This window comes from Pituophis catenifer, unplaced genomic scaffold (assembly GCF_029215685.1).
Source record: "Pituophis catenifer annectens isolate HBS135680 unplaced genomic scaffold, rPitCat1.0.hap2 SCAF_1, whole genome shotgun sequence".
Taxonomy (NCBI): domain Eukaryota; kingdom Metazoa; phylum Chordata; class Lepidosauria; order Squamata; family Colubridae; genus Pituophis; species Pituophis catenifer.
This window is the reverse complement of record NW_027256881.1, coordinates 282119812-282263990: the sequence shown is the minus strand read 5'-3', so window position 1 is coordinate 282263990 and position 144179 is coordinate 282119812. Positions and strand designations below refer to the sequence as shown.

Here is a 144179-nt window from a genome sequence, read left to right as displayed (position 1 = left end):
TGTTGGTTTCAAAGCCTATTTCAAGATAGAAGATACCTAGGGTAGATAATCATGCCAGAAATGAAGAGGTAACACATACTTTGAGGCAGTAGCCAGAAGTGCGCTCTCCTAAAGTGGTTTGCACTAGTGTGATTCAATGTAGCCACTAAAAATGGATTAGTATGATATGCCCAGCTCTTTATCCTTGGATATTGTCTCCTACAACACAATTAAACTGTCTTTATAAAATCAAAACATTGTGTAGTTTGCTCAACTATGTTGATAAAAAATTTAGTAGGTATATATAAAACTATGAATCACAGTCAGGAAATCCAAACATCATGGGAACTTAGAGCAGTAATATTGTGAGTAAAGAGGATGGCCTTGAATGATGGAGAGAATATCTGTTACCAAGGCAACAATCAATGAATGAGGCTGGAGCCCAGGACAAGAAAGTGGTTTGCAAAAATGCCTGAGACAGACCTCCCCCTAATTCACCCAAAGACAAAGGAAGCATATTCTGCCTTATAAGGTTAATATCACACGTATTAAGTAGAACTGAAACACTGAAAAACAGGTGCTATGTAGATTTAAATCTCCTTTATTAGAATAATAATAGTAAGAGTCTTGCAAATCTGAACGTGCCTTCTTTCTCCTCCTTTTATCTTTATGATAATGTGGGCCAGGGGGCTAAATAAATGTTTAGTTTCTAAGTAAATTTTATTTTTCTCACTCAAGGTATTATTGGAGTTAAACTTGACATTAGTAGTAAATATTCATCTCCATATTCATTCCTAGGCAAAATTGATTGAGTTGTCTTTCTTTTTCTGGGCTTCAGTATACCAAGAAGAGTTTAAATATGAAATTATTTTAATGTTTATACTATGTGGCTTTTTACTGTATAAATTTTTTCATGCCACAGTTGCAGGTTGCTTTGAGGAAGACTTTCTAAAACAGCTGAGGAATAACCATGTAGTACAAAAAATATACTCTTATTTTTATCTTATGTACAGAAAGGAAATATATATTATATTTTAGAAGCTGTAACAAGTAGAACATATAAATTATCTTTGATATAAAGCTGTATGATAAATTATTTTACATGTTCACCTCCATAGAACCTGTTCTTAGTACATAATTTACTCAATTTGACTACATTAATACATATTTTTAAAACGCTAACATTATAATTGCAATTATAGTAAAGCATCATAGAATGCAGTTTCTGTGCTATACCATGGCTGAAACCTGTTTGCCAGGAGTCCAAATAATTTGCTATTTCCAGGATTTTTTGTACTTTTAAGACCACCTGTTTCTATGTAACCTTTCCTAAAAGGTAAATTGGAGAAGCCTAAATTTATTTAAAACCGTTGACTTGAGCAAAGACTTATTAAAGATGAAGTACACCATAACATCTTTCACAGTGAGAAAACTACCCCTTTATTCAAAGAACTGTTAACAGCTTGAATCCCATGCCCTGCCATTTCAAGGGCAAAATTAACTAATCATAAGGGGCAGAGATCTAACCAGAAAGTATGGAACTGACAGTACAGAGGGCTTTACACATTCCCTTAGGACTTACAGACACAAAATTATCTCAATTAGGTCTCAATATATTGAACCAAGACCATGGTAGTCATTGATGGCCATGTAGTCCTAGGCTACTCCAGACTTCTCACCAAGTGAAAATAAGTTTCCCCAACAGTACTAACCTAGGGAACTCTTGCCATCTCAACAATAAGGATAATACTCCTGGCAGAGATGCCACTGTTCAGTATGGGAAGCACTATAAAAGTGGCAATGCCAAGGAGCCCTTTGGGCCCAACTGCATAAAGGAGGTCTCACATCTGGTTATCTGTAAAGTAGTGCCTCTTAATGCCAATAGAATCTCACAGAGGATAACACCTTCTCCCTTTCTCCTGCCCTAGGAACATGGATAATACCAGACCTAAAACTCAGATCAGCCTATTCTTGAGAGAAGAACCACTTTCTACCTCCCTACCCAGGTTTCAGTTAATCTCAGTCTGAATTCAGATATCATAAAGAGCTGTTATTTATCAAAAGGAAAATAAAGACTTTTGAAAATTAACCTTGTCTGCAGAGGAGGATATTTAAACAGTATATTTTTGCAGCACTAAATTAGGATTTTAGTAGTAATAACAGGTAGCTTTCAATTTAGTAATAATACGTATTAAGAACGTTACAGAAAAAGTGTATGTGCAAGAGGATAAGAAGCAAATGTGATTTCTATCCTTACTGTTTGGTCACAGATCAAACTATGTTTATAACAACTCTTATGCTCAGTAATACCACTTTCAGTCATTGCTATTCTTTTTTTGAATGAAAAAAGTATACCATGTACTCCCAAAGGTGCTTTTCCAAAAGGCACCTGGACTTTCTTGGTTTTTTCTTTGAAAGATTTATCATAAATCCTTCCATTCCCCACCAATCAGTCAGAACTGAAGAAACTTCTTGAATGACAAAAGAAACATTTTCAAAGAAAAAAAATCCATAACCTGGATGATTGAGAATCTCTATAGATATATACTATGTACTGTAATTATATATTGTATTTGAAGATGTGCTGTATTGAACAAAAATAGTAAAGAAGAAAAACGGCAAACAAAATCTAGGAACAGGAATGGCCATGATGTTGGCCAAAAAAGGAGACAGAACCATTCTCTTGGAAAATCTGAAATCTGAAACAAAACATTAAGATGTTCAAATAACATGGCCCAGAAGATGGAAGATATTTTTAGTGACTGATTCTTGGCGTGTACATTTTCAGACAAATAAAATAGTTTCAGATATCAGGCAGCAAAGCCAATTTATACTTTTACATGTAAGAGTTAACTTTTCTAGAATATATTCAAGTAAAAACATATATTTAATAGCAGTTACTAGCATCCGAAAATAAAGACTTAAAATGGAGTAAGCCCATATGAACACTCCATCACTTTCTTTATTTCTGAAATAATCATTACCTCCTTTTGGGCTATAATTCATATTTTAAATAATACTCTATGAAAATACTCTATGAAAATACTCTATGAAAATAATTAATTGTTCAAGTATCATAGTTATTGTGCTTTTCTATTAAATATTTAATGGTGTATACAATAATAAAATCAGGTGCAAGAGCTCTGGGCATTGCAAAAACGTGTTTTTGCAAAAAAGTATTTGGAAAATGTAAAAATGTTACGAACATTTTCACCCTCTTCTCAAAGACTTAAAGCAGATTATCATCTCTAATCAGTGCTTTGATTGTAATACAAAGGCCATGTTTTCAGTCAGCAATTTCTTAATTTGCCTGAACTACAACAGACTCTGGCTGTTAGTTTACTTACTGGAGTAAGAGCCCCTTCTGCTTGTGCCTCCATTAGGCTTGTAGGTGTGACGGCAAGAGCATGGCCAGCAATTCCAACTGGGAGTTCTAGTTGATCTGTAAACTGTTCAGAAGCTGCAATTCCACAACATTCAGCGCCTAAATTAAGTGCTGCTCCATCAGGTGTATGCTTGGTTTGAAGTCCAGGTTTATCCTCTTGGGGGGACTCTTCAAAATCCTGGAGTACCTCAGGTTCTTCGTCAGAAGGACTTCCAGTTGTTTTATGCCCTGTAGCACAATTAGTTCTGAAATCCTGAAGGTCCTGCTCTTTATCAACAATCACCCATTCCTTAGAGTCTACCTCCTGCTGGCAAGAATTCAAATTGACAGCGACATATCCGTTGCTAACACCACCATCACCCTGTTCTGGAGAAGGACCTGACACCAGCTTGGAAGCTTCAGGCAGATACTCTTCATCATAATGCCAGACATGTTCCTGACAGGAAGAAGCTGCGGGAGCACGTGTTTTCTGAGAAGCTAGAATTACAGGTTCTTTGCCACTATTAAGATCTCTTTTCTTTTTTTCCATGCTAGGGAATGATAAAAGAAAAAAAATGATATATCAATGTATTTGAGCAATATAAAGCAGAATCCACAGGACATTATATAAATAAACATATTTTCAAAAAACTTGAAGTTTTAGAAAAAGTTAGGTGGTCCAGTTATCCATGGAAATAAAATACATACTATGCTATTTGCCATGAAAAATAGTTTCTTGCATTCATGTTTTGGAGGACATTTCTGTGTATTTTTAAGTATTTATTTATTTATTTAGCATGTGGCATATCATAATATATATATATATTAACATTTCACAGATTAGTAAAACACAATAAAATACAAATGTAAAAATAACAATGTCTAAGCTATCTAACCATTGAAGGGCAGCATCATTTATATTAAAAAATCAGATATCAGACCGGTATATGTCCTCAGTTTACAGCCAGTCACTATGTGATCTACAGTTTGACGTGGGAACCTGCAGTCACACTTAGGGGAGGGTACCAGTGGTGGGTTGCCCCTGGTTCTCAAGAACCAGTAGTAAAACAGGCAGGAGGCTCTGCCCACTGACCCCGACATCATCAGGAAGTTTCTGCGCACACTCGTGCACGAAGCAAAGCGTGCGTGCGCGGTCCCGTTGTGAACCAGTAGTAAAGGTAAGTAGAACCCACCTCTGGAGGGTACTATGCCCCATTTATACAGAGCGTCCCGGCAGACACTGTGTGAGGTGTGAATTCTATTCAGGATTGTCCATTGCTGACATGATAGTTCAAAGCCTGGCACTTTTTTTGGAGGTCATTTATATGTCTTCTATTTCTGGACGTTCGGTGACCCATTGCAAAATAGCAGGCTGGCTTTTTATATCAACAAAATACTTTTTTCATTTCTTATCATCTATATTTTCATTATCCACCACTTGACTAGAATAAAACTGCCATGAAGGTGTATATGTAAATCTATGTATCAGTGGTGAAATCTAAAATTTGTTACTACCGGTTCTGTGGGCGTGGCTTGGTGGTGGGGGTAATGTGACTGGGTAGGCGTGGCCAATTTTTTTTTTTTTACTTTTAAAACCATTTTTTCTACAACCTCTTCGGCGAAGAGGTTGTAAAAAAATGCTTTCAAAAGGCTCTGACGATCCCAGCTGAGTTGCCTGATCAGCAGAGGCTTTTTTTCTTTTAAACGCCTCTGCCGATCAGGCAACTCAGCTTGGATCATCAGAGGCATTTAAAAGAAAAAAAGCCTCTGCTGATCTGGCTACTCAGCTTGGATCGTCAGAGGCATTTAAAAGAAAAACAGGCTTTTTTTCTTTTAAATGCCTCTGACGATCCAAGCAGAGTTGCCTGATCAGCAGAGACTTTTTTTCTTTTAAAAGCCTCTGACAATCCAAGCTGAGTTGCCTGATCGTCAGAGGTATTTAAAAGAAAAAAAGCCTCTGCCGATCAGGCAACTCAGCTGGGATCGTCAAACTCTTTTAAAAGCATTTTTTCGGCCAAAGAGGTTGTAGAAAAAATGCTTTTAAAAGTAAAAAAAAAAGCCCCTGATGATTGTACGGCTCATCTGAGCAAGGGGGGGGGGGCAGGGATTTTTGCTACTGGTTCTCCGAACCACCCGCCTCCATCACTATCGGATCGGGCGATCCGGTCCAAACCAGGAGCATTTCACCCCTGCTATGTATGCATATTACTAATTAGAATTACTAATTCTAATTAGTTACTGCAGATATTCTAATTAAACAACAGTGGAGAATTATATACATACACACCCATAGACAAAACCAAACCAAATAGCTGCAAAGGAAAATCTGCCTAAAACAAACCATTACCTACCATATTTCCAAAAATTTATCTGCATCTGGCTTTGACTCCAAAGTCAGGCGCTTCTCCAGTTCAAAACTGTGGATTGATCGTAACTTTCGTACCAGAGGAACATCCCGATCTGGCTGTGTGGTCTCTGAACGGACTCTAATTGGAGAACCAAGGCTTGGTGCAGTAAACATTCCATTCATTGGCCCATGACTGTTTTCTTCTTCTGTAGTAGCCTATAAAGGAGTGTCACAATATAAAAAATAAATTAACATAAGGATAACATCCCAATCTTATCAAAATACTTGAATGTAAGATAATTTTTATACAAAGTATTTTCCAAATGTGATTTTAAAAACAGTTCTGGCACGCTCCCTCTATTTAAAAATCAGTTATTACAAAATTGTCTGAAGGTTTTAGAAACACGATTTAACATAAACAGCTATTTTATATCAAGTTTGACCACTAGCTCATCTAACTACAGTAGATCTGTTCACCCAATTTTCATGAGCTCATGTAGCCTCCTTAGCTTCCTACTCCTAAATTTCCTTCCTGTACCTATTTTCTTCAAAATTCTACTTTTTGTTGCTCTAACCTGCTACATTTCATTATCATTGTAATTCCCATTTTCTCTCATTCTTAAATGAGCTGGGTGATCCTGGGTCAGTCACTCTCTCTCAGCCCTGGGAAACAGGCAAGGCTAACCACTCCTGAAAAACCTTGCCAGGAAAAGTGCAAGAACATTTCCAAGCAGTCTCTGCAGTCTTTGAGAATCAGACATGACTGAACAGCAGTCGTGTGTGTGTGTGTGTGTGTGTGTGTGTGTGTGTGTGTGTGTGTGTTTCAACTCTCCCCTCATGTTGTATCTGATCTGTTTGGGTGTTATTTACCAGGCATTAGTCGAGCACTACTGTACTTCTAGTGAGATATGCACTGATATTAAAATTCTTAACTGATTAGCACCATAAGCAGTAGGGAGAAGGGACCAAGACTATTAGCACTACATGAAGACAAAGCCATTTCATTGTCTTAAGAAATTCATTGAAACATTCAAATTTTTTAGAAACAGATCAATATTATTCTATTTAGTTTCAGCACCACTGTTAACAACTAGAAATGAAACCTTCCTTTCTTCCTTCCTTCCTTCCTTCCTTCCTTCCTTCCTTCCTTCCTTCCTTCCTTCCTTCCTATCTAGCTATCTATCTCACATCAGGGACAAATTAAATGGTTTTGTTCATCATACTCAGTTTATTCATTTTCCATGGATACCTGATTAGTCATTGCTGGAAAAATAAGATGTACTGTATATTTACATGTTAATGTGAGAAAAAGTAAATGCTATCATTTATTCAACTGCAATACTTACTTTATGTATGCCCAATTTAATCTTATTCCTATTAGCATCCATTTCTTCCCACACATCCTTTTCCTGAAGACGATGTCCAGGGGACTCTGGTAACTTTTCTGGTGAGATTCCAATAGGGATACCATTCTCACCATCACTGAGTTGTTCATCGGGAAATACTTCATCTGTATTCTCTCGTAATAAATCTCCTGGTATTGGCGTAGCATTGGCAATTCTATGTATAAAAAAGTGAAAATTAATACTAAAGATGTCCCAGGTTTTTTTCTAAACTGACATTTTCCTCTCTGCCTTAGATGACAGGATGCAGAGTTATGGCTCTTATTCATCCTCTTCTAAAAGAGGAAGAATTGGCTTCATAAGGAAAGCAGTCGTTAATTGGGTCTACCAGGAATTCAAGACATGGTATTAAACATCTCCAAGAAGTCTATTTTTCATGCACACCTACAGTCAGACACACAGAAATCTCAAGAACAATTTTGTTATGCATATGCAGAATTGTCTAGAACCGTGATGGCAAATCTATGGCATGCGTGCCACAGGTGGCACGTAGAGCCGTCTCTGCGGGCATGCGAGCCGTTGCCCAGCTCAGTTCCACTGCACATGTGTGGGCACCTCCCACCGGCCAGCTGATTTTCAGGTCTCTGGCACAGGGGCGGGGTGCATGTGGGAGGCGCACACACATGCTTGGGGGTTCACACGTGCATGGGTGGGGGGCGGGGGGGTTGCACGCGCATGTGCGGAGGAGCACACGGGGGCATTGCATTATGGGTGTGGGCACGTGCAACCCCCCCATGCTCCCCCCACTTTTGGCACACGACGGCAGAAAGGTTAGCCATCTCTGGTGTAGAAGATCAACTGATCAACAAACTATAATGTCTTTAATTAGATGTCATCCTATATGCCAGCAGATATAATCTCAATAACAGGAACATGCAAACACAAATACTTCTAATCCACTACTGTGGACAATATATCAAGATCTACCTAAGATCTGTAGGTCTTGCAAACATGCATTATATGATGCTTTTCCCAATTTTTGAATTATATTTTTATGTAAACCGCAAGCTTCTAAAGACCTCAGAGATCTAGTTCTGATACTATCTGGCCTATCACTTCACCTGTGTTGTCTCTTTGTTTGTTAGAAGGTCAATACTATGTGACCTTCTTAAGTACTAATTTGGAAAACAATAAATAGACATTCATTTTAATCAAACCAAAAAGATTAGAAGGATTGTAGAAAGTAAAATTTTAAATGCATCTTGAAATTTAGAAATTCCATAGTAGCTTCAGTAATGCTAAAACAATCTTCCCTAACTTCCAGGTTTCCATTTGCTTATGAAGGTATTATAATTTACAGCTAGCATGCTACCCCGTTAAGATAAGGAACAGGAGAGGTGATACTATTCCATCACTTTTGCCTCTAGTTTCCGCCACCATGTAATAACCATTAGAATGAATTGTGTAATAAAGATTGCTTGTTTTGAATTTCTTCCCAATTACATCATGCCATCTGAACTGTTTTCAACCTGGCTATATTATAAATGAATATTTCCTGACACCGCTGGAAGACAGCAATTTGGAGACAACTCTTTTCTTCCAAAAGACATAGATAATCTTCTATCATCTTAGTCAAAGTGATCAAATGCAAGTTATTACAAGACACCATTCTAAATATCTGACACAGAATATTGAATCTGGATCCATCAATTAATCTTGAGATGCATGAACTTAATCTTAAATGTTTGATCTTAACATGAGGTTGATAACCTTATTTAAGTGGTTAAGATTTGTCAGCATTTTATTATGAAGGAGTATCTGTTTCCATAATAATTGCAATCCTATCATCCATGAAGAAGCACTGATAACTTGAAATGCTAATTCATTTAACATCCAAAGAAATAATTCAAAATACCCTATAGCAGCTGGGGTCAGTCGAGTATGCAGTTGAGGAGTAGTGGAAGTGGTGGTAGTAGTGAGAGAACCATCAGCCCCACTTTTTTCCCAGTCAAACAGATCACTCTCTGTCACCCCAAAATTTTTCATACTGTTATCAAAAACGGACATGAGAAGCTATAAAAACAAAGAAAGGAATTACATTTAGTGTCAATTATTTTTTCAAACAACTTTTTGAAAATTCTGTTCTGACATTGTCTGAAAGTAGACCTTTATACCAGGGGTGGGTTCTAAAATTTTTTTACTACCGGTTCTGTGGGCATGGCTTATTTTGTGGGCGTGGCTTGATGGTCATGTGACAATTATTTAGGATTTAGCAGAGGTATTGGTCTACCAGGCTTTTAACTGCTTGCAGAGCTGTACCGATCTACCCATTTATTTTTTGCAGGCAGTGATCTACCCATTTATTTTTGCAGGCACTGATCTACTCATGTATTTTTGCAGGCACTGGTCTACTCATTTGTTTTCTTTTAACACTGATCAGCTGTAGGGCAGCCCTTTGAAGCCCCGCGGCAAGAGTTTAAACAGTTTTTTCCACTCTAGCCATCAGCTGGGACTCGGGAGGCAGCAACAGATTGGGGGTGGGGCCAAATAAAAGGTAAGAATAACGTGAGGGGGGTGGGGGGGCAGAACCGGTTCGGTGACATCATATTGTCACCGCTACTGGCTCGGGAGAACCAGGCCGAACCGGGAGGAACCCACCACTGCTTTATACCCGATCTTCATAGTATATTTATTATTAGATAACATTAAACATTACTATTATTCTTCTATCCAACACATAGCCTCACCTATAAATTTCTTGACACTGCTTGTAAGAATTCTAGCTACTGCATGTCCAGGTTAATAGGAGGAGGATAGGAGATTTAAATATCCTGTGAGTATCACGAATATAACAGGATCTTAAAATAATTTTCCTCCAAGAGAAAAAATAACCTAAACTGAATTTATAAGAAAATAGTTATGTGCTACTATTTTTACCCCTTTTCACCCTCCGTCTACCTGCTTCAACAGGTAGCCAAGTCCATGCTATTATAATGACATGTAAGACAGCAACTCAATACTAGGAAAGTAACTCAGTTTTTTACATTTGAGATTTACTTATGATAATATACATTTTGCCTGGATTATTGATTATAGATTTATTCTATGATTTTGAGGTGGTAAGCCTCTCAAAGCAAAAAAAATTAAAATATTAAATAGAAATATAAAAATTGAAACTAATTAAATAGAAATATAAAAATAGAAAGCCAATATTCAAATTAAAATATAGCCAACAAGGAATGGCAGACACTTTTAATATAACATGAATTTAACATGGTTTTAACAAAATGTAGATTGGAACATATAAAATCCTCAAAGCAAGCAATGAAAGCTTACTAAATAGTTATATTTAATCAATATAACTAAAATATTAAGAAAGAAAGAAGATTTGCAAGTCATAGCACAGAAGTCATACCTGGTAGTCAGGTTTAGTAAAATAGTCTAAAGAAGAAATGTGGTCTAGAAAGATGTTAAATTCTTGAGGAAGATGTTTCAGCATCAGACGGTGATCATACCTCTCTTTTATAGAGCCTACTTGCTCCTAGAAGCAGACAAGGATTAAGTCATTCACCATATGAAATTCTAATGAAAATAACTTATCATGTATGCTACTAAATAACAAATTATCAGATATCTTAAATTAAGTCTCACTGTTAATCCTCAAGATATCTCAATTGCTATATTTCTGAACAAACCTTGTCTTTAATTTTCCTCCAGGGCAGTTGTCCAACAACGAACTCCACCAACATGTAAAACAAAGACCAAAGATCATCATGACGTCCCATCTCCTATAGAAAAAAAGAAAACTGTTGATCTTCTGTATTTTGCACTCCTATCTAATATAATCCAATGTCAGAATACCAAACTGTATCAACAGAAATATTGCTTATTTCAATATGTGACTAATGATACACATAAATAAAATTTTAATGCCACTCCAATAATAGTAACAAGCTATGCAAAGAGGGAATTCATCAGGCCTGACTGAGAAGAAAAACAAGATAGTTATCTCTGTGATTCTTTGAATAAACCTGTTTATTTCTTTCAGTACAGGATAATGGATCAGAAATGAAAGAAAAGAAAAACCTGATCTAATTGAAATGAGACTGGATCAGTATCTCACAACTGATAGACTGAATTGTTAATTCCATCTGCTCAGACCCAGATAGTATTGAGACACTGGTACAATGGAGGTACTAGAAGAAATTTTGTAGATTTCAAGAGAATTCACTAAAACAGGTTCCCCTTTAAATACCTTTTTGGCCATGGACCATGACCACAGACCCCCAAGACTTAAGATTTAAATCATAACATTTCTTCAAGCCTTCATGGCCCCCCTATGATGACATCATGGCCCCCCAGAGGTCCGCGCACCACATGTTGAGAATCACTGCTCTACTGGATCTCCAGTATATTTCCCACACTGATGCTGAGTTCAGAGTATCCTGACAAATCTCTTTTTTAATTTTTTAAATTTATTTTTATTTTTAATTTATATATTTATTTATAAACACATAAATACACATTGCAAAATATATTCAATTTATGCACCTTTAACTAGCAAAGATCCATCTAAACTTGTTAATGAACTATGAATTTCAGCATAAAATATGGCAATAGTCGGACAAGTTCAGGACATGTCAGGTTTTTATATAGCATCCTTAAAAATACAGAAAAGGGAGGAATTATGACATAATTCATGCATAATTTTCAGTTTTAAATATTCAGGTTAATGTAAATGGTCATACTCACTCTATTTCTGTGAGCATTGACTGATGCATACCGCACTGTACCTCTAAAACCAGCAACAGCTCGGGGCTATTAATGTAAGAAGGGAAAGAAAAAAAAAGAGTCCGTTTTCCAGAGTAAGTCAGTAAATATTGACTATTTATAAAAAAACTGATACAAACAATTTTGATCATCTACTTTGGAGTTTTCCCTCTGCTGATAATGCACTTCTTTAACATACTTTAATGATTCTGCTACAAGGTAGTCCTTAACATATGACCATACTGGAGCCTGTCCATTACAGTTATATGTTGTAATGATTGTAAAATGTTACAACCTTTTTTGCAGCATTTGTTAAGTGAACAGGCATTCATAAATCACCCATGGTGGTCATTAAATGAATGCTGTGGTCATTAAGCAAACACCACAATCATTAAGGGAACTAATGGTTCACTGTAGGCATGGTTTTGTCAAAACTCGGAAGTGCCATTTTTAGCAGGACCACCATAAAACACAGGTGACCATGGGACACTGCAAATGGCAATAAATGCATTCATGTTGCCGAGTGCCCAAAATCCAGTCACATGACTGGGGGCGGGGAACTGACTGTCAGAACTTTAATTTTGGGTTGTAAGTTCCCTTTTTCAAATTGGTATAACTTTGAAGAGTTGCTAAGCCATCAGTGAACGACCACCTCTAATATAAGTTGGATTTAAGAAGACAAAGATACATATCTTAATCACATTTTAAGTAACTTACAAAAAAAATTACTTAATCAGATGTTATTTTACTGTTTTGCCACTTTTCTTTTTTTACACAGCGAAGTCAAGCATTATGGCATCTTATGTATCAAAAATATTACCAGGAGATCAGCAGGGTGAGGTCTGATACAGAGGTGACAAAAACCCTCAACAGAATAGCTCCCAGGTGGCCTTTCCCTGTCTGCCAGTACCAGGGGTTTCTATGTTTACAGAGGAGCTCTGGAGATGGAGATGGAGATGGAGCTCCAAAAGGAGGACCCAGTTGTGGGGGCAATAAGCTGACTTTGTATAAATATATAAAAGGATGAAGGCTATTGCTGAGCACATTGTAAGCCGCCCTGAGTCTTCGGAGAAGGGCGGCATATAAATCAAATTAAAAAAAAAAAAAAAACCAGACATCTAAAATGACCCTGGCAAAGTGAATCCGAATGGGCATGCATAAGAGATCAAATTTAGGCCTACACAATGTAGTAGTGTTTTTCAACCTAGGCATTTTTTAGAACATGGACTTTATCTCCCAGGGTTGGGAATTCTGGGAGTTGAAACCCATACATCTCAGAGTTGCCAAGGTTGATAAACACTGGAATACAATATTTATCCATTCTGAAGATAAACATTTTGCACTGGCAGTTTTGCCTGCCACAGCCAATCACACTTTTAATCAGGGTTACATTGAGCAGAGTAGTTTGTTTATTTTTGAAAAGTATACACAATACACATCAAAATTTCCACAGTTACAAAGGTAAATAAAATAAAAGCACAATATTGCAAAATTATGTCTATATTGCTTCATTCTAATCAAAAGCTTGCTATAATTGCTTGAAGATTTGGCAGACAAAAGCCGATATTCAAAAACATTTAACAGCAACAGCATTTAAGACTCACAGTGGTTTACAGCCCTCGCTAAGCAGTTTACAGTGTCAGCATATTGCCCCCAACAATCTGGGTCCTCATTTTACTGATCTCGGAAGGTTGGAAGGCTGAGTCAACCTTGAGCTAATGACGCTCGAATTGCTGAACTGCTGGCAGCTGACAATCAGCAGAAGTAGCCTGCAATACTGCATTCTAACCACTGCGCAACCACAGCTCAACTTAACATCTTAAAATGCAAACTGGGCTTCCAGTTAAGCATCCATTGCATCACAAACTCCACAACTGGCAATTTTTTTCCAAACTGTTTGACACTTCCACCCACAAAACCTTGATGGTTGGGAGCCAGAATTGATGGGAGGCTCACTGTGCGCAATTGTAATAATTTTTTAAAACAATATTTAAGAATATTATACTATAGGACATTATTATTAACACTTCTTTAAAAAACTTTAATTATTAGTTGATAACACTATATATTAATAAAACAGTAATACTGTATAATCTAATATAGCAAATCTTGAGTGGCATCAACTTTTCAATTCATAACTGGGATTAATACTTGTATTAAATCTTAAAAAGCAACAGTTACAAATATTTTTATGGAACAGGAGTCATGAATAAAAACATTAGTAGTAATAAATAAATCTCATGACCAAGAGGCAATTAAAAAACAGTGTAGGTTGCTTATCTTTAAAAAACAAACACTTTTTAGCAGCTTTCTAAGCACCAGTAGGGAAAGGTCTGCTCAGACATTGCGGGGTGGCAACTGACAGATCCATTCTTATATGGTTTCTAAGATGCCAGTCTCTAATCAATGGCACTTGTTGCAAGCCCATCCTAACAGATCTTTTTGGGAGAAGGAAGTGCTCCAGTTATTCAGGTCCAAATGATAGTAAACCACATAAACTAAAGCTCTTTGGGGTACTCAATCATTTTGAAGAATGCTATTGCTGAGCACATTGTAAGCCGCCCTGAGTCTTCGGAGAAGGGCGGCATATAAATCAAATTAAAAAAAAAAAAAAAGATGTCTTGAGACTAAAATGTTTTGAGAATTGTTTATCTACATCAATTTTGAAACATAGTCAATTAAAGAACCCTTTATTTATCCAAATGAACAAACTTAATGAAACATGTGGTCAGTTTTATTCTGAAATCCTCGGAAAAGGCTGAAAAACAAAGGATTCTTGAAGCAGAAATTTTGGGAGCTCTAGCCCTAACCCTGCCAAAAATGAAACCTGGTCCAGCGTATATAAAAGCCCTTTTTAATGTCCATTATATTTATTTTAGAGCACAGTATCAGTAATCGTTAATCTCAATTAAATTGATGACCATTTCCAATCATCTGAATCAATCAGTTCAATAACTGTTTCTACTGTTTTATTTTTTCCCTTTCATCTTCTACCTAACAGTTTGCCCGTCAAATGAAAAGAAACTTTAATGTTTCTTCTCAGAGAAATTCAGGGATATTTTGCAACTTTTGAGTTAACATTTGTCAAAGATTCTGGTAAAGATGGCATGGAATTAACTGAAGCATATTCACAACTGAAGCATATTCACTGCATTCACAATAGAATTTGTAGCTGGTGAAAGACAGAATCCAAATTCTTGTCTGGAAGACTGTCAAGATATTGGAAGATGTTGCTCCCTAATAAAAGTCACTAGAGAATATCTCAAAGTCACTTCAAATCTATAACCATGGAAGGAAAGGAAGAATCTGAATTAATTTTTACATATTCCCTTCATTCTTAGAAATAACTACCGTTTCCCTGAAAATAAGACATCCCCTGATAATAAGCCCAATCAGGCTTTTGAGTGCATGCACTAAAATAAGCCTCCCCCCCAAAAAAATATTTAAACGCAGAGCTGGAAATCAGGTAAACAGCAAGAGCCACCCCATCTTGTTCCATGCATCCCAAAATAATAAGGCCTCCCCGAAAATAAGGTCAAGCGCTTATTTCGGGGTTAAAAATATATAAGACAGGGTCTTATTTTCGGGGTAACTTGGTAAATAAGTTCTTATTAGAACTATTTATTTATTCATTTATTTATTCATTCATTCATTCAATTTCCAAGCCACCAAGCTCAATCAAATGACTCTCCAGTGAAGTATGCAGAGATACTTGATTCAGTTCTGAGAGCTGGATTTAGAACTATATGATTCACTCTGGAAGTATGGTAGTCCTATTTGACATGGCCCCCAGAATGGGCAATATTTTCCAACATGGTTGGACCAAGACAAAACTTATTTCTTTCAAGGCAGTCAGCATGTTCCTCCTCCCTGACCCCCAAAAGAATAACCTAATCTAAATATCTGTGCACACATACTCCAACCATCCAAAAGGACTAGGCAGAGCAGATAGTCAGGTCACAGGTGGCTAATCCAGGGGTGAAATGCTCCCAGTTCGGACTGGATCACACGATCCGGTAGTGCTGGAGGCGGGTGGTTCAGAGAACTGGTAGCAAAAATCCCTGCCCCCCCCCCCAATGCCCAGCTGAGCCGCAAAATCATCAGAGGCTTTTTTTTTTACTTTTAAAAGCATTTTTTCTACAACCTCTTCAGTCGAAAAAATGCTTTTAAAAGTAAAAAAAAAAAAGCCTCTGATGATCGCGCGGCTCAGCTGGGATCATCAAAGGCTTTTAAAAGAAAAAAACCCTTTTTTTCTTTTAAATGCCTCTGACGATCTAAGTTTAGTTGCCTGATCGGCAGAGACTTTTTTTCTTTTAAATGCCTCTAAGGATCAGGCAACTCAGCTTGGATCATCAGAGGCATTTAAAAGAAAAAAAGGGTTTTTTTTCTTTTAAATGCCTCTGACGATCCAAGCTGAGTTGCCTGATCGTCAGAGGCATTTAAAAGAAAAAAAGTCTCTGCCGATCAGGCAACTAAACTTGGATCGTCAGAGCCTTTTGAAAGCACTTTTTTTACAACTCTTCGCTGAAGAGGTTGTAGAAAAATGGTTTTAAAAGTAAAAAAAAAAAAATTGGCCACGTCCACCTTACCCCACCACCACCACCAAGCCACGCCCACAGAACCAGTAGTAACAAATTTTAGATTTCACCACTTGGCTAACCTCATGCTGCAAAGAACCCTATCCATTTCCTTGGTATTCACAAACTGAAATGAATGCTAGAACCTTGTAAGACCAGTACCAATTTTGCTTTAAAACCCCATGTAATAAAAATACATGTATTTGTATTTATCATGTGAAATCTGTTTCTCCTCCTAAACAAAGTATTCAGAAGCTAAAGTTTGATAATACCTCAGGATAAAATTAGAATATGATTACATTTTTTTTCTTTACAGTACTGGCAAAATTATATACTATAAACTTGATTTTTTCCAAAATCATCCTGAAAAATGTATTCATTAAATAATTCACATTATTAGTCACATTATCACACTTAATTAGGTATTATTTATTTTGAAACTTTGATTAAAATTTCTTACTGGTCTGACATCTCCACATGAGTTTGTAAACTGACGTGCCAAGCCAAAATCCAGCATATAACACTTCCTCCAAGTACTAGGAAAGCGTCCCATAGCAAAATTAGACTAAAAAGGAAAAAAAAAAGTTTAAAATGTACAGATGAAACAATATAACATCAGCTTTCATTTCATATATTTTAATTATACCTATTTAGAAAAATAGTAGGTGAATTGATTTGATATTGAAATCACAAATTATTATTGTTGCTTCTGTATTATAACTGCTATTGTTGTTTAGAAGGAAAGCTCACTGATTAGAAAGAATAGTTAGTCCTCTATTATACAGAGAAAATTGTGTAATATTGAATCTAGAATTTCCTCCCAGCTTGAGGAAAAGTGAGAGTGATCTATTGAAAGGGTTACAACATTTATCTATCCTCATGGGATCCAAAGACAAAGGCTAGAAAGAATTTTCAGTTGCTTCCGTGGAAGGAGATATTTCCTTTTCCAGTATCAGAATGACAAGCCAGAAATCATTCAGTAGAAGATTTTTTTTTTAGAAAGGTTGAAAATAAAGGAGAGTTACGATATCCTACCATTTATCTTGGGGGAGATCATAGAGAAGTTTTTCTCTCTTCTCTCAGAATCTTTGTTCCCAATAGCGCAATCAGCACAGAAGGAAGTGATACACATAGTACAATAATTTCATAGATTTATTAGACAACCCATGACCAGTTGGGTCATCCTTCGAGAGATATTTCCTTAGCAGATTCCTTAATGCCTTCAAAAATTACAGAACGTCTAATGTTCTGCTTTCATTGGAAAACATTTAGAGATGTATGTACCCATGCTGAACAGCACAGTCAACAATCAGCACCGAAATTTTTTACCACATTTCTATTATGCCATAAACCGTTTTATGATCATTTTTGTCATAAAATGGTTTATAAAATTTGCCAAATTTCAATTCCACAGGAATCTTGAGTCCTGGATTTTGGACATATTCTCTAAATTAGCTCATTTGAGGTACCTTGGTTTAAAAATAGTTGCCCTATGATGCATCATTTCACCCAGTTAAAGGGTGCAGGAGCAAGAGTTTTAATATAGACTGAATCAAAGCTTGAATACAATTGTCCCCCTCATAAATTTCTCAGTTCCACCACAGCTAATTAGAGATACACATCAACATGATTTCTCCAACTGCTCCAATGTAAGCAGATAAGTTATCTAAATTAGTAATTAGATTTATGAAAAATTGTCTTGGAGCTTTTTCAGAAAGGTTTTCAATGAAGAAAAGAGAAGCAGCAGGCAAAACAGCAGTAAACAAACTGGCAATCTATACCATGGAAAGGCTCTACATACACATCCCCAACACAGTTGTTCCTGCTTACACACAGAGATCCTTTTTTGATTTCCTATTTTATAACTTAAAAGTGTTAGACTTTGACCAGCATCAGTCTTGTCAAGGATATAGCTATAATTTAGAAGTCAATTTGGGAAAGTGTCCAGCTGTCCTTGGACAATTCTTGATGATGAAAGTTCATGTCCTGACTCTTGGCCTTCTTATCCATCAGCACATTGCAATAGTCCAATTGTGAGATGACCAGAACTTGAGTGATTGAGCATAGGAACTCCTGATCCATGAAAGGCCACAGCTGGCACACAACACGAAGTTGCACAAAGACTCTTCTAGCCACAACTGCCATCTGCTCATCAAACAGTTTAGGAGAACCTCCAAGTTGCATAATGGGTCTGTCTGGGGCAGAGCGACACCATCCAAAACTAAAGATGTTGAGGTCCCAGAAGCTGCAGCTCTACACCCAAAGCTACTCAGTCTCAGAGACCAGGGGTTGGGGACCCCTGCCCTAATGGCTCACTTGTCATGCGCATGTCTCAAACTTTCTATAATAGGGTCTTAGAATTGGGACAAAAGAGCGGATAAACCCCTGCCTACCGTGTTTCCCCGAAAATAAGACAGGGTCTTATTTTCTTTTGACCCCCAAAATATGGCCTTGGCCTTATTATCGGGGGTCTTATCCTTAAATCTCGGCAGGCCAGATTCGGTGAGCTGGACTCGGGAGAAGAAGAGAGAGAGGAGGCCTGCGAGAGAGCTCACATTACTGTCTTCCCGGGTGGCGGCAGCGTGTTCAGCTCCCCAAATCTGGCTTGCCGATCTCGGCCAGTGAGGGGGAGTGGCAGGTGGGGAGGGGTGGGGCAGCAGAGAAGCGAGATGCATTGAGTGGGACGCCTCCTCTTCTTCCTCCTTCCCTTCTCCGGCTTCTGCTCATTGGTTGGCTAAGTCGGACGCTGGAGCAGCCGCCCTGGAGACTCTGGCATCCCGGCATCGGCATCGTCTTGGTGGTGGCTGCCTTCTCCCACCCCCCCTTTCCACCGCCCGAGCATTTAACCCGGATAGTGGGTTCATCGGAGCAGCCCCTTCGCCGCCCCCTTCCCCCTAACTCTGTTTCCCACTTGCCAATAGCAGATTATAGAGAAAAAAGAGAGAGAGAGAGAGAGAGAGAGAGAGACAGAACGGGGAGGGACTTGGCTGTCAGCACCCATGCCAATTAACTTTTCAATTAGCTCCTCTTATCAAGTCCCGTTTCAGAGCTCCAGTCCTGGCAGGTTGAGGCCGTTTTTAGCATCCGACCCACACACACAAAAAAAGGTTTGCCGAGGGCGAGGTTGGGTTGGGGATGCGGGCAGTGGGCAGAAGGGGAAGGCAACCCCCCCCTCTCCCCTGACAACCCCAGGGCTGGCTGAGAGACCCCCTCCCTGCTCTTCCTCCTCCGCCACAGGGTTTTTGGCATCCATGAGGACCGATCACCACCCACCCATGGGGGGCTCCTTTCCATGCGGAAAAGTGGCGGAACTCTCCGTGCCCTCCCATTGTGTGGAGCCGGGCAGGCTGGCAGGGAAGCAAAGCGGGAGCCCCCAGTGCTGCCTTCCCATCGGGGCAGGGAGGGAGGTTGCTTGCAAAATCTGCTTGTTGGGATTGTAGGCTCACCTGATCCCCCCCCGGCCGGCCAGGCTCCTCTCTGGCCTCACCTCCTCATGCCGTGTTGTTTGCACGGCAGCTGCACATGCGTCTAAATACTGGGGGGCTTATATTTGGGGGGGCTTATTTTAGTGCATGCTGTCGTAAGCCCAATTGGGCTTATTATCAGGACAGGTCCTAGTTTCGGGGAAACACAGTAGTAAAATAACAAATTTACGATCTTAGTCATGAAAATTGTGTCTAGGCACAAAATGATAATGTTTAGCCAGATCATAAAGAAATACTGGTATTTCAGGAAGGCTTGGACCTTGCTCACAGATCTCATATTGCATACAGCCTGAAAATGTTTGTGCTGTCTTGGGCTTTTCTCTGTATAGGGTTTATAGAGTGTGCACCCTGTTCCCTAACACTGATGTCTATGATCAGCTGGACCTGTAGGGAGAAATATACGTTCCTTCTCCTGAATAGAGACAGCCACAACTTGAGTCTTCACCTTCAGATCTAGGCATTTCAGACATCTTAGGGATATTCAATTCAGGAAAGGGTTAGGGTTAGGGCATCAATAGAGAGGAATGGAATCTGGCCATGGTACTGATCATCTGGCCTGAAGGCTGCCAAGAGTCATGAAGCTTGTTGAATTATTTGCTAGATAAGGTCTTTTTCTGTGTCCAGAATGGCACAGAGATGGTACTAGTAGAAATATGTTCTTATTTTCATTGATTAAAACGATCAGGTCCTTAAGGATCGGCACTATGATCTTAATGTCCTTTCTCCCCTGTTCAATCTATAGGGATTGGATGAACACATCATTTAAATAAGAGAATATGTGTTTACCCCAGGATCTGAGATAGGCTACAAAAATCATTTTGTACATGAATACCATAGAAGATGACAACAGGACAAATGGGAGGGTCTTGAACTGGTACCAAGTGCATTGCTCTTATACAGCACCAGGTTACCTTTGCTCAGCCCTTCATAACTGTTGGCATGTTCTCAGATTCTGCCATCTGGTCTCTCGTTATCTGTATCAGAATCTTCTCAGGGTGTTTCTTGAATGGCTACCTTTGCCTTCTGCCTCTTCAGATTGTCAATCCATTAGATTGTTGTTCTTCTAACTCAGAAGATTCAGACAAGATCATAATAATGTGCTGCAAAGATAATTCATGGGCTTCAAGACCAGAACTTTCTTTTGGTCTTATGTCTCTCCATACAACTTTTCTCCCTTGAACTGGCCCAATATTAGACTCTAAATCCAAAATTATCCTATGTTCTGGTGACCAAGTTAGCTGCCATGCCTGTGATTATAAATTGGGCATTGTTCTGATGAGCACCCACCATAACAATAGATTTGTTCATCCCTATATATGCTCTTTAGGGTCTAGACAGTTTAGTTGTCTGTCCAAATATTAAGGGAGTGCATTGTGGCTAGGGCTGTTTTCTGTGCTGCAGAATCTCTATTTTCCTGTCCCCTGGTATTTGCAGGTACCATCTCCATCTTTAATTTCTATGTTCCCATGAAGGTAGGCACTGAGGAGGTTGAACAGGTCTAGGACAGAGTTCAGCAGACAGAAAGGAGCCATTCTTCACATCATGCCCTCTTCCCTTCTGCCTTAAATACTTTGTTGAGATAGATTTACTAGCTACAGGGAACATTTCTGTTGCTCATAGACTCACTGGATTCTGTGATGCCAGAGTATTCTGGTTTGTTGAAATCTGGAACTTGCAGACTGTTTTGAGAAGCTGTGGAAGTCTGTTTTTTTAAAGGCCTGATGGATTTGGAGACTGACTGGGCATCTTCCTATTCCAGGGATAGCTCTCTTCTTCTGTATCTGACTTGTCCTGCAGGGAATTCTCTGATTCACGTGCAAAAGCAAGTGAGGCTGGTTGCCCATCTTTCCTTTGATGCTCTTCTCCTTGTGATAGATGTCTAGGCACTGACTTCTGGGTAAGGGTCCGCAGATGTTGTTTCAAAGAAGAAAGGGGGAGGAGGGAAATAGAACAGTACTGTTTCCCCTCCCCCCTTCCCTCTCTGCACAGCTCAATCCAGTTGAGAATCACAAAATGGGCTTTCCAGAGGGGTGAGTGGTCATTAGCATGGGCCTAATCCAGAGAGGTTAATTTGGCCTCTGACAATCTTCAGGGATCAGAAGGCCATGGGAGCTTCAGAGATGTTACCTGGCAGAATCAGCAGAGACAGCAGCGGTTGAGAGCTGCTCCCTCAGTAAATGGGACAAATCACTCTGTAAGCTTCAATCATCTTTTGTACAAGGGTGATCTGGCTCCCTGGAGGAGTGGTAACAGACCCTCCTGTTGTTGTAGGTCTTATGGCCAGTGATTCCACAGCTGCAGTGTTAGCTGGCATCTCTGGGAAAGAGAACAAGTTGATACCTATATGGAGACCAGCCAATCAAGAGACGCTGTTCATGAGTTTGTTTATCATGTTATCAGGTGTTTAGTAAGAGAAAAGAATGAAAAGAATGACGCTAAAAAAATAATGGAAGATCTCTAGAATGAGAAAGTACTTGGAAGAATTGATGAGCTTGCATGCTCTTTAGGATAAGACAAGGTCAAATATGGGAGAGGTGATATCTCTTTATACAGGAAGATATGTCAGAAATAATTTCTAACCCTGTCCCTGAGTCAAATGGGAAATGGTTAATTTCTAACCCTGACCCTGAGTCATCCTCTGCAGAATTTGCTGACTTCACTGAAGAAAAATGTTAATATAGTCGTAGTAGTTGAGGTAATCAACTTTAGCTTTTTTATATTAAGAACATGTTTTTAGGCTCATAGCAATTGTTAGACAAAATAATTACATATGTTGAGGTAATGTTAACTGAAAAGTGATAACATTGATAAACTGATAAACAATTAATTATTAGTTTTTAAAATAGGCGCAGATATCTTTATAATTTCAGATCAGATTTATTTAGATCTAATAAGATGCTGTGCTATGTCAACAATTGCAACTTTAAGTAAATTCTTGGTTTTGATATATGGAGAAACTTACTGGTTTAATATCTCTGTGTAAAAATCCCACCAAATGAATGCTCTCAATAGACTCCAGAATTTGCTTCCCAAGACGCAATGTCGTACTAATTGTGAAAGTCCCTCTAGTTTGGCTTCGACGCAAATCTGCCAAATTCCGCCCCTGAAAAAAACAAAAACACTAACATCCAGAATTTTTTTTCTCATCTTCTTTTGGTAATCAACATTTAGCAGGTAACCTGACTGCATATTAGAATTATTTTTTTCCTGGCAAATTTAAGGAGGACAGGATTTCAATGGCTAAAATATCAAATGATTTTAGGAAAAAAGTATATACTTTGCTTGTTCTTCCTTGCTATACTATTTTAAAATCTTTTTAAAACATGAGAAGTCCTCTTCCTGTTCTGCCTTCAATACCTTTCCGTTAAACAATTTAGGACTAAAACATGAGATTTGCAGATTCAAAATAAGGAAACAAAAACATGGAAGATGTGAACACCCATTCAGTCAGCACTTTGTAACACGATCTTTGGAAGAAATAGCAGCTTCCAAATGTTTCCTCTATATTCTTGGTTTTGGATTTCTTTTTCACCTTATAAAAATCTTCTACCTCCAAAATGTACCGTATTTTCCGGCGTATAAGACGACTGGGCGTATAAGACGACCCCCGACTTTTCCTGTTAAAATATAGGGTTTGGGCTATACTTGCCGTATAAGACTACCCCTCTTCCAACGCACACCAAATAAAAATTAAAAAACATCAGCTGGCTCACCCACAATGTAAAAGCAGATGTGCTAGACCCAAAATGGCCCCTGCAACAAGCAGGAACCTCACACAGCCACAAAAAGCCCAAAAAAAACAACTTTCACACTTTACACACACACAACACAACACAACACAACACAACACAACACAACACAATACAACTGGCTCACCCACAATGTAAAAGCAGCTGTGCTAGACCCAAAATGGCCCCTGCAACAAGCAGGAAACTCACACAGCCACAAAAAGCGGAAAAAAACAACTTTCACACTTTACACACACAAAATTCCACATACAGCTTTGTGAGATTTTGTGTGTTTGTGTAGTTAGAGTGAAACACTACAGAAACACACTAATTCTCAGAAAGCTGCACAAATATTATTTTATTTTATTTTATTTTTATATGAAAACTAAATTTAAAACTTCCTAAACTTTAAATGGCTAGGTCTAAAAAAGAACAACTAAAAAAAACCCCAATTAACTTTTTTTTTAAAGCTCCCAAAGGGGAAAAAAACTTACCCAATAGAACAGGGGTCTCCAATCTTGGCAACTTTAAGACTTGTAGACTTCAACTCCCAGAATTCCTCAGCCAGCTTTGTTTTGCTGGCTGAGGAATTCTGGGAGTTGAAGTCCACAACTCCCTGCCTGCTTGATTGCAGGCAGGGAGTGGCTTGCTGATGGAATGGATTCAGGCAAGCGAAGCAAGGCAAGCGTTGCGACTAGCAGCTAAGGTAAGCAAGCTGGAGGGGGAAAACTTTTTTCCTTTTACATGGCTCTGGCGATCCCAGCTGCGTTGCCTGATTAGCAGGCAACGCAGCTGGGATCATCAGAGTTTGGATCACCAGAGCCATGTAAAAGAAAAAAAGTTTTTTCCTGGCTCTGGCGATCCCAGCTGCGTTGCCTGATTAGCAGGCAACTCAGCTGGGATCGTCAGAGCTTGGATCGCCAGAGCAAAGGAAAAAAGTTTTTTCCTTTTACATGGCTCTGGTGATCCCAGCTGCCTTGCCTGATTAGCAGGCAACGCAGCTGGGATCGTCAGAGTTTGGATCGCCAGAGCCATGTAAAAGGAAAAAACTTTTTTCCTGGCTCTGGCGATCCCAGCTGCGTTGCCTGATTAGCAGGCAAAGCTGGGATCGTCAGAGCTTGGATCGCCAGAGCCATTTAAGGCTCGTCAGAGCCTTTCGGGCTGGTCTGCCTGGTTACAGGAGAATGACACCCGGCGTATAAAATGACTCCCGACTTTTGAGAAGATTTTCATGTGTTAAAAAGTCGTCTTATACGCCGGAAAATACGGTACTTAGAACATCTTGTATTCATTACATGTTTGAGATTTCTCTACAAATTTTTAATAATATTTCAGTCTGAGAATTGTGTAAGTCATTCCATCATTTACTTTCTTCCCTGTTAATGCTTCATTATTGATTTCATGGTGTATTTCAGATGTTTGACTTGATGAAATCTTCAACTTCTTTTCAGCTTTAGTTTCTTCACTGTCTGTGTATAAGTATGCATTCTTATAGAGAAAGGTGTTGTGTTCAACTGCCCCCTGAATAACTTAAAATAACTTAAGTCAACTGCTGTTCACTTACACTTGACTAGGAGTGCCCAAACTTTTGCATTCAAGCATAGATGCCTTTTCCAGGGAAATTTACTTAGTACCAAAATGGTTCCTTATTTTGGTATCAATGAATGACCTTATCTTTTCTCTATCCATGAACAAATAAAATAAGTTACAGAAGCTCATTTTAATTGAACATTTCATAGGTTCTGTTTTATTTAATTTAATTACTCAGCTGCTACAGGCTAATTTTGTTTAGGATATAGTGTCAATGAGCATTCCCAGTGAATTTTACTACTGATTTTAAAAAACATACGTTAGAGTAAAAGCATTGGCAAAAGCAATCTGTATGTTCCCCTCCTCAACTACAAGCAGTGGTGGGTTGCTCCCGGTTCTGTCTGGTTCTATAGAACCGGTAGTAAAACCGGCAGGAGGCTCTGCCCACCCGCCCTGACATCATCAAGGGTGATCTGCGCATGCGCAGAAGCGCACACACTCTCGTGAACCAGTAGTAAAGGTAAGTAGAACTCATCCCTGACTACAAGTAATAGTAAAAGAACAACATCGCTATAAAGCAAATTCTCTTTAGACATATAGTCTAATAAAAGTAGATGTAACTTGATATTTTGGTTTGGCTTAGTCCTTGCAAGAGGAAAATTATTTTAAAAAGGCAAGAACAAGCAGAGGTTGTAAACACAATTTAAAGGGATTTAGGTATTATGGCAGGAAATACCTCACTAGTTTAATTATAAATGTGTATTTGTGATTGCCTACATCTACCATGACAGTCATTGCTTTCATGACAGCCTTCTAATGAAAGCACCCATGGCATATTCCCAAAATTTCAAAGTCCAAACAGGATCTCTATCCCTGTGTTAGATCAATGGAGAAATTAAATGAAGAACTTAGGATGTGATTTGATTATGTGCCATCAAATGTTAAGGACCATATGGATAGATTTTTTTTCCCATGGCACGCCCCTAATTTGGTCTTTTAAGTCTTCCAATAGTGCCTCCATCAACCATGCCCCTCAAGTGAGGACTCTAGGTTGATTTGTTTGATGACAACTACATTCTTCTTAATATTTTCAATTTTGGTATTCAAGTCAACAATTACAAAGAGCTCATTATCTAATACTATATCATCAATCATTTGATATTTTCTATCTATATGGTTTTCTTAATAAAAATACAGATAGACCTCGACTTACAACCACAATTGAGCCCAAAATTTGTTAAGTGAGACATTTGTTAAGTGGGTTACGACCTTTCTTGCCACAGTTGTTAAATAAATCACTGCAGTTGATAATGTTAGTAACATGGTTGTTAAGTGAATCTATTCAAATCTTAGATGAATGGATTAAAGCTTCTCAACTTCTGAAGAGTATTTATAATTCCACAGTTAGCCAAATTACTGGTTTATTTTTTTTATAAATTAATAAAATTTATGAAGCTAAAATGTAATGAAAATGCATAACAATATACAATCAGTTCACAAATACATATTTTCAGCGATAAAGCTGAACATCAGTGAAGAATCCAAACGTATTAAAACTGAATAATCTTACAGTAAATCAGACATATCTGGGATTTCATTTGCAATCTTTCTCACTTAAATAGAAAAACATTTTTTTATATGCAGAAAGACAAACCATAGTGAATGATTAACAATTTACACAGCAATAAAAGTAAAAAACTCACCTGCAATTGCATGACTACGTAATTAAATCTGTCATTCCTTCCACAGCCTACAAATCGACAAATATGATCTTTCCCTGAGAAGGAAACATTTTATATTTGTTCATTTTTCTTCACCAGCTTAAATCAAGAGAAACATAATAGTATATTTGTTCTTCACCAATCTTCCAGAAATATTTTTATTATTATTTTAAAGAGAGAGAAAGAACGAAAGAAAGACTTGATGCCCTGAATAAACTGGGCTATAGATAAGGATAACTTCCCCAAAATCAGGTTAATTTCTTGCTTACAGAAAATGCCCCTCCTTACGTTTTCATTTCTACCTTTAACCTCAATCCTTAATGTAATGTCTTACCAGTTCAAGAAACTTCAAATCTTCAAGATAAACTATCAAACCTAGGATTAATCTCTTCTGATAAAGCTGTCTAAATCTATATTTTTATTTCTATGTGGGGCTACAAAGTGACACTTAGGTCATTGATGAGGAAGCTGCAGGAAATTGTTTTTTAATACATAGGTTTAAAAAATGCCCAGCTTCCAAATTGTCTGGGCACTTTACTTTATAAAAAGGCAGAATTATAATAGAACAAATGCCATGTGTTCAGAAAGCCATAAAAAACAGCATATATCCTCACCAACTGCCCTACCTCCTAGGAAAATAATCAGGTTTTCAATGTCTTTTGGAACGCCATCAAGGGAGGAGCCATATAGATCTCTGAGAGGATCCTGTTCCAAATGATGGCATAGAAGATATGCCCCTGGGTTCCTACTAGATGGCATTATTCAATTGAAGGGACTTGAAAAGTATTCATTCTGCTGGATCAGAAATAACAGCACTCAAATAATCAGGCCATATGCCAGAAAGGGCTTTATAGGTAGTAGCCGGAACTTGAACTGTACTAGAAGTCAACTGGCAACCACTGCAGCTTGCAGAGGAAGTGGTGTCACACAGGCATACCATGTCATATCCATTACTGCCTGTGCTGATGCAATCTAGACCAGCTGTAGCTTCCAAGTGGTTTTTCAAGGGCAGCCCCAAGTTGTTTGCGTTGCACTATCCCATTCTTGAGGTGACTACAGTGTAAGTCACCATGATTACAATCTGTTCAAAAATGCCCATGATCAAATTACTTTCTGTTATGAAAATGGCAATGTATTATATGCAGAAGAGCTTTTACAAATTGTTAAAAAACTGTAATTGTTTCTGAATAGGTTTGAAAGATTAAAAAAGTAATATTTTAATTGTATATACTATATGCTATCCATTTGATTGGCTACTGGTCAAACACCTTAACCTTTAACATTTTAAATGCCTTGGGTCTGGGCTACCTGCAAGATACCTTTCCCTGTATATTCCTACCCAAATCTACTACCCTTTACAGGGCCTCCTCAGTGCCCAAACAAACAAAGTGATGCAAAAATTGCTAAGGAAAAAGACCTCCTCAGCAGTGGCAAACAGACTAAGATATGGAAGACAATTTATTCATTGTTGCTCTTAAAATTATTTCTGTCCTATTGTTTGGGCTTCTCCGTTAAGCAGCTTGTTCTTATTTAAAATATTTTCATTTTATTTATCCTCTGTAGATTTCTAGGTAGTTTAATAACTATTAAAAGATCAACAAATAACCATTGTTAAAAAAATATTTAAGTCTTGAGATAATATTTTTTAAAAAAAAACATCAGATGAGATTACACTCTAAAGGCCTCCCTAAAAGGAAAGTCTTTACCAAGAGAAGAGGTTTCAGAGTTTTGATGTAGGCTCTCAAAAGACCCTCTTTCTAATCATGGGCAAATAGATTTCAGGGGTTATTGAGTCATACAGAAAGGATTCCAAAGATGATGTCAACAGGCTAGCAGAGATAGAATGGAAGAAAGCAGAAGACTCTAATCCCGATCCTAAAATATTAAGAAGTTTAAAGATTACTAGGATTTTAAACAGGAAACCAATATACCTACTCTAATTACAATATCAAATTTCGTATGTCCCACCCATTAATAATTAGGATGCTGCTTTTGGACCAATTAGATTTGTAATATTCTTAAAAGAGTACCAAAGGTGTTTTGGTAGTTGTATCTTGAAAAAGCACCTTTGGGACAACCATGTCCTGGATGACTGAGAATCTCCATAGACATTCTTCAAGAGTACAGTACGCAGCATAAACCACATCTATAATCTAATTATGTTATAATTAATGAACATGTCATCCTGGCTAGATTTTGAATGTGCACGGAGGGGAGGGAAAAACCTGCGGCAGGAGGCAAGAACTTGTAACATTCCCTGCCAGCTCCCCCATTGACTTTCTCACATGATCACAGGACAGTTGGCAACCGATCGTAAGTTCAAACAGGTTGCCAATTACTGAGATCGTAATCACATGACTGTAGTGAATGGGACATTTTATGATGGCCTCTGGAAATTGTGGGTGCTCCGACATTGGAGATTTTTAAGAAGAGACTGGACAACTATTTATCTGAAATGGTATAAGATTCCATGCCTGAACAGGGGGTTTGACTGGAAGACCTCCAAGGTCCCTTCCAACTCTGTTTTTCTGAAGTGCTTTATAGAATCTTTCCAAGTGTCATAACATTGAACAGTCAAGGACCACTTGCATTTTTGTATCGGTGTTGCTGAGAACAGATTTTTTTCCCCTATGTCATTTTCTCAACTAATACTATTTCCAAAATCATTGCTTACAGCAAAATGAAAAGATTTATTGCAAACATAAATGTAAGCTGTTAGAGTGATGATATCAATTAGAAAAAATAGATGTAGGAAGGAAACTATATTCCAATGCAATTTGAATTAGACAAATATTGAAAAAAATTCAAGGATGCAATGGTTCCTCATTATGAATATTTACTATTGTGAATTCATTAACTCAAGAACACTAAATCTCTTTCTTAACTGTCCTCCACCCCACCAAATCACTATATCTAACAAAGATGCTACAAAAACTGAAAAAGAAGCAATTTACCCAATGAGGAGGACCTGCTTTTGATACTTTAGGTATAACATAACTATAAAGCACAAGGTAAATATTTTCCATTCTTTTCTCATTACATACTTTACATTATGAAGCCTGTGGGCTAGTGGTTACATGGAGCTTCTGAATAGCATGAGAATATACTGCCAAAACTGGGCTGCTGAAAACCTTATTTTGAGGATATTCACTTATTCATGTAACCAAAATAAGAACATGGGAGCTGGTATTTTTTCTATGTTGAACCTGATGTCCCAATTCTCCCAAAATTTAGTATGTGAAAAATCACATTAAAATGCAGTAGTTTTGCAAAAAATGAAATGTAACACTGAATTTTGCATGATTACTCTAAAGCAGTGGTCCTCAAGCTTTGCAGCTTGGTGGCCCACTGGCGGGGGGTGGGGAATGGGATATAGGGGAACCAGGCCATGTGAGCAGCAGGCATGCACTACTTGACTGCAAGTTCAGCTGGCCATGCACGTGTGCCAGCCTGCCGGTCGCACAAGTCAAGCTGCACGCACATGTGCACCAGCCTGCCACATACACTAGTCTAGCTGCGCGCACGTCTGTGTGCACCTGCCTGCCACTTGCGCAGCTTGGTTGCAAATAGGCCACGGCCCAGTAGTGGGCTGCAGTCCAGGTTTTGGGGACCCCTAACCTACAGGAAAAGAGTGAAATTCAGTTGTAGGTTGCTCCCGGTTCGGTCCGGTTCTATAGAACTGATAGTAAAACCAGCAGGAGGCTCCGCCCACCCGCCCCAACGTCATCAAGGGTGATCTATGCATGTGCAGATTTACTACAGTTGCGAACCGTAGTAAAGGTAAGTAGAACCCACCCCTGGTGAAATTAGCTTGATATAATATAATTAAGTGAAATTATATCAGTTTGTGGACACTAATGGGGAAGACACAGCCAGAAGACACTGTTCAACCAGGCTACTTCTCCTTCATGCCCTCAGTATCAGATATACTAATTATTCCTCTGTTGTTGGTCAGCTACAGATATAATAGCTTTTACTTACATAACAGGGCAGCAAAGGTAAAAATGAAACACAGTTAGAATAATGGATAGAAGTCAAAAAGAAAGGAAGACTGTTTCTGATATCACCTTTCAATTTGTTCCTCCTACATCTTTTTTGCTATATGTCCACCTACCTTCCCTTGCAATAGCAGGAAAGGAAACTGAATTATGGTCAGTTTGAAAGAACTTGCAGGGGAAGAACCTGATGAGCCAGGAAAGGCCTGTATTTTTGGTAGTGGCTATGATTTAGGGCAGGGGTGGGCAATTGTGGCTCTTTTACAACCTGTGGACTTCAACTCCCAGAATTCCTGAGATAGCCAAGCTGTCTCAGGAATTCTGGGAGTTGAAGTCCACAGGTTGTAAAAGAGCCACAATTGCCCACCCCTGATTTAGAGGAATAACATACCTACTAGTATATTATGGACCCCTTCAGTTAAAGAATTTCAACTGGTGGGTCAAAGAAGAAATCTTCTCTGCTGTTGCTCCTCTCCTCTGTAATATGCTCCCTCCAGAGATGAATGTCTAAATTCTGGAGAAATTCACTGCAAAAGATTTAACTCTCATCCAAAGAACTATTTTTCCAGCACTTGTTTGTGACCAATTTATATGATCCCTTAGCTTTATTCCTATTTGCTCTTAATTCTATAGTTAGAAACCTCATGACCCTATTTGACACTTTTCTGTAGTCAGAAAAATGCAGAATCTATTTTAAGAACTCACTGTCTGATTTTATACACCCAGATAATAGAAGCACTACATCTTTAGGTTGAGAAAGCACAGGGTTTTGAAAGATTCCTCATCCTAGGAACAGGATATTCATTGTTTGTTTGTTTGTTTGTTTGTTTGTTTGTTTGTTTGTTTATTATTTATTTATTTATTTATTTATTTATTTATTTATTTATTTATTTATTATATTTATATACCGCCCTTCTCCCGAAGGACTCAGGGCGGTGAACAGCCAAGATCAAATACATAAATATAAAAGTTAAAAAACAATTTAAAACTAAATTAAATACTTTGGCCCACAATTAAAAACATCCCAATTAAAATCCAATTTAAAATTTAAAACCGTTAAAATTAGGCTAGCCCGGCTTGCTGGAATAACAAAGTCTTCAGGGCACGGTGGAAGGTGCGCAAGTCCAGGATCCTCCGTACCTCCGGGGGCAGCTCATTCCAGAGGGCAGGAGCCCCCACTGAGAAGGCTCTCCCCCGGGGGGTCGCCAGTCGACATTGTCTGACCAACGACACCCCGAGGAGCCCCGCCCTGTGGGAGCGTACTGGCCGGTGGGAGGCTGTCGGTAGCAGAACTCGGTCCCGTAAGTATCCAGGTCCTAAGTCATGGAGCGCTTTAAAGATGTTAATCAATACCTTGAATCGCACCCGGAAGACCACTGGGAGCCAATGCAGCTCGCACAGGAGAGGTGTTACATGGGAGCGCCCCGCCACTCCCATAATCACCCGCGTGGCTGCATTTTGGACCAGCTGGAGCCTCCGGGTGCTCTTTAAGGGGAGCCCCATGTAGAGAGCATTGCAGTAGTCCAGTCGGGAAGTGACGAGAGCATGAGTGACCATGCGCAGGGAGTCCCAATCCAGAAAGGGACGCAACTGGCGGATCAGGCGAACCTGATAAAAAGCCCCCCTAGCCACGGCCGTCATATGCTCTTCTAAAAACAGCCGCACATCCAGGAGGACACCCAAGTTGCAAGCCCTCTCCGTGGGGGCCAATGACTCGCCCCCAATAGCCAGCGATGGCACCAGCTGGCTATATCGGGACCCCGGGAGCCACAGCCACTATAAGGCAGAGTATAGAGATATTAATGTCTCAGTCTCTTGAATCAAGAAACCGTTTAGCCATCGTCTTATATTGTCCAACAACTTTTCTAGGAATATTTATTTTCCTATACTTATCCAAGCCGTCCTCGCCTCAACAGTTCTATTCAAAACATAAGATTTAAGAGGAAAATAGGAAAAATATTATCAGACTGATTTAAAACTAGCCTAAAGAGAAATATACAATTATCATGTTCATATGACATACTTAACCAGGCTATGGATAGGTCATGTTATATTCATTATGACATGAGAATATCTAAATCCGATAGGTGTGGAGTGAAGATGTATTTGAAACAGAACAAGCTTTGATTTAGATTAATGTATACTCCTGCAGTCTGTCATGTCATTGTCAGTTTTGGAAAACAGTTTTCCTTTTTGCTTCCTAACTGCCACATATTTTAGTCTGGGAAATTGGGAGGGGGGTTTTATTGGAGCGATAGAAAGTTAGTCGTAACAACATTCCGTATTCAAGGACACATTTGCCTGCATCTGCTGGAGACTGCCTGGAGATGTATCCAGTTGAATGTGAAGAGTTGATTGGACTATGTGATGAACTTGTGGGTGTGGGGCAGGGCTGTGAACTGTTAGCTAGGTGGAGAAAACCTGGAAGCTTTCAGATTCGGGTTTTCCCAGATGTGCCAACAAGATATCTCTAATAATTGGAACTTTGAAGAACCTCAGGCCTTGGAGTTTTATTTCGTTGGGGGTGTTCCTTGGAACCCTGACAGTCATAGGAGAACTATAAATTAGAGAAGTCAAAAGTGGGGCAACTGCCCATCCTCTGTACTTAGAAAAAGACTTACAAAGTGGTTAGAAAAGATAGAATTGTGCCAGCCACTAAATATACTCCCCCTAATAACAACTGGTTGCAGGGATTTACTTCTCCTGTCAAGGTGTCTCTGCAGACACTTCTTTTAAGTACTTACAAATATTAATGATTCCAAACAAGAAGAGATCCTGAGCAAAACCTTTCATTCTTAAATTCTGGAAATATTCTCAAAAAACTGATATAAGAATGATAAAAATTATCTTTTACATTGAATGATTCTGAAATATGCACAAACACAACAATGAAGAATATGAACTTTGCTTATTCCACTGAATGAACCAGAACTGGTTTGGAAGAAGCACTGTTTTTTATCCATAACACTGCGAAATGTTGTACTTTCTATATGGAAAATAGGCAAATAATGAGAGTTTATTAATTTCCTGAAACAGTAAGGGAATTACCATTATATCAAAATCTAATCCTGTGACTTTAAATGCCTGTAGATGAAAACCAGCAAGATATCCTAAAAAGAGTTTAAATGAATCCAAATGACGATTAGAGCTAAATATTCTGGGTAAGGGAACACAAATAACTTAAGTTTTGAAGCAATTAAATCTAGAAGACTAATTGAAAACTAAAGGGAGAATTTGAAGCTCATATTGCTTGATATTTAGGTATAACTTGCAACTTGGGTCTCATGAGGACCCAGATTGTGGGGGCAATAAGCTGACCTTGTATAAAAATATACAAAAGTATGAAGGCTATTGCTTAACACATTGTAAGCCGCCCTGAGTCTTCGGAGAAGGGTGGCATATAAATCAAATTAAAAAAAAAAAAATCTATATCTAGCAGATGCAAACAAGTGTCATGAATGGATAGAAAAATATTACATAAGAAAAATGTGCAAATGTTGAGTGAAATGCACTACAAAGTAAACAATATACCACCAACATTTTAATTTAATTTACATTTATTTGATTTAGGTGCCACCCAACTCCAAATGACTCTGGGCAACTCATAATATAACTGAAAGATAAAATATAATAATTCAAAAGCAAATAAATAAAACAAATAAGTAAGAAGCAGCTAAAGAACAAGATGGTGAATCCAGCCAATAACAAAATTCAAACAATTCTATCCTTTCATGGCCATTAATCTGATGGACAGCATCAAAATTTGTTACTACACCATAAAGAATAATTCTGGCTCCAATTTCTTTTTTCAAATTCTTTGAATAGTCGTTTTATTGGAATATTTTCTTCAACGCAGTAATAGATAGGTAAACTCACACTTGCCAGACTTATCTTTGTGACCATACCCTACTGGCCAGGCTCCCCAGTTGCTAAGCACATTGCAAGTTCTCTTTCACAGATACAGTATTTGTATAATAAAAGATGGACAGCTGGAGAGTTATGAGTTCTTCCTTATCCAGTTTCAAGAATTTGTAATGGAATATCCAACATGCCTAAAGTCATCAGTTCTATGATAGAAGCAATCTGGCACAATTTAAAGCCTTAAAAGCTTTCAGCCCTCTCTCATACAAAAAGTTCCTAAAATAAACAACCACAAACAGAAAACAGATCAATTTATGGAAGATTTAAAAAATGAATTTTTTTCCATAAGAAGAAAGCAAATGCTGGGATGTACTCAAGATTTGTACTAGCATTTTATTTCTTTACATAAAGCCTTAAAGTATGCACAAGACATCAGGTTATCAGATGTTCAAACCCAGCATTAAAGCCAATCTGTCTGTCTCACTCACATAAAAAATAGATAACAGGCTATAAATACAGTAAAAGAAGATATTTACAATATAAAGGTAAAACGTCCATCAAACTTAACTATTCATGGACAGGTCTATGTTGTTTGGTTTACATTTGGCTTCTTTTACCTCTCATCAAACCTACAGCTATACTATTCCATGCAGGTCTTCTATCCAAGAATTAACAAGGTTTGAGCCAGTTTCTGAGTACTGACAAATGCTAAAACTATTTGCATATTAAAAGTAGATAGAAAAGCAAAGGCTAAGGGGTTCCCTGTGTTCCCAATAACTGATTTTTTTTAATGAAAATATGACAAAGTGGAGCCTATAATGATTAAAGCACCGGGGGGGGGGCAGCTAAAAGGAAGTCTGTGGACAACAAGAGTAAGCAAGAACGTATTTGTTTTTCCAAGATTTTAAACACCTAGTTTCCTATAGTTATCTTCAAAACTCAAAATAAGCACATTCTGCATTCACAATCCCTATCTATAAAGACTTAAAAACATGAATGCTGCCATATTTCATTCATGCATATAAACCTACCCATTTAAGTCATTATTAGGTCAATGTAAATTTAACTTTCCTATTTTTAATCTCAACATATGATTAAAGTTACAATCCTTAACATACTGATGTGTAATGAAGCCTTTCTGAACTCAGTAAGCTTTCTGATAAACACAACTGCATTCAGAAATATTGTTTATTTGTTAAATTTTGCTGCCACCTGATCAATGAATATCTTATTCATACTCAGACCTTTTCCTGATTTTTCAAGCTTGTCTCACCGTTTTGACTTTCAGAACAATAGGACAATTGCTATACATTAGCAACGTGTGTCAGAGGCTTAGCAACCACAGTATAAGGATCTTTGTTCATCTTACCTTGCAGTTTTTTCAACACAGCTACTTCCATTTTCAGAACTTGCTTTGGCTGCTGCGCTGACTCCACCTTCAGTGCAACGTTCTCTCGAGTAAGTATGTCCATTGCATCGTAAATTTCTCCAAATCCTCCACCTCCAATTTTCTTTATCTGTAATAAATAAGACTATCAATCTAGTGCATTATTTAAAATTACAGTTTTTGTGTTACCTGATATAAACTTTGAATATTGTCTAATTACTAAACATATTTAAACTGTACTGTTATATTATGTGCACAGATTTTTTTATTATTGCTGAGAAATAAATTAGGCAAAATAATAGAAATTCTAAAATAACATTGTTGGCTGTATATGAGCAATTGTTTCAGAAAATTAAAAAAAACTCCATGATAGTATTGTTACAATCAAGATATTAACATCCAGAATTTTCATGTTACCCATCAGTTACAAAGCTAGAATCATGCAAAGTATAAGACTGCTAGAAAAATGTACTAAAATAGGATTATCATCCATTTAAAATAAATCTGAGCCAATTATATATAGGAATTTTAATTGGAATATAGTTTCATATGTAGATTTAATCAAACGCAAAACATTGATTTTTTTAAATAACAGGCATCCATTGCAAAAGCTATAATTCTAGAAACAGCTTTCATACCACAGAAACAAGAATATCTTTTCTAAAATGCTGTGTAAATGTAAATGTATTACTTTCAAGAACATGTAATACCTCTGGACTTTTTTTAGAAGAATTATTAATTTATTAAAATAAAATAATTAATATAAAATTATATGTAAAATTTTAATTAAAAGACTTTAGTTCATTAACAATTAAAATTATTCCATCTGATCGACTAAATATAAAAATCATTAAGAAAAATATGTAAATGTTTTATTTATTTATTTATTTATTAAATTTATTTTATTTGAGGTATAAAGATATCTCAAATATCTGTTGTAAATGTAAAGAAGATATTTTGTATCATCTTTAGTGGACTTGTAACAAAACAAAGAAATATTGGGGTCAGATTTTTTGTCTTAATTCAGAAGATTCTTAAAACAATTAAAAAATTGAAACATGAACTTTTCCTTTTAGGGCTATTGGATAAAGAACATGAAAAAAATTGGAACTTTGTTATTATATATGTAGACAGTAACAATTATTTTCTACATGAAAAAAATGACATGACAATCCCCAAATGGAAGAATGGATGGAAAAAGTGATGAAATTGATGGAGATGGGCAAAGCTATCTGTTTAATTAAAGAGAAGAACTCATCCAGTTTTGTTTCCACATGGAAACTGCTTCTGGATTTTATGCTCAAAACAGAAAAAAAATGAAATTCAGATTTTAGATTTTGATGACTAAATTACTTTTGTAGTTATAGAAATGGCTTGTATCTACTAGAAATATAAAGCAAAAAGCTGAGCTTGCAACTGTACTTTGTATTATATTACACCAAAGAGTCAGAAGTCAGTGCTTTTCTTTTTCTTTCTACCTTGCATTCCTTTCTCCTTTTTTTAATCTTTATTTCCATTTGTATTTTATACCACAGTAAACTTTAATAAAAACTTTAAAAAATAAAAATATGTAAGTATGTTTGATTTAAATTAACTACTGTATATTGGCTGTAGAATTCTCTGTTCTGGGACCTTTAAATTAGGGGGGAAAGCAAATCACTTGTCTATTACCATCTGTTGCTATTTATTTTATTTTATTTTATTTATTATTGAATTTCTATACCGCCCTACTCCCGAAGGACTCAGGGCGGTGCACAGCCATGAAATAAAACACATAGATATACAAAATTTAAAATCGAATAAAATGAATTAAATAAATTTGGCTGAATTAATACCCATAATTTAAAATACCCATATTTTAAAATCCATTAAAATTTAGAATTTACACTTAAAAGGGAGAAGATTTAGGCGAGGCCAGCTTGATGAAATAAAAGCGTCTTCAACTCGCGGCGGAAGGTGCGCAGATCCGGAATCCTCCGTATCTCTGGGGGGAGCTCATTCCAGATCGTCGGTGCCCCCACAGAGAAGGCTCTCCCCCTAGGGGCCGACAGCCGACATTGTTTGGCCGACGGCACCTGGAGGAGCCCCTCTCTGTGGGAGCGTACTGGTCGGTGGGAGGCTGTTGATGGTAGTAGGCGGTCCCGTAAGTAACCAGGTCCCAAGCCATGGAGCGCTTTAAAGGTGGTAACCAGAACCTTGAAGCGCACCCGGAAGACCACCGGGAGCCAGTGCAGCTCGCTCAGGAGAGGTGTTACATGGGAGCTCCATGTTGCTCCCATAACCACCCGTGCGGCCGCACTCTGCGCCAGTTGGAGCCTCCGGATGCACCTCAAGGGGAGCCCCATGTAGAGAGCATTACAATAGTCCAGACGAGAGGTGACGAGGGCATGAGTGACTGTGTGTAACGAGTCCCGATCTAGAAAGGGACGCAACTGGCGAATCAGGCGAACCTGATGAAAAATCCTCCCGGTCACGGCCGTCAAGTGCTCTTCTAAAGACAGCCGTGAGTCCAGGAGGACGCTCAAGTTACGAGCCCTTTCCGTGGGGGCCAATGATTCGCCCCAAATAGCCAGCGATGGCGCCAGCTGACTATATCGGGACGTCGGAAACCACAGCCACTCGGTCTTGGATGGGTTGAGCCTGAGTCCGTTTCTCCCCATCCAGATCCGTACGGCCTCCAGGCACTGGGACATCACTTCAAGGGCATCGTTGGGGTGGTCCGGGGTGGAGATGTACAGCTGGGTGTCATCAGCGTACAGATGGTACTTCACCCCGAAACCACGGATGATCTCGCCCAGCGGCTTTACATAAATGTTGAACAGAAGGGGCGAGAGAACCGATCCCTGCGGCACCCCACATATAAGGGGCCTCGGGGTCGATCTCTGCCCCCCTGTCAACACAGACTGAGACCGGTCAGAGAGAAAGGAGGAGAACCACCGTAAAACGGTGCCTCCCACCCCCAACCCTTCCAGCCGGTGCAGCATGATACCATGGTCGATGGTATCAAAAGCCGCTGAGAGGTCTAACAGGACCAGGACAGAGGAACAACCCCTGTCCCGAGCCCTCCAGAGATCATCAACCAACGCGACCAATGCCGTTTCCATGCTGTACCCAGGCCTGAAGCCCGACTGGAACGGATCTAGATACGACGCTTCATCCAGGTACTGGGGTAGCTGTCGCGCAACCACACTCTCAACAACCTTCGCAACGAAGCAAAGGTTGGAGACTGGACGATAATTAGCCAATACTGCCGGGTCCAGGGAAGGCTTCTTGAGGAGAGGCCTTACCACCGCCTCTTTCAAGGCGGCGGGAAAGACACCCTCACCCAACGAAGCATTTATAATCCCCTGGAGCCAGCCTCGCGTCACCTCCCGGGAAGCCAGCACTAACTAGGAGGGACACGGGTCCAACAAACATGTGGTCGCGTTCAATCTACCCAGAATCCTGTCCACGTCATCTGGGGTCACAGGATCAAACTCATCCCAGATAACAGTCTCAAGACCTGTCTCCGTCACCCTCGCTGGATCTATCCCGTCAGAGTCCAGACCTGCCCGAATCTGAGTGATTTTGTCATACAGATACTGAACAAAATCCTCGGCTCTTCCCTCCAAGGGGTCCTCCCGCGCTTCCTGGTGGAGCAGGGAGCGGGTCACCCTAAACAGGGTGGCCGGGCGATTATCTGATGACGCAATAAGAGCAGTAAAATGAGTACATTTTGCTGCTTTTATCGCCACTGGGAACTCCTAATACGAGATCTTACCAGTGTTCGGTCAGATTCAGAAAGACTAGCCCTCCAACAGCTCTCTAGGCGTCTTTTCCGGCACTTCATCTCCCTCAGCTCCTCGGTGAACCAAGGAGCCAGGCGAGATCGGCGCCGGGTCAGAGGCCGCAAAGGCACGACTCGATCCAGGGCTCCAGCCACCGCCCTATCCCAGGCGGCCACTAGGTCCCCAGATGAGGCGTGAGCCAGAACCTCCGGGATTGGCCCAAGCTCCATCTGGAACCTATCAGGTTCCATCAGGCGCCTGGGGCGGTACCATCTTACCGGTTCCGCCTCCCTGCGGCGGGGTGCTGCGGTTCGAAGGTCAAGGCGAAGGAGCGAGTGATCTGACCATGACAAGGGCTCGATGACTATATCACCTATCTCGAGATCACTCAACCACTGTCCAGAGACAAAAACCAAGTCCAGTGTGTTTCCCCCAGTGTGCGTAGGGCCATGAATTAGTTGGGTCAGGTCCATGGCCGTCATGGAAGCCATGAACTCCCGAGCCACTATCAGGTTGCTGCTGCTGAGGGAGAACCCCATCTTGCTGCAATTTTGTAAAAACTCTCTAGATGCAGATGCAGCATTCATTCCCCTGTGAGACAAGTACTGAAAATTTGTCCATTTGGCTGAAGTGCTCAGCAATCCTCTTATATAGTCTATTGATACAAGAAACAGATATTTCTCCACCAAGAAATATATTTCTTCAGAGCTGAAGAAGCTTCTTGGATGAGAAGTGAAACGTCTTCAAAGAAAAAACAAGAAAGTCCAGTTGCCTCCTGAAAAAGCACCTTTGGGACAACCATGACGGGGATGACTGAGAATCTCTACAGTCTTTTAGCTATACAATTTGGGATGGACACCCTTTGAATGGTGTGGGAGTAGGAATGGATTTCCAGAGAAAAAAATTGCAGACTACAGGAACCAGGAACACTATTCAGGTGACCCTGAGGAAACAGATAAACCTCCAAGCACTTCAACAACCCACTAAAAGGATGCAAATGACTAGCTCTCTGCAAGGAATATAAATCCTTCCATTCCCTACTATCCAGTCACAGCTGAAGAAGCTTCTTGGATGAGAAGCGGAACGTCTTCAAAGAAAAAACAAGAAAGTCCAGTTGCCTCCTGAAAAAGCACCTTTGGAATATCTTTGGAAGAGTTCCCTTTTCACAATGGATTCTTCACTTGTATTCTAACAACCTTCTCAATGCACATCAAGAAAGACTTCAAGCAGGCCATTCAACTGAGATAGCACATTCTTGAATTCTAAATGATATTTTGGTGCCCAAAATATCCTTTATCTTGGTGTCAGACTTTCTTTTTTTTAACTGACAGCAGTATTTAATACACTTGACCATTTAGAAACAGCTAGCGACATTATGATCCCTGGATATCACTGACTGGATACCTTATTAGTTCTTTTTTTTTTCTTCCTTCTCGTTGTTTTGCAATGTTGCATGTTAGATTTTTAGTCTTGGGAATTTCTCCTTATTACATTTATCCCTCAGAGATCAATCCTAGAACTTATTTTGTTTATCTTTCATACTCTTCCCTTGAGTATTCAGATTCATATTCAAGTCTTTTATTATCATTATTATGATGTTTATACTCACGTCTATCAATTTTTGGACCCTTGATAACAATGCATAGTCAGCCATGACAGACTGTCTTGTAATTGTAATTGTTTTATGTTGGATGTCTTCCCATTACCTCAGACTGAATATAACTAAGATGCAGATCATTATCTTTTGGTTCTTTTGTCCTTTCCAACAGCTATTGTATCTTCAACCATTCATCCACAGGGCTTCCAAACTCTTTACTGATGATGACTTGACATTCTGATACTTATTAATTTTACACTAATACTTATTTTACAGTGTAATTTTACACTGATACTTATTCTTTACACTAAGAATAAGTAATTATCATTTGATGAATATGTGTAGGATCCAGGACTTCTGACAAAAGATACTGCATTTTATTGAATATGCTTTAGCTGTGTCATTGTTAATTACTAAAATATTCTTCTGGCAGGTATTTCTCATTCCTCTCTCTGCCTCCTGATTGTAATGCAGAAAAATCCTGTTTGGGTGGTCCTGGATATGCCACCCTATTCTCATGCCTTATTATACCACAAAACATTAAAATAAAGGAGACAAATAGCACATGAAATCTTGTATGGAAATGGTAGAGTTAAAAATAGAAAGATAAAAACTTGGTATAAACTATATTTACCTATATACTATATCTTTTTTTACCTAATGCCTTTATTCTGTTTATAATTTCTTACTTCTTTTCTAAGCTTTATATAACACTACTTACTCTATAAGAGAATATTCTATTTTGTAGATACATTTGAAATCATTTTCCATCATACATAAAAAAAAACAAGCAGGACCTCAAGCACCCATCATTTTCTCTCAAAAATACATATTGCATCTTTCCCTTTAAATATTCCCCTCTCACTCAAGACACACACAGATCCATTCAGTCAAATACATGCTCCTCCTACTGCCCTTCTCTCCACTCATTTATCCCCTGCTGGATTTTTCAGCTTCCTCCTCTGAATGAGTGTGTATGCGTGTGAAAGAAACAAAGAAAGGGGGGGAGTTATGTGTGTACGTTAACCAAAAAAACCGAAGAAACCTCTGCAGACATCAAGGAGATTGTGTTTAGAGGGAAAAGAGGTTAACCTGGACTAGCAAATAATGCTTAGAAAATTGCATTATACTAGCCTAATAAAGGCAGAACTATTATTATACAGAACATTTTTAAAATATCATGTAAGAATGATGGAAAAGGAGGAACAGTGAAGTTTTCAACTACACAGGAACCCAGGAAAAGAGCAGGAGCAGAACACTGACTGATAAAGCAGCTAACCAACTGTAACATATAGGAATCCATTCCTGAAAAGCATTGATAATATTATTATATTTTCATTATTTCTTTGCAGCCATCATATTAGGTAAGCCATAACCTGATTATTTATTTATCATGCTGATCAAGACCGTATTTAAGAAGGATGCAATGCACAATCTTCTCCCATCTTGCAGTTTACAGCTATGTCTGCTCTCTTAAATTATATACATAACATTTTGATTTCTTTTTATTTGATTGAATGTTATATAGCCAAACATCTGAAAAAAATCAATAAAACTATTACATACTTACCACTTTCCATCTTTCTTTTACCAATATCCCCACAGTAAGAATATCCGGCTGTTCTCCTCCTCCACTCATTGCAATCTCTGGGGTGGTACAGTGGCTATGCAAAGCCTATGTCAGTAGAGACCATCAAGTTCCCAGAAGTGGCTTCCATTTAAGCAGAGTCTATAGAAACAAAACAGCCATATATGAAACCAGGCTAATAAAATCATGGCCAAAAAAGAAATGTTCTTAATCTTATTTTAACTAGGTTATTTTCCAATTTCACAATGTTGAACAAAGATAATCAGCAAATTTCAATAGTAATTAAGTTGCAGAAACAAAATACCTTAATAGATTTGATTATGAATGTGAGGGCATTTAACAGCTTTTTGTCCTTTGTATATTCTAAAGGATATCTAAAATAAAAAGATTCTGCAAAATAATAAAATAATAAAATAATAATAAATAATAAAATTTTGCACAATATTTTGTAGAAAGATTTAAGAAACGTCATAAAAAAGAAACACCAGGATGTTTCTGAATGTACTGTTTTATATGCATCAATTCAACAATTCTTGAACTACTTCTAGTATTTCAGTATTAGCTCCATATTCAAGCAGAAACCTTAACTGAGAACAATGATATGAACACATGATATAGTAGCTTGTTTCATTTTTCCAAAAAACTACACAACAAACATAGAGTAGGGCAACAAAGCAAATACAAAGGAAAGTATTGCTATCAATTTTACAAGATGGTAAGCCAAATGAGGTATGAGACAAGGGTGCACTCTAGTTCCCCTTTTTATTCCATTCAGAAGCTAATTGAACAATCAATCTCTCCATCTATCAAAACAGGCACATTGGCCCAAAGTGAACACTTTTTACACTTGCCGAGTACTATCAAGAAGAGCTGCTAGAAATTAACTGCTCAAAAAGCAAGGTCATGGTATTTTCCAAGAGACCTAAGCTATACATATCTGGTGGCTAAACCGAACTTTCAAGACCTTCAAATACCAAGAGTCGTTTTTCCATGACAGCAGCATGGAAATCCCAAACCAACTATGTCATCTTAAACACAGAGAAAACTGCTTCAGCTCTACAATCCTTCTACTTCCTTGAAGGAGTTCAGCACACATCCATAGCACTCAAAGCCTTCTTGACAAAAGATCTGAGCTCAGTTCCTCTTGGAAGACCAGTTGGGCCATTACGTTACCCTCCTCAAAAAGAGTTCACTCTAGGTTGCTGAGTTCTTCTAAGTACCCCACTGCATTTCAAATGTAGTGCTTCATTGCAGCCTACTCAAAATAGAAACCTCCACCTGGATTCACATTCTTTCATATTGTCTTAAGCTTCTTTTTTTCCAGCCCACTTGGTCCTTTTAATTATACCACCAGTTTCCCTGGTGTCAGGCAAATACATGAAAAATTAAAATCCTATGGCTTCTCATGTGCATCCATTATCCTGAAAGGCTACAAACATGCATTAGCCAATCTTGAACAAAGTGCCATTGACTTAGAGCTATAATCAGATTGGTCACTTCTGAGTAAGCATATAAATTTAATAAATAAATACCAGAACATCCTTTTTGAGCTGAAAAAAATCCAGACAACTGCTAGATAATAGCAAAGAGCTGCCTGTATATTTTTCTTGCCACCTAATAACAAGCTCTTGTAACTCAGATAGGCTAACCCTACTGAATTGTACAAAACTTGTTAATGATACTATAGCTAGAAATGTTTCTGTTGCAGTTGTTCAAAGAGTTACGGTACACAAATACTCAGTGTTCCCCAAAAATAAAAATAAAAAACCTACTAAGGAACTGCCAAAAATTGAAAGAGCACAACATACATATCGTAATGCGCAGTTACAGAGAGAACAAAGCAGTAATGAAGCATAATGACTAAGATTCCAAGGTATGAACTAGTGAGTCTCTTATTAAAGCCTAACTTAATAATTCATTTGATGAAATCAGGCAAGACACTGATTCAGTCCAGACATCATGCCGGTTATTTGTTACCACGAAAATAAGGATGCTAACTTTACCTGTCTTTCTGATCTTTTCCCGCAGAAGTAAATTTCTCTGGGAAAAAGAAACCTATTACCAATGCATGCAAAACCTGAAAATATGTTAAATACAAAACTAATCAAGAATTAGTTAATCCCTGTCAAACAGAGTTTGAAAATAGTTCGGGTCATAACTTTGCTTCTGTATACCAACATAGCTACTGCAGCTAAGTAGAGTTTATATACTAAAACTTCCATGTTATTTATATTTTTATTAAAATGTATCTCATAGTAGTTTACTGTGAAATATACAAAATATTAAATCAACAATTAAAAATTTAATTAGAACCATCAATAATTAGGTAGAAAGTATATTTTCAGATCTCATTAAATGCAAATAGATTCTGTATTTAGCAATTAGTACATTTCATAGAATTGTTGCAACTATACATAATTCACATTATGGGGGAAATGCAAATCTAGCCATGATTAGACATATTTAATTACATAAGGATTATTGTAACAATGTTTGCATAACATGCTGAGATAAACCCTTAGGTAAAAAGAGTATGTGAATGCTATTTTTAATTCCTGAGGAGCCAAATTTTATGCAAGGAATCAGACTCACTGTGCAACACAAATTCAAAACATATTCCCTTAATGCAGACACTGTACCTTGGTTTTGCTGCTGGTTACAATGTCTGCATTAAAGGGAACCAAGATGGCATCTATTCACTTGATATAAATCTTGGGTAAAACAGTGTGTTAAAACAACACTCTCATGTTTTTGTTACCTTAAATTTCTCTCAAGTATCTATGTTTAGAAACTGGTTCAAAATATTGAAATATTTTGATTGGAAGTGATTTTAGATAATGTTATTCCTCTTTTATTGATTCTATTTCTTTCTGAGCCCAAATCAATTATGAGTTTATCACATTTATACCTTTGAAATCTTTATCCCTTCCAAATGAGCATATTCTTTCATGCATAACAATGGGAAAGACATTATACATTCTATAGACATTTCAAATACAGTTAATAAGAACATAGGAAAGGGTTCTTCCATCGTATATTCACAGAAAAACTTTGTAAAGTTTTTTTCCCTCCACCTTAACAGTTTTCTATGAAAAGATGAAAGAAGCAAATTACAATAGCAGATGACAACATCTGCCCCCCCCCCCCAAAATTCCATGAATGAAACAGAGTTGTGGCAGAAATAATTCTCTTTTGAGAACCACCCATAGTTTTGAATAGAGTTCAAAGGAAGCTTGGCCCATTGAAAGCCCATGCCCCTACTCTAGTGAGATTTTACCATCTGAAAATCTTTTTGTTGTTACAAACTTTTCATCTTAGACTGTCCGAGTTATCTGTTTCTGGCTCAATAGCTAGAAGTCCTTACTTCCATCTATGCATGATTTATCATTCTACTGCATAGACATTTCAGCAGTTTCAAAATCTGGCAGATGCCTATCAGCAGTATTCACTGCATGCATATAAGCATTTATTTTGATAAATTGGACCTGATTATTTTTCATGCAAAACTCAAGATGCTGTAAAAATCTTTGTATGGCTTGAGACCCTCTGACCTAAGGAATGTCTCATTCCAAATTTTGTGGGAAATAGATTCCATAGAAAAGATTGTTTTATCTTTTCTTTTAAAATTAACTAGACGGGGCCTTCTTGGTGCCAGTCCATCTTGAATCCCCTCCCCAGTCAATTGTGTTATCTTTTTTATAGTATTTTCAGAAGAATCTTAAGCATATCTTTGTTAATTTTCTCCTTGCTAGGAATCCTGCCAGTTTTGCTACCTAATTTTAACTACTATCTTCTTATATTTATCCATTTTTAAAATTTAGTTACATTGTAGTGCATAGATGGTATAGACATTATATAATTTCAATCATGCCTGGTTTACTGAGGAGCTTTGGGAGATGCAATAGTAAAAGATAACCTTAAATTTGATAGAGGAAGATCAGAAACAAATTTACCAAACATGTGTCTGAGATAATTTTAAGCCTAAACTACAGAAATAAAGATGGCAAAGCATTTGTGCTTCTCCCTTTTGAAGAGTGAGAAAAAACCATGAGGTTCTGTTAATTATTTGGGCAACATTTTGACAAAAACAAAATATTCTGGACAAGAAGTGAAAAACAGGGCAGTATATCAGCCATATGTGAATTGGTCCTATGATTCACCTCGTTCCCATGTAAAACCATGGGTAAATATGTGACTCGGTAGATCAGCAATATTGTCAACACTTCATTGGGAAAAGAAATGGTGGCTGTCACCTTGAAAAAATTGGCTCCTCCTGAAGAGACATTCTGTAGATCCAGCCATAGTGGAAAACTATTGTCCAATTTATAACCTTTCCTTTATGGAGAAGGTTATTGGTGAGGTTCCAACAACAGAATATTATAGGAGAAATGGGATTATCTGGACTCTTTTCAGTCAAGTTTTAGACTAGGGCATGAAACCCTGCATTGGGTTGCTGAGGCAGTAGAAGTCTTGACCTAATTTTTGTTGGTTGTCAGGGCCTAGATGGAAAGAAACAAGTTGCTACTGCTAGTATGCCAGTTTCAGCCTTTCTGGAGAAATAGACCTGACAACAGTGACTCACATTCTTGTCACCTCCTGTATGTATCACTTTAATTGACTCTAAGACTGTCAGGAACCACAGTTGGTTCAACATGTAGCAGCCTGCCTGTCATTAGGTAATAGTCATTACTTTTACTTGAACATAACACTGATGCGGAGGGTTCTGCAGTGGCTACCCATAGACTCTGGGGTACAATTCAAAGTTATGATTTTAACATTAAAAGCTTGGCATCTCAGGTAATCATCTGCTTCAAATCAAACCTATTAGACTTGGCTACCTTTCCTGCATGGGGATCCTGAAAGCTCTCTCTCCTAACTTTGAGAAGTTCAGAAAAGGGGGCAACTGTTAATGGTCTGCTGGGAGTCTGTATTCTTTTGAAAAGTCTCCCTCTAGAGATCCATATGGTAGTATCCCTCCTGTAATTTAAAAAAGCAATGAAAATGGAGCTCTTCCACAGAGTTTTAATATTTATTGCTGGAAGCCAAGTTATTATAATCCTGATGATTTTAAATTGCATTGTAATATTTGCTTTGGATACCATTTTATTTTGATTGTCATTATGTTCTACTGCAAACTACTTCAGGCTGGCCTCATGGTTCAGAGCATATGGTATATAAATGAAATACATAAATGTTTCCTTGCAAGATATGTGTTTACATTTTTCAGCACGGAAACAGCCTATATAATTCATCTATCAAAATTCTGTTCTTTCTCTCTTTATTCTATCTGTTTCAGGAATTCTCATATTTTCCCTTATAAAAATTACATTCTCTTCCCTCAGCTTCATCGCCAAATTCTTTATTGGGATCAGTTATGACAGTGATGGCTAACCTTTTCAGCACCGAATGCCCAAAGTATGCGTGTGAACGTGCGTGAGTGCGCACGCACACCCATAATGTAATGTGTGTGCAACTCCCTGTGCAGACTCCTATGCATGCGTGCACGCCCCTGCACATGCCCCGTCCCCACGCATGCATGCGTGGCCTCGGCCATGAGCGCACGGCCCTACGCATGCATGTGCGACCCCGTGCATGCGTGCATGACTCTTGTGCATACCCCATCTCCCATGCATGTATGCGCATCTCCCACATGCGCCTTGCCCCCCATGAATGCACAGCAGAGACCTGAAAACCAGCTGGCCAGCGGGAGGCGTATGCGCATTCACAGTAGAGCTGAGCTGGGGTGACGGCTCGTGTGCCCATAGAGAGGGCTCTGCATGCCACCTGTGGCACATGTGCCATATGTTCGCCATCACGGAATTATGAAATCCTACAAACCAGATTTATTTTCATTGCCTTATAACAGTCCACAATACCTGTAATTTTTCATATCATTCTTAGTATAAATTTTTTTATTAGAGTAGCTGATAAGGCTTTGCAAATCTTTTGAAAGAGGTGTTTCAGAAAAATGTGGATGCATGTGCAAAGCACTCTTTTCACATTCTTTTATGCAGCTACATCTTTTCTCTGATTTGATGGCTATTATGGTAACTACTCCTGGCTGTCTCCACAACCAATGAAGGGTTGGACTGAAGAAAAGTGGGGTATATAAACACCCATACTCAGACAGACAGAAGTACTTCCAAAGCAGTCTCCAAATACAGAAAAAATAAGAATTTGAAAAGAAGTGCTTTGTAATTCCATAGATCTGTGAAAGATTGATACAGTCCTAACGCAGTAAGCATCCTTCCTTTCTGATCTACCGGAGAAGAATAAGTAGAACCAAATGAGGCACCTGTTTTTCTCTCTCTCTCTCTCTCACACACACACACATACATACATACACACACACAAAGATAGGACAAATTTGCTTAAGAGCTTCTTCCATTCTTTGCATAAGCCCACAACCCAAAAAGGTCAAAACAACTACTGTATCCAAGGCACATGATTTGAATCATAGCTCAAACACTTAAAAGTCAGGATTACTGATAATACTACAGAAAATCTGTAAAAGAGCTATTTATAAATGTTATTTCCAGAAGCCTAAATTTATTGGAACAATTCCTGATTTCAGAACATAGATTATGGACCATTTCAAGTTCTGGTATATTTTATTAATACATTAAGTGGTGAAGTCCAGAGTAGCTATGAAAATACAGTCTAATTTAAGGGACAAATAAGGGGAAATAAAGAGTTCTTACAAAATTTATTTCCTTGTGAAGGTTGGAGAACATACATTGATATATTTACTGGGGAGGGGAAATCAAAACGGAAATCAGTGAGACTTACTTTTGAATAAGAATCTTTAAACATAAGAAGATCAAGATCAATATTGAAAATGTGTGAAAAATAAAACATGTATCTAACATTCCATCTTTCCATTCTAATGGAATAGTATTTATCAGTAAAACACACTTTCACCATCCACTCCATCATTTTATAATTTCTTGGGAGAGAAGGGGGGCTCTCAAGATCAGATATCATAGAATGGAGGAAGCCAAAAGGGATAGGAAATAAAGTACTGATATAGTATTGGCTTTTACTATTTTGATATATCATGATTATTCAATAGAAAATGAGAGATTGAGTTCTAGTCCCATTTTAGGCACAAAGCTAGGTGGGTGATCTTGGGCTAGTCACTTTCTTTTAGCCCGAGGAAGGGGGCAATGGCAAACCACTTCTGAACAATGTTGCCAAGAAACTGCAAGGCAGTCCAGGCAGTCTCCTAGAATCCCTACATAGCCACAAGCAGACTAACTACAACCCCCCCACACCCCTCGAATTCCATGAACCCTTATCTAACTCCAAGTAGATATTAACAGTTGAGAAGATTCTTGTGCACAGGCTGATGGCAATAAATCAGTTTAATTGGACCTTCCCATGTGGCGCTGGTTTCTATCACCTGACAAAGAGAGGATTTTTAAAAAAAAAAGTATAATTCATGCAGTGCAGCAAGAAAATAACTGAGTCTTCTTTATTGAAACTGTTTGACAAGCTAAAGTCCAGGTCAGTTCATTGTTTCTTACAAACCACACACCTATGAACACTTGACTGATTATCTTCGACTTTTGAAAAAGTTTCCTAATCAACTTTCAAATATATTAGAATCAACTTATGTGCATATTATAAAAATTAATTCATTTAAGAAGGCATTTCTCAGATAACTTTGAATATTATATACAGAAAATGCTACAGCAAAGATGTCTAACAAGGAAGTACTGGAGTATAGAACACCAGGCATATCACTAAAAGGAAAAATCACACTGCATCTCACTTACTTTGGCCATGTCATGCAGGAGAATTAAGTGAAGAAAGCTATTACGTTTGGAAGAGTTAGAGATAAAAGAAAACCCAGGACATCGGGAAAACACAATGGCTGGACACTATCAAAGCTGACACCAGACAGAACATAAAGAAACTCAAAGAAATAGTGCAAGATTGGAAGATGTGGAGAGACCTGGCCAACAGACTGCCAAGAGTTGGATTCAAATGTCATCATTATCATGATGGTGATGATAATATCATCATCATTTAATAACCTATTCCTTTTAATTGATTGGATACAAAGACCTAATATTAAGAACCACAATTGTATTGTTATTACAGAACAGAAAGAGAAAAGCCTGTAATTTCTGAAACAGATGTTTTCCTGCTCCAACTACAGGTAGTTTTAAGGTCTTTAGCAGAAGATCATACCTGTCACTTTGAGAAGAAAGTATATACTATATAACACTATTCATATCATCATGCAACTGCTTGTTGCAACAGCAATGTTTAGTCTCAGTCTCCATCTGCCTCCAATACTACAGACTATTTCTATGAATAGAGACAACTGCATCGACATTACCTGATTTTAAAGTCAAGCTGACTACCATCCGTCCGTCCCGTCCTCCCACCCTGCCCCGCCCCATTAGTTCCCATCAATGAAAAGAGAGGTCGAAACAACCAAGCCTTAAGATAGAACTGATCTTTCACATTAAACGCCGCATAGAGCCCACAATGTGTGTGGGGTTTTTTTCCCCCCCTTCTTCACAACGCTGCTCGCTTAACTGTTGTAGCCTCGCCGACAATTTCATTGGTTCGAGGCGAACAAAACTTCGGCGATCCATCTTTGCTATTTATCCAGTTGCGGCGCGCGCACTGTATGGGGAAAACACAGGAGTCGGGACGAACTAACTAGATTAAAAGATGGGCCAGAATCCTCTGCCACGCCAGGGTCAAGTTTCGGAGGGTTGTTTTGTGGGTTTTTTGTTGTTGTTGTTTGTTTCATTGCAGTATTTCCGCCCCCCTTTCTGTCCCGGCGTGTAAAAAACAAGAAAAACAAAAAAAAAACCCAGAACAATATCTCGAAGGCTATTGGATATCGCTGCCCTAAAGGTTGCCCTTCTCTCTCTCTCTCTCTCTCTCTCTCTCTCTCTTGTCTCCGAACAACCTTCGACTGCCGGGAGCCGCCGCCGCCGCGCCCCCCCCACTCCCTCCATCTTCAAAGGCGCATCCCTACGATGCTTCAACCCCGCCACCACAACGGCAAGGCGAAGAAGGGCCGACGGAAGCCAGTTTCCCCCTCCCCCCCCCCACCGCTGCCCTCCCCCTCCCAAAGCATCCTCAGCACGGGCCAGCTGCCCTTTTGCGCACCCGGGGCCGCGACAGAAACGGCCTCCCTCTCTCTCGCGCTCTCTCTCTCTCTCTTGCCCCCTTGAGCCGTCGGTGCCGCGGAATGTCAACAAGGTTCCCTCTGCCCACAAAAGCCCCTCTGTCGGCGACACCACCACCACCACCACCCCGCCTCCCGCCCTGTTCCGCTGGGCCGGAGAGAGCTCTCACCTGGAACGCGAGCGGCGCCCCTGCCTCGTCAGCCTGCGAGAGGAAACCGGCTCGGAGAAAACTCTTTTTTTATTTTTTTTTTCTGGGGAGCCTCCGGGCGAAAGAAAGGAAGAGGAGGAGGAAGAAGAAGAAGAAGAAGAAGAAGAAGGAGAATGTTATTACCGCGGCCCCCTCCGGCTCAGCCCAGCACAGCTCAGCAGCAGACTCCGGCCCATGGCTTGCAAGCAGGCGGCGGTGGCGCCTCAGTCGTCGTCGCCGTCTCTATGGTAACTGCGGGACCGGACCGGACTAGGGTAAGCTTAGAAGGAGCCTGAAGGAGCGCGAGCTGACGGGCGGGGTAACTAACGGGGAGGGGAGGGCAGGAGGAGGAGGAGGAGGAGGCAGGCAATCAGCGGCACTCGTTGAACGGCCGTTGTCTCTCTCTCTCTCTCTCTCTCTCTCCCCCTGCAGGGTTAACTGCTTCACTGCCGCCGCCGCCACCCCTTGTCGGCTCAGTCGCCTGCAGTCCCCCGCGGGACGCGACTGCTCTCGCTACCGTCGCAACTAGCCCCCTCCTTTTCCCTTGCCCTCCATCCTAGCGCTAGGCAGCCAAGCGATCCCTCGAGAGAATCCGCCCACCGTGTCGACACTGTGAAACGTTATTGGAGCGTTTATCAAAAGCCGGTTGCCGATTGGACGGGAGCTCTTTCCATCAGTCTGGCGGGCGGCCGTATCTTAGAGACGCCGCTGTCCTCATATTTGCTTATGAGGCGAATTTCGCGAGTGGGGTTTTTTTTTTTTTTTTGAAAAGAATTCTGGGTATTGTAGTTTAGTGTGCGTTATCGGAAAGGGATTCCCAAAGGGTGGAATGCGGGGTTAAGATATCTGCTCGTGGGCTACGACAGATCAGAAGTAACGGTGACTTCCAACTAGGGACACAATCCTAAACTGGACAAACACACCGACGGCGGCATTTTACCTTGCTGTAAAGGAAATGTTGACTACTTTCTTCTTAAATTCACTCTTGTGCTGAAAGAAAACTGCTTTAAACCGAGTCTTTCGTGAACAGCTCTGGGCACCTCCATTGCCTGTAAATTTATAATCTATGGAAAAGATGGGCGGGCGGTAATCTGATTTAAAAGAAATTGCAGTGGTAATTTAAGCAATGCATAGTGGGTGGTAAGATTTACTATGCATCATCACTTACTTTTCTGGAGGACGAACTATGTGCACAATGCACAAACTATGTCCCAATACAGTTAATCTCAATTGCACAAATTATAAATTTACAGATGTGAAAGGAACTACTTAGACCGCTGAATCCAAACGCTTTCCCCATGCAGGAATCTAAACTAAGGCATCCTTGAAAGACAGCTGTCCAACCTCAGCTGTAACTGGTTATTAAGGGCTTCCTACAATTTATTAGATTAATGGATTTAGATGTTGAACTATATTAACTATTAGAAAAGAGGGGTATTTTTTAAAAAATTACAGTCAGAATCTGTCTTCCTTAAATTGATGAAATCCATCAATCCATGCCCTTCTCAAGGGAAGATACCAAAAAGATTTTTGTCTTCTTTTCTGAGTTGTCATTTCTGTAATTTGAAAAGAACTATGCTACGCCACTCAACTCCACCCAGTCTTCTCTTCTCAAAGCCAAACATGCCTAACTCCTTCAAATTCTATTCACATAATTTAGTTTTAATCCACTGATCATCCTCATTAACCAGTTCTGAATCTGTTCCAATTTTTTGGGTTCCTGCTTTTAAGTATGTTATCCAGATTTTACTCCCATTAATTTAGAAAGTACATTTTTATTAATACGGCATAACATTGTTTGTTCATTGCTGCCACATCACATCATTGATTCACATTCAGTTTTAATTAAGATTTTTTTCACTACTACTACTTCACTACAAGCCAGTTTCCTCATTTTATACCAACGCATTTGATTTCTTTTTCCTACATGAAGAACTTTGCATTTGCCTATTATGCATCATTGTTCATTTCACCTTACTTCTCTAACTTATCAAGGTAACTTTGAATGTTATCTATAGTATATGAGCTGTCTCACCCAATATTGTACCATCTGCACATTTTATAAGAAGTTGTTCCATTTCTTATCGCAGAATGACTTGAGGCATGCAACGATTGCAAAAAAAGTACCAAAAACGAGAGGATTGTATGGAGAAAAAAGGAAAGTCAAAGAAACAGTTGATCTGCTGGATGAAGAAGATGGCAAGATAGTGATAGACAATAGGAAAAGTGCTTGTGAGTTGCTTAATTCCTGCTTTGCATTTCTGTTTGTGCAAAAAAGAAGTGTAGTCCAACATGTCAGAAGTTGCATTTTTGGACCATGGTGTTGGCAAAGACTCCTGAGATTATTAAGGATACTAAGTACTTCAGTGGATCATTGAAAAAAAATCAATTCAGAATTTTAACCCAAAATACAAATGACAAGGCTCAAATTACTGAATTTTAGACAATTATGCAAAGACCTAGCTTCTCTGAGAAGCTCATAATTATGGGAAAGGTAGAAGGAAAAAGAAGAGTTAGAACAGCAATAAAGGCACTGTTGGAAGATCTGTTGGAGACAGATGATCTTGGAGGTAATCTATATATATGGTTGCTCAAAATAATGCTAATTTGATGACACATAAACAAACAAAATAAAATAAAAAATTAGGTATCTAGTATCACTTTCCCCTACGTCCTGATTACTTTCACTTTCTTAACTAAAGATACCTCCATTCTGTACTTTCCTATCACTGGAACTGACTGATAACCATTTCCTTGAAGCAGAAACAGGTTTCACTACCCATTGAGCCTCCTCTCACCCTTAAGGTAGCCTCTGTGTGTGTTTACATGCTGCATTTTTATACTACTATTTTTGGCCTGAAGTCATCTTCAGTGTTGAACTCTGTTTTGGTTTGTATATGTTAACTGAATACATGGTAGCTCAAGCTATTCATTGGTTGATGTAAGCAGTCCCTTCCCGCTATAATCATACTCACTTTCTTAAGTAGCTGTATTCTTCTTAAAAGCAAGCTGATTCAGAAAAGGAACACTACAGGTTTAAAATGCAGAGAGGAGAATTTAATCACAATGGGCAGATTAGACATTATGAAACTGCCTGCTTTATGAAAATAGATCAGATTCTATTAAAAATCCTTTTGCTCAGTATCAAGTCAAACTGATTCTTTTATATCATTCTTCACCCTCTGAAAGAGAAAGTTCTCTTACACCTTTTAAACAAGCTCCTGTATTTCAATCACTGATGTCATTCCACCAAATATCTAAATAGCTGGCTTCCCGGGAGGTTACACGAGGCTGGCTCCAGAGGATTATTAACGCTTCTTTGAGCGAGGGTGTCCTACCGGATGCCTTGAAAGAAGCGATGGTGAGGCCCCTCCTCAAGAAGCCCTCTCTGGATCCGGCTGTTTTGGCTAACTATCGTCCAGTCTCCAACCTTTGTTTTATTGCGAAGGTTGTTGAGAGTGTGGTGGCGCAGCAGGTTCCACAGTACCTGGATGAAGCTGTCTATCTAGATCCGCTCCAGTCCAGCTTCAGGCCTGGACACAGCACGGAAACTGCATTGGTCGCGTTGGTGGATGATCTCTGGAGGGCTCGGGATAGGGGTTGTTCCTCTATCCTGGTCCTGTTAGATCTCTCAGCAGCTTTTGATACCATCGACCATGGTATCATGTTGCACCGGTTGGAGGGGTTGGGGGTGGGGGCACCGTTTTGCGGTGGTTCTCCTACCTCTCTGACTGGTCACAATCTGTGTTGGCAGGGGGCAGCGGTCGACCGCGAGGCGCCTTGTTTGTGGGGTGCCGCAAGGGTCGGTCCTCTCGCCCCTTCTATTCAACATTTATGTAAAGCCACTGGGTGAGATCATCCGTGGCTTTGGGGTGGAGTTCCATCAGTACGCTGATGACAGCTGTACATCTCCACCCCAGGCCACCCCAACGATGCCTTTGAAGTGATGCCCCGGTGCCTGGAGGCCGTGCGGGCCTGGATGGGGAGAAATAGGCTCCGACTCAACTCTTCCAAGACCAAGTGGCTGTGGCTTCCTGCGTCCCGATATAGACAGTTGGTGCCATCGCTGGTTATTGGGGCTGAATCACTGGCCCCCACGGAGAGGGCTCGCAACTTGGGCGTCCTCCTGGATGCACAGCTGTCTTTAGAAGAGCATATGACGGCTGTGGCCAGGGGGGGCTTTTTATCAGGTCCGCCTGATACGCCAGTTGCGTCCCTTTCTGGATCGGGACTCCCTACGCACAGTCACTCAGGCACTCGTCACTTCCCGCCTGGACTACTGCAATGCTCTCTACATGGGGCTCCCCTTGGGGTCCACCCGGAGGCTCCAGTTGGTCCAGAATGCGGCCGCGCGGGGGATTATGGGAGCGATGGGGCGCTCCCATGTGACACCTCTCCTGCGCGAGCTGCACTGACTTCTGGTGGTTTTCCGGGTGCGCTTCAAGGTGTTGGTGGCCACGAGACCGCCTTCTGCCACAAATAGCCTCCCACCGTCCAGTTCACTCGCACAGAGAGGGCCTCCTCAGGGTGCCATCAGCCAGACAATGTCGGCTGGCGACCCCCAGGGGGAGAGCCTTCTCTGTGGTGGCACCTGCCTTCTGGAACGACCTACCCCCAGAGATACGCACGATACCAGACCTCCGGACCTTTGTCGGGCCTTGAAAACACATCTATTTCATCTGGCCGGCCTGGCTTGATCCCATCTTTTCAGTTTTAATTTGAAATTGGTTTTAACTGGGTTGTTTTAAATTGATTGCCGAAATTATTTAATGTCTTTTAAACTGTTTTTTAAATTTTATATGTTATGTTTTATCTCGGCTGTTCACTGCCGTGAGTCCTGTTGGAGAAGGGCGGTATAAAAATCAAATCAAATCAAATAAATAAATATCCCATTGGCAAATTGCCTTCCTGAAATAATAGTTGAAGTTCAAATTTGTTTATTTCCTGTATTATGAGCCAATGCACTTAGATTTTTCATTAATGGTTTAACGTGTTCCATCATGGTATAGCTAAATATCCACAATTCTAGAGTGTACATGCATTTATTCAAGACCATTATCTCAGAGGCTTTGTGCTTTGAGTATGTAAAAGGGGGAAAAATTAAATCATGAGCAGAATTCTTCTACTATAGTAAGTAAAAAAACCAAGCAAATCAGATTATTGTATAGTTCAATATGTTCACCTTCTGTGACTAATGATACAAAATATGACAACTATTAAGCTAATATATTTAAGCATTAGGAATCTGGTAGGTTGCCAAAAAACAAACAAAAAACAGCACCTCATAATGTCCCTAGTTTTATCCATTTGAAGAATTGATATCCAACATTACATCTTATTTCTGAATATTCTGCGCTGTGAATAGTTGCGAATTTTAAAATATGAATACATTTTTTTATTTTTACTGTACATCAGAATTTATCTATTAAGATCAAAAATACAGTTAAATTTTAAAAGATTGAATTATATGCTAGGTGATCATATTTAATGTTAATACAAGGAACCAGACGAAGCTCATTATAATGTGTGCCTATGTAAAAACCAGGAGATGCTGTGATGGTATATTCATTTACTATAGTGTGTATATTCATTTATTCATAAGAAGTAGTGGAATTCAGTTTTGTTGGGGGCAATATACTGACTCTGTAAACCACTTAGAGAGGGCTGTAAAACACTATGAAGCGGTATATAAGTCTAAGTGCTATTGCTATTACTATCAACTGAAAGGCACCAATGAATTTTCTTCATATCATTTGAAAGGCTATACAAGCGCAGGATCTATATAACAGTTCTGACTATTTTTCACTGGCAGAATTCTAATGCATTTTACCTAAAAGCATTGCTGAAAAACAGAAAGCCTTCGGGGAATTCTTTGTCATTGCTTCTTGCTTACTATCAAAACTATATCTTTGCTCTGGCTTTGGAAAACTGTTATTAAGAAAAATCACTTTGTTAGTAAAGCTAGACACCAGAACAAAGAATAAGGATTGAATGTCGAATCACAGACTGTCATTACTCTGAAAGAAAACACAATTTTGAAGTAATATTCTATTTATTTTCAAGTATAAACTGATAGCATATTGACTCCAAGTCTATTGTATATCAATAAAACTTTAGCTCTTTTGTTCTGTTAAATGCATATTGCAACAATTGTGGAATTATATATACTTTTTGCTATAGTATTTTGTTGAAAGACCCAATCAAGGATAAAATAGCAATCAATAGTATGAAATTCAGTACACTAATAGAGATAATGTAGAATAGCGCAAAACAGCGATTCTATTAAGTTTATTTGTGTTGAACTTAAAATTTTAAGTTAATATATGTGGAAATATCAATTTACATCTGTCTTAATTTGCTTGTGAAATTTCTATTGGATTCTGTACACAGGTAGTCCTTGATTTACAACCACAATTGAGCCCAAAATCTTGTTAAGTGAGACATTTGTTAAGTGAGTTTTGCCCCATTTTACGACCTTTTTTGTCAGTTAAGTGAATCAGTGCAGTTGATAAGTTAGTAACCCAGTTGTTAAGTGAATCTGGTTCCCCCATTGACTTTGCTTGTGAGAAGGTCGCAAGAGGTGATCACATGACCTTGGGACTAAGTAATGGTCATAAATATGAACCAGTTGTTTAGCTTCAATTGATATTTCCCTTGCTGAAAGTCCAATAGGTTAACTCTGAGCCATTGACAAATACTTTCTCCTGACTACATTCAGTGGATCTTTCTGAGAGAGACTTGAATTCTGCCCATGTAGAAACTCTGTTAGTCACATCATCTCCTCAAACATGGATGCAGTTATGGGCTGGGACAATACTGCACCTCTGAAACAAAAATGAATGTGATAAAAAAACACATTTTCTCCAGAATAAAGCCCATGTTTTTATTAATTTGTCTTCATTTTTTAAAAATACATTTATCTAAGTTGCTGTTTAAGTTGACCCAACAGTGACACTGTTGTGAATGTCAGATATCATCCCAAATAGGCTCAGATATTCATGGGCTTAGTGTCCTGAAATACTGCTACTCTGATTTTCAACCATCTTCCAAATGCTCCATCCTCCCTGGGATGTCTCAGGAGCATAACCTGATATTGCTGCTCTTCACTTTGACCTGTTTGCAAGCAAGCTTGCATGTAGTTGTTGCCCTTGCTTAAATGTATAGCATATGCAATTGAACACGTGCCTGCCTTCAAAAGTGCTTTATCTTCATTCATTTGCAAAAAAAAAGAAAGAGAGAGAGAGAGAGAGAGAGAGAGAGAGAGAGCAGGTATATTGAAAATAATGCTGCTACCTATAAATCTCTTATTTCATGAAGTAAATGACTGAAACCTAATTCCTTTGTGCATGCTTGTCCCAGAATAGTACATTCTCATACATCAAGGTTAGGAGGAGGATGCGCTAAATCTGTACTCATCTTCCAAAGTTCTCCTTTAAATTGTCATCAGAAATTAGAGTGACATTTTTCAGGTAAAATTTTCCCAGTGGTGGATTGCCTATACACCTTCCCATTTGTGGAGTGATCGGAAACATTTTTGTTTGGATGGCTAGGCAAAAATACTTTTTTAAACTTGAGATTTTTAAAAAAAAAACAACCCCACAATATTAATAAGCTTCCTTTTTATGTATTAGATTTTTGCAAGTGCTTCCGAAAGTTCTGTTGAAGGATAGAGTATAATTTTTAAGAGAGAATTAAAAATGGTGTATTATGTATACCCAATGTACTTATTGTTAAACACAGAAAAGGCTTGTTAAAAACATTAACATCAGTTGGGAATTGTTCCTAAATTAACATTTTAAATAGACAAAACCCTTCATCAGTCTCACTTAGCAACAAAAATTTGGGGCTCAATTGTAGTTGTAAATCGAGGACTATCTGTACAAGATGCATCTTTCCCTTTAAAGGCTAATAAAAGGCAGGATTTCTGAAAGTAGATGTGGCACATATGGACTTTCCATTACACTTTAAGTGTAGAATGCTTTGCAGGATTTAAACCAAAGACATAAGGCTCCTACTATAAGTATCTTAGGCACGATTAGAGATGTAGCAGCAGCTAGCAAACCTGATCCACAGAAACCCTTTTCTCCATCAATCCAGACGAGGAACAGTAGTTATAATCTCCTCAGATTAAATTCAGAGAGACAGCACTTGCTAAGGGTGCCACCTTTTTCCCAGCAAAACCTCTGAGAATATGGCAAAGACTCCACAAGGTTAGTGGCTTTATTTATACTAATTGCTCCTGGTTCTTTCTAACAAAAAAAAAAAAAGGAGGAGAAAATAGAAAGAAACCTCTCTTTCTGCTGAGTGTATTCAGTAACTGTGCATAACAGTCTTTCCCAATGTGATATTCTCCAGTTATACTGGATTTCAAGTCTAATTATTCCCAACCAAGGGAAGATTAGATTGGGAAAGAATTATGTGCAGAATGGCAGCCATAACAGAGAAAAAAACAATGCAACAAAAGTGATTAAAGTGGGGCACTGTGCTTGTGCTACTCTCCTATTTATATGCACAACTATGAACCAAAATTCCAAATGATAAGCATATAATCCTTACAAACTGCATTTTTAAGATGCTGGACCAGTAATAAGGATTCATTTATTTTGCCAGGGTAGTTTAAAAAAATCACTAGGAATAGCATTCTACAGTAACTGAGAGATTAAAATTGTTACCAAAATAATAATATAAATTTATGATGCCTTTGCAATATTTCTTTGAGCCTCCTGGACCCAAAAGAACTTCTAAAATGAGGCAGCAAAATCAATGGTCTACCTCTTAGTTTAAAGTTGTTTTTCTCCCTTTCTATTCAGATTGAAAAATTGACTCCAAATAATTTATCATACTTTAATATGAAATTGTAGTAGCCTTAAAAAAAATAGAGCAGTTTATCCCTCTCTTCAGTCTCATGACAACCTCAGCTAAGAGTTTTATGCATTTTAAGATTTTTTAAAAAATATGCTTTTATATTGTTATTTTTGAATTGTATTGTTTTTGCTGTATTATATAATTTTTAATTGTTTGTAAGCCACTCAGAATCATATGAGATGAGCAGCTGTATAAATTGGAAGACTAAATAAATAAGAACCAGAATTCCAGGTCCAAAGAAGCAAAGGACTGGCTTTAATAAGCTTTCACTGAAGCCATTCCCTTCATGTACACTCCAGCAGCCCTCCTGGGACAACTTATGATCATTCACATTTTCTCCAGAATAATTATTTATTCCATTTCATTTTTTCCCCTAAGATAAAAAACTATTCCTTAAAATACCTGTTTTCAGCAGAGTGCTCTCTAGGTATATTGAAAAAACAATTCCTGGAATATCCAACATATTTAGTTAATAGTCAGAGATGGATGACCAATGTTTTATTTAAAAAATGGATTTTTTTTAAGAAGAAAGAATCAAGGAATACTTTTGAAATCATTTTTCAACTGACAAGAAGGCAACTAGTAGTAGCACTTTTCTCACTTAAAATGATAATGTTATAATTAATTCTCAATTAATTTGCAGTGCATAAGTATTTCATTTTATGTAAATGTATAATTATCCTAGTTGATGCAGCTTGGTATATTTTCTTTAAAAAGTCCAGCTACTGAAAAGTAGTGTTCTTTTTTCTGCTATAACGTACATCTGCATTTACTTGACTCATTATCACTATATCTCATATTTTTGGCTTGAGGTCATATTTCACATTAATTAAAAACATATTCAAATTTCATTAGGAAATGAGCAGCTTGTGTTCATATTGTAGAATAATTGGTAAGGTGGTTCATTTGCAGTCTTTAGGACTATTTTACCTTCACATTATCAAATTGGTGAAATGTTATTCCAATAAGAAAGACCGATCTTTTTGGAATATGGAATATGAAACAATTCCATAATTTTCCAAAGCTGCAAATGGTTACCACTTTTCCTTGTCAAAAAAATAGGTCTTCCTTAAAAAAAAAGGGAGTAAGGGCAAAACTGGAGAAGCTAGTCAATAATTCTACACAGTACTTCTAAAGCAGTAGTTATAAATGAATTAATAACATTAACGCAATTAGATCCAGCAGAGGAAAGGATGAGAAGCTTTCTCAGGAGCACTGGGAGTAATAAATTTCTGTAAACATTTACTAATGTGACTTACTTATTTATTTTATAAGAGTTACATAGTCACCTATAATGTAACCACAACTCTGGGCAGCACATAAAACAGTGAAAACAACAAAAGCCACTAATCAGAATCAGAATCAATACAAACTTTATAAAACCCTATAAAAATTCCTGACTTCTGGGACAAGAATCTCCCATATTGTGCATCCATATATCACCTTGCTGGGTTACTGTCCCCTTCGAGGCTTACTGGAAGGCAAGGAGTGTGAGTGTATCCTAGAAAGCCTCTGGAGCCTGGGGATGGACCTTCTGGTCCAGGGGTGGGTTATACTTACCTCCGTTATTGGTTCCCAATGGGATCGTGCACGTGCGCTTCTGAGCATGTGCAGAAGCTTCATTATGACGTCTGGGCAGGTGGGCAGAGCTGCTACTGTTACTACCAGTTCGTAAGAACCGGACAAAACTGGGAGCAACCCACTACTGTTCTGGTCCATTTTTGTCTCAACTAACGGATCAACACTGAGTTGATCCAATAAAGAAAAAAGATAGACCCTGCATTTACGGAAAAGTGCTAGAAAGAAAAAAAAAACCTGGTAACTCTACACAAGGTTCTTTGAACCAGCTGCTTCTTTTGAAGAGAAGTCCACTCTTATCAGGTGAAGTTTAACCATTTGGAGAAATTCAATTTTTTTCTAAGAAAGCCCAGGCTGCCTATTTTCAGATCAAATTGCTGGCTTAAAGTCTGCACTCTGCAAGAAATATTATGCCAGGGGCATTTTATAGGTGTTCATGTACTCACCTTCAGTTGCATCTGTCAAGAATGTTATCACTCATTTTCTGTTCTCCGTTGTTCTTCTATTGTCCCTGTTCAGGCTTTTCACTAGCATCACTCTTTGACATTACTCAATAGGCAGATCCTCTTTATTTCTATCCACTGAACTCCAGGACACAACATTGCCTGTTTGGTCAGATAGCCTCAATCAACCATCCTGTTGGAGATTTTCTAATGGGGATACTGGGAAAGCTCTATCCTCTCCTTGCTGCCACTGACTGAACAAACCTATTGGTTAGCTTTGCAATATCTTTTTGCAAAATGCAGTTCCAATCTGTAAATTTATTTTTGAATGCTATTATTCATATTTCATTGGCTCACTAATCAGCTTACAACCTTTTTGCATGGAAGCACTGCATGTAATACACTCCTCACATCTAGGTATTAAGGAAGAGTTTATGACCATATTACATACAGGACCCTTACTATTATTTAGTCCACCCATACCCATCCTCATGTTAAGTTGTCTTAAAAATAATCCGCATACAGTACTGTAGCTCCAGGTGCATGTGCATTTGTGTGTGAGTGCATGAATATGTATATGTATGGGTTTATGTGAGTGTATGAATATGTATGTATATATGTATGAATGCATGTATATAAACAATCCCTCAAGTTGAGCTAATCTCCTAATAGCTACATGGACACGCCCATAACATTTTTCTGCACAAAATGTGCAGAATGTGCATTTTTATGCACAAAAGCAATAACTATCACTGAATATTTGTGATCACAGGGATTTAACGAAATAAAATTGCTGCACAAACATAATTGAGCATTGTATGGTGATTTATTACTATCTGAACTTTGTGCAACTTCATCTTTCTATATTCAGCTACAGTACATTTAATGTACAGGATATCTGGGTTTTTTAAAAAAAGCAATCACTTTCTGTCTGTCTTGGAATAGTAGGGGTTGCTGTCCTGAGCTTTTTCTCCACCCCCTCCCCATCTCCCAGCAGCTCTCTTAATATAGCAAATAACAGAAAGTCAGAAGTTATGCAATACTAACCCTAGTACTCCCCCAGGCATCAAGAACAGCTGTAAAGTTGGATTGCGCTTTTAAGCATGATTTTATGCAATATGTATTTTGTTCTAATTATATTGCCTCTTAAATGTGGAAAAGATTAGTCAGGCTGAGCTAATCTGACCTGGTATAAACACCAAATGAAAATTTCAATTTAGTTACATCACTAAATTACCCTTTAAATATAGTGTACACCACCAATGTACATCAGGGTTCCAAGTCTTCTAAATTTAGTCATTGGTCAATCTATTTGGAATCAATGGAACAGATTAAGTAAGTAACTACTAATGTGGGAGTATGCTTTCATTAAATTGAGTGAGGGTTACCTCCAAATAATGAACAGCCTGATTCATATATTTTACATAAAAGTACATGGAGAAAAGGCAATAATCTGTCTTTTTTTTCTGTTTCATAGGCTTCTGGGATATGACTTTGATACTCTGAACACACTTTGATAATCTGATTACAAGATTTTCCTGAACAAAGCTTCTTCTCTTAATTCTGTAGTGACCATGGCCGTTCTTAAAGTAAAATTCACCAAAACCAAGCGAGACAAACTGGCTCAAATCCTATGGATTCTCAACTGGTTTTCTGTGATATCTGGTGCAGTTGTGTTCAGCCTTGGACTCTTCCTAAAGATTGAAATAAGGAAACGCAAGGAAGTGATAGCGAAATGGGATATTAACTCTGTTCCAAATACTTTAATTTCTGTTGGAGCCATAGTTTGCCTGATCAACTTTTTTGGAGGTAAAATATGTTATGACTGCACGGATGCCAATAAATTTAACCGCTGGAAGCTGATCATGCTCCCTTATATTGTATGCACTCTCTGTTTTACCTTCTGCATCTTTGTGGGTGCTATTATGTGCTATACTATGAGAAATGAATTAGAAGAATCTCTATATCTGGGATTAGGAAATGCTATTAAATTCTACAAAGATACAGACATTCCTGGAAGATGCTTTTTGAAGAGGATTATAGACACTTTGCAGATCAGATTCCAGTGCTGTGGAAACAATGGTTTTAGGGATTGGTTTGAAATTCAGTGGTTGTCGCCTCGTTATCTGGATATGACTTCAGAGGATGTTCTAGAGTAAGTATTAATGTCCTCTCATGAAATGAGCTTGAACCTATGTTTCAGCATGATCAATGAGACCAACTAGATCAATGGTCCACAACCTTTGTGGCTTGGCGGCCTGGCTGGATTGGGGAGGGGAATCAGGTTGCGTGAGTGGTGGGCTAACACACAAGCAGTTCCACTCGTGCAAGTGATGAGTCACTGTGAATGCACATGCACGCTAGCCTGCCACTCGTGAGTGGAGCTCCCCACACGTATGTTCATCAGCCCACCACTCGCACGGCCTGGTTCCAAATAGGCCACAGACCGGTAGTGGGTCACAGCCTGGGGTTGAACTAGATGATGGGGAGCCTGAAAGGTATGTGTTTTGCTTGAGGAAAGTTATGGAGAGAAAATATAGTATAGTACTGACAAATAACTAAAGGATGTCATCTCAAATGTGGAGCAGATTTCTCATTTGTTCAAGAGGGCAAGACTAGGTTAGTGGGTGAAAATGGCAACAAATCAATTTGGCTTTAACATTAGAAGGAACATGTGAGAGGCCATATTTCTGAAACATGGCAAACTGTTCAATAACAGACTTCAGTCCTTTCCATATCTCTGTTGCAAGGGTGGGTTCTATTTATCTTTACTACCGGTTCGCAGTGGGGCCGCGCGTGTGTGCTTCACTCGTACGTGTGTGAGCTCTTCTGCGCATGCACAGAAGCATTTTGATGACGTCGGGGTCGGTGGACGGAGCCTCCCGCTGGTTTTACTACCGGTTCTATAGAACCGATGCGAACCGGGGGCAACCCACCATTGCTCTGTTGTGACCTAGGCTCACTTAGTCATTACAGGACACAATTATTCTCAAACAAAACTATTTTATTATAACATCTGAGAATTACTTCATTCCCAGCTTAGTCCAAATTAATTCCAAAACAAGTCCTTCAGAAAAAGTACTTTGGGCTTATCACAAACCTTTATCTTCTTTGGCACCCTGCCAAAGGCCTTTCTTGGCAAAGCCCCACGAAGTTCAGAAACAGAGACGCCGACTGGAAAACAGATTTAGCAACGTTGCTTTCCTACAAAGAGCCCAAGAGCCTTTGCTGCTCTTTTAAGCCTTATGGGAGAGGCCAATCATATCCTGGCCTTACTCCTGAGTCATCCTTTTTGCTTTAGCTGCTCTTGCCTTCTGGCAGCTCTGTGCATGTGTGCACTAGGAGCAGGCTCCTCCTGTTCCTCTGCCTCTCTGCTGTCTGACTCTGGAGGCTCCAGAATCTGCATATCACTCCCAGATGGCCCTGGCCCCATCTTTGCCTCCAACGGAGAGCCCTCATTTGGGCCTTCCCCAGACTCCAGGACTGGCCCATGGTCCTCCCCAGCCTCCTCACTGTCCGACTCCACTGCTAGCTCCATGGGCTGCTGGCTGACCACAACAAGTTCTACCTGAAGTATTGAGTCATCTGAAGATATAGCCTAAATTGAAAATTCAAAATTGAGGAAAATATTGGATTGCATTATGGATGCAGAACACTCTCAGGTCAAGGGCCGCTCTTGATTTTTGTACAGCAAGCTAGATAACAGTACTCCAAAGACAGATAGAACCAGAATTTATTGGACAGGGCCAGGACAATACTAAATTTAATTTAAAGTCAACATATTTTGTATGATTACTTACCATGTATTTAATAGGTTACCCTTTCTATCATATTAAAAATGACAATTCAGTAATTTAGGAAGGGCCCTGCGGATTACCTTCACATCTTTTGGCAGCCATATACATTTGGGTAACCTAATTCTGAGCACAGAATTCTCTTCACTAAATTAGATGATCTCTAGAATGTCTTCCAAATCAGAATAAAAATGAAATGATAAAAGCTGTCTTTTCAAATACCACTAAGGTAAAGGTAAAGGGTTCCCCTTGCACATATGTACTAGTTGTTCCTGACTCTAGGGGGCAGTGCTCATCTCCGTTTCAAAGCCGAAGAGCCAGCGCTGTCCGAAGACGTCTCCGTGGTCATCTGGCCAGCATAACTCAATGCCAAAGGCGCATGGAACGCTGCTACCTTCCCACCAGGGTGGTCCCTATTTTTCTACTTGCATTTTTTATGTGCTTTCGAACTGCTGGTTTGGCAGAAGCTAGGACAAGTAACGGGAGCTTACCCTGTTATGTGGCACTAGGGATTCGAACCGCTGAACTGCCAACCTTTCGATTGACAAGCTCAGCATCTTAGCCACTGAGCCACCGCGTTCTTAAATATTACTACATTTAATAATTTTGCAATTAATTTTAGCATGAAAGTAATTTTTTTCCTTTAAAGTTCTATAACAAAATAAAATCTGTAATTGTAAGCATCCTATTCTGGAAATAGTTGACAATTAGCTGTTTTGGGGGGTTCCAATGAGAGAGGTCACGTTTTTGGTGAGATTTTTAAAAAGATTTTTTTTTAAAAAAAGTACATTCAACTTAGTTTAGGAATTGCACTGAAGTTTTAATCTACTGTGGTTTTTGAGTGTTTCCCTATTGAAAATGGCAGGAAACCAGTTTTCTGCAATTGTACTCCTATATACATGCAGTTTTGTGATACCAAGACTCTAATTAGGAACATATGCCTAAGGGGAAGAGTGTGCCTTTGTCCTAAACGGAACATAGGTATCACCTGACAGCAGTCCCTTGTGATCTGCTAGGAGTTAGACTTGTGGGCAATCCACCTGATTTCAGATCTATCTCTCTTATCAATCACTTCTTTCTTCCTGAATGTTGCTTGCATTTCGTTCCTTTGCCACATTAGGAGAAAATCATTTCCCACTTTGCTAAATTATAACCATCTGGTATATACTTGAGTTGAAGTCCACCATCAAAAGATGACATCTCTACAAAATAGAGCATGCCTTTGTGCAGGGAAGCTTGATTTGGATTACTTAGTGAACTCATACAAAATCTAAGTTGTTAATTCAGAGAACACTAGAGAGCAACTAGAAGTTTTCCTTCCAACAAAATGCAGTGAACCAATAACTTTTAATCCTCGTTTGAATTATTAGCCTTTCTTACACAACTCTCTTCCCCACCCCCATCTTATTCCAGCCGCCTAACAAGTAATATTGATGGGAAATTCTTGGTGGATGGAGTTCCCTTCAGTTGTTGCAATCCTAACTCGCCCCGGCCTTGTATCCAGTACCAACTCACAAACAACACTGCTCACTACCGTTATGATTTTATGACAGAAGAACTTAATATCTGGATGAAAGGATGCAGGGAAGCCCTTCTGGATTATTACACGGACATCATGAGGTCCATTGGCATCACCACGTTTGTTGTTTGGGTGTTTGAGGTAAAACCACATTTACTGAAGTGTACAAAAGATTGAACAGCTTACTATGGATTGAATGATTGGTGAAGAAGAGATATACTACTAAAAATATTGCTGAATGCATGCAATCTTCTCAAAGAGTAATTTGCAATTAAAAGAAAAAGCAGGAACTCTTCTACCCTCCCCCATCCTACTAAAGATATTGTTTGAATCCTGTTTTCCATACAACTATGTATGTTTATGATAGACTCCGGTCAAGCTCTAAATTAAATTCTTTGAAAAGCAAACAGACATCTGGGAAGAAAGCTTACATATCAGGTCTGTTCCAGGCATAAGAAATGGTATGAAACAGTTTTTGATTATGTGCTATGAAATCCAAATATCAAAGTTCTTATTCATTGGAACCTACTGATCTGAGCACGTGAAAAATTTTTTTGATGAAAATATTTATACTGTGTTTCCCTGAAAATAAGACCCTGTTATATTTGTTTGAACCCCAAAACAAGCGCTTGGCCTTATTTTCGGGGACGTCTTATTATTTTGGGGCACATGAAGCAAGATGGGGCTCCTCTTGCCATCTTACCTGATTTCCAGCTCTGTATTTAAATATTTTCGGGGAGGGCTTATTTTCGGGGGGAGGTTTATTTTAGCGCATGCGCTCAAAAACCTGATTGGGTTTATTATCAGGGGAAATCTTGTTTTTGGGGAACGGGGTAGTAGCTTCTCAAGAATATTTGGAACTCTTCTCTGAACTGTTAATCTAAAAAAAATAGAAAACAGAATAAAATAGAATTAGGAGCATTACCTTTCTGCCTTTTTATAGTTTCCATCATCAATTATTTCATACAGTAGAGGGAAAATTAAGCAGATTAATGGGCATTTTAAGAAATTACATTTTAACAGCAAGAGCAACTATAGTCCATTATCTTCTGTAATGGTAGGCTGTGATTAAAAAAGCTTTTTAGGCCTGATACTACCAAAATTGATTCCAATAGAAGAGTATATGTATCTCTTTAAACTGTGATTAACCCATTGTGGGTTAAACTGTGAAGCCTTGGTTCTCTTAAAAGCTTGACATAGATTCCCTTTTCACCCTTTTCTCACAGCAGAGAATTAAGGTGAGGTAATCTTGAGTTTTTTTCTCACTCACTCCTCCCTTCTAGGGCTAAGGCTAATGTTTATGTAAAGACTTTCTTCTTCAAAGTTATCCTCATACACTCTACAAGCTCAGTCCTGACAAGCACCACTGCTAATGAGATTTAAAGGGTGCGCCATGAATGTCTTAAATGGTCTCTAGTGCATATATTCCAGTAGTGGGTTCCACTTACCTTCACTACTGGTTTGGAATTGCGAGTGCGTGCAGCGCTTCTGCACATGCGCAGAGCGTCTGTGATGACATCCAGGTGGGCGGGTGGAGCCTCCCACTGTCGCCACTACCAGTTTGCCCGAACCAGGGCGAACCGGTAGAAACCCACCACTGATATATTCAGTAAATATTCTTTAGCGACACTGGGAGGCTGTAGCCAAGTGTTTACAGCATTTCTCAGAGATTAAACAACCACCATCCATCAGTGAAATGGTTTTGTGTAAAGGAAGAGCAAGAGAGTGCCAAGCAGAATGAATCAGGACGACAGAATGGTATGTTACACCTTTCAATACCATTCAGGTTGGTGAAAAATGGATTCAGAAGGAAAGGGTTAACCTGAATCCTTCTAGTTAGCAGACAGGACTTAAGACTCATGTTTTCATGTGGAGAAAAACCTCCCCTTCAATCTTTAGGTTTGCCTTCTTGAAACAGCAAGGCTTTTTTCATCTTAGCTTCATGCAATTTTTAAAAGTCAAACCTTTAAAAATCAAAAGTGCCCCAATTTTAAGTGCCAGCTAAAGCTTTTCACATCAAATCAATTAACTGGACGGAAATCAAAGAAGGGAAAAATTTAAAAATTCAAGCCTATGGTGGTCACCACCACCAAACTCTTAAATCTTGTGTTGTGGTGCACTATTAGTGGAATCGCAACTTTCTAATTTTCCGTTCATTTGAATTACTTTTTTTTCAGCTACTGGTTCTCATTGGAGTTCGTTATCTTCAAACATCAATGAGGAACCTTCTTCTACAGGTGGATCCACTCTGTGACTCTGATGGCTGGTTATTTGAAAACAGTTTTGTGGAAACTGCCATGTGGAACATCAACAAAATTAAACATCTTGGCAAAGTATCGAGTGTTTTGGATAAATCGAATATGGATGTTTGTACTACAAACCACAATTCAGAAAATACCCCCAAATATATCCCTGCAGCTTAATTGAATATAATACTAAAGACCTGGCAACTGCATCACAATGTATAAGAACATGGCTGCCAACCTATCAAAGCAGAAAGAGGTAGTCAGTTTGTGTGATGTGCTATGCCCTGGCTGTGCCATACAATATATTAGTTTGCTTGCTTGCTTGCTTTTGTTCCTCCGCACCTTAGCAACTCATTTTGACACTCAATCCTTAAAGAGATGGTATTGGACCAATAACAGAATAAGAGGAGCCCAAAGCAGCGTTTGGCACTCTAGGAATAATTTTAACAGTGAGGGGAATGGTGATTGTTGAGAGGTTTGCCACTTTTGAAAGACCATTATTAAAACCAAAAATAGTTTTGAGCAGTGTTTGAAATAACATCTATTAACATGGTGACTCTTCTTATGTAAATTTTAAGTATCAGTGAATATCTGGGATCTCAAGTATAAAGAATAACATCGGATGAATTACTGCTGGTTATTTTATATCACTTGCACCACTTTGAGCATCTAATCCAGAGGTGGGAAGAAGGAAATCTGTAACTCATTGCCAATTTCTCCTTAGCCATGTTGCCTACAAGTTGTGGGAAATTTGTAAATATGGCTGATTCATTTAAGCATTTTGTTTAAGAATATATTCAGAATCAAATAACTATACTTAGTAAGAAATTTACCTGAGTATACTTTGTAAAATTAAAGTATTTATCCTTAAAATGTTAGTTATGTTCACTGCCTTGAGTTATATATGGGATAAAAGTCAGGATAAAAATATTAAAATAAAAACAAACCCTGGTGGTAATTAAAAAGGCATGTAACCCTATTCTTAGCTTTCCACTAAAGGGGTCATCAGGCCAAGATATTTATTTTTTAGAGAACAGAAAGACAAATCTGTTCCAACAAAAACATTCAAGTTGCAATTCTTGTTCCAATTATTAATCAAGTCACTGATGACATTAGCAAGACAAGTATTAAAGATGCAGCAGCATCTGCTTTGGTAACAGAAATAATTTAATGAAGATTTCTAGTATTATTTTCTCTATATGTGGGATGCAATTATAAGAATACTACTTTTTAAATCTTGCTACGCATGGAAATTATCCATTACATTCAAGGGCCATGTTATTGAAAAATGAAAAAAAAAAAAAAAGTAATTGTGAGTTAAAATCCCTGAACCAAGAGGATCACTTGGCCATTGAAAACCTAGCTTTCAGCACATGCAAAATCCAGCATTTGATTTACATGTGTTGATTTGCCTCACTTAGTGCTTTTTTCCAATATTTCACAGCCCCAAGTGTGAACTGCACTGAAAATACTGTCATTTGAACTACGTCTCTGCTGTGTGTCAGGCCCTTGGAAATAAACCGGAATGAGCATGAGAAATGAGTATTAATTTACTGGAGAAATTTCTAAAATCAGGGCTGCTTTTTGTAACACAGGATTCTTATAATGGGTCATGGCAAGCTCTGAGGCAGAGAAGGTATGTCAAAACTGAGGCCTTGATGTGGTCTCTGCCTTGTTTCTTTAAAGAGCAGTTTCTCTTCCATCCTGCAAGTTCCTACAGAACAGACATACTTCATGCCCCATCCAAAATTTGTATGCCAGAGTCCATATTGAGTTAGGTGGCCTTATAGAGATATTCCTTTTTCTTTTTCTATTCCTTAAGTTCCTATGAACTAATGTAATGTTTTTATTGCTTAGATTAACATTAGCCATAAAGTTGACAGTAGGTATCTTTTTATATGGCAGTGAGAAAAAATGGAGTTTGCATTTCAGGCTCAAACAGGAAAAAAAAGCTCTCCTTTTATTTTTTTTTATTGTATTTTTAAAAGAAGAAAGTAGGTAATGTTTAAATTTACATTACAATATAACATTTGGTACATATATTAAGGATTCCTTTTAGCATGGATTTTGTTTTATGAATTATTTTATGAATAACCTTACTATTTTACAAATATAATTATTTGAAGTATTGTTATGTTTGTTGTATACAGTATAAAAATGTTATTAGACTATGTGGGTAGATATGAAGTTATGATGGTACCTTCTGAATAATGTATTCGTTATTTTTGTTCAATTATAATGTATAAAATAGATTTTTAACCCCTCTTAAGAACTAATTTAGTCTGAAATTTGTTGGGCAATACAAATAAAGACTACTTGCAATAAGATTTTTTTTTCCGATTTTTTTCGATTCCTGTTTTCCAGCAGTGCAGTTCCTTCCCATTTTGGGATAGGCCAAGAGCAAAGCATTTAATTTTTGATATACATTAAAGCTAACTGGAACCTCTCAGAATTAACGAAGTAACCTGCACTAACACATTCTCATTCTGAAAGGATTCACAATAAATATTAACTTCCTTTCCAGCATACCTTGCTGTTATACTTTGTGTAGTGCTTCACCCTCAGGTTGTTATAATGCTGCACCCAAAGATAAGTCATGGGCAAAGCCAGTTACAGATTACACTTATTTTGAGACCTGCTATACTAAAAGAGGAAACAGAAGCAACTAATGTGGTAAGAGGAGATTAAATCCCTTTGTTCTTATATCCAGATGCACTGAAACGATGTGTTTAGAACTGCTGCTGCAAAAGAATGAAAATACTGTTGACTGTTTTTAATTTGGATAAGTGGAAAAGGTCAGCTTACTGATGATCCAGACAATTCTGCTTTTGATCATTCAGCATTCATATCTGGGAAGTTGTATGCATGCATTGTTTTTTCTAACCAAATTCAAGCTCACAAGTTTCAGTAAGCAGATGTGGGCTAGTCATTTTTTCTTAAACTAAGATTCTTCATATTCTCTGTGTGATGTTTTACAAGTGAGGTGTTGACAATTTAGTCTCAAAGAGCTTGAAACTCAGAGCAGGTGCCAATTAAATCCCAAAAAGACATGATTAGTTTCCTGGCTTCGAGCAATCTCTTCTATGATGCAATGTTGTCGCCACAACAAGTGGAGCTTCCGATATCGTTCATGAGACAGGTGCAGAGGATTGCCTCTTCTTCAAAGAGAAATAAAAATACAATTATTGGGGTTTAAAAAATAATATTTAGCAGCATTTTATTTATCTGCTCAGATACATCTCCCAGCATGAAAGGATTATACATTTGGAAGGGGCCATTCAAGCCAATTAATTCAACCAGTTAAAAATCACCAACAAATGCTGTTATCAGTCCCCTTTGGCCCAGGCGGGGGAACCCACCAACTTGCTGGGTAATTGGTTCCACTGCTGAAGGGTTCTTACTACTGGGTAGTTTTAGTTAATTCACAGAGAAATATTTAGGAGCAATAGCATCAGGCACAAATCTAACCTCAAATTTTCAGTAGCAAACAAGTCTCTACTGCTCAGAAAATTAAGTGACATCTTACTGGCACTTTTATGACACAGTAGGACTTAATCTAAATAAAAGTATAAGGAAAAACTAGCATCCACTGAAGATACAGCTTCTTACAAAATAAAAAGAAAACAGTAACTTACATCAGATTTGGATCGGTTTCTCCATATTCATCTAGATAAGGGGCAGGACAGAAAGAACCTCTATTTTTGCCACCAATCAGCAGAACCCTGCAGTCTCTGATTCTTAAGGAGAAAATAGGATTTAAAAAAAAAAACAATCTGAAATCTACTAACAGAAATTTGCTGGCAAGCTTAGTACAAAATGTGAAGAATGTGTAAACAAGGAAGATCATATCTAAAAGTCTGTGGAGAAAGTTTCCAACTTATTTTTCTCTCCTAGCTAGCATTCCTACCCATTCCACTATTCTCAAGGATCACAGTTTTGTTAAGTGGGGAGAATTACGACATAGGCAATCTCTCCCCCCACCATATAAATACTGATATCTTCTCTAAATACTGTAAGGCAGTGTTTCTGAACCGTAGCAACTTTAAAATGTCTAGACTTCAATTCCCAGAATTCCCCAGCTAGCTTGGGAATATCTTAAAGTTGGTAAGGTTGAGAAACATTGCTCTAAGATTCCTTTTTACTGAAGACACTATCCAATTTCTGGAATCATTCCAGTCTTTGTTAACTTACTATAATTCATCCAAACTGGCCGCTTATCCCTCCATGAATAAAAGAAGGTAGAACAATTATTTTTACCCACTTCTTTCCTTGAGCTGGCATCTAAATCAGGGGTGAAATGTAAAATTTGTTACTACCGGTTCTGTGGGCGTGGCTTGGTGTGTGTGTGGGGTAATATGACTGGGTGGGCGTGGCCAACTTTTTTTTTTTTTTTAAACTTTTCAAAGCATGTTTTCTAATGCTTTGAAAAGCCTCTGCCGATCAGGCAACTCAGCTGGGATTGTCAGAGACTTTTCAAAGCATTTTTTTTACCACCTCTTCGGCTAAGAGGTTGCAGAAAAAAATGCTTTGAAAAGCCTCTGATGATCCCAGCTGAGCCGCGCGATCATCAGAGGCTTTTTTTTTTTTTACTTTTAAAAGCATTTAAAAGAGGTTGTAGAAAAAATGCTTTTAAAAGTAAAAAAAAAAAAAAAAAAAGCCTCTGATCGTGTGGCTCAGATGGGCATGGTGGCGGGGGTGCAGGGATTTTTGCTACCGGTTCTCTGAACTACCCGCTGCCATCGCTACCGGATCGGGTGATCCGGTCCGAACCGGGAGCATTTCACCCCTGATCTAAATTATGGGTGCTATTCTCCAATATATCTGGCATGCACAAGATTGGGAATCCATCACCATGCCTCAATTAGTTTAGATTAGCTTAATTTTCCAGCTGTCACTTACTTGAGAAAAATGCAAACTCCAGCACCACAGGAAACTGCATGTGAATTGCAAGCTCCCAACTCTTCTCCATTTACTAGCACCTGGCAGCAGCTGTTTTGAGAACACAACATAGCCCCACAAAACAAACATAGGACAGGATGTTTGGTTTCATCATCAGAAGATCGAGGGCACCTGGAAAGGTAAAGTTAATTATACAATGAGGTTTGGAACCAAGGTGGCTATTTTGAAAGGTGCTCTTATATAGTGCTAAATCATCAACAAACACCATTTCATCGCCAATATTCATACAATGAAACAATTAGAAAGTAAATAACAATTAGAAAGTATTTTTTGGCATTGTTATATTTCACTGCAAATAGAAATCAGCTACAATGGAGAGTGAAACTAGCTAGTTGCAAACAGTTTTGTATTAATACAGGTTCATACCCAGTGGTGAAATCTGAACCGGTTTGCTACCAGTTTGCTGGCTGCGCATGCATGCTGCATGCTGTGCATGCACTGTGTCCACATGTGCAGTTCGCACCAAACACGTGCTGCATGAGCATGCACCGTACACACCAAAAGGAGGCTTGGGAAGGTAACTAGAACAGCTGGGGGGGGGAATCAGCTGTGGCACGCGATCTTGGGAACCTTTTTTTTTTTAAACTTTTTTAAAACATTTTTTTACTACCCATTCGTCGTGTGACCTGGTGGGTGTGGCCAACTTGACGTCACTCACTGTTAGAGCCAGGAGCTGCACATTTTGAAAGACATTCTGCCCTTCTGAAGCCCCCAACGCTTTGAGTTTCCCTCTGCCACCCAAGCGAACATCGGAGCCTTTTCTTGCCCCACTCTCCATCCTGGAGGCCATGCATCCCCCCCTATCAATCCTCTGTATAAACCGCCCGCTCCGTTTCTGCAAAGGCAGAGCCCGCCCCCCCCATGTAGGGCAATTTAAAGAGGGGAGGGGGATGCTGCAGAAAAGGCAGCCTTCCACCCATGCCTCCCATGCTGGCTCCGCGGGGCTTGGGGCTCCAAAGCAGCCCACTGGATTCCCACCCAGCCACCTGCCTACCAGAGGTTCTTTGGGAACTCGGCCCGTGGAGTCCGGCGCTCCGAGGGAAGGAGGCTCAGCCACGGTGCATTCGAGACGGGTGGAAGCCGCCGGTGTGGCAACTCCCCGCACAAGGAGTGAGCCAGGCTCAGCCACACCACCGTGGAGCCTGGGCAGTGGCACGGGCGGATGCAGCCCCAGCCAAGGCCACCCTGGCTGAGCGATCACCGCACCTCTGCAGCAACAGGCACGCCGGGGCCACCTTGCCCGCCTTCATCGCTTCCATGCACTGCACACACATCGCCGCCACTCTTGCCACACTCCCATCCCACCTGGCTGCAGAGGGCAGACGTCCGTCCGCCCCAAGCAACCCCGCCACTTGCTTTCATTTTGCGGCAGGAGAAGGAAGAAAGCAAAACGCTGCTGCCTTTCGCTTTCTTCCTTCTCCCGCCGCGAAACAAAGCGAATGGTGGTGGGGTTGCTTCAGGCAGGCGGACGTCTGCACTCTGCAGCCAGGTGGGATGGGATGGTGGCGAGAGCAGTGGCGACGGCCCCTTCCACACGTAGCGCATGGAGGAGATGAAGGCTGGCAAGGTGGCCCCGGCACGCCTGTTGCTGCAGAGGCGCGGTGATTGCTCAGTCAGGGCAGCCTTGGCTGGGGCTGCATCCGCCCGTGCTGCGGCCTAGGCTGAAGGGAAAGCATAGCGGGCTCTGTAGTGGCACAGCCGGGCCTGGCAAAGGTGGGCAGCAATAGCGGTGGTGGGGGCAGAGCTTCCTTGGGCTCTTCCGCCATCCTGGAACTGCGCTGCGCCAGAGAGGTCTCCTGTGCGGCCATAGTGTGACAGGGGCGTGTGTGTATGTGTGTGAGGAAAAGAGGCGGCAATGAAGCCCTGTCACCTGGGAGAGGACCATGGAGGGACATGATCATCAGAGTCTGATGATTGTGTGGCTCAGTTGGGCATGGTGAGGGGGCGCAGGGATTTTTGTTACCGGTTTTCCAAACCACCCACCACCATCGGCTGATCCGGTCCAAACCAGGAGCACCCTGGTTCAATGAAATAAAAAGTGTATCTAATCAGCAGATTTCTCACCTAAATTGAGATCCTTGGTTCAAAAGGCAGCTGTAGTCTTCTGGAAGCTCTATCAATTTATTTCTTTCCCTTGGATATCTAGTTGTTCAAACAAGAAGAATTACTGTAAGCCAGGATTCAAAGAGGTATCAAAGCATCATCTGCTAGAGCAGTGTTTTTCAACCTTTACAACTTGAAGATGTCTGGCCTTCAACTCTCAGAATTCCCCAGTCAGTATGAAATCCACAGATCTTCAAAGTGCCAAGATTGAGAAACGTTGTGTAAAAGTAAAGCCAGAAAAATGAAACTTACCTTATTGCAATACTTTTTCCTTCCAAGAAGCAAAGCACAGCAGGATCCGTGCACCATCTGTTTGAAAAACTTTCTATCAGTCTTGACAGTGGCAAAAACAAGGGGAAAGACACATAATCCTAAATGGAAGAAATGTTTAGGCCCCTGAGTATAATTTCCTATTCAGGCGGGAATCTATTAAACCATCCCAAAAGATGGCTGCTGAGGTGTTCCTTGAACAAATCCTGCAAAGGGGAACTTAGCATGTCTCTTGATCACTGGTTCAATGTTGAATTGCTCTATCCAAATAAAAAGCTTTTCCTAACATTCAGCTGGAATCTGTCTTATTTTACATGACAAAATCATTCTGCGGACTGCACTTTGGGCAGCAAGGAAAAAGTTTTAGTCTTATTCAGCCTGACACCCATTAGAGTAGTTGAAATAGCTATCATGTCTCTCCTCAGTAACTTTTCTCAAGGTAAACCTATCCACTTCTCTCAAGCTCTTCTCTTAAGCATCTTCTCTTTGATCAACCTCACTGCTTTTCTTACTATTTGCCACAATTTTTCAGAATCTCTTAAAAAATATCTTGCTTAGAATAGAACCACTCAATATAGAATGGAATTACTTCTGTCTACTGACATAGCCAAAAATGCATTTGCCTTTTTAACAGCCATGTCACACTGCTGAATCTCTAGACGTCTATATGAGAACCTTACCCTGACACATTTCAAGCACTTATATTTGAACAGTTATTTGAACAAGATGCTGACTCACAAGATGCTGAGGAACCCTGGGAGCAGAGAACAGTGCCCAAGCAAACAGCAGATCAGGCCTTTCCATTATTAGTTCTTGAAATCAGCTTTCGCATGCACCATCCCTCTAATCTTTTTGTTCTTACGTCTGCAAATCTCACCTTGGAATTAATTCAAGCTGTTTTCATTCCTGCCTCCAAGAGAAACTCCTATGCTTACAGCAAGACTGAGGAGTGGCTCTTCCTATTCATCATTTTACACTTTTATATATGCTAACTTTTGATTTGTCTAAACTAATGCATCAGGCTGAGTGAACTATTTTTCCCAAGAGAATCCCAACAGCAACCTGAAAGTGCTTTCCCTAAGGTCTAAGATAAAGGAGAGCTTAGCTTTCTCAAATCCAAATCACAGATAAGCAATTATTATGCATAAAATTCCTTAGAATTGTTTTATATTTTATTATTATTAAATATGATTAAATAAATACTAAACTTGTTAATCTACTTATATTTAGGTCATGGTTGTTCTCTACTGGCAGACTGCTCCCTAACACATATACAAAATGAGAATGAGTAGCGTGTAGTTCACTGGACTGTGGGAACCCATATGTTATCTTAGCATGTTGTGTATCTGTTAATAATGCAGTTTATTTGTTTGCCTATAGCATATTAGCTGTTGTTTTGTATCAATATAGAATACCTTTGAAGTAAGGGCTCCACAATATTCCAATACTCTTGGAAAAGCATGAAGAGATTGGTAGGTAGAGACAGATAATCACAAAGTGCCTTGAACTGATCTTCCTCTGAAACTATTAAAAGAATAATTTTAGATATTAGATATAATAATTAGATATTAATTGCACCACCTAGGATAAAAGCTTTCTTTATTCAAAAACTGCAGTCTATGCAGTCCATCAATTGAATAAGTATAAAAAATACTGTAAATAACTAGAATGAGACAATAGTCTGCACATAAGGAATTCATGAAGATTCTTGTTCTTACAGATCAGCAGAGCTGCTGGTTTATTTTCTTGGTGACTGTAACCTTAATAATTCAAGCTGTAACAGCTTTCTTACACTGGGGAAAAACAAGAGGCTTCTTATATAACAACCAGTTGCCATGCTGATCATTTCTGTAAAGGCTGTAAAATTCTACCTCTAAGAAAGCAAACTGATACTGAAGAGTTAACAAGAAATTAGAACTATTTGCTCTCCAATCAGAAAGACCCCAATGCACAGAGCATTGAGCTTCTATAATTTAATGTGTCTTCTTTTGGGGGGAAAAAAAACCCCTTAATAATCAGCATTATACTGCCCCCTTTTTATATTCATGATAATTGCAGTTACCAGAAAACAGCAAAGAGCAACATTTTAAGAAGAGGGGTTTTCAATGAAGAGTACTGCTTTGAAATGTGATGGATGTGAATTGATATTTTTGAATTTGAATTTGAACTTGGCTCCACCTCAAAGTTAACGAGGTAGCCTACCCAGGTACTTACCGGATGAAAGTTCTTCAGGTGCAGGTACTGCCAGCAGATAATGGAAGAATAAAGCAGCGCACCGGAGGTAGGGGGTGATGCCTTTCTTTATGCAATCCCACAAATACCAACCTGGAACTTGCAAGCTGTAACAACTATAACAATTCAAATGCATGGATTTAGCATTTTCAAAATTTTGAAATTGGATTAAAATCCTAACTGATTAAAAATAAATGACCAGAGCATAGTGGAAAAATATGTATTAAAAAAACCCTCACACTAAAGCAGCGATGCTGTTTCTTGAAAAGCATTCCTTCATTTGCTATGCTCCAAAATAAAAATATTTTTTTCCATCAAGAAATATATATTTGAGAACATTTATGGAAAAACAGCAAAAATTATTAATCTCACTCTAGAAGTACCCAATGTACAACCAGTTAGTGTTATTAAAAGGGCTGCTAAGCAGATTGCTATAAAGGCATTTTTATGCCCTGCTTTCCTTTTTCTGTTTATCACCTTTTCTCCCCTTCATGCTATTAACTGCTGCCCAAAAAGGTGTTGCTCTGTCAAAAGTAATGTTATTTATTTTGTTAAATTATTTAGATAATATTTTGTTAAATTATTTATTTACCCCTTCTGAGAGAGGGGTAACTATGCTTATAAAACAATAAACAAATCTAATAATTTGGCCACATTGCATTAAATCAGATTTGCTTCCAGTCATGGTGCTCTGATTAATCTAAAAGATGAATTAAGCAATCATAGTTTGTTTAGCCCATTTTCCTTCAGTTGTTTCAGCTAGTACCTTGCCTTCCTAATGAAGTGGTTCACCACTTAGGCAGGATACAAAGCCAAGCCAAAAATAAATCATAACATTGCTTACAATTGTATTTATTTGTTTATTTATAAAGGTTTCCTCGTCCTTGACTTGGTCAGGGGGCAGTGCGCATGTCCATTCTCAGCCAGGTATTATCTGAGACACATTTCTGTCATCATGTGGCCAGAATGAAAATGCGGAACTGTTACCTTCCCATTGAAGTGGTACCTATTTATCTACTCGCATTTGCATGCTTTCAAACTGCTAGGTTGGCAGAAACTGAATGGGAGTTTACTGCAGTGCATGGCACTCAGATTTTGAATCCAGATTGTTGGCTTTCAGCTGACAAATTCAACGTCTTAACGGCTGAGCCATTGTGACCCTGTTTATTTACATCCCACTTTTTTTTTTTATAAATAATTCAAAGCAGCAAATATCCTTATAGTCCTCCTTCCTCCTATTTTCCCTACAGTAACAACCCCATGATGTGAGTTGCACTGAGAGTGACTGACAGGCCTAAAGTCATCTAGGCTGGCTTTCATGCCTAAGGCAGGATTAGACTTCATTGTTCCTGGTTTCTAACTTGATATTTTAACTATTAGAGCAAATTGGCTCTCATGCAAACTAACAATTGCAATCAGAAAACCAAAAGCAAACTATATTTTCAAGCCACATAAAATTTTCTAGCTAAATTTTTATTTTTTATTCTAAATTTGTTTCTGCCCTAATCCCCTTTCCCCATGAGATTTATTCACTGATGTGTTTGCACAACATATTAGTAAATGTCACAAGCAAATTACTGATTGTGAACCTCTGAATTGAAGAAACCTTTTCCCTCTTCTTTTGAAGAATGTGAAACACAAATGCAACGCAACATGTTTATCTTACCGATTTGTGTATCTGCAAATTTCTTTGCAAAATGCTTCAGCAGCACGCGCTTCTTCACTATCATTCAGTACCTGAGCAGAGGAACAAACTGAAAAGATCGTTATTGGCAATTAATAACTACTGTCAAATCTGATTGATTTATGAATGTTTGTACCTGGTGCATCATCATAATAGTACCAATATGACTTTCGAATCCAGTGAAAGATAAAAATAAAAAACACCCCATCTGGGAACTGTCCAATAATATCTCCATTTTACCTGGATTTAATACCATATTTTCTTTCTCATCCAGCTCATCGGTTTTGCATTTTGAAAATATTACTTTTTGGATTTGAATGCCAAGGGGAAGCAGAGCTGGAAACTACCAGCACATCAATGGCATCCCACTCTAAACTCGGTATGAATCTTCCATTGATTTTGCATAGATACAGCCATGGAGACATGACGAAATCTAGCAGGACATCATAGATCAATGGCCTAGTTACTGAATAGCACAATCCCAAGGACAACTTCTGGTTTACCAAGAAAGACCTGAAAGGAGGACCACCCAAGTCCAAAAGAATATTTTGCCTAAATGTATTGAAATCTACCAAGAAGTCCAACTAGCAGAACTATACTCCTCCATAGTTAAGAAACCAAAGTAAATTCAATGCTGCATCCCAATTGAAAACCCAATTAAAATGGTGCAGGCAGTTGTTATCATTCATATACATTTCATCTGGATACACACAATCCAGGTCAGGTTGAACACCGTAACACTGCTAAATGCCAATTAATTCTTAACTTCCAGCCCACAAAAGACAAACATATAGTAAAAAGAATTCACCTCTTTCCAAAATAATATGCAAAAAGAAAAAAGGAAAAACATTGGAAAATACCTACACAGAAACATATTTGTTTTGTACAAATCAAAAAACTAACCCTACATATATATACTTACCATATTTTTCAGACTATAAGACGCTCCGGACTATAAGACCCACCTAGCTTTTGGGGAGGAAACCAAGAAAAAAAATTCTGCCTCTGCCTCCCAGCAATTTGCCTCCTTGCAGCAAACAGCAAACAGCCTAGTCAGTTTCAGCACAGCCTGATTTAGCAAGAACAGCTGATTGGCGGTTGGATCAGCCTCCCGGAATACCGATGATTACCTGTTCCAGGCTGTAGTGATCGCTGCTGCCTATCGCCGCGTCGGTGTCCCCCATTTTTGGCCTCCACATGCCCTGCTTTTGGCCTCCATGCATCCCATTTTTCGCCTGTCCCAGGCAGCAGTGATCCCCAGGTGGCGGCGATGGGCGGCAGCAATCCCCACAGCCTGGAACAGCTGATTATCGATATTCCGGGAGGCTGATCTAACCACCAATCAGCTGCTCGTGCTAAATCAGGCTGTGCTGAAGCTAACCAGGCTGTTTACTATTTTGCTGCAAGGAGACAAATTGCTGGGAGGCAGGGGCCAAAGGGTGGGGCCAGCGGGTGGACAGGGCTTCAGCAACATTCACTCTATAAGATGCACAGACATTTCCACCCGCTTTTGGGGTGGAGGGGAAGTGCGTCTTACAGTCCGAAAAATACGGTATATATTCACTGTTAAATTACTAACATTTAAGTAAATTCAGTTTGCAATAAAGAGCCTTGGTAGTACAAGGGTTTAAGGCACCCTGTTATTAAGCTGCTTAAGACCAGCTGCCTGCAATTACTGCAGGGTTCGAATCTCGCCAAGGCTCAAGGTTGACTCAGCCTTCCATCCTTTCTAAGGTAGGTGAAATGAGGACCCAGTTTGTGGGGCAATAAGCTGACTTTGTATAAATATACAAAAGGATGAAGGCTATTGCTGAGCACATTGTAAGCCGCCCTGAGTCTTCGGAGAAGGGCGGCATATAAATCAAATTAAAATAAAAAAAAATAAAATAAAAAAAAAAACCAAGAAAGTTAAGCAAAATAGATCAATATATACAATGTGACTTTAAACTTGTTAAATAAATTATGGAGCATGAGTGTTATTTTAGCTACAATATTAATATATTCAATATTTTAATATTGAATACAAAGCATTAACATCCTTACTGATTTACTAAAATCATTTATTGATTTAAATCATATATCACTTTTTTCTTTTAAAAGAATTCTGAATCAAACAGTAATACTGAAAACAATATGCAATTACACAAAGAAAATTCAGTACCTGCAAGTAAGACCTGCACCAAAGCCTGTAGAACTGATCAGAGTCTACTGAGATCAACTGATTCTGGAAGCCTAGAGGTCAGCTGATAGTGGGGAAAGTCTCTTTAAGTACCCACATCCTACACCATTTCATATTTTACTGATTAATAGCAATATACTAAAGTAAGCCTGGCACAGCCATTGGTGCATTCAAAACTGGGCTGGGGAAACAAACCTGAGAAAAAGGAACAAATGCACAGATGGGTTGCCCAGGAAATACATCTGAAAATCAAAAACTAAAAAATCTTGCGCAATGATATTATCCTCACCAGAATGCTCTCTTCTGTCCACAGCTGTTGGCAGAACATGAATCTATTTTTCTCAGGTCTAAGTCTATAGCCACTAATGCCAGGACTATGAGAGAAGTGGATATGATCAATGGACCTCTGGGCTCTATTGATTTTCTTGCACTGTTAGGTTAGGGAAGGTAGGCAGGAACGCACACAAGTACTATTATACATATAAATGGAAAGTATACAAAACTTTGGCAGAAGAACCTCAAAGTGATTTAATCTATTATCTAAAAAACATTAAAATCAAATATACCTCCATCTGCTGTTGTAGTAAGAATAATTTGGGTTATGTGGGCCATAGTAAACAAATGGAAGAGGTAGAGTTGATTGCAAGCTGAGCTGATAGCTGAAGGTTGCAAGCCTACATTATCCTCCCAATACAAAGATGGAAATGATAACACAGATCCAACCTACAAAGGAAACAAGAAACTGGTTCATTCGGCTTTCATAATAGATGTTTAAAAACAGCTATGCACGCAACATGATGAAATATGCTTTAAAAATAAAGGTTCTATAAATCTCATCCAAACAATCCAAACCATGAGATCTGATACCACATTTTAAATTAATTAATGTTAAGATGGATATAGACATGAACTGAAATCAAATCCAAATGAAAACAATGTCATCTCAACATATAATTTTCAACAGCTACATAAAAGAACTGTTATGATATGATTCTAGAGGAGGAAAAAACCCGTAGATTGGATCTACTCAGTAAGTTTCAAAAAATAAGGAACATTAATATTAGCATCAATACACTTACCAAAACATGGAAGAGGTCTACATCTAAAAGAGATGGTGTGTCTTCCACTTTTAAATTGGGCAAAAGAACTACAAAAGCAAAACAGACATTTCAGAAAATGGTACAGTAAACTGAAATACATTGTTTACATCAGGGGTCTCCAACCTTGGCAACTTTAAGACTTGTGGATTTCAACTCCCAGAATTCCTCAACCAGCAAAGCTGAGGAATTCTGGGAGTTGAAGTCCACAAATCTTAAAGTTGCCAAGGTTGGAGACCAGAGGTGGGTTCTATTTACCTTTACTACCGGTTTGTAATGGGGCTGCGCGCACTCGCTCGCTTTGCTCGCACACACGCTCTTCTGAGCATGCACAGAAGCGTTCTGATGACGTCGGGGTCAGTGGACAGAGCCTCCCTCCGGTTTTACTACTGGTTCTATAGAACTGGTATGAACCAGGGGTACCCCAGCACTGTTAGAGACCCCTGGTTTACATTATTGTCATGACCCTTCCCTTAGGTCTCTAACTCCTCTAGATAACATATTCCAAAAACTCAAGCAGCACAACCTGGCATGATAGAGCAGTTACTGTCTTCATCTAGTATTTGCTGCCACTATCTTCTCCTTCCCTCCAAGATGGTTATAGGGCCAATGCAAAACAAAATGTCTTCCCTTTTCTGTTAACAAAGAAACACAAGGTCATTTTAAGCCCTGTAACTGGTAATCAATCTGGAGCAGTCTGGGCCTTTCAGTGTTACCAAATTATAAGCTCCTCGAGGCAACAACCTGTCTGTTTAAAATAGTACTTATGGAGTTTATTAAAGCACACAGCAGCAAGGAAAAACACAGAGGTGCATTTAAAGAAAAGGATGGATTAAACTTCAAAAGAGAAGTGGAACAGATTTGTCTAAGAATGAGTTTAAACCTAAAAAAAGCTAACCTGAAGAAAATTGCTACGGTTTGAGCACAAACAAAACAAATTCATAATCAAATAAATGCATTACACCTAGACATTTGTTTGGGTTACTTTCCTGTCCTGAATCCTAGAAAATTTCAGTTGCAAATCTGCACTGCTTTTACAGGCAGTCCTCCACTTACAACACTTCATTTAGTAACTGTTGAAAGTAACAACAGCATTGAAAAAAGTGACTTATGACCGTTTTTCACACTTATGACCATTGCAGCATCCCAATGGTCACGTGATCAAACTTCAGACCTTGGCAACTGACTCATATTTATGACAGTTGCAGTGTCTCAGCGTCATGGAATCCCCTTTTGCGACATTCTGACAAGCCAAGTCAATGGGGAAGCCAGATTCACTTAACAACCGTGTCACTAATTTAACAACTGCAGCGATTCACTTAAGAACCGTGGCATGAAAGGTTGTAAAACGGGGCAAAATTCACTTAACAAATTCTCATTTAACAACATAAATTTTGGGCTCAATTGTGGCCGTCAAGTTGAGAACCACCTATATTCCTTTTCTACCTTCCCCACCAACAGCTGCTTCTCCAGAAAAAATTCAAAAAAACAAAACCCTCCAAAAATCTCTTTCTTTAACATTTAATCTCATTTAACAGGTCAACAAGAGGCAAATATTTATATATGTATTATATCATCATAAAATGATACCATTTACATAATTGTAATTCTGATACTATCATAATGTTATTGATGACTGTTGATAAAATTTACAAGTGTATGTATTTTGATCTAATGGGATGTCTAAAGTCTTGCAATGTTAGATGTGCTTGCTTATACCTTATATCTACACTATTTATCAAAATGCACAACTGTATTAGGAAAGAAACATTTGGAAGAAGATTTTAAATATTTTCCAAATCTTGTGATGAAAAATGCATTACCTCCTAGGAGACGTACAAGATGTTGTTGGATCACATGTGGGGGTACTGTAGTCCTCTGAACAGCTGCAAATTGTACCAGTGCTTTAAGACCACTGTGCTAAAGTGCAAGAAAAAACAGACAGAACTTTTAATGAAACTATTCTCTTATTCTTTTTCTTAAAGAATCTTATCTTTAGTGCCTGAAGAATTAGGTCAATATATAGCAAATATATTGTAGCAAATTCAGGGGGAAATATACATGTAGAGAAAGACTTACTTCCCCTTGTCTGAGAATTTATATTAGTGAATTGAGAAAATAAACATTCAAGGTACAATCTGAAAAAACTGCTTAAAAATATCTAGCACTTGAACATATGTTTAGCCAATAGTGAACAGGTCTGATTTTATAATTATTTGCTTTGTCTGAAAGATGATGATAAATTGCACACTGAAATGCTTGGTCTTCAGCAGTCCATGAAGGTATTATTCAGTTCTAGATTAGAACCTGCTTCTCTCTTTTTAAAATAATTTATATTACCCAGGTAGAAAGTGGAAAGATTCCCCTTAAGGCAAGAATTCACCACTGCTCTTATATTATATCCATATAAGGACTGCAGCATTCTCCTGCCATCACAGAAACTGCTATAAATTTTGGAACTGAAATCCAACTAGGTTATGGTCAGCTACCGTGTTTCCTTGAAAATAGGCCCTATCCCAAAAATAAGCCCTATCCCGATTTCCCCTCACATGAACAAAATATAAGCCCTACCCCTAAAGCAAGCCCTATTTAAGAGCCTGTGCAGCCGGCCGCCTGCTCATTCTGTCTGGTTGCTGCTGACACAAGGCGAGGTAGTGGTGCCGTGGCCATGAAGCGAGGTGGTGGCAGCGCTGGAGAATGAAACGAGGTGTGGAGGACGAAGCTTCTCCTTGTTCGCCTTGCCACCTGTTTTCCAGCTCATGCCCAGCTCCCCGCGCTTCCCCAAAGCACCCTTCACTAACCTGCTTTCCAGCTCTGTTCTCTGCCACTGCATCCAGGGGCAACAAAAGAAGTTTGTGGGACTAAAGCAAAAAGGATCAATCAGACCTTCCAACTTCTCGGGGGGGGGGGGGGAAGATCTCGCAAAGTTGGAAGGTCTGATTGAACTTTTTTTTTTAAAGTCCCACAGTCTTCTTTTGTTGCCCTGTGTGCGGCGGTGAATGGAGATGGAAAGCAGGTTAGTGAAGGGATGCTTTGGGGAAGCAAGGAAAGCTTGGCAGTGTTGGAAAGCAGGTGGCAAGGCAAATCCCCCAAGGGCTCCAGACAACCGATGGTGGAACTGGGATGGCGGCAGGAGGTGCTCCACTGGCTGCTGCCGGGCGAGACAGGGAAGGGACTGCTCCAGCCACTGTTGCCTCACTTTGCCAGCATCAGGACTCTGCGGGGTGGGCAGCTAAGGGGCTTTATCCTCCATCTCCCCGCCTCGCTTAGTGGCTGCGGCACCGGTGCATCGCTCAGCCTCCTGCTTCATTGCAGCAGTGAGTAAGGAGAAGAAGTGGGCCGGCAATCTGCACAGGGCTGCTGGAGCCGCTGCCGTGAGGCCAGGCCGGTTGGCACATTGATGGCCTGACTGCGGGGCCCTCTGGTAAGCCATTGCAGGGCATCTGGGGCAGCTCTGCACCCCCCACCTTGCTTTGTCCTCCACCCACCTTCTTGCTTCATCCTCCACCCCTCCTCGCCTCTTGCTCTATTGCGACCGCAAAATAAGCCCTAGTGCTTATTTAGCGACCAAAAAATTATAAGACCGGATCTTATTTTCACACAATATTTAGCCTAAAGTCCTTCTTCATAAAAACCAAAAATGCAGAATGCAACTACAGCATCTTTAAGGCCATCCAGCATCTGTTTAAATATGCCTATTATTTGGAAGTGTCTTAACTAGGAATACAAATAATTACTCAAGAAAAAAATCACAATTTCATCTGGATCAGTACTCATGAGCCTTGTTCTCTGGAGATATACAGATTAATATAAAGGGCAAAGCCAATATTCTATTCAGCAGTTTACATTACAGCTAATTATATAACAATACAATTATATATTGTTATGTATATAAACAGCTTCTTGATCAAAATAAAATTACTATTTTTTTTCCTTGTGTGACAAAGCACATTTTTCAACTTTAAAAAAATGCATATATATCATGTAAATTGCAAGAATTAAAAGGACCTTTCTCAAGAGACTGTCGGTCTATTTACCTTGGCAATGGATAAAAACACATTTATTACCACTAGTCATTCATACCTGTCTACTTTGTAGAGAGCCAAATAAAGCCTTGCCCTCATCTTCTAGAAGGTTTTCTTTAAAAGCAAGAAGAAAATGTAAAGTGAATAAGGTACTTTAATAGTGGTCAAAAATTGCCAGATTTTTACAGCTCAATTCCCATAAATCTCTATGAACTGCTGCTTTCAAGGGGATAGGATAAGATTTTGGTTTTAATGCAATTTGACAGGTATCAAAAACCTTGTTTTCGCTGTGACAGTTTATTTTTTTACATCTGGCATGCTTTCATGTCAGAGTTGGTGTGGCACAACATCTAAGAGTGATGTACCAATTCATTTGTTCATACCTCATTTTATTTGTTCATTCTTTTCACTTGAAATATGCCATATCAATAGCAAATTATAACTGTATTAAATTGTACAGAATTTATTTCTAGGAGCCTTATGAGAAACAAGCTCCATTATAGTTAGACTTATTCTAAATTAGCAGTTCTGTTTCAGCTTATTGCATTTGCACAGATATAGATGTGTTACATCTGTTTAGTCATACACTAATGCACAGAATAGTCTTCTTTCATTTTTCAATACTAGAAATTGAATACTAGAATACTGAATACTAGAAATTAAAGTACAAAGTAGAATTATTTAATAAACCAAGGCTTAGCCTATGGATATTATTAACCATGATATTAGCCATGGGCATTTAAATGTTTCTTGCTGTTGTATTTAAACATAATCCTAGTACCAATTCTAGAGCAACAAATATCTTCCCATCTATGACAATTTCTAAAAATGGTTTTGTGGTGGGTAATACCATTATTACCAGTTAAAGGAGTAAAAGATAAAGGTTCCTCTCGCACATATGTGCTAGTCGTTCCCGACTCTAGGGGGCGGTGCTCATCTGTTTCAAAGACAAAGAGGCAGATGTCCGAAGACGTCTCCGTGGTCATGTGGCCGGCATGATTAAACGCCAAAGGTGCACGGAATGCTGTTACCTTTCCACCAAAGGTGGTCCCTATTTTTCTACTTGCATTTTTTACGTGCTTTCGAACTGCTAGGTTGGCAGAAGCTGGGACAAGTAATGGGAGCTCACCCCGTTATGCGGCACTAGGGATTCAAACCGCTGAACTGCCAATCTTAATTGACGAGCTCAGCATCTTAGCCACTGAGCCACGGCATCCCTTAGTTAAAGGAGTACTAGGGAAAAAAACTTATAGAAAGTAGTATTTTCTGAAATCAAAATAAAAAATTTCACTATCCACTTTTAGCAGCATAGGATGTTAATGGGGACTGTAAGGGTCTGACTTTTGTCTAGCATAATCCCACATTATGCAGACGGCAAAATGGGTGACATGTAAATTTAATAAATACATTTAGCATTCTATGTACCAAGATTTTATTAACTACTTTAAGGAGCTTTTCTTTATTTTCAAAAATATAATTGCTTACTATTTTACGTTAAAAACAAATAAAATAAAAGATTTCTTTCAAATGGTCTCATAAATTCAACTTTTTACTTACCTAAACACTGGATTGTAAAAGCACAAGTGCTCCAAGTCATCATAGGAATACGTGGATCAACTTCGTTAGGAGCAACTTGTAATCCAATTCTATAAATTGCTGTGGCAAAGAGAACCACCATCTCTTTAATGCTGTTTGAATATTCAATTCTGTGGAAGGAACCCAGAAGTTGTGAACTGGTGATGATAATGTTCAAAAGATAAATTGTTACATTATGTGAAGTAATATTCTTAATTATGTTAGAAATATGCAATACTAAACTGTCACTGAAAACTATAATTCCTGGCAACAGGCTTGAAATTTTAATCCTTCAGGCTAGATGCATTTGCTCAATGGAAAACAATATTCTAGTTTAACAAAGTGGACAACTTTAACTCTGTGGACTTCAACTATTAGAATACTTAGCAAAGGCTATGTGGGCAGCAAAATTCTGGGAATTGAAGTCCTCCTTGCTGGAAATTGTCCTAAATTGGATACACTAGACCACGGGTGTCAAACTTGATTTCAGTGAGGGACAGATCAGGGTTGTGCTTGACCTCAGGGGGCCCAGGTGGGTGTGGCCTGGGTAGGTGTGGCCAGCTCCGACCTGTGGTGGCCCGAGTCCTCTGCCAGCAAAAACAGGCTCCCAATCTCTGTTTTGGCTGGGATGGCCTCCTGCAACCCTTTACCAGCGAAAATGGAGCTTGGGAGGGCCCCTCCCAGCTCCGTTTTCGCTGGCAGAGAGTTGCAGGAGGCCGTCTCAGCCAAAAACAGAGATCAGGAGCCTGATTTTGCTGGCAGAGGACTCGGGCCAGCTCTTCCGGTTTCCAGCACTGCTGCACACACAAAGGACAGCTAATTGTCGGGTGCACATGTGCGCCAGAAACTCAAAAGAGGAATGGGTGACGCCGCACGTGCCAGGCAACGGGTGACACTTCAGGCATATGTAACATAGGTTTACTATCAGGGATATAAAGCATATTATCATATGATGTAATTATTTTCTGCTATATATACCGTAGCTTTTAATGGAATGTCCATTTTCTTTTATGAACTAACTAGTATAGTAACTCTTTATTCAGCAACTGTATAATGTTTCAAACTATTTCATAAACAAGCATTTCCATTGAATTGATCTCTTGGATATAGAAGAAACATCCGTATGTAAAGTTGCTAATTTATAATAGATAGATAGATTCACAATATACATATAACAAAAACATTGTAAGTGTGACTCAATACTTACAAAGGCTGAACTCCAAAGCTAAGTATAGAATGGAATTCAGATGAAGCATCTTCCATTTCTTTATTAAGTAAAGATGGAGCAATTTTGGTTTCTTCAAAAATCAAATAAAAGATTGTTACATTTTGATTTTAACTAACTGAAATAAATACTTTTACTATTAAAAAAATCTTACTTTTATTATAAAAATGCAGTTTAGTCATTCGGCCAAAATTTCTATTTAGCCATATGAGAAATTAAATAGCCTTGATAAAATGCATAAAGATTTATAATTTATCTCTAGGTTAATGACTTTAAAATGTAGAAATAATCACAAAGCCATCCTAATGCAATATACTAATATAGACAATAAACTAAGAAGAAATTAATAAATCATAAAAGAAATGGAATATTGACTGTACCAGTAAAATACAGCCAGAAGAAAAGATTATGAGAAATAATAAAGATCAATGGAAGCAATTTTGTAATTGGAAAACAAATGGGATTACATCTTAACCCATTCAACAGCATTTTAAGAGAGTTTTTCTCAGTTCTAAAGTTCTCCATGAGGCTCACTAACCTTTATTGCTTTTCTTGTTGTAACCAGCTATCCGAGCCATAACAATCTCTAGCCACTTGGACAAAGACAGAAGCTGAGCTACCATTTCTGCATCCTCGCTGACAATACAAAAAGACAGCCATGGAATGGGCATGTTTTACACACACGACATCATTTTAAAAACTATTGGGTTATGATGATGATTATTCAAATACGAACTTATCTTGCGGTGGTTGTTCTAGCTATCAAAAATTGGTATTTCCTATAAAGCTGAGAAAGATCTTACACCAGACAATATGTTAATAAAATGCTCATACAGATAGTCCTCGACTTACAACCATTTGTTTAGTGACCATTCGAAATTACAACAGCACTGAAAAAAGTGACTTAAGATCAATTTTCACACTTATGACAATTGCAACATCCCCATGGTTAGGTCATCAAAATTCAGGTGCTTGGCAACTGGCATGTATTTATGAGAGCTGCACTGTCATGGGGGGTGGGTGGGTGTCATGTGAACATATTTGTAATCTTCCCAGCTGCCTTCCGACAAGCACAGTAAAGGGGGGAAGCCAGATTCACTTAACAATCACATGATTCACTTAACAACTGCAACAATTCACTTAACAACTGGGACCAAAAAATGGGGCAAAATTCATTTAACAACTACCTTGCTTAGCAACAGAAATTTTGAACTCAATTGTGGTCATAAATTGAAGACTATCTGTATAACATAGGAAAGAATCATGTATTTTCCCTATAAATGTAAGAAAAACAGCTGTACATTAAAATATAAGAAAAAGGAAATACAGTCACATACCTGTTTATCTTCTCTTCTTGCAAAGGAATAATTGGTATCACAGTATTGCACAGGGATTTGCATAGTGGGCAAAGGTACTCGCCATTCCCTAAATCAAAAACCTGTTCAACATGATGACGTTGTCGAGAATTCAGTTGAATGGCTTCAAAGTATCTGAAATGGATATTCAGATGGACAACTCAGAATAAACCACCTAATTCAGACATGTAAACACCCAGTTCTGAAATTTAATTTAAATGGACAATCCCAAATGCTATATAATAGCATGCAAATGTTTGCGTTCTCCTTCATCAGGCAACTTGGTGAAGAACAAAAAAAAATGGGGAGGAGAAGAGAACAAATTTGGGTACCATGGAATTTACAGTTATATTCACCTTAAGGTCTTGAAACCATAACTCAAGGCAAATTCAGCCATTCTCTTACCTATCCCTTATGTTTAATTCTTTTTAATTTTTTGCTTTATTTATTGTCTTACTTGATGAAGAAATCTACATCAAAAAGTGAAGCTGAGAGCTATTATGTAAGGTTTGAATTAGCCTATGACATATCTTCCCTTACTCTGGAATATGGAACTAAATCAACAAGTAATTTTTCCTCTGCATTTAGCCCTATATTTCTTTGAGTACATTCCTTGGCTATAAAATGACTGGCACTAATGATGTTACCCAGTTTGGGTAATGAAACATCTGTAGGAAAACAACCAAGCTCAGAGACCACCAAGGGCACATTTCAATCCTGAGCTACAAATATTTTCCCTTTTTTTAGTGCTCTTTACTTTCTACTTAGTCAGCATAACATATATATAAACACCTTAGAAGAGGTAGCCTGAAAACTGACTAAAGTTTAAGCAAACAATAAAAAATATTAAATATATCAACTCACTTCTGCCAGCAAGCAGCATGCATCACATGACCACAAGTGCTGGTATGTGTTCCACATGACAAGTCCGGATCCATGAAAAGAGGATCAGTGTCTTCTGTTGAGGAAAATGAATGAATAAACACACTGTTTCCTTTTGCAATAAGGGATGTTTTGCAAAATGGGCACTAATAAACTTATACATCCAATTCTGGCAAGGGACATCTTTTTAGGGAATAAAAAAGAATTTATCGTTTATATTAAATTAAAAGACTAGCAAATGATCTTTTATATTACATGCGATCGATCTGTCTATCTATATTTGTCAATATTTGGTCAGTAAAACTCTAGTCTTTCGTAATTTTAGGATTTTGAAGATTTTTAAAATAAAAGGTAGGATGAGAAGCTATCCATTGGAAGCAAAGATTCTGATAAATAAATTATATGAAGTTTATTTATGCTATATCCCTACGATGTATGATCACGTAGTAGAATTATTGCCATGGATGTTAATAAAACCAAGAAATAGGACCCTTAATATACCTGGGGGGCCCAGGCTTGGGCACACAACCAAGTCTTCATGGCCTTATGAAAGGCGAACAGGGTTAAACACATCCTAATCTCGAAATGGAAAATATTCCAGAGGACAGGGACTACAGCAGAGAAGGCACAATAACAAGTTGTTATTCCTTCGCTGATGGGACCCATAACATGCCCCACCTGCCAGACTAAATTGGATATATAGAAACAACAGGGAGAAGTCGGTCTATTATGTAAGTGGTCTCAAGACATGAAGGATCTTAAAGATGATAACTAGCTTAGTTATCAAGGAGATAACCATCTTAAAATGCACCTGGAAGCCAGTGCAGCTCACGTAACAGTGATGTTATGTTTAATATCAGATACCCTTTAGTACTTGTACAGTCGATAGTTGAAGCTTTAGTTGATGAGCAAGGTGTTACAGGAATCCAGGGAAGTCACGAAGGTATGAGAGTGTGAGTAAAACCTCCCAATCCAGGAAAGACTCAACCCTAAGGTGTACTAAGGTGCACAAAGGCCCTCCTGGCCACGGCTGCCACCTGCTGTTCTACCCTTGAATCCAAGAGGAATGTATCTTGGCTCCATCTAGGGCAGTGCCATCCCATCCAGCACTGGCAGTGGAAAAAAATTGTCACTAGAAGGCCCCAAAACCCAAGCCACTCAGTCTTGCTTGGATTGAATCAAAGCCCACTGATGGACCTTGTCTAGACCTTTACAGTACCAAGACAGGACATCCAAGATATTGTTCAGGCAGCCCAGCATGGAGATATAAAACTGGGTATCATCAGTGTATTGATGCTACCTTACCCCAAATTGTTGGATCATATCATCAAGAGGCCTCGTGAAGTTATTAAATAGGAGAGGAGAGAGAACTGAAATTTGAGATCTCTCCTGGATCTCTGTGGCTGGATCTCCCTCCTCTCCATAAAAAAAGACTGGAACTGACCCCCGAGGAAGGAGGGGAACAAGCACAAAACAGTGCTTCTCACTCCCAACTCCCAAAACCAGCTAGAACAGGGGTGAAATCCAGCAGGTTCTGACAGGCTCTGGAGAACTGGTAGCGGAAATTTTGAGCAGTTCAGAGAACCGGCAAATACCACCTCTGGCCCCAGAGTGGGAAGGGAATGGAGATTTTGCAATATCCTTCCCCCAGGAATGGGGTGGGAATGGAGATTTTGCAGTATCCTTTCCCTGCCACGCCCGCCACGCCACACCACGCCCACCAAGCCACACCCTCAGAACTGATAGTTAAAAAAATCAGATTTTACCACTGGTCTAGAAGGACACCATGGTTGATGGCTAAAAGTGGCTGTGAGGTCAAAAAGAGCAAGTATGGTCACACTGCCCCATCCTGGTCCTGCCAGAAGTCATCTACGGGCACCGTCAATACCATCTCTGTCCCATAACCCAGCCTGAATCCTGACTGGAAAGGGTCCAGACAATCAGCTTCACCCAAGGTCCTCTGCTGCTATGAATTTCCCCAAAAGTTTCACAACGTAATATACATACCTCCTACAAGTTCAAGTTCTTTCCCTCTACATTGGGTTAAGGCAGTGGATTTCTGGATACAGGCAGATAAAACCATGGCAGCGTTTTCTAGCATTACTTCCTGTTCTTCCTGACACAGGATACATGTCAACCTTTCTTTTTCAGTGACAGACTGGCCTCGCTTCGGCCCCAAGGCAATTCTGACTTGATAATGTGGGAGTATGAACCTAAAGACACAAGATTCAAATCAGTGGATTTTTGGTCAACAATCCAGTCAAAGATCACTACAACCATTGTTTGTAATTTAGCTTTAGATAAAAATAAAATTCGCTTTAAAACTATTAAAAATGGATCTATCTTCAACTTGAACTTCAAACGAAAACCTGTTTAATGCAGCACCTATAAAGCAGCTGAACCGAGTGAATCTGAATAGTAATATAAGAGCATTTTAATCACAGAAACCTAATAATGATTGACTGAGTTCTGTGATGAAATAACTTTCTTAATTTAATATTTAAAAACAATTTCCTCACTCTCAGATTTTAAACAAAAGCTTGTTTGTTCAGCCAGCACAAGAAGTAGTACAGAAGTAGATCCTTCCTGATTAAATTAAGACTGATTAAACTTTTATCTTGCAGGGATGGAAGAGCTCATACACTGAAATATATTCAAAATCTGTGCATGCCACCATGCCCTTCTCTTATGAGCAGATTGAGGCCTGCTCTCAGCTTCTCAGATATAATTGGATGAGGCATTGCCTTGGCAAAAATGCCTCACATTTTAGCATAGATACCACTTGTATTATGGTCTACTCTACAGTTTGTGAAATGCATGAGCTGTGCCAATCTTCTTCCCTGCTAGGAGCTAGTGTCACTTTCCTCTCTCAGGGAATGGTTGTCTCTCTCATATTGCCTCTTAAATAATTCAGGTAGTCCTTGACTTATGACCACATTGAGCCCAAAATTTCTGTTGCTAAATGAACCAGGTTAACTGAATTTTTGCCCCATTCTATGAGTTTTCTTGCCACAGTTGTTAAGTGAATCACTGCAGTTATTAAATTAGTAACATAGCTGTTAAGTGAATCTGGCTTCCCCATTTGACTTTGCTTGTCAGAAGGTCAGAAAAGGTGATCACATGAACCCGGGACACTGCAACCGTCATAAATGTGAGTCACTTGCCAAGCATCTGAATTTTGATCATGTGACCATGGGGATGCTGCAATGGTCGTAAGTGTGAAAAATGACCAAAAGTCTTTTTTTTTTTAAGTGCTGCTATAACTTTGAACAGTCACTAAATGAATGGATTATCTGTATTGGAAGGGATCCAAAATGGTACATTACCACAATAAGAGAGCCATTAACAGTGCCCAACTGTGGGAAAGCACAAACTGTTTGTCATGAGGGTCTTTCATTTTTATTTCCCAGTCTAGTCTATAGCCCTGGGTGTCTCCAATCCAAATACTAACCAGGTTCGAACTAAACTGGTTACTAATTTTTGCATTTATCTGATATATTATTCCCTCCTCCTACCTCTCTACTTCCATAGCATCTCTTCCAGGTGTTTCTTGCGTGTTGTCATACAAGAGCTTGTGAGTTTCTATGAAATTTTTCTGTAAAGCGGACATCTGAGCCATGATCTTTTGGCGATGTAATCGGGCAACTTCTGCTTTCCTCTTCCTCTCAGCCTTCTCTTTCTCCTGAATTTTCTGCATCTGATTTAACAGAACAAACACCCTGTGTATTATTCAAGACAATCACAGACATAAAATAAAAATTGGCATTTCCTTCTGATAGTCTTGCCAAATCCCCAAACATCTGGCTCTTCCGCCTAAAGTGAAAGGTTATGGTCCCAACAAGCCTCAGAGCAGTGGTCCCCAACTTTTGTGGCTAGGTGGCCCTGCTGGGTGGGAAGAAGGGAACCAGGCCGCACAAGAAGTGGGCCAGCATGCACAGACATGCAGTAGGACTGCATATGCATACGAGTGTGCGCTGGCCTGCTGCTTGCACGAGTCAAGCTGCGGACATGCACATGTTCATTGCCCCATTGCTCGCGCAGCCTGGTTGTGGGCCATCGCCTCAAAGTTGGGAACCCCTGCCTTAGGTGGAAAAAAGTGCCACAGGCAATTTTCAGGAAAAGGGAAAATACAATTCCACAAGCTACAGAGTGGTGATTGCAATTATTAGACGTACAGATAGTCCTCAGTTAATGACCATAATTGGGATTAAAATCTCAGTTGTTGAGCAGTCAAGTCATGAGACTGTTTTGCTCAATGACCACAATCTCAGAATCCCCAGCTGTGGTTGTTAAGCAGTCACACAGATTGCTAAGTGAATCCTTTATCCTAGATAAAGAACACAAGGGTGCAGGCACAGAGAAACAGGGAGAGAAGGATTTTACCATAGAGTTAAAATCCTTTTCTCCATCCACTCTGTATCTGCAGAACTTCCAGGTGCTAAAATCCTTTTCTCTCTGTCTCTCAATGCCATTGTATGAAAAAGATTGCGAATGGTGATCACACAATCATTGGGTGCAACCAGTGATACACATGAATAGGTTGCCAGCACAGAGATTGTGATCACATGACTGCGGTAGGGACAAGCGATATTTTACAACGGCTGGAAGTCTTTATTGGCCATAAAGCATCCTTTCTGAACTATTAAAACTTCCAACAGTCATTAAATGAATGACACATTATATGTTGAGGAATGTCTGCTGGAGGGATGTGCCGGCAAAGCATACACTACAAGAAGAAAAAACAAAGTAGAAGAATGAGAACATTTATCATTTCATCTGGTCCTCTATTCATAAAATGCTTAAGAATATAAGGCTACCTTATTTCATGATTACCTCATTAACTTTTGTAGATTCTGACATGGGTGTAGTGACGGCCATGGGAAAAGAAGACTTCTCTCTCAAGCATTTTATCGTCTCAAACATCTACAAACACAGATTTAATAGTTAAACACAAACTGCATGTAGCACATGTACCATAATATTTCCAGTTTGCCCTGCAAGAGATGTATAGAGATCCAAAGCATGTCTGCTAGTAACTATTTCAATTTAGCCAATACTATTTCTTCTTATTACTTTTCTTCTGTAGTTGGATCGTAATCATCTTTAATTATTTTACTCCACTTGGGATCTACAGAGACTCTTTTGCCTATTTTATTTTATAGGGAAGGCTATAAGACAGGTCATATTACCCTCAAATCAATTCCTGATTGATTTATTCACTTGTAATCCTTACTTACCCGTAGTACCCAGATGATCATGTCTTTTTGTGATTCCAGTTGTTGAATTCCTTTCAGCTTTTCCAAAATCATAAGGATGTTCATTGCATTCAAAGCAGAGCTTCCCATTCCTTTATGAACAGAAATGATTTTTTAAACTAAAACTTAATTAACTTGATTTAACTTTTTTATTAAATCGATCAGCCACATACATTTATTCTCCTAAAGGAGTTGCATTTTCTTCTTGTACTAATAATGGTTAAACTGGTTGCTTTATTCAAAGAGGAGAATGTATTTATGTTTTTTTATTTAAAAATCGCTTCTGGATTTTGTGCTTGTGATGAAAAAAAAACTGAAATGTTGACTTTGGTTTTGCCGATTAGATAGATTTGTTGTTATAGAAATGGTTGGTATATACCAGTGATGGCTAACCTTTTTGCCATTGCATGCCAGGAGTGGGGGTGGGGGAGGTTCGCGCGTCCGTGCAACCCTCAGTCCTGGCACGCAATAGCCCGGTAGGCCCATTTTTCTTTCTTACCTGGCTCCAGATCCTCTCTATGCATCTGGGGAGAGCAAAAACAGCCTTCCCCACCCCCTCAGAGGCCCTCTGGAGGCCCGAAACGGCCCATATCCCAACTTCCGGTTGGACAGGAAGTGACATTTTTTGCTGTCCCCAGTCTCCAGAGCCTCTCTAGGAGTCTCTTCCTTCATATTTTATACTTGGATAAAACAATAAAAGCCACAAAAACGGTATCTGCAGTGAGGTACAAAGAGCTTCCATCATTCCCAGACATGATGGTCATGACTGGATCTAAGATGACACTGATTTGGGGAAGACTCCATACACTTGACAAAAAGACAAAAAAATAGACAAAAGCCAGCTCTCATATGGAAAATTAAAACTGATACTAGGGAACATCTGTATATGAAAATAAATTAAGATACTTCTGCTGACTGCTGGCTGCCTGCAATTTGGCCGTTCGAATCTCACCAGCTCAAGGTTGACTCAGCCTTCCATCCTTCCAAGGTCAGTAAAATGAGGACCCAGATTGTTGGGGGCAATAGGCTCACTCTGTAAACCACTTAGAGAAGGCTGTAAAGCACTACGAAGCGGTATATAAGTCTAAATGCTATTAGTGTTGCTAATATAATGCTTATGCAATATATAAATTCACTGTGGTGCCCAGTTATATTCATCTGCTGATACTCTGTGAATTAACCGATTATTGCTAAATATAGATTTTCTTTTTCAAGGTGGCACACTTACTGGAAGCTTTATGATAGAAGTCAAAGGTCACTTCTTCCTCTGGAATCTCCTCTAACTGACGCTTCTCTTCAAGTAAACCCAAAGAAAGGAGGTGAAGGACCTATGTAGAGACAGGTAGCAAATTTAATCCTTCAGAGTAATGGAATATTCTCTAATAGCCAGGTAAGTGTTCTAGCCAATCTTAGCCAGGACCATCTTTTAGGATGGAAATGAACACCAGCCTGCATTTGGATGGTGAGATACACTGCAATTAAACAAGTACCCAAAGCCAGCCTATCACAATAGGACATGAAGGGATGTAGACTGGGCCATGGGAATGCAGAAGGAACAAAGTGTTAAGGGGGAGAGAATTAGAAAAGATTAATCAATCCTGAGAAAGAAGAAAGAAGGAAAGAAAAATTGAAAATTAACTCTTGATTATGTTTGGCATAGGGATGTGGTGGCTCAGTGGCTAAGACGCTGAGCTTGTCGATCGAAGAGTCAGCAGTTCAGCAGTTCAAATCCCTAGTGCCGCGTAAAAGGGTGAGCTCCCGTTACTTGTCCCAGCTTCTGCCAACCTAGCAGTTCGAAAGCACGTAAAAAATGCAAGTAGAAAAATAGGGACCATCTTTGGTGGGAAGGCAACAGCGTTCCGTGCGCCTTTGGCATTTAGTCATGCCAGCCACATGACCACGGAGACGTCTTCGGACAGCGCTGGCTCTTCGGCTTTGAAACGGAGATGAGCACTGCCCCCTAGAGTCGGGAACGACTAGCATATATGTGCGAGGGGGACCTTTACCTTTACCTATGTTTGGTATAAGGTGAGGTAGACAGAAGCTCTGCAAGTTGTTATTCTATCCCTTGATATTAAAGAACATTTCTGGATTCCCTGCAGTGCTGGTATTTGACACCAGAAAGGTAAAATAAGCTAATGAACTGCCAAATATGGAAGTTTTTCAAAATGCTGCTGGGTTGCCTAGGTTCATGTAAATGTAAGATGTGTAAGAACACTGATGAAAAAGCACACAATCCCCTAATCCAAGCAATACCATACGAAGAGAAGGTTGGTAAAATTCTCCTGAGTAAATTTTTGGCCTTCTGGTGTCTAATACTAAAACACTACTCAACTATTTGGATGTCTACCATAGTACTAATGGAAACAGAGATAAGAGAAAAGAGCCATATCTTTCAAGTATATGCATTAAAATTGAGTATGCCTCCTTCTACCTGCTGATCAATATACATACAAATTTAAAAGTTCTGATTTTATAATTAAAAAATTGAAGATAGTCATGATCTCTTTCATTAATTATCCCTGATGTACAAATGAATAGGTTAATAGGGGAACTGGGGGAGGGAAAAAGAGGAGATTTTTATAATTCAAAAAATGGAGAGTCATGATCTCTTTTATGAATTATCCCTGATATACAAATACGTTATTGTATGTATGCTGATAAAGCCGATATCAAGAATCGTTTTGAAATAAATAAAATGCTAAGGCAAATATAGGTCTCCAAAAGCCCACATGCTTACAGATATATGGAGTTAAGAATCATTTGAAATAGCACATACAAATGAATTTGAAAAATATATACAGGAAATCCCAAAAAGTATTTAAGATAAAGATATTGCTAAAAGATGGTCTCACACAAGCCAGGGCTGACAAACATACCATCTGTATCATAGCTTCTGTCCACATGTGATTTTCCAGCTCTAGTGCTTTTTGCAGGATAGTTCTAAGAATAAGCATCATGATATCACAGTTGAGAACATTCACCACATTTCTGAAAGCAGGACTGAATTCTGGAGGTGTAGGTGGTGGGAGTGCTACAAAAATGCAGACATATATTAGTGCATTACTGCCTACCCATCTTACGGTATTATGAATGAAAGAAGTTTAAGCTTTCAGATTTGGCTGAATCGATGAACTAATATATAGCCAGGTATGAAATAGAAATTACTCTTATGAGAAGACAAAATCAATTGTACATACTTTCTCTTATACAGTGTTTTGTGAGACATATGAACATTCCTAGATCTGGGGGCCTTTCAGACAGTCACTCATGCCCTAGTCACATTGCACTTTGACTATTGCTGTGTTGTTATCTGTTTTGCCTGTGTGTGTGTGTGTGTGTGTGTGTGTGTGTGTGTGCGTGCGCGTGTACACTGGCCGTGTAATAATTTGTCTTGCCATGTCTCTTTTCTATTCTTCATTTGGTTCTTCTTGTAAGCCACTTGAAGCCCTCATCGTATACTAGCTTCAGTACATCTACTTCATTGTCCTTCAGATATTCTTCCAATGCCATTTTATTTTCTTCAACTATCTGGTGCACTTCCAACATTCCATACCCACCTATGCTCCTGGTTAAGTAGAATCTGTCAACATCGCTATGGATGAAGGACCTGATTCACTGTCATTATTTTTCTGATCTTCCTATCCAGGGGTTTTAGTTCTGCTTAAATCCAGTCCATTATTCCAGCTGTGTATCTAATGACTGGAATTGCCCAGGTGTTATTTGCCTTGATGCTATTTCCTCTACTGAGTTTGGACTTTAAGACCCTCTTCACACTCTTCTTTGAGGGAAATAGGTGGTTCAGGAATGAGATAGATAGATAGATAGATAGATAGATAGATAGATAGATAGATAGATAGATAGATAGATGGGGAGGGAGATGGGAGAGAGAGAGAGAGAGATGATAGAGATAAAGAATCATCCAGATTTTATTGCATCTTGACTCTCATCAATCTTAGCTCTGCCAGGAGAACTGATTGGAGTTGTAGTCTAATCATATCTGTAAGGCCATTCCTTCTTTAGAGTAATTTATAGATATTTCTGGAAACTACCCTGTTTCCCCAAAAATAAGACATCTCCTTATAATAAGCCCAATCGGGCTTTTGAGTGCATGCGCTAAAATAAGCCTCCCCCTGAAAATAAACCCTCCCTGAAAATATTTAAATGCAGAGGTAGAAATCAGGTAAGATGGCAAGAGGAGCCCTATCTTGCTCCACGCGCCCCAAAATAATAAGACCTCCCCAAAAATAAGGCCAAGCACTTATTTCGGGGTTCAAAAAGTATAAGACAAGGTCTTATTTTTGAGGGAAACATGGTAATAGGCTATAATTTTAGCCAGAACTCATCCGCTCTTACAATATATTAATCTTTGTTTATATTTTGCATACATCTAAATAAATCCTTGCACAGTAAAACTATAGGACCAAAACAATGGCTTGGAATGCAGCATAATTAACAGAGGAATTATTTGAGGGACTATTCTCCTCGATTATGTCTACCTGTCCAGCGGAAAAGGCATGTTCTGAGTCCTAAATGTTACAGAACAACATTTGTCAGGGCTCAAAAAGATCACTTTCTCTGTTATGGTGTCTGCCCTTTCGAACATCATCCTGTCAGAGATTACATTGGCTCCAATCCTGCTGGCTTTTCGTAAGGCCTTAAAGATGTGGTTCTGCCACTAGGCTTGGGAATCCAGATGTATGGTAGAGCCTGTGTAGTGGCCATGAAAGTTGTTCCTGTTGGTTTTTGTACTGGAGTTACTAATTGTGTTTGATAGCTTTTTTATGATTTGTGTGTACATGTGTATTCAATATAAACTATATTAATAGTTTTTTAAATTGTTGCTTTGTTTTTAGCCCAAAGTCATGTATTTGAGATGGGCAGCTACACAGATGGAATAAATAAATAAATACTTAAGGCTATTAATCATGTTGGTGACAGTGCTCATAATTCCTATCTAATGGGAATGTAAATACTCCAATTTCAGCCTAATAGCTATACTTCAACATCTAATGAACTCACAAATCCTCCATGATCACTCTAAACTCAGCCAGAAATGGAGAAATCATAAGAGCTATACTACAAAGTCATAAGGTTTATTGCTACAAAAGTAAACAAAGGATGAGATATAAAATTTTAAGTCTCCCAGTTTCTGGCTGATAGCAAATAATTCAGAATCAAGTGGTTTAATTAATTCCACATCATCACTAGAATGATAATTGCCAATTTCATACACAGTAAATAGCTACATCAACTATCCCTCCATTTTATTTCATAATACTACTGTGTTTACCTTCATCTTTATTTTCTTGTACTCTTCTTTTCTTTTCCATATGTTCAGCCTGTAAAATGAATCACTTAATTTGCTTTCTGTATATCGACATGTAAATGATGTGAATCTACCAAAAGCACTTATGAACAACTGAATCCAAAAAAGGGACTAGATCAGGGGTGTCAAACTCATAGCCTGCAGGCCAGGTCCAGTCTGCAATGTGATCAGATCCAGCCTGCACAGTCATCCTGGAAACTCTAAGGGGCTGGCCCATGTTGCTTTGGCTTGGCCCATGCCATTTGGATGGACGCGTGTGCGCACAGGTGGCGGGCACATGCGTACACAGCCCCAGCCCATGCCATCCCGGCAGGCATACGTGCGCACAGAAGGCAGAAGGCTCATGTGTGCCTGCCAGGATGGTGTGGGCCAGGCCTGTGAGCACAGGAGGTGTTGGGCCAGCGTTGCCTCAGCCCAGCCCACCCCATCTCAGTGTGGATGCCACCAGGTTGCAGATAAGCGCAGTGCCCGCATCTCTGGCATTACAGGGGTGTGTGTGTGTGAGAGAGCGAGAGAGCGTATGGGGGGGAGCTGTCCGGCAGCAGGGGCTCAAATCAACACCCCTAGACTAAAGAAGCTGTAGCACAAGCCAAAAATATAAACTTATAACAAGAAAAATAATACAAATTACTGCCTTCCTATTTTTACAAATTTAACATTTTCCTTGGAAGCCATGGAGTTTATTGTTTACACATCTAAGCTGGGGATAAAAAGCAAAAATTAGGACCAATGCAATTAAATTGTTGAATTTCAGTAATAAGGTCAAGGCTTGTGGCACTATAAAAGAATCAAGGAGACAGGTGTCACATGCGGGCCATCTATGTTGCCCACCACTGATGAGCTAAAGAAAATCTTAAAACCGAAACTGTAGACAGTATATTGTTTTTGCTATTCACTTTGACTATTTAGGAAAAAATCTGAAAAATCCCTGGAAAGTTCCTTTTATATAATATTATATTCTAATATATTTAAAACTGTCCTTGTATTATCTTTAATTTGCCTCATTGGAAGAAAGCCATTCTGATTGGAATGGATAATTCAATTCAATATTTTTTTCATCCTTCCTGCCATAATGGTCATAAAGATCTTGTAGTCAGTATTCAAAAGAGAAATTGGTCTACAGTTTTGAATTCTATGGCTATTATTGTGAACCACAAGAAGTCATTTTGGATATGGTAATATAGAAAAACTGTAACTAAGCAAAGAAATAAAATATGATTTTCAGTGACAAAACATATCTTTTATTTCACAATGATTTTAATTAGCATTCTTCCTTCTTTGCCTCTTGCTTAACAAACCTACTCAAATTGTAGAAGAAATCCATGTCAATGTCCTAACTTCATATTTCTATGAAAAATGCTTTCTTACCTTATTGTGCTGAGTCTTGGTATAATGGTAAAAAAATACATTGTACTCCTTGAGGCATTCTTCCTTCAATTCATAAACTCCATGGCTTGACACACCAGGTTTTCTTTAGTTAAATAAAAAAGTTTATTTTCAATCAAATTGCCATTATTTAACAATGACTTATAATTTTAAAAAGTATTCATTTAAAAGGAGTACTTACTTGAACAAGGCCACTTTGTGAATCACCTTCTCCAAACCAGTCTCATTGTTTTCCTGTTAAGATATGCACCACGCAAAATGTTAGCAAAATGGGGGGGGGGGATGAAAATAGTAAATTTAAAACAAATCAAGAGAGCGGCACATCCAAATTACAACCATTTGTGTTGAGAAGCAAACTAGATTCTCATCAGGCTTACATATTGTATTGGCTGATGAATCATGCGATTATGTTTTCTGATACTTCTCTCTCTTCACAATAATCCCCTTCTAGTTCCTATCAAGGAAATAATACACATGAAATAGGCTGAGAGGGAATCCTGAAATGCAGAGGTGGTTTTTTTTTTTTTTTTTTTTTTGGTATATGGATAATTATCAGTTAACAATGGCAATTGGGACCAGAATTGCTACTGCTAAGTAAAGTGGTTGTAAATAGCAATAGCGTTTAGACTTATATACCGCTTCACAGTGTTTTACAGCCCTCTCTAAGTGGTTTACAGAGTCAGCATATTGCCCCCAACAGTCTGGATCCTCATTTTACCGACCTCAGAAGGATGGAAGGCTGAATCAACCTTGAGCCGGTCAGGATCGAACCCTTGGCAGTCAGCAGAATTAGCCTGCAATATTGCATTCTAACCACTGTCTCACCGCGTCTCCACTGCACCACCATGGTAAAGCACCACATCATGTGCCCACGCTGTTTAGAATTGGCAATCCCAACACTCCCAGTTGCTGTTTTAAAGCAAACCACCGAGGGTTGTTGATGTCAGAGGTAGCAAATGGTGACCACGTAATTGTAGGATTCTGCAACGCTGTCACTGCAAACTGCAAGCCTGTCAACTCTACCTAAGGTTGTTTCTGCAGAGATATATGTATCTAGCCTATAGACGGAATATATTTCTGATTATCTTTGATGATTAAACGGTGGCTTGGCAATTTCAAGAGTGCAGCATTTGTTGATTGGGCTATAGCCGTTTCACACCTGTCAAACATGCTGGGATAAAGAGAATCAAGAGATTCTACTGGATTCAGAACAGAACACAGAGGACCTTGCCTTCCTCATGCTGGATGCTAGATTCTGATTTTCTTCTGAATGGGGATTGGGAATGGATTTGGATGTGGAATATGAGTGTGGTGTTTTGCAACTAGAGATAGTCCTCATTATGCGGTCACATTTGAAACCAGCAATTGTTAAGTGAGCAGTGAAACACTCCAATTTTACAACTGTATTTCAGTTTCCTTTGCTGTACAGACCTGCTAAAGTCTAAGACCCCTAAAGTTATTTTTTTCATCACCATCATAACCGCTAATGGACATTAAACAAGGCAGACACTAAACAAGAACCACTTGTACTAAGGTCAGAATAATATTATGGTAAGAATATATAAGAAAGGAAACAAATCATTCACTCTAAGGAAAAAGGATATTGTATTTGAAGAAATAATTATACGTTTCTTGCTTTTTGATGAAAAAGTCTTCTCTCTGGATATTATTCCATATAGGTCAGTGTTTCTCAACCTTGGAAGCTTGAAGATTCTGGGAGTTGAAGTCCACCCATCTTCAAGCTTCCAAGGTTGAGAAACACTGATATAGGTGGTCCCCATTTAGCAACACAATTGGGATGGGCAACACTGTCACTATATGCCTTGGTCACTAAATGGAAAATCATGTGGCTTTGGCAGACTTACATCACTTCCCATTTGGTCTTTAAGTGAGTCACTGTGATCATTAAATGAGTCATCATGTGACTATAACTTTACTCCCATGTTCTTTATTAACTCTGCTTGTTGCTAGCTAGCTGGGAAGCACAGAAATGGTGATCACATCGCTGGCCCATTGCCAGTCATAAATGCTTGCTGATAAAGAAGCACTCAAATAGTGATCACATGACCGTGGGATGCTGCCATTGCTGTGAATTCAAGTATTGGTCACAAAGCTGGTTCGTTTTACAATGTTGTAACTTTAAACAGTCGCTAGACGAGGCACTTGGTAAATGAGGACTGCCTATACCAGTGTTTCTCAACCCTGGTAGCTTGAAGATGGGTGGCTGGGGGATTCTGGGAGTTGAAGTCCACCCATCTTCAAGTTTCCAAGGTTGAGAAACACTGGCCTATACTGTTGTGGCCCGCCAGTGGCCTGCGCAGATTGTTTCTGATCCCAACGACGAGGAGACTGGTGTGGTGCTGTGCCGGCAGCCTGTGCAGCCGGCGCTCGAGTCGGACAACGAGGAGGCTGAAGAAGATGTGGTGGCAGAGGCAGGGATTCAGTCAGGGCCTTCAGAACTTCCAGAGGCTCCTTTAAGTACAGAGGATGAAGAAGAGGAGCCTCTTCTCAATGCACAGGCACGCAGAGCTGCCAAAAGGCAGGAGTGGTTCCTCAGGAGGAGTAAGGCTTGGGGCTAATTGGCCAGTCCCTTAGCCTATTTAAAAAAGAACGCAGCTTGCAACAAGCTGCAGGAAACAACTTTAGTTCGCTAATCATCGCATTGGGATTTCTCTGCAACCTGGTTTCTGGGCTTTCTGCCAACTCCAGTAAGACTCTGACTATCTGTGGAATTTTGGCAGGCTGTTAAGAATGCTCATTAACAGCCGGCATTTGCTAAAACTGCGTTATTTGAGTAAACTAAGTTTTGTTCAGAGTTTGTGTGTGTTGTGTTCTTTCGGATCCGTAGCTGGGGCAGAACATATACCTATAAGTGAGAATGATTCCATTGAGAGAAAATAACCTACATCTAGAAGTATTCATGCTAATTCATGTATCTGGCAGGATGCTACAAACGCAGCAACAATTCAAGGATACCACAGAGCAAAAATAAAGTGATAAACTCCCTTGATTCTAAAATAAAATCAAACTTCTTTTGAAATTTTCACAAATAAACCATAGTCAGTCATAACCAAGTCTACTTTTCTTCATGCGGCCTCCATGTTGCAAAATTACATGTAAAAACATCAGTGGTACACACATGTAGCCGTGAAACTCTGTGTGAATACGATCCCAATTGGTGTCCCTTCTTTGAAAAGAGCTAATTTATTATTACTGTTGCTCTTTATCATTTTGATTTCTATTATTGCTTTTATAATGTCAATGTATTATAGCCCCACCAAAGCCTTTTGAACTGGACAGGCTATAAAATCTGTAAAATGAAGATGTGCATGTAAAATGTGCACAGAGTACAGGCATACAGCTGGGACTGACCGTAATAATCACTAAAAAACAAAAGATTTGAGCAGGCATCTTTAAACAATTGTCAAAAGAAAAGTAAATGATAGGCCTTAATGACCTAATTGGGACTGGATTGCAAAGCACTGACAGCCGTTGTCTTTGTCCAGGGAGCTGCCACCTGTACCACTGCCCTGCCTCTTCTACATACTCTTCCCTACTGCTACTTCCCAGCCAGCTCCTTTCACTAGACAAGGCTTTGCCAAGCCTCTCGTGTGTATCTCAGGGCTGGGACCTCACTCATTACTTGGATCTGGGGCCAGCAGGAAAAAGACAACAGTCAAGGTGGTTGACTGGGTGGTGTTCCCATGTAACACCTCTCCTGTGCGAGCTGCACTGGCTTCCGGTGGTCTTCCGGGTGCGCTTCAAGGTTTTGGTTATCACCTTTAGAGCGCTCCATAGCTTAGGATCTGATTATTTACGGGACCACCTGCTACCACCAATAGCTTTCCACCAGCCGGTATGCTCTCATGGAGAGGGGCTCCTCCGGGTGCCGTCGGCCAAACAATGTTGACTGGCGCCCCCAGGGGGAGACCTTCTCTGTGGGGCCACCTACTATCTGGAATGAGCTCCCCCCAGAGATACGGAGGATCCCGGATCTGCGCACCTTCCGTCACGCTCTCAAGACTTTTTTATTCCATCAAGCCAGCCTGGCCTAAATCTTTCCCCTTTAAAATGTAAATTTTAATTTGTTTTTAAAATTATTGGGTGTTTTAAATTTGTCTCGGCCAAATTGTTTAATTCGGTTTTATTCTGTTTTTAAATTTTGTATTTATGTGTTTTTATTCTGTGGCTGTTCACTGCCCTGAGTCCTTCGGGAGTACGGGGATATACAAATCCAATAAATGAAAATGAAATGAAATGAAATGAAAGGTCAGCTAGTGGCAGAGGAGGTAGGCAGAGGAGTGCAGAGCAATCAAAAGGACAGAGATGGGGGGGGGGAGTTGAAACACACTGTGGTTGTAAATGTTGGCCAATTGCCAACCACCAAAATTTTGACACTATAAGTATGAGGACTGGTGGTAACTACCATTTGTTCCACACTGTTATAACTTTGAGCAGTCACTGAATGAATGGTTGTTAGGCAAGGACTGCCTTGTTTATAGAATATATAAGAGAGGCAAAGAAAAGAAATTACTCACATCTTTAGGCAAAGATTTTGCAATAGCACTATGTGCCATTGGCTCAATACACAGCAGATGGATAATTTCTCGCATTGTCACATAATCTTTTGTCACATTACTTACTCCTGGGACATATCTTTCTCCTAATAAAGAACACAAAAAATATATACAAGGGATTAATACAAATAGACAGACACAAAAATAGTGGAGTGCATTCATATATTGAAGGAATCATGCTGTAAGACCAAGAATAGAGGAACAGTTTTTCACAACTGGCATAAAATGCTCCAAAACTTTGAACAAATCATAACAAGTTCTGGAATACAACAGAGAGAAGCTGTCTTGCATTTTGCTATTTTTCGTGCAAAAAATCTGTCACCTAGTGGTTTTTCTTTTCTTTTGTCAGTTGACTCTTTTTCTCTTCTGTAATAATCTCATGAAAGGAAAGGCTGGTTCTTTATATAAGTGCAGTTCTCCAAACTAGTTGTGAATACAGCGCTTCACAAGATGTACAATGTGCCAGATAAGCCCTTAATTGGAGTCAATTAACCATACACTGATAGTGTCAGGCACACTTAATAATATTGTTAAATCAATGGTCTAGATAATCATATTGTGCCACAGTACTTGGTCAATAGTAATTGTGGTTGCAAATACTGAACCTAAATTTTAGTGATGCGCAGCTGTTCAATAGGCTTAATAAGATTATTTTTTTCTATTTTCAATCACACTTTTTTTATACATAGCAAAAACGATCCCAAAAAGAAAATATAGGTAGTCCTCAACTTACGACAACAATTGAGCCCAGAATTTATGTTGCTAAGTGAGAAATTTGTTAGGTGAATTTTGTCCCATCTTACAACTTTTCTTGCCACATTTGTTAAGTGAATCACTGCAGTTGTTAAATTAGTAACATGATTGTTAAGCAGATCTGGCTTTCCCATTGACTTTGCTTGTCAGAAGGTCACAAAAGGTGATTACATGACCCTGGGACACTGAAACTGTCATAAATATGAACCAATTGTCAAGCATTTGTACGTAAATCACATACAATGACCATTGTATGTGATTTACGTACGTGACCATTGGGGACGCTGCAAAGGTTGTTAAGTGTGAAAAATGGTCATAAGTCACTTTTTTCAGCGTTGTTGTAATTTTGAACGGTTACTAAATGAATTGTGGTAAGTCGAGGACTAGCTGTATCCTCATCTTTTCTAAAAACTTTCTTACCTACAACATAGATGAGTACTTGAAGCATTTCTTCTATCAAGGTATTACATTTTTTATTGAAATCCTGTAAGATTAAAACAAATCGCATTCTTGAAACATGATTAACTGAAATAATATAGAACTATTTATAGATCACTCATCAAACAAATTCAAATTTTGAATTTCATGTCATCTAATTATGTTGCAAGCTGCAGCAGGAGACCTTGGGGGCGGGGGCAGTGTGTGTTTGTGTGTCAACCAAAAAGTGTGTTTTGAATATGAAATAAATACATAGATTAGTGTTCTTAAGTATTATCCCATGCATTTTGGTAGAAAAATATCATGTTTGGTCTATTCCAGTTCTGGCAAACAAACATGGTATACATGAAGTTTGTATGGATTACTACATAATTTGGTTTTCAACAGTAAAATGAACATAATAGTCTGTTTACCTGGTGTTTAGTTGGCACTGTCTTCTTGAAGGCATTAAGCAGTTCATACCGTTTGAGGACAAGCAAAAGAAAACTATTTGGATCCATAAATGCTGCCCCAATCTATGAGATATAAATATTATAAACAATACTAAAAAATAAGAAAATAACAGATATACAAGAAGCAGCTACTTACAAGATTAAAGATATAGTCACCTGCAAGAGAATTATGTCCTTATCATACATTTCTTCTCTACATTTAACATCCTGATAATAAAACATCTGAAAGAAAAAAAAGTTAAATATACTTTCATGCATAGAGTTTAGCTTTCATTTTTATAAACATAGAATTAGAATTTCAGTTAAAAAATGTCCAAAATAATTACAATACAAATTCTCTAGCACCTAAAATTGGACAAAAGGAAGCTGGTTTCAAGACAAGAGTTAGAATCAGTTATCTCCAGAAAATGATCCCTCTCTATTCTCTCACAATCTGTGCCAAATAATATCTCCCACTTTCTCAGTGAATAGCTTCTTATGAGGAAATGTTTGGAAACCAACCCACAAGCTCGAAGAATGAACCTTCACCCTCAAAGTTTTTTGTATTGCAGAAAGATTAGGGGACAGCTTGATTACAGGTCATCCTCAATTTATGACTTATATTTGTAAAAACAAATACATTCATGGTCATTTGGAGAATACCTGGCTGATTAGAGACAGTCCATTCCTTTTCCACATTTCTGCAGCAACCTGAGCAACCAATGCTAGGCAGCGCAAAGGATATTCTACCAACAGCTGCACTTGGAATTCTTTCTAAAAATAATGCAGAAAATATTATTTTAAAAACAATTATAATTTGCATAATTAATCATAGACAGCTGCTAAACTACTGCAAACCAATAACCTTCCTGCTGAAGATGACTTGTGGATTGGAAAATTACCTCAAAAATAGCTGAAGATTATTTTCCCTTCCCCCAAACTCAACAGGACTAGATAACACAACCACATGCCCCACAGGCCTCTCAGATTTTCCTAGCTTTTTGACCACAACAGTAGTTGTTAACAACTGGTCTTTTGTGACAAAAATGCACAGTAAACATCAGGCTGCTGTTTCTTGGCCTTTGGTTAATTACAATTTTGCATGCCACAAGTCATTGTTTTGTTTGCAATGCTATTTAAAATTTAAAAGAAATGATACATAATGTCATCAGTGAATTTAGTTGTCATCAATGTACTTATTCACCCCCTTCAATAGGTACTATTCACCACTTATATCTAGAGCCAGTGCCTAAGTGCAAGTCTATACTGAATTAGGAAAACAAAAACCGTATCCCGGTAAGATAAGATTCAATGAAAAATGATGTTTAAGTTTCGTGGATCTATTTCAAACCCACAGGGGAAGGATTACATTTTCTCTGCAGAAAGATATATATTGTACAAGGATACTTGTCAGTTCACCTCTCTCATTAAAGGCCAAAGCAGCTAACTGCCTATTAGCAGTTAGCTGCCTATTAGTTCCTTAACCATAACACATGGATTACACTGGTTTACAATGTAGGATAATTTGAAGACTGGACCTCTACTTTGTAACTCTAGTTAAAACAGCCTATGAACCCAGTGTGGAATGCAGAATTAGTCCTTTATTAATAGCTCATTACTATTCTATATTTTTTTAGCACTTTTCCTTCAAATAACTCAAAGCAGAGCATACTCTACTTCGTCCTTCAACTGTATCCAATTGTATTACTAGAACAAAGAAGAGTAAAAGTCAGCAATTGGTTGCAATAAGTTTTATATCTAGATAGTGAATTTAAACTGAAATATGAACAAAAAGATCTAGCACATTAACCACTCCACCTGACTGAACTGCAAGATACTTACCGATGAAAAAAACTCTTCAAGTCTTGAAATTATTCCAGTTTTGCTCAGCTGTATATGCAGACCTAGAAAAGACATTACCAGAGATTTTACTTTCGATTAAGGGGGAGATAAAAGACCTATTGGTTATCACTATGCATCTCAAAATTACTTATATGCAAGGTTTTTCATATCAAACATACATTTGCCAGCAAGTGATTAAGAATGTGGCACCAAATAAGAAGAAAAACATTTTAAAGACTACATCCAGGGGAATATTAAAACGTTAATAATAAAATTGTGAACATATATAAGGATATATATGATACAAGCACACACATGGATGGATAGATGAAAGGAGAGAAATATTTCCCCCCCACAAAATACACACTTAATGAATTTTAATTATTTGGCACTTAAGCTCTATTAATTGCATTTATAGGGGTCAAGCAGCCAATAATATACATGATAACAAATATACTTAAATATAACCTACATTTGAGAAATCCAAAGCCTCATTTTTATCAAATCTGACCAGACTTTAAAAGGGAAAATCAATTGTCAGCAATTATTAACCAACAGGCACTTACCAGCTAGCATCCTAGACAATGGGAGATGAATGCTCACAGGATCCATCGATACCTTGAACCGTTTGCATTCCAAAGTCTGGCCACATAAATTGATCACTGCTTTGTCCCGTGAATAATTACTGCCAGAGTTGTTACATTTCATTACTGCTGCATGGCACTCCTTATAAGCTGTAATCAAGAGCTCTTCCTGGAAATTGCATTATTTTTACAATAGTTAATGGTATGTGTAGCTCTGAATTTATGGTATAATCATAGTAGCTGTGTTTCTGCAAACAAACTTGGCGGGTACGTATATCAGTGATTAAAAGTAAAATCATGGAGTATTCAATTTTAACAAAACTCTACCTGCCCTATACTTGCTATTTTTTTTTAATGAAAAGCAAACATTTCAGTGAATTCTAGCAAAAAAAGCAACACTTTGTACCAATATTTTTTAAATTTTGGTTTTAAATGAAAATATCTATTTAACTATACTCTGAGAAATGCAAAGCTTTATGATCTATAATTCTTGAATTTATCAATAAAAAATAGTTGCATTTTCTATAGATTTGTGCAGATAGTCCTCAACTTACAATCACAATTGAGCCCAAAATCTCTGTTGCTAAGTGAGACATTGAGTTTTGCACCCTTTTATGATTTTTCTTGCCACAGTTGTTAAGCGAATCACAGCAGTTTGTAAGTTAGTAACCTGGTTGTTAAGTGAATCTGGCTTCCCCACTGACTTTGCTTGTCAGGAGGTTGCAAAAGGGGATCACATGACCTTAGGACACAAGTATGAACCAGTTGCCAAGCATCTGAATTCTGATCACATGATCATGGGGATGCTGCAAAGGTTGTAACTGTGAAAAACAGGTCACTTTTATCAAGGTTTTTGTAACTTTGAACGGTCACTAAATGAACTGTCGTAAGTCGAGGACTACCTGTAATGACTTTAAGAAATAAGGAACATTTAAAAATTTATAAACGGCTTGTTTTAACCTACAGCAAGCTACCAAAATCAGAACCTATGTGTAAAATAACAGTCTTGTAGTAAAGAAAGGCTTTTCTTTTTCCTAAGTAACAATAACTCAAGAGGCCTTTCAAAGTTAACTGCTTTTAATATTTAAATTAAATATTTCATTTTTAAGAATTCCCAAGGGGAAAAAATGAGTTACAGTAAATCAGCCACGTTGATCAAGCCTAGGGAGAGGAGTCTGCTAATAAGAAACTCCAATTATTCACATCACTGCAAGTCTTTTCTACTACCATGTTTCCCCGAAAATAAGGCCCCGTCTTATATTTTTTTGAACCCTGAAATAAGCACTTGGCTTTATTGCCATGTGCTCAAAAGCCCGATTGGGCTTATTATCAGGGGATGTCTTATTTTGGGGAAAACAGGATATGCAGCTTACATCACAGGCACACCACTCCTGAAACATCAAGAGAATGTTCTTCAACTGCATCTGGATTGTAATGGCTGCTTCCCAGTCAGGATCCACCTCAATATGCTGCCCAACTTGTCGCTTTATTTCCTCCATTCCCTGTAACAAACCAAGATCCAGACAACTCAAGTCAAAATTACTCAGACCATAAGACCATTCAGACCATAAGCTTAAATAAATAGATATGGAAGTATCAATTGAATTGAGGAAATGTTTTATTTTGAATGAAATGCGACAATGTAATAGGGCATACTTGGAGAAATCTTTGGAATTCATTATACTGAAAAAAGTTAATTTATAGTCACTTAATAGAAGCAGAGCTCTTTAGAATCATTTTAAGAGCCGTGGTGGCACAGTGGTTAGAATGCAGTACTGCAGGCTACTTCTGCTGATCACCAGCTGCCAGCAGTTTGGCAGTTCGGGTCTCACTGGCTCCAGGTTGACTCAGCTTTCCAACCTTCCGAGCTGGGTCAAGTGAGGACCCAGACTGTTGGGGGCAATATGCTGACTCTGTAAACCGCTTAGAGAGGGCTGTAAAGCAGTGTGAAGCGGTATATAAGTCTAAGTGCTATTGCTATTAAATAATATAAATGCAAACTAATAATAGAATACAGCTACACTGAAGAATACTATTAGCCACTATACTAATTACCATTTGAGTGTAATAAAAAGTACAGATTATATACTATACCTGCATACAAGTCAGAATTTTCAGAAAAGATTTGAACCCTTCCAAAAATTGTTGTCGCAATTTATTTGTCCACACAGTAGGCTTACTGATTAAGATATACCTATTGTAAGAAATAAACATTTTTTTTAAAATGTAGCAGTATTTCATAGCATGAAATTTGCAGAGCTGACTGATACTAATTTTGAGATGACTATTATCCTGGGAGATCTGAAACATGGCACAAGATAGAAAAGACTTTCTTTAAAGGGAGAAATTACTTTATTTACAATATACAAGAAGGGACTATGATTTTATGGTGACAGTAACAGCAAGATAAATATTCTTCTCCACTGTCTACGGAGATTCTCAGTCATCCAGGTCATAGTTGTCCCAAAGGTGCTTTATTTTTCCTTTTCCCAAGAGGCAACTGGACTTTCTGGTTTTTCTTTGAAGATGTTTCGCTTCTTATCCAAGAAACTTCTTCAGCTTCTTCAGAGCTGAAGAAACTTCTTCAGCTTCTTCAGAGCTGAAGAAACTTCTTGCAGCAAGACGGACATTTCGATTCTCATCATGGATAAATGGCTACAAAAGTTGATGGGAATTAGCAGAGATGGCTAAATTGACCATTTTGATCACAGAAAATAATATAAATACTTTTGTTTCTACTTGAAAACCACCTCTGGACTTTGTGCTTGAGGTGGAAAAAAATGAAACTTTGATTTTGGTTTTCATTGATTATGTATATATATAAAGTTTATTGTCATTGTATGTATATACACAGTATACCCATACAACGAAATTCACATAATACCCAGAGACCAAGCCCAACACACATTAGTTGGTTAGATTAGATTGTTGTTATAGAAATGGCTAGTTTATACTATTTGTTGTTGTTAGTTGCGAAGTTGTGTCCGACCCATCGTAACCCCATGGACAATATTTCTTCAGGCCTTCCTGTCCTCTACCATCCTCTGAAGTCCATTTAAACTCATGCCTATTGCTTCAGTGACTCCATCCAGCCACCTCGATCTCTGTCATCCCCTACTTCTTTTGCCCTCAATCTTTCCCAGCATTAGGCTCTTCTCCAGTGAGTCCTTCCTTCTCATTAGGTGGCCAAAGTATTTGAGTTTCATCTTCAGGATCTGGTCTTCTAAAGAGCAGTCAGGGTTGATCTCCTCTAGGACTGACCAGTTTGATCGCCCTGCAGTCCAAGGGACTCACAGGAGTTTTCTCCAGCACCATAGTTCAAAAGCCTCAATTTTTCGGCGCTCAGCCTTTCTTATGGTCCAACTTTCAGTTTATACTATTATGGAAAAGTAAAAAGTTGAGGTTCAATGTTAATGCCTTATTCGACAGCAACAAAGGGAGTCAAAAGTCGCCTTTTTTTCCCTTTCCCCTCGTCTTCCATGTCAGGTTGGCAATTAATCCCATTCTGCTTTTGGGTAATTGCATCTTGATTTAGAGAATGGATCGTGACTATTTCCTTGAAGTATACTTTAAGAAAATAAACCCGAAGATAGATTTTCTAAGAAAAACTCATTTATTTGTTATAAAGAAAATAAAACATCTTACTAGCTAATTAATTACATCTTGGCAAAGCTTTCCTGGCCACCTCTCTTGGCCGGAGAACAAAGATAGAGAAGAAGAAGGAATGTGGACATGCGCAGTTAGCTTAGAGATAAGAACTTGGCAAGCTACGGTAAGTCTGAAATTCAAAAATAAGAGCTCATCTGGTAAATACAAAAACGCAATGACATTCCACACTTCCCCTCTCTTCTGTTTCCTACTATTTGCTGTTGCGTTTTTGTATTTTATATTATAAACTAATAAAAATAACAGTTCAGAGCTGGAGAAGCTTCTTGGATGTCTTCAAAGAAAAACCGGAAAGTCCAGGAAAAGAGCACTTTTAGGATTCTTCTCCACTGCCACTTCACTACTTCAATGACACTGCCAGAATAATTTAATATATTTATTATTTTATTGAACGTGGTTATAAATCTTGAAAGTGCCAGATTCAAAATACTGTTCAGTTTAAGCATAGTACACATTGTTAAGATTTGCCTAACATTATAGCTGTCCATCTGCAATTTGAACTATAATGTTTATCCAGCCAATCCTGCAAGCATTGCCGGTATTCCAAGTGCTAGTTTCTGTACATCTAATTTATTCATCTATATTTGAAGTCAAGTGTAGAGGAATACCAATGTTTTAAAGAAGCAGACAAGAATCCACAAAGGTATTTGCAAGATGAAGTACTTTTATGCTTTAATAGGAAAACTTACTTAAGATCATATATAACTGCATATACTCGGCTCAATTTCTCTTGGCTGTAACCCTGGAAATTGAATTTGCCATTTTTATCCAAATATTTTGGTAGTTCTTCTAGAAGGGTCTCTGTTATGACTGTGATGACATTTTGCTTTTCAATGAGATGGCGGGCCTGAAAAGGAAAATGTATTCAAAATCTAAAATACATAAGACTGTATCTTTATTCACATCCTATTCGCATAAGAACAAAATAGAAAAAAGGAAGATAGCATAACAACCTGTCTCTATTCACCCTAATCATGTCTTTTGAATACAGGTAGTCCTCAACCTACAATTGAGTCCAAAATTTCTGTTAAGTGAGATATTTATTAAGTGAGTTTTGCCCCATTTTATGACCTTTCTTGCCACAGTTGTTAAGTGAATCACAATGATAGATTCATAACCTGGTTGTTAAGTGAATCTAGCTTCCCCACTGACTTTGCTTGTCAGAAGGTCAGAAAAGGTGATTGCATGACTTTAGGGCACAGTAATGGTCATAAGTATGAACCAGTTTGCCAAGCATCTGAATTTTGATCACATGAACATGGGGATGCTGCAAAGGTCATAATTGTGAAAAATAGTCGCAAGTCACATTTTTCAGTGACGTTGTAACTTTGAACAGTCACCAAATGAACTGTTGTAACTCGAAGACTACCTGTAGAATGGTGAATCTTAGCTGCATTCCTATCAGTCATTTTTTTTTACTATACTTTATAAAAAGTTATCTTCCATACAAGATAAAACCATCTCTCTCATAAGCCCCCTTTGTGTATTATGATATCTAGAGTTCACCATGTGAGTGCTCCTGATATCGCTTTCCTGCCCACATCACTGGAATAACATCTTTCTTCTGGAAATGTTGAATGTGAATATCAATTGAAGGAAAGCCAATGTGTATATAACTGTATGTATGCTGGCTTCCATGAAAGCTAGGACTCTAAACCTGGTGCATGAATATTTGTAGGAAAATGATCAGGGTTGAAATCCAGCAAGTTCTGACAGGTTCTGGAGAACCAGTAGCGGAAATTTTGAGTAGTTTGGAGCAAATACCACCTCTGGCTGGCCCCAGAGTGGGGTGGGAATGGCGATTTTGCAATATCCTTCCCCCAGGACTGGATAGGGAATGGGGATTTTGCAGTAGCCTTCCCCTGCCACGCCCACCAAACCACACCACACCACACCATGCCCAAGCCACGCCCATAGAACCAGTAGTAAAAAAATTTGGATTTCACCACTGAAAATGATACATTCACAGAATGTGTGCTCCAGATTTCATAATACATAGAGGGACTATGAAGAAGAGGAAAGTTTAGCTAGCTTAAAGCCTGCTTTATGTCTATGTATATGCTTGGCCCTCTTTATATCCTTGTCCTAGACAAAAACATGCCATTTATGACCACAGAAGGGAAAAATACTTCTGCTAAAGTTTAGGGGAATAATAGTATACATACCAATGTTGGTACAGTGAATATCTGAACTGAAAGTGCTGTCACAGAAAACTGCCTTTCATGATCATCACTGATATATTCTCTCTGCAAAGCTTTGTAATGCTGTGAAAACACAAATACAAAGAAAGTACTGTTTACTGACCGGATTATGATATGTAAGCAATCTGAAGAAAAGAAATTTGACAAATAAAATATCTACTTCCTCTCAGGAAGATTTACTTCACCAAAGCATGAAACTATGGTTAATAGCATTTGGGAAAATGGGAGACATCTGGAGAGCAAAATCGATGAGAATCTATGGAATGGATGGAAATTAATTTTGATTAAATTTTATTTAAATTTATTTTTAAAGTTCCATTTAATTAATAGGATTAATATAATTCAACCCACATAGTTAGTCATTTTCTCATGCTTTCATTTTAAAAATTAAGATAAAGCAGTAGATAGATTAAAATAAGCAGCAGTTTTGTGATCCGCACCAAGGCATGTAAAACCACATATGCTTCTCCGAGTTATGGTTGTGCACCACTGCCTTATAACTTGTTACAGAATACAACAATGATTAAAGTATTTATTTTTATACTACAGCTCTTTTTACCGATGAGGTAACAATTTAAATATGAAGAAAAAATTTACTATCTCCAAGTAAAGATAATACATTAGATAAATTACCTTAACAAATTCCATAGCAAAATGTTTTTTATACTCCATTTCCATAAAAAAAGTACTGAAGATTAGTTCATGTAAGATCTTTCTTGCTCCTGGAAAAATGCATAATATTTTTTTCACTCAAAAACATTTCATTACAAATTAATAGATCTTTAATAAGTACAATGCTTATATAAAAATGGAAAACCTATTTAAGAGAAAATGCTAAATTGCTATTAAAACATGAATCATCCCAGTGAGTAACCTTAGCTAAAAAGATATCACCCTTTTTAGAAACGAAATAAAGTATCTACCAAATCTGTTTTAAGCATAATAGTGGCATATTCATGAAAGTTTTGTTCTGCTGGTATTTAAACCTATGTAAGTGGAGAAACCAAATCCTTAAAGAATAGATCAAACTACTTTAGAAGGGGCAACCTATCAGGCAGATGTGGTTGAAATACCCCCCCCCCCAAATAAAGAAACTGGAAGAAGGAGAATGAATGAAAGCCTCAGAAATATCTGTAAGAGACAAGAAGTAGCAGTAGGACAGCAAAGGAAAAACTAGCAATGCCTAGTCTATAATGATCTTGTGAGTAGAAGAGACCCTGGACTGGGAAGGCAGTCCTGAAGACCAGCAGGGAGGCTGCTCAAGAAAACTGAGGGAAGATGGACACCACCCAAGTATAACTGCAGATTATGTCAAGGAAAGTCTCATGGAGTGAGATCTGATAAAGGCCATGGAGCAGCAAAAGGCTCAATGCCTCAAGCTATATCCAATAGACAATGAAAGAGCAGGAATGAAAGAGGAGCAGAAAAAGAGCTAATATTTGCTTCTTTCTGCTTCTCTCCCCACAACAAGGAGCCAGCAACCTTCTCAATGTGCACACAACTGAAAGAAGAAAGAGCACAAGAGAGTATCTATACAGTAAACAGTTTAGCACTACAGCCAACAAGACAAGGCTTGAGGTTGCCAAGACTCCAAGCTCTGATCAAGAGTAGGAGAGAGAAGGCAGAATATCATATCAAGAGAACCTAAGAGGAAGTGTCTGGTTTGACAATAGTGGAACAGAGAAAGATGTTTAAGGATCAAGAAAAGCTTACGTGGAGGTGAAAAAGAATGAATTGGTAAGCTAAGGAGGTTATTAAGTTGTTGCCAGATACAAATGAAATAATAGTATACCATTACAGAAATATAAAGTAAAGAAAAGATAAATGTGAAGTGATGGGGAATTTTTACAGCTAACCAGGGCTGTTGAGAGCAAAGAATGAAATGGAAACCAGAAGTTTAGCAAAAATGCAAAAGAAAAATGTAAAAGAAAAGTGCCAGAAATCTACAAAATACAAGATTACTATCTTAGGCTTCCCAGATAGATGCTAAATAAATTGGGTAAATAAGAACAAGTGTCTAGAAACAGAAACACATATTCATTAAATGAAAAGGCTTCATTATTAATTATTAAGTGAAATTTATTTTTGGACTATACACAGTAATAAATACTATTGTTATTTATTATTACATGTTATGCCTAGCCTTGTCAATGCCTAAAAGGATTCAATTAAAGGAAACAATGTACCTCTCACAAGGAAATACATTTGACACAATGAATAAAACAAGAAGTTAAGGATTTTGTATTATTTTCTATGACCATAACAGAAGGTTCAGCTGTTTTATTTCTTACAGGGGCCCACCAGATGCTTTTAGAAAATTCTCAGTTTGCTCTGTCCCAGTTATTTCTCAAAGATTCAATTTACCTTTATAAAGTTTTGCATCCCACAGCATCAATATGCTTATCAGACAAGGTTTCCCTGAATCAGCTTCTTCTTTTAAACATATTTTACAGAATATCTGACGAAAATCACCTAAAAGAGGAACGTATCATATGAAGGTTTAGATTACTGAAGGACTTAACTGAAATCCTTATGAAAAATATCATGCAAAAAAACCTTCACATATAACAGAAAGATATTTGAAAATGTCCTTGCTCTCATACTGAGTAATTTTATGCAATCACTTTCATGTTTACTTCTGTAATCATTTTGCAACAATAATCAATGATACAATGCAATTCCTTTGAAGAAAAAAGGTGCAAGAACTGTGGTGGTGCAGTGGTTAGAACAAAGTACTGCAGGATACTTCTGCTGGCTGCCTGCAATTTAGCAGTTCGAATCTCACCAGGCTCAAGGTTGACTCAGCCTTCCATCCTTCCGAGGTGGGTAAAATGAGGGCCCAGATTGTTAGGGGCAATATGCTGACTCTGTAAACCGCTTAGAGAGGGCTGTAAAGCAGTGTGAAGCGGTATATAAATCTAAGTGCTATTGTTATTGCTAGGGTTCCTAAAGAACTTTACCCAAACAAAATGGATAGAGTCCCAAAATTTGATCTGATTTTATTTGAGGGTGGGGATAAAAGAAAATGATGCCCAAACAAGACATAATTTTGTCCCTTAAAAACCAAGAAAAATAAAAAATAAAAAAGGCAATCCTGCTTCCATCTATTTTTGGAAGGTGACCCTCAACAAGCTGTGCAAAATTCAGTGTGGCCCTCAAGCCAGGAGAAGTTTTGCATCACTGTTTTAAGGGATGGTTGTCTAACAGTAGCAGGAAAATAGTTTTTCAGAGAAGAACAGAATCATTTTGACTGGTTTTACAAACAAGGGAAATACTTGCCACAAACAATAAAACTCTTGTTCAGTATTTTGCAATCTATGCACAACACAAATAATCTAGGATACTTACTTGAATAGCTCATAAGTTTGTTTAACCAAGAACCAAGACGCAAAGCAAATTTCTGATGAGCCATTACATCTGCATGAAGAACCATCACATTAAGGGGACCTTGGGAAACATTATTTGAATGTTTCTGGAAAATAAGAATATTTAAAATTTGAATGAGAATACAACAAGCATTCTATGGATCAAAGATGATTAAACAAAAATGTGGAGTTAAAATCAAGGAAAATCATCTCTATGAATGTATCTTCATAAATGTACAGAATAGTATACATATTTTAAAAATGCTATTGTTACCTTAATCTCCTCTTTTGTTTCTTGACAAACAACATATGACCCCTTCTTAACAGCCTTTCGACCCTGCATAATTTTTTAAAAAATAAAATAAAATAGAGATAGACAGGATAATGTTATTATAGTGTGTGCAAACAAAAGGCAAGATCAAAATGGAAAAGTTGCTTTCAGGCTGATTTAAATGGAAGTGGTACAAATATTCAGTCATTTTGTATTATAATTTAAATTTGAATTAGTTTTTGTTGGATATATATCAACATCAATGACTTTTAAAACTGACAAATAACATTAACATTATTACAGAGGTAATGCCATCATGTAGCTCTTTTAAAGGAATAAATTCACTGTCGGAAATTAGCATATGGCTTGGATGTTCACAGGGTTTTAAAAGTATTCTTAGTTCATGGTCCATTAATTCTTCTGTTCCTTTTCTGGATTATTCCATTCTAGAATTTGGAAGATTTATGTCTATTAACACCAAACAATTCTCATAATGGTATAGTCTGAAAGAGGTAAGGCATAGTTCAGAAGAGGAATAAGACATTCTAAAGTTGTCACTCCATTCCTGAATCAGTGAATTTTGCTCTACCATATATACTTGCACATAAACCCATCGGCAAATAATCCAATCCTTGAATCTTTATCCCAAATACCATGAAAAATGCACCACCCACAGGGCACTTCTGAGAAGAAATGGCAGACAAACTCTTTATCTTGTTAACCCTTATGTGAAAATAGATCATCCAAAGCTCTTCCTGGAAGATGGCTGGATCAATATATAGTAAAACAAAGCTAAAATGCAAACATCTTTAAGGGCTTATAAGAATATAAAGATCTTTGCCTAGAATTACAAAACTTTGTAACTTAGAATCAAATGAGCTTCTCTGGAAGAGAAATTCTAAAACTGTGACCCGTTGCTAAAAAGAATATCTTCCTCTGGTACCATAACTGATGGGTGGGAACAATGTAACAAGAACCTCAAGAAAAAAGATTTAGATATGAACGGTAAACATGAAAAAATTCTTCAGAAATAAATTCCTTAAATATTTCAAAAAGGCCAGATTTAAAATGCATGCTGGCGCAAACAGCAATAGCAATAGCACTTAGACTTATACTGTATACCGCTTCACAGTGTTTGGCAGCCCTCTCTAAGCTGTTTACAGAGCCAGCACATTGCCCCCAACAATCTGGGTCCTCATTTTATCGACCTCAGAAGGATGGAAGGCTGAGTCAACCTTGAGCCTGTTGAGATTCAATCTGCCAACTTGTAGGCAGTCAGCAGTCAGCAGAAGTAGCCTGCGGTACTGCATTCTAACCACTGCGCCACCATTGTGATTCTAAATGTTAGAATTTCCAGAAAAAAGTCAATCCTGAGATAATAATTTCTTCATAAAATATAAATTCATCTTTCTCTTTAATTTAAAATGAGAAGAGAATTTGGTATGGGAACAAAAAAGTGACCAGCCCTGTTCATTCACTAAATTTCTAAAATAATTAAACCTGCTAAAACAATAATTATTCAGATGTCAATTGACTTAAAAGAAAACCCATTGTTCTGAAAATTGTAACTCTATAACAAAATTTACCTTAAGAATTCAATCTAATATAAGATATTGATTATAGTGACAACTCAGAATCAGATAATGAACACTGCAAGTATATTACACCAATCTGTGCAAGAGAGAACTATGCAGCCAAGCTTTATCAAAAAGCAAAATAATCTCAGCATTTATTGAAAAAAATGACAATGTCCTTCTTCCACTTCTCCCTGTATCAGGCTGGATACCACAGCAGCATAATAACTGGAATACACACACTTGTTTCAGAAATTATGTATATTACTAACCTCTTTATCTATTGCAGTAGTATATATCTGGGCTTCTCCAAGGTCACACCCAAGAGTTCTTTGTAGACTGTAGATAACATGATCGTAAGAATGATGCTCATCATTGAAAAGGACACAATAGTGTTTGTCTGGCTTCTCTCTACTATAAAAAAAAACCCAAAAGATGACTGATAAGCCATAAGAAAAACTGAAATAACTTCCAAATTAAACTTGGCCACAGGAATAGCACAAGCTACAAATAAACATACAGTAAAGATATTGGGAATATTGACTTTTATTATAAGATTTTGGAATTATCTATAAAAAATAAATAGTTTCTTGTGGGAAACAGATTTATTTTGGCTATCCTGGTTACTGCAAGTCTTAATTAAGATAAGTTACTTTATGGTTTTGGAAGTTGGACACAAAAAAAGATTCTAAGCAGAATAAAATACAAGCCAGTTCTTGACATCAGTTAATACTAGGACTTACAAAATGACACAAAACATTATAACATCAAAAACATTAAACAAGACCTTTGAAGAATGAAGCCAGAAATTACTGACTGCAATATCAACACTATCAATAATAATGTCTGCTTCTATGGATAGAGCGTCCAAAAGATGTTAATGAAGGAATGACACATATGAAAAAAAAATATCTAAATTATTTAAGACAAAGAAAGTATCAAAAGTGGAATTTTAAATGACAGGCCAAGAGAATGATTTGGAAAAGGTTACTTTAGATATCCAAAGAACCTCTCTGAAATTTTAAAAAGGGAAATATAATGATAAAGCAAGAGGATGAACTGGAAAATATTTTTCAATTGGCTCTACAAAAGAGGCTTGTTAAAGCCTGAAAGACATCTATGTGATGGGATAAAGAAGAAGAAAAATCAAATCAATTCAATATTTGAATGAATTAAAGAATTACATTCATTAAAAGTAAAAGCAGGGAAGCAGGGAAGATAAAGTTGTTTTATTTGATCAAGTTAAAATAACTTTTTTTTTTGGCAGTCTTGACAACCCTTTATGGAATTTTTGCTGGCACAGAATTGAAAAGTTGATGTTTTATGGATTTGCACATATATATTGGATGGGATATGGGATAATGAGGTATTTGTAACTTTATAGGGAGTGAAGGGTTACCAAATTTGTTTATACTTATTATGAGGAATGTTGCAAATCAATTCTTTATATATATATTTCTTTTCTTTATTATACCCTTTCTTTTTTCTTCCTTTTTCGTTCACTTTTTTTCCTCTTTCTCCAATTTAACTTGTATTAGTTTTTACTATTGTAATCAAAATTCTTAATAAAAAATAACTAAAAAAATAAATAGAAGAATTAGAGAATATTGATAGTATGTTGTGCTAAGAGCTCTTCGTTTAATGTGGGTAAGATATAGTAGGCAGCTACCTGTTCTAAATAGCTCTACCTGGTCTGGATGTCTCTACTGAACACAGTAGAGTGAACACGAGGAAGTCTTCATCGGTGATGCTTGTATTTTAATCTTTTTTTGTTTAATATAGGAGGAATGTAATAAAGGATATATTAGCTAGGCAGTATTTTGAAGTCTAGATGGCTGTCCTAAGGAACCAGAAATCATATGCTGCACATCCTCTTTCTGAAATTTGAATATTAATATTGATTTAACAATTTTAGCAGGAATCATGTCAACACCCAACTGCTTTATAGATTTGTTTCATGATGGTGATGTGAATATCGTGGCTGCACTGATGGAATGAGCTGGATTGAGTGGTAGGAACTGAATAAGGATTGAAATTCATGAATATAACTGCCCTATTGTGAAAAGAAACCTCTTACTCTAATTGAGCTCAACTAAATGGAGTCTTTCTCTTTTACTATTGTTTAAAAACTTCTTCCTCCAATAGAAGTGAAATAACAAAATATGATCACTGTAATTATAAATCTTTAAAAAATCAAAACTTTCTATCATATTGCTTGTGCAAGCTATAATCAGAAGGATGGCTAACTCTGGGGGAAAAAGGGAGAATTAAAGGACAGGAACCCCAGATTTTCTTTGTAATAATTAGCACTATCTTTCCAAGTTAAACAATCTCTATACTAGTATGAGGTCTTAAATATAGAAAGACTTTTAAGCACCTTTCTTAACAGTTGCAAGAAAAAAAATCCATTATCTGCTAGGCTACAGAGTATGAAGACAGGAAATCATTTTACTTGTAGGGTGAGAATTTCAAGATACATAAACTATCTGGGTGATTCTATATAATTATCCACTCCTACTTATCTTTGCTTTTCCTTGCTAAGTTATTCAAAGTTCTTGCCTAATCCTGATTGGGTGATGCATTATCTTCACTGTTTGTTACTTTATTATTAACAATCTTGGAATGGAGGCAGGTAAAACACTTAGAAGCCAACTGTAACAAATTACTTACTTAATCATAAGCTCTGAAAACAGCTCTTTCTCCTCTTCCCAAAGAGTCATATCAACAATGTATTTTATAACTGAAGGGAAGATTTTCCTTGCTTGTGCTATTACCTCTTCATTCAACTGGCATTCCACATTCTACAAAAAAATTAAATGTACCCATGTTAGATCCATAGTACAGTAAACCAGCATGCATGAACTTTGTTGCAGACTCTTTCACTGCTAACTAGTGAAAGAAGTATCTTATAGTAGCAATTGTTCAATAAGAAATATCTCTTTCATTCTCTCTCTTGGTCTGTGGGAGGGGGCTTGTACCAACTGATATCTGGTGACTGCCAGGACTAGTTCTGCAGTTTTCCTGGCCAAGTTTTTCAGAAGAGATTTGCCTTTGCTTCCTTTCTAGAGCTAAGAGAAAGCAACCAGACTAAGGTCACCCAGCTGGCTATGTGACTAAGGCAGGACTAGAATTCACAATCTCTTGGTTTCTAACCACTACACCAGGGCTGTCAAACTGCTGGCCCATGGGCCAGATGCATCACATGCTGGCCACACCCACGACCAGCTTAGTAAAGGAGGAAAAAGTCCCGATACGTCATGTGATGACTCAAGTTTGATACCCCTGCACTACACCAAACTGGATCCAAAAAACATTGAAAAATTCCAATTGAAATCCAAAACAGCTGTTCACAATGTCTTAACTCTTAACTCTCTATGAAGCAGCTTTCCATGATATATTTATCTTCCTTTAAAAGATATAAAAGATCTATATAGTCCCCCTCTTATCGATAGCAACTAGGACCAGCGATGTGATTGTAAGATGCAATGTCACATGACTCTGCAATCTACGACGGCCATTCTAGTGTCCTGGTTACCATTGTTAGGAGAATCCTATGTGGTCACAGCTTCCCAGTCACATAACGGCCATTTGTGACCTTCTAATGGCTTCCCCATTGACTTTGTTCATTAGAAGTCAGCAGTGAAGGTTACAAATGGTGATCACATGATCGTGGAATGCTGTGATGTCATAATCATGAGTCAGCCACTCAAATCACAATCATGTGAACACAGGGACACTGTGACAGTCACAACAATGAGGACTTATCGTGAATATCCCTTGCTCAGCATTATGGTAACTTCAAACAATCACTGAATGAGTGGATGTTAAATGAGAACAATCTGTATAAGAATAACTATCAGTCTCTCTGATTAAGTTAGTCTGGGATCAGGGGTGAAATGCTCCCGGATCAGACCGGATCACCCAGTCCAATCTTGGCCGGTGGTTCGGCAATCAGGTAGCAATGGCAAATTGAAACTCTGCCCACCTGCCCGTGTGTCATTACTTCCTGGTTTTAACCAGGAAGTAATGTGTTTTTTACCTTCTGCGCATGCGCAGGTCTGCGCACGCATATGACGTGCATGGCGCATGCGCTTCTGAACCGGTAAGGAAGGTAAGTAGGTTTCACCCCGTCTGGGATGGTAGTTTTTTTATTCAGGAGGAGAACTACTTAGAATATCATGGCTACATTGGAATCATGGCATTCTTTCAACATATCATTAGCTAGTCAACATTATTTTCAATCAAGAGAAGAACAAGTGGTATTCCTTATGACCTAACTGTCTTGTTCAAAAAACTTGTTGAAATTGTGATAAACAGCTTCCGAGGGTCCACTTTTATAAAATTATAAACTCAGAAGTGTGTGAAAATTTATTAGAAAATTCCATTAGAATGGATCACAAACATCAAGGGTTATGATACAAAGATGTTCCAAACATTTTGTGAGCATACCCAAACAACTAGTACATAATTAGGAATTATTCTTTATACAATAATATTTGTTTTTCAATTTATTACAAAGAAATACCTCTTCAGTATTATCTCCTCCTTCAGGCTCATGTTTTGAACACACTGGTCCAGTCTTCCATGCTTCTGTATCCCCACAGTCGCAAAATCCTCCTCCAGTAGAAGTATGCATCTAAAACAATTAAGAACAGAGGACATAATGGGAAGTTCAGAACCATTAATTCATTTTGGAAGTAATGCAGAACAATGGTATGGCATATATCACAGCAATACTACATTACATGAGTAACAACTATACCCAAATTTGTCTGTGTTCTCCTTTTGTAATGGTTATGTGAAAATGACCTAGAGCAGGGATGTCAAATTCCTGGCCTGCTGTCCAGATGCATCATGTGCTGGCCACGCCCAGTTTAGCAAAGGGGGAAAAAAGTCCAGATACCTCACATGACGCCGTGAGTTTGATACCCCTGACCTAGAGGAATGAGGGGATGAGATGCTGCCTAGGAAACAAATAAGAGGGCAGGAGCCTGCTTAATGGTCAGAAAAAGAAACTTAGAAAAGGCCCATTCTAATGAATCAGGCTATTAAAAAGTGACTACCACAACTGTTATCTGCCCAATTCATTAGAGTGGGTCTTTCCTAAATTTTGTTCTCTAATTCTTAAGCAACAGTAGGCTCCCCTCCCTGTTATTTGATCTTTTAAATTAATTAGTTTTTATTGTCCCTAAATGAGGGTCCTGGATATTCTGTATGGAGATTTCTTTCTGAGATTATCCATTATTTATGCATCTGATAATTACAAATTAATCCTCTTGTTCTTTTTTCAGCTAAAGATCCTGAAAGTAAGTTTATGAAATTAAATAGTCAGTTTTTCTATTCTGCCTAGTAATTTTTGGCTGTCTGAATTGATGTGGCCATTAAGTATTCTACCACTTAACATAAATTGATTTTCATGTACTGTTATTTACCTTCAATACTTAAAAAACACAATCAAATTCTCATAAATGCTCATTTATCTTATTAGCACACTACATTAATAGATATCACACCAAAGCACACATTTCTTTACCTTGTAACGATGATTTACATGAATACTGTTCTGGAAGCAATCCATGCAAAGTACACAAGTTGGATCAATTGCACAATCCCTGCAACAAAAATAAGAAATTGATGCTGTAGAGTAAGCACTTATTTTTCAAAAACCTACCAAACCTCCAAATTCTGGAAGTGTTAATTGAACAGAGTGGAAGCATTCACACATAAGCCAGAATTGCTTATTATTAGTTGTGGGCAAAATGATTTATGCACAAACCAGTCTCAACATAAAATAGATTCTGGGTGATAAGTGCCTGAACTGAAATCATACATGTTTCAGATGTTTTAATCCAAAACATAGAGCAAGATTTTTTCCAGGTATGAAATAAAATGGATTTTTTTTTCTGCGTAGAAGTAACAGGAACATAGAAAACTGACAGCAGAAAAAGACCTACTGGTCCATCGAGTACACCTTTGTTTGTTTTCTTTTTAATTAATTAATTAATTTTTTGTCGGATGATGGACATGTGTTTAAACTGTATTACTAATAACTGATCCACTATCTCTGTTGGAAATTGGTTCCAATCTTCTACTACTCTTTCTGTGAAGTAATACTTTCTAACATTACTTTTGAACTCTTCCCTCCCGCCCATCAGTTTGAGATTATGTTCACGTATTCTTAATTTTTGCTTAACATTGAAATACTGCCTTCTACACTTTATTCTCATCTTTAAAGTTTTCATATTTAAAGGTTTCAATCATATCCTATATAGCAGGATTAGAACCTCCTTTTTCCTGCTGGTGATTCCTCAAGTGATGCATCCCAGAATTTTGTTTGCCTTCACAGCTACCCAGCCACACTGTTTTGCAGTCATCTGCTATAAGTACACCTAAATCCTTTTCTACTGTTGTTCTAACATTGTATCCCCAATACTGTACCCTGCCAAAGGATTCTTTTCCCTTAAATGCACGATCTTACACTTATGCATTGCATAATACATTGTTGGTGAGGAGATTTGAGTATGAAAACCTATGGCTGATAGGTTTCCTTAGTGATGTTTCTATAGACACTGGGAGAACCGGCAGCAGTGGCTAGAGAAGGAGGAAAGGGATAGCTGTAAGAAAATTAGGAGGTGGATAAGCTGGTAGATATGTCACATAAGAATACTGGTCGCTGAGAGGAGGAAGGGAAAGTGCTGGAAATACCAAAGAGCACATTGGTCAGTAGGATATGATGGGACATCAAAAGTGGCTGTGGAGCAGAGGGAGAGAAGAGAAAGCACAGAGAATATTGTGGAGTTCTCAAGCTGGTGTACAGGCCGTGTACACTCATCTCCTAAAATCACTCTAGGTCCTTCCATATTTTGTTTCAAACAAAATTTAAAACAACCAAAATGAGCCATGTTTTCAAGTGATGAACTGCAACCAATTCAAAATAGCTCAATAGAACTTCCAGAACATGATGTTTGTTTTGGATTGGTAACAAAACTTACTTACATAACACTTTACTACCCACCCACAAACAAAAATCCATTTTAGAAAGGTGTTTTGCATAACACCAAAGCTGTATTGACAATTATATATTAGATCATATTGTTCAAAGAAACATTAAAAGGTAGGAATATTGTATAAACCTGCAGGAATACGTTGTCTCTCCACCTTTAAATACTTTTCCACACAGCTGCGAGGTACCAATCTGTCTTAGTTTTTCTAGACAGGTATTTGGATCTTCTCCAAATAAATGCCACTCCAAAGGATAAAGAATCATTTTTTGGGCCATTTCTTCCTCTTTCTGTGATAGAGGGTCCATTTCATCACAATATATGCTTGGAACCACTTTTGCCAAATGTTGAAGAAAGGCAGCATGAAAATCAAGCTTCTCATCCCACCACTGCAAAAAACAGAACACAATGTTACTCCTTCAGTATCAATATTTCACATGTCATAGATTATGATATACAGTATGTGTAAACAGAGAAAAAGCAACTTTGGAGTTATAAATGTTTGGAACTTTTGAATAAAAAATGAAGGAAATATGCCATTAAACATGTATTATTAAATAAAGCAATATTTACTGTGAAGCAGAGTTAAGTTTCACCTTTTCAATTTAGACATTTATATGACAGTGCTTTTCATTAACCAAAATATCAACATTATTTTGATTGTTGTGGAATAACAACATAAAATCTTAGAACCTAATCATCTGAAACTTGGCACAACTACTCTAACTACAGCATTTACAGGGAATGTAATAGTATTTTGTCTTTAATATATTATGAGTCACTTTCTTAGAAAAGGCTGTTATTCCTGCAAATTTAGTTCAATTTCTGATCACTTTTAACAGAAAGAAGGCTCACATTTGATTAAATAAATACAGTCTGTCACACAGAAAAAAAAATCAATTGCCATCTGGTATTTTCAAGTTGTAATTAACAGAATACATGGAGGTTTAGGGTTTCAAGTTAAGCTGATAATTTAACATTAGGCAGAAGAACTGAGCTCTGAATTAATCTGATCTCCACCTCCACCACCCTCGCTCATTTCATTTGTCAAGATCCAAGACACTTTCTTGGATAACTTCGCAGAAAATTTTGGATTTCTTAGTTCTTACCAATAAGTTGTACCAACCTAGAACTAAGGAGAAATTTCCTGATACTTAGAATAATTAATCACCGGAACGACTTGCCTCCAGAAGTTGTGAATTATCCAACACTGGAAGATTTTAAGAAGAGATTGGACAACCATTTGTCTGAAATGGTAGGGTTTCCTGCCTGAGCAGGGAGTTGACTGGAAGACCTCCAAGGTTCCAACTCTGTTATTCTGTTATGAGTTAATAGAACATAAATTATTTACACTAGCAAACAAGGAACCAGGAAGGCCTTGTTTTCACTGATCAAATGCAATACAATAGAGATTTCTGGGTAATTTCCTTGATAGCTACTTTAAGAAAAGCTGCAAAAAAAGGGACTTGGTTAAGAGTTGCTTATTAATTGCCAGTTTGCCTTTCCCAATGATAATTCAAGCACTTCACCAGAGAGATAAAATTAGAAACTGGGTGATTGATAGAGAGAAAAGGAAAACATCTCACTCACTACACACACAGAATAACTTTGTTTAGAAATTATGGAGTTTTTCCACTGGCCCCATCTCTATTTAACTTATATATTTCCGACATACCACCCACGCTATCAATGAAGTTCTCTTATGCTGATGACCTGGCATTAGCATATAGCCACAAGGACATCGAAGCTACAGAAGGCGTACTTACAGCCAACCTTATAACTTTGAGTACATACTTCCACTAATAGAGGTTAATCCCAGGTGTAAGTAAAACAGTTACATCATGTTTTCACCTTAACAACAAATTGACAAAAAGAGAAGTCAATGTATACTAAACAACAAACTGCTCCCATATGAGGTAACACCAAAATACCTGGGGGTCACCTTAGACAGGACTCTGTCTTTTAAAAAACATATTCAGAATCAGGGTGGATAAAAATCAATGATTTTTTAAAAAAAATCAAAAAAATCAGATTTTTTTGATTTAAATCGGATTTTTTTTATTTTTATCGAATTTATTTTAATAAAAAACTTTTGGGGTAAAAATCTATCGTAAGATAGTTTTCTCTTTAAGATACATAAATAATTTAGTTTATTCAGCATGAAATGGAGTTTAGTTATGTAGCATGAGGCTGTATATTCTGCAACACTGGGACTATCGGTGAGTCAACAGTGGATCAAAGGAGTAGCAGAGATGACAGTTGCTCTTTAAAAATTATGATTTAAATCGAGTTGATTTAAATCAAGCCTCGATTTAAATCAAATCCACCCTGTTCAGAATATGGCTGAAATAACAGAATATGTAGAAATAACATTCCACAAAAACTATGCGGAACAACTTGGGGAGCTTCAGCCCCAACTCTTTGATGTGCAGCCCTTGGGCTTTGCTACTCTGCAGCGGAATACTGTGCACCTGTATAGATAAACAGATAACAAAGAGGACTTATTGATGTTCAACTTAACCATACGATGAGGCTAATTACTGGGTGCATAAAATCTACACCTAGTTACTGGTTACCAGTTCTTAGTCACATACTTCCCCCGCACTTACGGCGACAAGAAGCTCTCATTCGGGAGTATAGTAAGAAGCTCTCATTCGGGAGTATCCTGTTAAATTCCTCTCTACCCATTCATGGCTACATTTCTGATCTCTTAAGATGCCGGTTAAAGTCAAGAAACCCACCACTCTTGACAGCGCTTAAGCTGCTGGCCGATCATCAGAACATCACACAAAAGTTTGGATGGAAGCGTGAAGTAGCTATTCCCCCCAAGGTATCTCTGAGCATATTAATCCTAATAGTATACCTCCAGGATTTAATCTACCCTGACACATATGGGTGACATACAATAGAATTAGAACGACTCACGGGGTGTGTGCTGACTCCTTGTATAAATGGGGAAAGACACCTTCAGCACAATGCGATTGCGGGGCCCCCGGACAGACTATCCAACATATAGTGAGGGAATGCTCTAACAGAAGGTATCCAGGAGATTTTAGGGACTTCCTCTGCGTAACAACGACAGCTACTGACTGGATCTCCAAACTCGACATTAAACTCTGAAATGTTATTTCTGTTTTCCTCTTAGGTTTTCTTACTTCTCTTTTTTTAATTGTTTTAATTGTTTTAACTTGTAAAAATGAAGTGTTTTAATATTGTGTGTGACCATCCATACACTAAATAAAATAAATCCACTGGTAAAACACCAGTCCCTGGGCCTGAGTGGATAGGGTAAGGAATAAATACTCCTAGTCTTACATTCAAAGTGCCATTGCAGTTCTGGTGAGCTCCCATTAACACCACTGTTTTTTCCCTGCTTTGTTTTAAGGTGATAAAAACAGCTCTAAAGCTAAATGGAGCATGCTGAGGGATGGGCTGCACAGCCTGAGTTCTCACAGCACTTTAGCATACGGTCATAGGCACTGAGCCATTTCTTCTCACTCTAAAATTGTAGTAAGGAGCTGCAGCAGTGAAGATGATGGGAGCAGGCAAAAGAGGAAAAGCAGGACTAGCAGTACAGCTTGCCCATCTGTTTTTTAGTCTCCAGAGGAGAAGCTGTTTCTTGTCAGTCTAAGCAAGGTTATGTAATACCTAATGAGACTGACAAGCTGCTATCTCATTTTCAACAGTTGTTTTACCTGTGTGAAGGAAATGTAAGCCACAGAAAATGACCTGGAAGGCTACAGGCACCTCATGAGTTTGGGACCTCTGATCTATCTTCTAATATTTCTACACAGCACTTTTTGCACTCATTTTACTTTCACTTTAAATTCTTTTCCTTTTTTTCAAAGACCCATTCTTAGCTCTGCAAAAAAATTGGTCTGCTCCACATTCATATCCTCTCATCATATTTCTATCTCATCATTTACTTTAATTATTAAATTTACATGCTGCCCATCTCACTGTTTGGGGTGACTCTAGGCAGCCCTATGATTTCTAGCTTAGGAGCCGTGGTGATGCAGTGGTTAGAATGCAGTATAGCAGATTAGTTCAGAATGGGGTATTAAAGGCTAATTCAGCTCACTGCCAGGAGTTCAATCCCCACTGGCTCAAAATTGACTCAGCCTTCTATCCTTCCGAGGTCAGTAAAATGAGGATCCAGATTGTTGGGGACAATATGCTGACTCTGTAAACCGTTTAGAGAGGGCTGTAAACCACTATGAAGCAGTATATAAGTTTAAGTGCTATTGTTATTATACTCATTCCTATGTAATGTGTACATATAAATAAATCAATATTTAAACCACATATTAAAAATAAACAGATCTTTTCTAAGCAGATATTCAGCAGTCAGCATTCTTATTGTATTCTTTTGCCTCTACTGATACAATGGCCTTCTCTTTCTGTCTCATCTTATTCCTACCTATCCATTCTTATCACCTAGAAGAATTTTTCCCCACTACATTATATTTATTTTTCCACAAATCCAATACTATTATTTACTGGCTGACATGCAACTATCACCAAATATAGACTCCTACTTTAATAGACACCCATAACAATTACTTAACACCAATTTATACTTTTAACATATATTTAGCCCTTCCTTTCAAAATTAAACTTCACTTCCCTGCGCATATTTCTCAACTCTACAAGATCAAGCCACTTTCATTCTCATGTATTATATGCTTTTCCTTTTTTTAATTACAGGCACACTTTTTCTTTTTAATTTCATTAATTCATATTGTTTACTATTTACTCCTTTCACATTCCAAATCTTCCATTTGTCACATCTTCAGCAGATGGGCCATAGACATTGACTTCCACCACTCAGTGGCTTTGGTCATTCAAGATTTTGGAAGAAATCTTTGAGGTGGATTGCACTGAGAGAGAATGACCCAATGTCCCAAAGTCATCCAGCCAGCTTTCATGCCTAAAGCAGGATTAAAACTCTTAATTTCTAGGTCAGCACCTTAACCATTACACCAAACTGGTTCTCATCACATATTACATACATACTAAAACTTCCATGTTTGTTTAAAAAATGTGAGAAATCTCATTCAAACAAAATTCAAGCTTTTAAACACTGCAGTATTTACTATTCCCTTCAGAGCACTGCACACCAGAACTATACACAAGAACAGTTTTTTCCCGAACGCCATCACTCTGCTAAACAAATAATTCCCTCAACACTGTCAAACTATTCACTAAGTCTGCATTACTATTACTATTAATCTTCTCATCGTTTCTATCACCCATCTCCTCCCACTTATGACTATAACTTGTTGTCATATCTTTATGATTTAATTGTTTCCTAGTATGATTCAATTGCTTATTTGTATCCTATTACTATCATTAAGTGTTGTACCTTATGATTCTTGACGAATGTATCTTTTCTTTTTATGTACACTGAGAGCATATGCACAAAGACAAATTCCTTTTGTGTCCAATCACACTTGGCCAATAAAGAATTCTATTCTATTCTATTCTATATGGATTGTAGTTTTTTTTAAAATTTGATTTATATGCCGCCCTTCTCCGGAGACTCAGGGCGGCTTACAGTGCTTTAAGCAATAGTTGCAAGAGATATTAATGTTCTTGTCTCTTTTCTCAGTGTTGTGTTTCCTCATATTAACTGTCTACTCACTTTTCCTTTTCCACAGTTACACAGCTGCTTTGACATGGTTAATTATTAAATGTCAACAAGCAGACAAATATCATTCCTAGTTATCTAGAGTTCCTTTCAAAGCATCACCTAAGCAGTAATTACTTCTCAAGTTCTCTATAATTTGCACAAAATCTCTCAAATTCTCAGGCTGCACCATTAAACTACTAGTATCTTTGGGCTCCATTTGAAATCCATGACACAGCATTCACTATTTCACTGCAGCTGAAGTTTGGCTATTTTTCCAAAGTGAAAGAATTTTTTTTGAAATGCAATTTGTTTTGATTACAAAAAGTAAAACCATTTTTGAGCTTGGAAATCCTGTTTACTTAATTAACATCCATTGTTAAAAATTGTTGATTTATTCAAAAGACAGATCCATTTTAGGTATTTTCTCTGATGTTCCCACCTTCGCTTTTATTTCAAGCCCTACTTATTACATTTAATACTTTGAACTATTGCACGCCTATTATATTGCCTCTGTCATTTCTTTTACCATTCCAATCCTTGTTTTTATTTATGAATCTATTTTCACAAATTCCTCTAAACAAAGAAATGTAAAATTGCTAAACATTATTTTTAACAAATATTTCCATAAAGTTTGATTAATAATATCACTGAAGCTCACATAAGGGTCATTTACGATTAAGAACACTACCATACATATATATATATAAATACCAAGGGGGATGCATTGAGACTAATATTTTTGATGTTTAAATATTATGGCCTAGACAACAATCCACTCCAGCAGAAAACAAATTTGCCTTTTAGCTTCATCAAATCTCCCCTTCCCTACTTTATGATAATAATCTTCAAGATGCAAAACATTCCATACTGGTTTATCATACAGTATAAACATACTACTGAGTGTACAGTTCTAATAAACGAGCACTGTCCACTGTAATAAATGATCACTGTCCATTAAGCAATTAAATTAAAAAAAAACAACCACCACCATTACATTTCAAAGTAAAGAGATTAAAAACAAACAACTAATAATTGAAATAGAAAAGAGACGTTAAGAGAAGTTAAGAATGAAGAGGACAAAGCCCAGATGCCAAAAAAAACACTTCGGAAAGTGTTTTATTGCATCTTTATGGAGGTACGGGTAGACTATTTCTATTGCAAAAGTGGATCTGTCCGAATCCAACTCCCCGGTATTTTTAACTCTCCTGGAGTTAAAACCCTCCTCAACATCCTAACTCTTTGCCTGTCAACTAAGTGGGCTTTGCCCAGCATGTATGTACGGCGCTGTCTGTGTAGTGCGCAACGGTGCAGTCCCATTTGACAAGGAACCCAGATATTAGCCTATTTTTTTTTGGGGGGGGGGCGCAGGCAACAGATGCAGGAACCAGGGAAAGACCATCTTCCTAGCAAGACGTAAGGAGCAGCCCCTACTGTGTGAACAACGGGGGATAATAAAAGCATTGGAGCCCGCCCGGGCATTTCTGGGTTAGGGTCCATTTATCTAGCACAGCCGCTGCTTGGACCCTTTAGGAAGGCACGTCGCCGCGGCCATCGACCCAATCGCAAGCGACGAATCCTCGGACGGGAGCGGAATCTCACCCCAGCCAGCTCCGAGGGGTTCACGGGGGCAGCGCCGCTCGTTCCAGCCATCCTTCCCGCGCCGTCGCCTTCATCCGCCATCTTAGGAGCAGCGGGGCTCGGCAGGCTTGCGTCCTCCCGCAGGCCAACCGGAAATCAGCTGCGTGGGAAGGCCCGGGGATTACCAGGGCTCGGGAAGACCTGACCCGATGCCCGACGCCAAACCCCAAACGAAGAGGGTCCTCTCTGCAACATTGCGCATGCTCGGCTTTCTGGCGCATGCTCAAGAGAGCGCTTGCTGAGTTGAGCGTCGCTTGCTAACCGGAAAATCTCGGCGGCTGCTTCTCCGACAAACACGGAGTAAAGCGCATACAAAGGCGGCTGGGGAAGCCCTTCCACCACCGGCCGACCGACGAAAAAACTGCTGCTATAGCGGGAGATTTCTTCAGAAGTGGGAGAGAACTGATATATTTTCTGTCTGTGAGAAGTGGTGTTTGATTTTGAAATTTGCTGCACAGAATAAATCTGTTTGCGAGATAAAACTGAATTTCCAAACCTTCCTTTATCCCGTATTGATCTTTTCAACGTCCACATTTCTCTTCTGCCCCACATCTAATATCTGCGGGACCTTTAGAGGTGAAGTTCTTGCTTGAAGCCTGAATGTTTGCTAAATAAACTTTTATACTCTTAAAGTCTTATTACGTTGACTTGCAATTAATGTACGAACTGGAGTTAACCCATGCCAGGTCTTCGATTCAAAGCCAGTTTGTGCAAACCAAAATAGGACAATTTCAGGTTTGGACAATACACTGATCCAAGAGAGTGCTAGAAAGGCCCTTGGTGTAGGGTTTCCTGCCTAGGCAGGGGGTTGGACTAGAAGACCTCCAAGGTCCCTTCCAACTCTGTTATTCTATTTCTATTCATGCAGCTGCCATAAACCCAATGCCCTGAGTTGTTGAACACTACTTCAGCAACATCCACTGGCTTGCTGGCTGATTGATTAGGCTTTTTTGCAAGTGGTCATCCAGGGCCATATGCTACTTGGACAGATTCTAATACACTGACTTCCGCTAGAGAACTTCTCTATGCAGCATAAGCTCTGCCACCTGACTTGTAGCGTAGACCTATGCTATTAGTCTAAGCCACTTCTGGTTCCATTGAATAACCAATCAGGGTGCAGCTTGCTGGGTCAGGGAAGTTGTCACAGTTGCTCTGAGTAAGGGAGTAATGACACCTACTTTAAATGAGATAGTTCTGCACCTCCTCTTGAAGAAGCCTCTCTAGGATCCTGGGGATTTTGATAACGTCTCTTCTTTCTTCAACCTTCCTTGTAAGACAATCCTAGAAGAAATGTATCCTGCATATTAATATCCAGTCATGGGACAATAACATGATTGGTCATCCTAGTAGATGACCTTTGTTTCAACATGGTTGGGGAAGTTGAGCCCCAAAATTTTGTTGTTAAGTGAGACATTTGTTGAGTGTTGCCCAGCTGTGAAATCCACTTACCTTCACTATTGGTTTGGGAACGGGAGTACACGGGAGCGCACATGCACTTTTTCTGCATGTGCGCAGGTGATAAAAAACTCTGCGGTGGGTGGGCAGAGCCTCCCGCCGCCAGCGCTACCGGTTCAGCGAGCTGGATAGAACCGGGGGAATTTCACCACTGGTGTTGCCCCATTTTACAATGTTTTTTGCCACAGTTAAGTAAATCATTGCAGTTGTTAAGTTAGATTAACACTGGTTAGGTTAGGTTAGGTTAAATGAATCTGGCTTCCCCATTGACTTTGTAACAAAAGGTGATCACATGATTCCTGGGACACTGCAACAGTCATAAATATGAGTCAATTGCCAAACATCTGAATTTTGATCAGGTGACCATGGAGATGCTGCAATGGTTGTAAGTGTGAAAAACAGGCATAAGTCATCTTTTCAGTGCCGTTGTAACTTCAAGCAATCACTAAATGAACTTAGGCTGTTGGTTTGAGATCCGAGTTTGGCAATTGGTTGCAAACGTTTCATCACCATTCAAGGAACAATTCAAAACACTGACAATATCTCTTTGAATGGTGACAAAACGTTTGCAACCAAATTGCCAAGTTCGGAGCTCAAATTGCTGTGCCCTTCCACCGTGCCCTTAAAACCCAGTTTTTCCAGCAAGCCGGGCTGGCTTAGGAAGAAATTTTTTAAATTTTTTAAATGTTTAATTGGTTTGTGGTTTTTTAAATTTTTGGGCCAAATTTATATAGATTTTAATTGTTTTTATTATTTGTATTTCATGTTTTTAATTCTGGCTGTGCACCGCCCTGAGTCCTCAGGGAGAAGGGCGGTATATAAATTGAAAATAAATAAAATAAATAAATAAATAAATAAAATAAACCAACAGCCTAACTACCAACTCGAGCTACTAATATTCAAGCACATTTCAACAAAATGAAGTGTTGTAAGTTGAGGACTAGCTGTACACTCATTTGTCACATAGGTCAAGCCAGAGATTGGAAAGCATGAACCATGTCTTAAGGCTGTCAGTTCAAAATAAGATCAAATTAATTCAGCAAAGATTAATTTGCTGTGCATCACTAAATGTTCAGGAATATTTATTCCATTAGTTGTTCAGAATTAGGTAATGCTTTCTGCAAAGGAGTTGGTTTAGAACCTGAATATCCTAGACTCATGGTTACTGTTTAAAAAGTGGATGAAGACTGACCTGGTGGATATTTTCTCAGCTTTGGCTAAGTCAACTATACTGTTTTGGGCCAGGACACTACAGCATCAATAACTCATGCAGAATTACCGTAAAGCATTTTATATGGGACAGTCTTGGGAGGTGATCCAGAAGCTACAACTGATCCCAGAAAGGCTTGTTAAGTGGCTTTTCTCTGTTTGAAGTGGACATGGAGGAGACTAGCCCTCTCTGCAGCTACCCTCACACCTTGAAATTTGTTACTTCCAAAGGTCCGTAATGCTTTCTCTCGTAGGTTTTTAGAAGTTTTTTTTAAAAGAGTTTAATTCTATCAGTTCTTTAATCGTAGGTGTTTATTTCTTGAGAGCAGATTGATTATTACTGTACATTTTATCGTTTTGATTTGTTCTTATTGTTCCTTTTATAATTTTAAGTGTCTTTTTGGTTGGGTATGAAACTTTAAAATAAATACAATGTAGACTATGACACAAGGTAACTAAATAGCATATGCATATTAGTTAAAAAAAATTTCTTCTCTGAAGAAAAATATGGAAAAAGTAAGGTTATAAATTCATGAGAAACAGAATGACTGTAAACAATACCTGGCACTTTTAAAACTCTATTAATAAAGGTGAGAAATTGAATGTCAAAAGCACTGTCCCACAGCAACAGATTCTGAACTGCCTAGTCCCTCTGAATTTTCACCACTCTTCATTTTTCTTCCTTTCTGTAACTGATAAGGTTCACCTGACCTGCTAAAATTATCTGAGGTTTACAAACCACAATACTTAGGTTCACATAATAAGTAATTATGTTCCCTAACCTGCAAAAGTTCCTTAAGGCAGATAGGGTTTAAATCCAATTAATATTTTGTTCATTTGAGATAAAGGAGCAAAATATTACTTGCACTTAAACCCTATCTGCCTTAAGGAACTTTTGCAGGATAGGGAACATACTGAATAACCCAACACAAAGTTTAATGTTTCCCAGCTAGAAGAAAACTATCTAGGAATCGGTCAGTCAATCTAACTGTCTGTCTGGGCAAACAGTATTTTCCCATCAATTCAGACAACTGCTATTTTTGTGGTCAAAATCACCCACTCAACGTGTGAGGAACAACTTGAGAAAGAGAACCACTTAAATACATAATTATTTATTGCTGGGAGGAACCTGAAATATCCAGGCAATCTTTTTTTAAAAA

The 144179-nt window shown here is 38.5% G+C and overlaps 3 protein-coding genes across 3 annotated transcripts in view; 1 reads left to right on the top strand and 2 right to left on the bottom strand.

Annotated features, from left to right (window-relative positions):
• TTBK2 (tau tubulin kinase 2) overlaps window positions 1-43116 on the bottom strand; it is a 56222-nt gene extending 13106 nt beyond the window's left edge. The window contains exons 1-12 of the mRNA XM_070931285.1: window positions 43022-43116; window positions 36070-36217; window positions 26827-26900; window positions 22828-22968; window positions 16841-16945; window positions 11786-11851; window positions 10729-10821; window positions 10449-10574; window positions 8949-9106; window positions 7037-7250; window positions 5695-5906; window positions 3327-3894 (exon numbers count right to left, since the gene is read on the bottom strand). Of these exons, the coding sequence (XP_070787386.1) occupies window positions 3327-3894; window positions 5695-5906; window positions 7037-7250; window positions 8949-9106; window positions 10449-10574; window positions 10729-10821; window positions 11786-11851; window positions 16841-16945; window positions 22828-22968; window positions 26827-26900; window positions 36070-36217; window positions 43022-43090 (1974 nt within the window). The 5' untranslated portion in view covers window positions 43091-43116. The remainder of the gene's footprint in view (window positions 1-3326; window positions 3895-5694; window positions 5907-7036; window positions 7251-8948; window positions 9107-10448; window positions 10575-10728; window positions 10822-11785; window positions 11852-16840; window positions 16946-22827; window positions 22969-26826; window positions 26901-36069; window positions 36218-43021) is intronic.
• Window positions 43117-64841: 21725 nt separating this feature from the next.
• On the top strand, window positions 64842-71003 carry LOC139307928 (photoreceptor outer segment membrane glycoprotein 2-like). Its single transcript, XM_070931283.1, has 3 exons — window positions 64842-65422; window positions 68475-68721; window positions 70758-71003. The coding sequence occupies exons 1-3, from the start codon at window positions 64842-64844 to the stop codon at window positions 71001-71003; spliced, it is 1074 nt and encodes a 357-aa protein (XP_070787384.1).
• Window positions 71004-72864: 1861 nt separating this feature from the next.
• UBR1 (ubiquitin protein ligase E3 component n-recognin 1) lies at window positions 72865-140433 on the bottom strand. The gene is made up of 47 exons (XM_070939834.1): window positions 140317-140433; window positions 133218-133474; window positions 131618-131696; window positions 130610-130720; window positions 128755-128885; window positions 126357-126498; window positions 124514-124576; window positions 124223-124346; window positions 123239-123346; window positions 121508-121596; window positions 120839-120937; window positions 119363-119520; window positions 117102-117201; window positions 116381-116509; window positions 114990-115176; window positions 114424-114485; window positions 113245-113355; window positions 112759-112824; window positions 112564-112665; window positions 112133-112196; window positions 110921-111045; window positions 106564-106616; window positions 106365-106467; window positions 104961-105009; window positions 102547-102701; window positions 100896-100995; window positions 99650-99759; window positions 99246-99335; window positions 97928-98109; window positions 96420-96625; window positions 94395-94488; window positions 93513-93665; window positions 92714-92811; window positions 92158-92248; window positions 90933-91081; window positions 89434-89489; window positions 87174-87270; window positions 85333-85400; window positions 84820-84976; window positions 82057-82144; window positions 80373-80506; window positions 79574-79682; window positions 78141-78197; window positions 77850-77927; window positions 75726-75896; window positions 74462-74563; window positions 72865-73984 (listed from the first exon to the last, which is right to left on the bottom strand). The coding sequence occupies exons 1-47, from the start codon at window positions 140395-140397 to the stop codon at window positions 73843-73845; spliced, it is 5280 nt and encodes a 1759-aa protein (XP_070795935.1). The 5' UTR covers window positions 140398-140433; the 3' UTR covers window positions 72865-73842.
• Window positions 140434-144179: the final 3746 nt, after the last annotated feature.

What these genes read in the sequence shown, in the direction of transcription:
- LOC139307928 (XM_070931283.1), top strand. Translation starts at nt 64,842, where the DNA reads ATGGCCGTTCTTAAAGTAAAATTCACCAAAACCAAGCGAGACAAACTG. An exon ending in ACTTCAGAGGATGTTCTAGA is followed by an intron (nt 65,423 to 68,474) that starts GTAAGTATTAAT and finishes ATCTTATTCCAG; the next exon opens with CCGCCTAACAAGTAATATTG. An exon ending in TTGTTGTTTGGGTGTTTGAG is followed by an intron (nt 68,722 to 70,757) that starts GTAAAACCACAT and finishes CTTTTTTTTCAG; the next exon opens with CTACTGGTTCTCATTGGAGT.
- UBR1 (XM_070939834.1), bottom strand. Translation starts at nt 140,397, where the DNA reads ATGGCGGATGAAGGCGACGGCGCGGGAAGGATGGCTGGAACGAGCGGC. An exon ending in ATGTAAATCATCGTTACAAG is followed by an intron (nt 130,721 to 131,617) that starts GTAAAGAAATGT and finishes TAATTGTTTTAG; the next exon opens with ATGCATACTTCTACTGGAGG. An exon ending in GACTGTCTCTAATCAGCCAG is followed by an intron (nt 112,825 to 113,244) that starts GTATTCTCCAAA and finishes TTTTTCTTTCAG; the next exon opens with ATGTTTTATTATCAGGATGT.